General features: G+C 33.6%; 17 protein-coding genes and 3 pseudogenes across 25 annotated transcripts; 8 read left to right on the top strand and 12 right to left on the bottom strand.

The window, feature by feature from the left end:
• Window positions 1–18,630: 18,630 nt before the first annotated feature.
• LOC148201799 (protein JINGUBANG pseudogene) lies at window positions 18,631–20,258 on the bottom strand (annotated as a pseudogene).
• Window positions 20,259–31,397: 11,139 nt separating this feature from the next.
• On the top strand, window positions 31,398–32,027 carry LOC148201798 (uncharacterized). Its single transcript, XM_088108747.1, has one exon. It carries the CDS (start codon window positions 31,609–31,611, stop codon window positions 31,825–31,827), a length of 219 nt encoding a protein of 72 aa, XP_087964873.1. The 5' UTR covers window positions 31,398–31,608; the 3' UTR covers window positions 31,828–32,027.
• Window positions 32,028–33,909: 1,882 nt separating this feature from the next.
• Window positions 33,910–38,250, bottom strand: LOC148201797 (extra-large guanine nucleotide-binding protein 1-like). Its single transcript, XM_088109933.1, has 8 exons — window positions 36,859–38,250; window positions 36,588–36,725; window positions 36,406–36,510; window positions 36,154–36,327; window positions 35,845–36,019; window positions 35,372–35,613; window positions 34,918–35,081; window positions 33,910–34,737 (listed from the first exon to the last, which is right to left on the bottom strand). The coding sequence occupies exons 1-8, from the start codon at window positions 37,747–37,749 to the stop codon at window positions 34,119–34,121; spliced, it is 2,508 nt and encodes an 835-aa protein (XP_087966059.1). The 5' UTR covers window positions 37,750–38,250; the 3' UTR covers window positions 33,910–34,118.
• A 2,275-nt stretch (window positions 38,251–40,525) lies between these two features.
• LOC124825105 (uncharacterized) lies at window positions 40,526–56,760 on the bottom strand. Its single transcript, XM_047297646.2, has 15 exons — window positions 56,483–56,760; window positions 51,435–56,382; window positions 51,157–51,345; window positions 50,613–50,727; window positions 49,395–50,445; window positions 48,294–48,741; window positions 47,864–47,917; window positions 44,894–47,744; window positions 44,689–44,802; window positions 44,421–44,551; window positions 43,734–43,826; window positions 43,332–43,601; window positions 42,336–42,993; window positions 41,538–41,613; window positions 40,526–41,460 (listed from the first exon to the last, which is right to left on the bottom strand). Exons 1-15 carry the CDS (start codon window positions 56,701–56,703, stop codon window positions 41,361–41,363), a joined length of 11,319 nt encoding a protein of 3,772 aa, XP_047153602.2. The 5' UTR covers window positions 56,704–56,760; the 3' UTR covers window positions 40,526–41,360.
• Window positions 56,761–57,812: 1,052 nt separating this feature from the next.
• On the top strand, window positions 57,813–60,057 carry LOC148201796 (diphthamide biosynthesis protein 3-like). The gene is made up of 2 exons (XM_088108959.1): window positions 57,813–58,177; window positions 59,745–60,057. The coding sequence occupies exon 1, from the start codon at window positions 57,910–57,912 to the stop codon at window positions 58,168–58,170; it is 261 nt and encodes an 86-aa protein (XP_087965085.1). The 5' UTR covers window positions 57,813–57,909; the 3' UTR covers window positions 58,171–58,177; window positions 59,745–60,057.
• Window positions 60,058–60,625: 568 nt separating this feature from the next.
• On the bottom strand, window positions 60,626–64,408 carry LOC124825109 (B3 domain-containing protein REM20-like). Of its 6 annotated transcripts, XM_088108953.1 has the most exons (7): window positions 64,158–64,406; window positions 63,997–64,089; window positions 62,481–62,582; window positions 61,752–62,274; window positions 61,527–61,660; window positions 61,121–61,207; window positions 60,626–61,047 (listed from the first exon to the last, which is right to left on the bottom strand). In XM_088108953.1, exons 2-7 carry the CDS (start codon window positions 64,003–64,005, stop codon window positions 60,793–60,795), a joined length of 1,110 nt encoding a protein of 369 aa, XP_087965079.1. In that variant the 5' UTR covers window positions 64,006–64,089; window positions 64,158–64,406; the 3' UTR covers window positions 60,626–60,792. The 6 variants fall into 6 exon arrangements, with proteins under 6 accessions (XP_087965079.1, XP_087965076.1, XP_087965078.1 ...); XM_088108950.1 differs by lacking the exon at window positions 63,997–64,089 and having other exon boundaries at window positions 64,158–64,408; XM_088108952.1 differs by having other exon boundaries at window positions 63,997–64,406.
• A 1,569-nt stretch (window positions 64,409–65,977) lies between these two features.
• Window positions 65,978–69,422, bottom strand: LOC124825108 (B3 domain-containing transcription factor VRN1-like). Its single transcript, XM_088108949.1, has 4 exons — window positions 68,979–69,422; window positions 66,940–67,612; window positions 66,645–66,844; window positions 65,978–66,551 (listed from the first exon to the last, which is right to left on the bottom strand). Exons 1-4 carry the CDS (start codon window positions 69,036–69,038, stop codon window positions 66,198–66,200), a joined length of 1,287 nt encoding a protein of 428 aa, XP_087965075.1. The 5' UTR covers window positions 69,039–69,422; the 3' UTR covers window positions 65,978–66,197.
• A 4,818-nt stretch (window positions 69,423–74,240) lies between these two features.
• Window positions 74,241–76,230, bottom strand: LOC124823150 (B3 domain-containing transcription factor VRN1-like). Its single transcript, XM_088108958.1, has 5 exons — window positions 75,724–76,230; window positions 75,292–75,574; window positions 74,994–75,137; window positions 74,758–74,909; window positions 74,241–74,677 (listed from the first exon to the last, which is right to left on the bottom strand). Exons 1-5 carry the CDS (start codon window positions 75,793–75,795, stop codon window positions 74,429–74,431), a joined length of 900 nt encoding a protein of 299 aa, XP_087965084.1. The 5' UTR covers window positions 75,796–76,230; the 3' UTR covers window positions 74,241–74,428.
• Window positions 76,231–76,372: 142 nt separating this feature from the next.
• On the bottom strand, window positions 76,373–78,546 carry LOC124823151 (B3 domain-containing protein Os11g0197600-like). Of its 2 annotated transcripts, XM_088108956.1 has the most exons (6): window positions 78,490–78,546; window positions 78,093–78,126; window positions 77,785–77,857; window positions 77,280–77,646; window positions 76,964–77,121; window positions 76,373–76,805 (listed from the first exon to the last, which is right to left on the bottom strand). In XM_088108956.1, coding segments are annotated over exons 2-6 (870 nt in total). In that variant the 5' UTR covers window positions 78,095–78,126; window positions 78,490–78,546; the 3' UTR covers window positions 76,373–76,535. The 2 variants fall into 2 exon arrangements, with proteins under 2 accessions (XP_087965082.1, XP_047151257.2); XM_047295301.2 differs by lacking the exons at window positions 78,093–78,126; window positions 78,490–78,546 and having other exon boundaries at window positions 77,785–78,063.
• Window positions 78,547–78,853: 307 nt separating this feature from the next.
• Window positions 78,854–81,217, top strand: LOC124823142 (uncharacterized). Of its 2 annotated transcripts, XM_047295292.2 has the most exons (4): window positions 78,854–79,403; window positions 79,663–80,022; window positions 80,470–80,574; window positions 80,682–81,217. In XM_047295292.2, the coding sequence occupies exons 2-4, from the start codon at window positions 79,672–79,674 to the stop codon at window positions 80,982–80,984; spliced, it is 759 nt and encodes a 252-aa protein (XP_047151248.2). In that variant the 5' UTR covers window positions 78,854–79,403; window positions 79,663–79,671; the 3' UTR covers window positions 80,985–81,217. The 2 variants fall into 2 exon arrangements, with proteins under 2 accessions (XP_047151248.2, XP_047151244.2); XM_047295288.2 differs by having other exon boundaries at window positions 78,854–80,022.
• A 119-nt stretch (window positions 81,218–81,336) lies between these two features.
• On the bottom strand, window positions 81,337–83,990 carry LOC124823143 (uncharacterized). Its single transcript, XM_047295293.2, has 7 exons — window positions 83,719–83,990; window positions 83,553–83,626; window positions 83,222–83,316; window positions 82,593–82,701; window positions 82,273–82,286; window positions 81,886–81,987; window positions 81,337–81,807 (listed from the first exon to the last, which is right to left on the bottom strand). The coding sequence occupies exons 1-7, from the start codon at window positions 83,940–83,942 to the stop codon at window positions 81,688–81,690; spliced, it is 738 nt and encodes a 245-aa protein (XP_047151249.2). The 5' UTR covers window positions 83,943–83,990; the 3' UTR covers window positions 81,337–81,687.
• Window positions 83,991–84,127: 137 nt separating this feature from the next.
• On the bottom strand, window positions 84,128–85,987 carry LOC124823149 (uncharacterized; annotated as a pseudogene). The gene is made up of 2 exons (XR_015784963.1): window positions 85,576–85,987; window positions 84,128–85,175 (listed from the first exon to the last, which is right to left on the bottom strand). The product of XR_015784963.1 is annotated as an uncharacterized LOC124823149 (transcript).
• Window positions 85,988–89,308: 3,321 nt separating this feature from the next.
• Window positions 89,309–92,381, bottom strand: LOC124823144 (uncharacterized). Its single transcript, XM_047295295.2, has 3 exons — window positions 92,186–92,381; window positions 91,324–91,872; window positions 89,309–91,074 (listed from the first exon to the last, which is right to left on the bottom strand). The coding sequence occupies exons 1-3, from the start codon at window positions 92,321–92,323 to the stop codon at window positions 90,052–90,054; spliced, it is 1,710 nt and encodes a 569-aa protein (XP_047151251.2). The 5' UTR covers window positions 92,324–92,381; the 3' UTR covers window positions 89,309–90,051.
• Window positions 92,382–98,041: 5,660 nt separating this feature from the next.
• On the top strand, window positions 98,042–99,097 carry LOC148201795 (endochitinase PR4-like). The gene is made up of 2 exons (XM_088110726.1): window positions 98,042–98,393; window positions 98,583–99,097. The coding sequence occupies exons 1-2, from the start codon at window positions 98,093–98,095 to the stop codon at window positions 98,987–98,989; spliced, it is 708 nt and encodes a 235-aa protein (XP_087966852.1). The 5' UTR covers window positions 98,042–98,092; the 3' UTR covers window positions 98,990–99,097.
• Window positions 99,098–101,600: 2,503 nt separating this feature from the next.
• On the top strand, window positions 101,601–102,695 carry LOC124823148 (endochitinase EP3-like). Its single transcript, XM_047295297.2, has 2 exons — window positions 101,601–101,964; window positions 102,046–102,695. The coding sequence occupies exons 1-2, from the start codon at window positions 101,628–101,630 to the stop codon at window positions 102,453–102,455; spliced, it is 747 nt and encodes a 248-aa protein (XP_047151253.2). The 5' UTR covers window positions 101,601–101,627; the 3' UTR covers window positions 102,456–102,695.
• A 1,945-nt stretch (window positions 102,696–104,640) lies between these two features.
• Window positions 104,641–105,248, bottom strand: LOC148201794 (uncharacterized). The gene has a single exon (XM_088108148.1). The coding sequence runs from the start codon at window positions 105,111–105,113 to the stop codon at window positions 104,871–104,873; it is 243 nt and encodes an 80-aa protein (XP_087964274.1). The 5' UTR covers window positions 105,114–105,248; the 3' UTR covers window positions 104,641–104,870.
• Window positions 105,249–105,922: 674 nt separating this feature from the next.
• LOC124823146 (uncharacterized) lies at window positions 105,923–107,341 on the top strand (annotated as a pseudogene).
• Window positions 107,342–112,280: 4,939 nt separating this feature from the next.
• LOC124823130 (FKBP-like peptidyl-prolyl cis-trans isomerase family protein) lies at window positions 112,281–115,478 on the top strand. The gene is made up of 7 exons (XM_047295266.2): window positions 112,281–112,408; window positions 112,702–112,970; window positions 113,624–113,707; window positions 114,081–114,130; window positions 114,552–114,600; window positions 114,760–114,834; window positions 115,224–115,478. Exons 1-7 carry the CDS (start codon window positions 112,357–112,359, stop codon window positions 115,341–115,343), a joined length of 699 nt encoding a protein of 232 aa, XP_047151222.1. The 5' UTR covers window positions 112,281–112,356; the 3' UTR covers window positions 115,344–115,478.
• A 129-nt stretch (window positions 115,479–115,607) lies between these two features.
• On the bottom strand, window positions 115,608–123,280 carry LOC124823129 (uncharacterized). The gene is made up of 10 exons (XM_047295264.2): window positions 122,941–123,280; window positions 120,330–120,510; window positions 120,042–120,225; window positions 119,655–119,725; window positions 119,137–119,274; window positions 118,958–119,049; window positions 117,689–117,960; window positions 116,752–116,837; window positions 116,496–116,597; window positions 115,608–116,026 (listed from the first exon to the last, which is right to left on the bottom strand). The coding sequence occupies exons 1-10, from the start codon at window positions 123,021–123,023 to the stop codon at window positions 115,865–115,867; spliced, it is 1,371 nt and encodes a 456-aa protein (XP_047151220.1). The 5' UTR covers window positions 123,024–123,280; the 3' UTR covers window positions 115,608–115,864.
• Window positions 123,281–125,199: 1,919 nt separating this feature from the next.
• On the top strand, window positions 125,200–138,460 carry LOC124823138 (P-loop containing nucleoside triphosphate hydrolases superfamily protein). The gene is made up of 17 exons (XM_088109267.1): window positions 125,200–125,582; window positions 125,685–125,775; window positions 125,880–125,998; window positions 126,130–126,320; window positions 126,455–126,665; window positions 127,308–127,548; window positions 127,906–128,297; window positions 133,409–133,523; window positions 133,701–133,897; window positions 134,136–134,478; window positions 135,199–135,296; window positions 135,369–135,587; window positions 136,016–136,255; window positions 136,402–136,611; window positions 136,737–137,006; window positions 137,125–137,334; window positions 137,894–138,460. The coding sequence occupies exons 1-17, from the start codon at window positions 125,310–125,312 to the stop codon at window positions 138,053–138,055; spliced, it is 3,582 nt and encodes a 1,193-aa protein (XP_087965393.1). The 5' UTR covers window positions 125,200–125,309; the 3' UTR covers window positions 138,056–138,460.
• Window positions 138,461–139,417: the final 957 nt, after the last annotated feature.

Below are 139,417 nucleotides of genomic sequence, written 5' to 3'. Positions count from 1 at the left end.
CTACATAAAACTCAAAAATATTATAACTATCTCAACTTCAAATGTAAACCATATATCATAAGGTTCTATAAGAAAGAAAAATAACTCATTTATTTGTAATTCAAAGTCTCAACTCCAATAAGAGGATTACCTAAAATCCAGAGACATAAAGTAAAGTATTCAAATATAATCAATGTTAATTGAGCTTATCACTTTTCTTAATTAAATCCACCAAGATGACAAATATTCATAAGAAAAAAATAATAATAACAAATCTACAAAATAAACAAGAAGTTACCCTATTTAAATATTTATCTGGTTAGAAATGATTCCTAACACACTTGTTGGTGTGAGGTGTCATCAAATTTTAAAAGGGATGGAAATTGTGAGAAAAAAAAAATTTGAGAAAGAGACTGAAGAAAGAATGGTAATAGAGTGTTATATATATATATATATATATATATATATATATATATATATATATATATATATATATATATATATATATATATATATATATATTTCAATCTCAATCTTAATCTTAATCTTGTAAATGAATTATGATAAAGTCTTTTCATAATTATTTAAATCAAATTTTAAAACTAAATAGAATTGATATAGAAAATTTTCTTATTTATTATAAAAATGTCACTGCTCTACATGGTTATAACTATATTAAATATAAAAAGTTTTTTTTTTATTACAAAAATGTCACTGCATCCACTTTTATATTTATTATAATTACAATCGATATAAAAAGTGTTATTACAATTATGTGATTTTTTAATTAAAAAAAGTTTGAGTTTTGATTTGAAATATAACATTTTAATATATTAATAATAATATAAATAATTAATAATTTTTATTTAATACGTGTACTTCTATATAATTATAATGTACAACATTTTTTAAAACAAATTTAAATTATCCTTTTAATTTGTTTAAATAATAATATGATCGATCTTTAAACATTGAGTTTTAAAAGGGAGAATAACTTCATTTCTTCTTAAAAAGGTGAAGCTCTATTTTTAAAAGGTGCAACATTAATGGTTTGACACCATATATAGATAGGCAAAATATAACATTCTAATACTAGATATTAGTAGAAAAATGTGTGCTGAATTGGAAGTTTTATCGGTATATCTCTTTTCTCATAATAGAAAAAAAAATATCAAACATCCTTTATCCCTTAACATATTAGTCTATTATCTCATCATTTCTCCACCTTTAATTATATATGTATATGCTTTTCTTAACCTATGGCATAAATTTCAACTTTGCTACACAAATGCAGCTTGAAACAAAATTCTTAAAATTTTCAAATGTTGTTTCCTTATGTTACAATCTCTCAAATCAACAAAATCTAACATTCTATTGAATTCCTCGTTGATGTTCGTTTTCTCTCGATATTGAATGACAAATGCACATGGCGGCGGCTCCATGTTAGTGGAGCTAAATACACACAACGCCTTGCATAAACCCAAATTTGAAACGCTATCACATTATGAACCCACCTCGTTTATCAGTTTCAACAATGAAGAAGATGATTTCAACCATAGTCACAATTACGATGATGCCAACAGCAATAGTGCCTCTCCCTACACTATGTCCCCATGGAACTACCATCCCAACACTTCTTCTCCGATAAAAAAGTCTCCTTGGTCATTACCCAACTCTGCAAACCACTACAACGAAGATTATTCCCCGGAAACTGAGCTCATCGGATCCCTCGTCCGCGAAACAGGTCACATTTATTCTTTAGCTGTTTCTGGAGAATTGTTATATGCAGGCTCTGACAGCAAAAACATAAGAGTTTGGAAGCATCTCAAGGACTTCACTGGTTTCAAATCAAGCAGCGGTTTGGTAAAAACCATAGTAATATCTGATGGCAAAATTTTCACCGGCCATCAAGACGGGAAGATTAGAGTGTGGAAAGTTTCATCCAAGAATCCATATAACTACAAACGAATAGGGAGCTTGCCCACGTTTAAAGAATACGTGAAATCCTCCATGAACCCAAAGAACTACGTGGAGGTTCGACGAAACCGAAACGCGGTGAAGGTAAAACACTTTGATGCCATTTCAAGTCTAAGCTTGGACAAAGAAGAAGGGTTGTTGTACTCTGGATCGTGGGACAAGACGCTGAAGGTTTGGCGTTTGGCGGATTCAAAATGCTTAGATTCTATCACTGCACACAATGATGCAGTGAATGCAGTGGTAGCGCTGCTTGAAGGAAGCGTATTAACAGGTTCTGCTGATGGGACAGTGAAGTTATGGAGGAGAGTGAATGTGAAAAAGGGGGAGAAAGAGAAGAAGCCTAAACATGTGTTGGATCGGATTTTGCTAAAGCAAGAAAATGCTGTTACAGCGTTGGCAGTGAACTGCATGGCCACAATGGTGTACTGTGGTTCTTCAGATGGGTTGGTGAACTTTTGGGAGTGTGACCATAAAGGTGAGTACTTGCAAGGTGATGTTTTAAGGGGTCACAAGCTCGCTGTGCTTTGCCTTGCCACAGCGGGGAACCTTGTATTTAGTGGCTCAGTGGATAATAATGTGTGTGTGTGGAGGTATAGTGAAAATGGCTTCCACACATGTCATTCAGTTTTGATAGGTCACACAGGACCTGTTAAGTGCATTGCTGTGGAGCAAAGGGAACAAGGATGGATTGTGTATACTGGGAGCTTGGACAACTCAGTGAAGGTGTGGCATGTTTCTGAGCAAGTGTTGGAGGGCACGATCCAATGCAAGACCACTTTGAGTCATATCAATTCTTCGTATTCCTCACCAAGAACAATGAGTGTTAATTCTTCCATAGCAGAAACTAATTGTTCCACCCCACGAAAGTCCATTATTAATGAAAACGACCTTGATAACCGTAACAGTGATGCTTCTAACAGCACTCTCACTGACAACAATCACGATAGAGAAGACAAATATTACATTTCGGGTGAAACTCATAACAACAAGCACAACAAAGATGATAATATCGGTGATTATGGGAGGAATAAACAAAGTAACAATGATATTGCTACAAATGCTAAAAACATTAAGAATGACCATAAGAATGTTGATGATAATAAGAATGACATCAGTGACTTTAAAAGGGAAAGTAAAAACACTGACAACAACAACAATGTTGATAATGGTATACACTTGGACAATGACAACGATTGCAATGTTCATGGTAGTACAACTAAAGGCATTGACAACAATGACTTTAGTGCTAAAAGCATTAAGAATGACAATAAAAACATTGACATTATCAACAATAATAAAGTTGATATTTGTACAAGGATCAACTATGGAAATGGTGGTGTTGATGTCAACAACAAGAACCATTACAACATTGACAAAAGTAAAGAAGTTAACAACAAGAACTACGACAATGATAGCACTAAAAACATTAGCAACAACTTCGACAACAAATACAACAATCATAACATTTATGGTGGTAAAAGAATTGACACCGACAACCAAGACAATGACACTACTAAAGACATTGAGAATGACCATGACAACAAGTACAAAAAGAGTGTTAGGACTAAAACCACCAACAATAAAGACAATTGCAAAATTGGTGATGCTAAAATCAATGAAAGCAAGTGCACAAATGTTGATGGTGTTGGAAGTATTAAGTATGAAAGTAACAACGACCAAAAAGATGGAGATATTGTTAAAAACATCAACCTCAATTATAATCGCCACAATGAAAAAAACATTAAGAATGACATCAATGTTTACAACAAAAGAGAAGATACATGCAACTCCGACAATAATTATAACAATGGTAGTGGAAAAGGCATTGACATTGGCAACAAAGTTTTGACAAGTAATAATAATGATGACAACAACCATAACAATGGTAGTGCCCATGCCAATAACAAAAGTAGTTGCACCTCTGATAGCATAAAGAGTAAAGACATTGTCATTAACAACCAAGACAATGACGCTACTAAAGGCATTGAGAATGACAATGAAAACAAGTACAAAAAGAGCATTAGGACTAAAACCATTAACAATAGAGACAATTGCAAAACTGGTGATGTTAAAATCAATGGAAGCAAGTGCTCAAATGTTGATGGTGTTCAACGTATTGAGTATGAAAGTAACAACGAACAAAAAGATGAAGATATTGTTAAAGGCGTCAACTTCAATTATAACCGCTGCAATGAAAAAAACATTAAGAATGACATTAATGTTCACAGCAAAGGAGAAGATATATGCAACTACGACAACAATTGTAACAATGGTAGTGGCCAAAGCATTGACATTGACAACAATCGCAACATTAATGCAGGTAAAAGCATTGTCAATCAAATTACCAATATGAACTATAATACTAGTTATGCAAATGGAAACAATATATGCAATAGTGATAGCACTAAAAGCAATGACAATGACAATACCAACAAGAATGTTAGAAATAAAATTAATGACAACAAAGACAAACATTCCAATAATGATTTTTCCAATAGTGGTGGCAATGGAAACAACATTCATGCAAGTGCTTATCAAAATGGGAATAATATCCAAAGTAGTGATAATACTAAAAACAAAATTGACAAAAGGAATTCAAAAGCATTTATGAATGGTGATAACAATATCTATGACTCTAGTGACTCTTATGTCAACAACATCACTACTAATATTGATACTGAAAGAGTTGGAAATGATAAGAAGAATATGAAAAATGATAATTCTAAGAGTGGGAGTGATGGAAACAACATTCATGCAAGTACTTATCACAATGAGAATAATATTCAAAGTAGTGATGGTGCTAAAAATAGGGAAAACAAAAGTGACAAAAGAAATAGTAAAACATTTACAAGTGGTGAAAACAATATCTATGACTTTGAAGATTTTTATGTCAACAACATCCCCAAAAATCATGATTCCAAAAGAGGTGGAAATATCAAGAAGATTATGAAAGATGATAGTAAGAGTTGTGGCAATGGAAACAACATTCAGGCAAGTGTTTATCACAACGAGGATAATATCCAATGTAGTGATGTTAAAAAAGGTGAAAACAAAACTGCTAAAAAAAATAATAAAACTTTAACTAGTGGTGACAATAATATCTATGATTGTGGTGATTCTTATGCCAACAACATGCCCAACAATCATGATGCTAAGAAAGGTGGAAATGACAGGAAGATTGTGAAAGGTGATAATTGTAAGGGTGATGGCAATGAAAGCAACCTTCATGCAAGTGTTTATCACAGTGAGAATAATATCCAAAATAATGATAGTGCTAAACAAAAAGTTGACAAAAGGAATAATAAAACTTTTATGAGTGGTAACAATAATATTTATGATTGTGATGATTCTTATTTCAACAATATCTCCAACAGTCATAATGTTGAAAGTGGAGGAAATGACAAGAAAATTATCAAAGATGATAATTCTAAGAGTAGTAACAACGGAAGCAACATTCACGCATGTGCTTATAATGACAATAATACCCAAAATAGTGATGGTTCTAAAAATGGAGGAAACAAAAGTGGCAAAAACAATAATAAAACCTCTACGAGTGGTGACCAAAATACTTATGACTATGATGATTCTTATGTCAACAACATCCCCAATAGTCACGTTAAAAGAGGTGAAATTGACAAAATGATTATGAAAGATGATAATTCTAAGAGTGGTGGCGATGGAAAGAACATTCATACAAATATTTATCACAAGAATAATATCAAAAGCAATGATGATGCTAAAAATAGAGAAAACAAAAACGACAAAAGAAATAATAGAACATCTAAGAGTGGTGACAATAATATTTATGACTGTGATGATTCTTATGTCAACAACATTTCCAACAATAGTAATGTTAAAAGGGGTGGAAATGACAAAAAGATTGTGAAAGATGAAAATTCTATAATTGGTGGAATTCTTAACAATAACCATGATGTTTATTATGGAAGCAACAAATATAATATTGATGATGATGTTGAAAGTGATGGCAACGACAACAACATTAACAATAATTACAAATATAATAGAAATGAGAATGATAACAATAACCATGGTGGTGGTTATGGTGATGATAATAGCATTTGCAAAAATAATGGTGCTAAAAATGGTTATATTGGTCATATGATAGAAAATAATATCTATGATAATGCTTTTAGAAATGTTGATAACAATTTCAACAATGGTGACATTAAGAATGGTGTTAATGTTGGAAACACAAGTATCATTAATAACTCTAAGGATAGAGTCAACAATTGTTATGTTGCTTATGAGAAGATCCATAAGAATGATGATCCGAAGATTAGTGACAATAATTACAATGCCAACAAAAATAGAACTTCTAAGAGTAAAGGTCATGTTGATCACACCTGCAATGGGGTTTATGATAATAATATTCCAAACAATGATGACGACACGGAAAATAGTGACAATGGTAATTACATTCACAACATTGATTGTGTTAGAAAAGGCAACGACAATAACATCAACAACAATGTTAATTCTAAGAGAATTGAAACGGGAAACAACGACCGTAATAATGTTTATGACTATAAGAATGTCATTTGCAATAATGATGATGTTAAAAAAGGAATCAATTATAGTGGCAAGGGTAATGTTAGTAATTCCAAGAGAGGTGACCATGATGACAATAATCGTAACCTTTATGGCAACGCCAATCCCAAGAACGATAAGGCTAAAACAAATGTTAGTGACTATAACAACTTAACAAATAATGGTGTTTGTGACAACAAAAGTAATAATCATATTGATAAAAACAATTCCTACAAGGTTGAGCTCAACAAAAACAACACAGAAAGAAATGACAATTGCAACAATTTCAACGACTACAACATTAAAAGTCATCTCAATAGTAATTCCACCAACATCAACAACAATGTTAATTCAAAGAGCAATGGAAAGGGAAAAACCAATAGTAATAGTGTATATGACACTAGAGATGGTAGTTCTAAGAGAGATGACCATGATGACAACAACTACAACCTTCATGGCAACGCCAACCTCAAGAATGATGGTGCTAAAAGAAATGTCAGTGACTATAACAACCTAAAAAATAATGATGTTTGGGACAATAAAAGAAATAGTCATACAAATAAAAGCAATTTCTACAATGAAGAACTCAACAAAAATAACATTGAAAGAAAAGACAACAACATCAATTTCAACGGCTACAACAATGAAAACAATCTCAATAGTAATTCCAACAGCATCAACAACAAAGTTAATTCCAAGAGCAATGGAAAGGGAAACAACAATAGTAATAGTGTTTACGACAATGAGAATGCCATTTGCAGTAATGATGGTGTTAAAAAGGATAGCAATTATAAAGACGTGGGTAGTGATGATAGTTCTAAGAGAGGTGACAATGATGACAATAATCTCCATCTTTTTGGAAATGCCTACCCCAAGAATGATGATGCTAAAAGAAATGTTAATGACTATAACTACTTAAAAAATAATGGTATTTGTGATAACAAAAGAAATAGTCATACAAATAAAAGTAATTTTTATAATGAAGAACTCAACAAAAATAATATTGGAAGAAAAGACAATAGCCACAATTTCAATGACCACAACATTGAAAGCAATCTCAATAACAATTCAAACTATAAGGGCAATGGAAACAGAAACAACAATCGTAATAGTGTTTACGACAATGGAAATGTCATTTGCAATAATGATGGTGTTAAAAAAGGTAGCAATTATAAAGACGAGAATAATGATGGTAGTTCTAAGAAAAGTGACAATGATGACAACAATCTTAACCCTTCTGGAAATGACTACCCCAAGAAAGATGGTGCTAAAAGAAATGTTAATGACTATAACAACCTAAAAACTAATGGAGTTTGTGATAACAAAAGAAATAGTCATACAGACAAAAGCAATTTCTACAACGAAGAACTCAACAAAAATAACATTGAAAGAAAAGACAATATCAACAATTTCAACGACTACAAGATTGAAAGCAATCTTAATAGCAATTCCAACAACATTAACAACAATATTAATTCTAAGGGCAATGGAAAGGGATCTAACGATCGTAATAGTGTTTACGATATTGGGAATGTCATTTGCAATAATGATAGTGTTAAAAGAGGTAACAATTATAATGACGAGAACACTCATGATAGTTTTAAGAGAGGTGACAATGATGACAACAATCTCAACCTTTTTGGAAATGCCTACCCAATGAATGATGGTACTAAAACAAAGGTTAATGACTATAAAAGCCTAAAAAGGAATGGTGTTTATGGCAACAAAAGTAATACTCACACTGATAAAAGCAATTCCTACAATGATGATCTCAACAATAATAGCACTGAAAGAAAAGACAATAGAAACAATTTTGACGACTACAAGATCGAAAGCAATCCCAATAGTAATTCCAAGAACATGAACAACAATGTTAATTCTAAGGGAAATAGAGAGGGATACAACAATTGTAATAACGTTTATGACAATGGGAATGTCATTTGCAATAATGATGGTGTTCAGAAAGGTAGTAATTATAATGACAGGGATAATTATGCTAGTTCAATGAAAGGTGACAACAATGACAACAACTATGGCAACGCCATCGTCAAGAATGATGGTGCTAAAGGAAATGTTAGTGACTATAACAACCTAAAAAATAATGGTGTTTGTAGCAGCAAAAGTAATAGTCACACTAAAAGTAATTCCTTCATGGTTGAATTCAATAATAATAATACTGAAAAATATGACAATTGCAAAAATTTCAGTCACTACAAGATTCATAGCAATCTCAATAACAATTCAAACAACAACAACAACAAAAAAGTTAATTCTAAGGGCAACGGAAAGGAAAACACCAACAACAATAGTGTTTATGAGAATGAGAATGTCATTGGCAATAATGATGATGCTAAAAGAGGTAGCGATTATAACGAAAAGAGTAATGAGAGTAGTTCTAAGAGAAGTGACCATGATGACAACAATCGCAACCTTCATGACAATGCCAACCTCAAGAATGATGGTGCAAAAAGAAATGTTAGTGACTACAACAATCCAAAAAATAATGGTGCTTGTGATAGCAAAGGAAATAGTCACACAGATAAAAGCACTTCCTACAATGAAGAACTTAACAAAAATAGCAATGAAAGAAAAGACAATAGCCACAATTACAATGATTACAAGATTGAAAGCAATCTCAATAGCAATTCCAACAACATTAACAATAATATTAATTCTAAGGGCAACGGAAAGGGAAACAACAATCTTAATAGTGTTTACAACAATGAGAATGTTATTGGCAATAATGATGGTGTTAAAAAAGGTAGCAATTATATTGAAAGGAATAATGATGATAGTGCTAAGAGAGGTGACAATAATGAGAACAATCTCAACCTTTTCGGAACCACCTACCTCAAGAATGAAGGTGCTAAAAGAAATGCTAGTGACTATAACAACCTAGAAAATAATGGTGTTCGTGACACCAAAATAAATAGTCATACAAATAAAAGAAATTCCTACAATGAAGAACTCAACAAAAATAGCCCTGAAAGAAAAGACAAAAGCAACAATTTCAATGACTACAAGATTGAAAGCAATCTCAATAGCAATTCCAACAACACCAACAAGAATGATAATTCTAAGGGCAATGCAAGGGAAAACAACAATCGTAATAGTGTTTACGACAATAGAAATGTCATTTCCAATAATGATGGTGTTAAAAAAGGTAGAGATTATAATGACGAGAATAGTGATGGTAGTTTTAAGAGAGGTCACAATGATAACAACAATTTCAACACTTCTGGAAATGCCAACCCCAAGAATGATGGTGCTAAAAGAAATGTTAATGACTATAACAACCTAAAAAATAATGGTGCTTATGGCAGCAAAAGTAATATTCATACAGAGAAAAACAATTCGTATAATGAAGACCTCATCAGTAGTAGCACTGAAAGGAAAGACAATAACAACACTTTCAACGACTACAAGATTGAAAGCAATCTTAATAGCACTTTAAGCAACATGAACAAAAATGTTAATTCTACGGGTAATGGAAAAGGAAACAACAATTGTATTAACGTTTATGACAATGGGAATGTCATTTGCAACAATGATGGTTTGGAAAAAAGTAACAATTATAATAATAAGGGTAATGATGCAAGTTCAAAGAAAAGTGACAATGGTGAACACGATTGCACCTTTTATGGCAAACCCAACCCCAAGGATGATAGTGCTAAGAGAAATGCTAGTGACTATAAAAACCTAAAAACTAATGGTGTTTATGGCAATAAAAGTAATAGTCATACTGATAAAAGCAATTCCTACACGGATGAACTCAATAATAATTGTACTGAAAGAAATGACAATTGCAACAATCTCAGTGACTACAAGAGTAAGAGCAGTCACTATAGCAATTCAAACAACATCAACAACAATGTTAATTCTAAGAACAATAGAAAGGAAAACAACAACTGTAATAGTGTTTTTGACAACGGGAAAATCATTTGCCATAATGATGATGTTAAAAGAGGTAGAAATTATAATGAAAAGAGTAATGATGGAAGTTCAAAGAGAGGTGACAGTGATGACAACAATTGCAACCTTCATGGCAACACCAACCCCAAGAATGATGGTGCGAAAAGAAATGTTAGAGACTATAACAACCTAAAAACTAATTGTGTTTGTGACAGCAAGAATAATAGTCATATAGATAAAAGCAATTCCTACGATGAAGTACTCAACAAAAATAGCACCGAAGGAAAAGATAATAACAACAATTTCAACGACTACAAGATTGAAAGCAATATCAATAGCAATACCAACAACATCAAAAGCAATGTTAATTCTAAGGGCAATGAAAAGGAAAACAACAATCGTAATAGTGTTTACGATAATGGGAATGTCGTTTGCAATAATGATGGTGTTAAAAGTTGTAGCAATTATATTGATAAAGATAATGAAGGTAATTCCAAGGAAGGTGAAAATTGTGACAACAATCGTAACCTTTATGGCAACTCTAACCCCAAGAATGATGGTGCTAAAGGAAATTTTGTTGACAATAACAACCTAAAGAGTAATAGTGTTTATAACAACAAATTTAATATTGCTACTGATAAAAACAAGTCCTTCGACGATGAATTCAATAATAAGAGCACTAAAAGCAATGGCAATTTCAACAATCTCAACGACTACAAGATTAAAAGCAATCTCAATAGCAATTCCAACAACATCTACAACAATGTTAATTCTAAGGGAAACAAAAAGGAAAATAACAATCGTAATAGTGTTGATGACAATGAGAATGTCATTTGCAATCATGACGTTGTTAAAAAAGGTATCAATTATAATGATGATAGTAATGATGGTAGTTCTAAGAGAGGTGACAATGATTACAACAATCGAAACCTTCATGACAACGCCAACCTCAAGTATGATGGTGCAAAAAGAAATGTTAGTGACTATAACAATCCAAAAAATAATGGTGTTTGTGATAGAAAAAGAAATAGTCACACAGATAAAAACACTTCCTATAACGAAGAACTCAACAAAAATAACATCGAAAGAAAAGACAATAGCAAGAATTTCAATGGTTACAAGATTGAAAGCAATCTCAATAACAATTCCAACAACATTAACAATAATGTTAATTCTAAGGACAAGGGAAAGGGAAACAACAATCTTAATAGTGTTTACGACAATTGGAATGTTATTGGTAATAATGATGATGTTAAAAAAGGTAGCAATTATAATGAAAGGAATAATGATGGTAGTGCTCAGAGAAGTGACAATAATGATAGAAACAATTCCTACAATGATGAACCTAAGAATAATTGCACAAAAAGCAATGACAATTGCAAAAATCTTAACGACTTCAAGATTAAAAGCAATCTCAATAGCAATTCCAACAATATCAACAACAATGTTAATTCTAAGGGCAGCAGAAAGGAAAATAACAATCATAACAGTGTTTACGACAATGGGAATCTGATTTACAATAATGATGGTGTTAAGAAAGGTAGTAATTATAGTGTCATGGGTATTGATGGTAGTTCCAAGAGAGGTGACAATGATGACAGCAATCGGAACCTTTATGGCAACGCCAACCCTAAGAATGATGGTGCTGAAAGAAATGTTAGTGACCATAACAACCTAAAAAATAAAGGTGTTTGTGGTAGCAAAAGTAATAGTCATACTGATAAAAACAATTCCTACAAGGATGAACTCAACAATAATAGCACTGAAAGAAAAGACAATAACAACAATTTCAGTGACTACATGATTAGAAGTAATCCCAATAGTAATTCCAACAATATCAACATCAATGTGAATACGGGCATCAGAAATGGAAACAACATTCGTAATAGTGTTTACGATAATGGAAATGTCATTTGCAATAATGATGGTGTTAAAAAAGGTAGCAATTATAATGACGAGGGTAATAAGGGTTATTCTAAGAGAGGTAACAATGATGACAACAACTGCAACCTTTATGACAACGCCAATACCAAGAATGATGGTACTAAAAGAAGTGTTAGTGACTATAACAACCTCAAGAATAATGGTCATTGTGGCAGCAAAAATAATAGTCATACTGATAAAAATAATTCTTACAAAGATGAACTTAACAATAATAGCACCGAAAGTCATGACAATGGCGACAATCTCATCGACTACAAGATTAAAAGCAATATCAATAACAATTCCAACAATATCAACAACAATGTGAATTCTAAGGCTAACGGAAAGGGAAACAACAATCATAATAATGTTTACGACCATAGGAAGGTTATTTGCAGTAATGATGGTGTTAAAAAAGGTAACAGTTATAGTGACAAGGTTTATGATGGTAGTTCAAAGAGTAGTGACAGTGATTACAATAATCACAACCCTTTTGGAAATATCAACCCTAAGAATGATGGTGCTAAAAGAAATGTTATTGACTACAACAATCAAAAAAATAATGGCGTTTGTGACAGCAGAAATAATAGTCATACTGATAAAAACAATTCTTACAAAAATGAACTCAACAATGATAACATTGGAAATAATGACAATTTCAATGATCTCAATGACTACAAGATTAAGAGTAATGTAAGTAGCAATTCCAATCATAGAAACTGCAAGGGTTCTGAAAGCATTGGAAACAATATCAATCAGAATCAAGATCGTGCTAAAATCAATTATGATGTTAGCAATAATAAAATCAATGTCAACAGTCATAATAACTCATGCAATATTTTCCAAAACAGCAACAATGACATTGGTGACTATCGAAACAAGAACGAGAGACATTTGCAAAGTAGAAATCAACATTGTAATTAACTATGGGGTACAATATTTTATTAGTTTATTGTAAAGTGAATTAATTAATGTTTGGGAAGATGTATATATTAGGTTGTATGTATATACATGGAAGTGAAATGAAAGAAGAAAAACAAGTTGATGGAATGGAAGTAAATCTTATTCAGAATTATGAATTTTGAAACTTAGAAAGAATGATAAACTAGTTAGGTTTCTTTAAAAAGATCACTTCATTTACTTTGGTTACTCTTGTATTAAGTAAGATATAGAAAGTTATGCTTGTATTACCTCGAAGAAACTAATATTAATATTACTTTTATTATCTTTCACCTTCAATGTATACAAAACAACTAACATATATAAATATTTTTTTATTTTATAATTCCTCTACACTCTAATTTTATATTAGATGATATATTTATTTATATTATTTTAAAATATAGTTTTAAAAATGTAATTTCTTAAGCCAAGTAAAATCAATTAGAGTACGTAAATATGGCTTTTTAACCTTGACTTTGTATCACATATTAGCCTTAATATATTCTTTCTTTTTATAATTTGTTACTTTGTTAACTTCGTTTTATTTTTTATTTTTTTTGTTATTTAAACTATTTTCAATGTTTTTTTTCTTCTTTTCGTGCTTTATATGGGGCTGTGTGTTACAATTTGTTTTTTTAAAAAAACAATAAGGTGATTCAAATGTGAAAAATAGAGATAGATTATATTTCCAATTTTTTTAACAAAAATGAAAATTTATTTATTTGTTTATAATTATAAATTTGATTTATTAAAAAAATAACCGGTTTTTTTGACGATCTAATTCATTTAAAATAGATTTTATATTTTTTTATCTTTTGAATATTTTAAAAAACTGAAATAAACTCATGAAAAACTTTTAAAATTTATTATTTTTTCTGTCTAGTTGGATACACTCATTCTACATTCTGAACGTATCCAAGTGCAGAAATGTGAAAACACTATTTCAAGTTTGATAACACAAAAACACACTCATATGATAACTATATTTGAAAAAACCAAATATTTAACTAATTCTAACATGTATGTCCTATTCACGACTACAACATCTTGTATTTATAAAATACATATTCAAATATTATATTAGATATTATCGGACATGAAGCCATATATAACCATCAATATTTTTGTAATATTTTTTTAATAGTATTCTACAGTATTAAATATCTAATACACAGCTATTAAATTCAATCACTATAAATATATAATATATTGAAATCTAGGAAAAAATAACTATTCACGATAATCTAATTGATTTGGTATAATTTCTTTTTTAATAATATAAACTACTTAATTTCTGGATTTTGTTTACTTTGAGAGAAAAAAAAATAACATTTTGAGAAAATGGTTCTTTTATGAATATTTTTTAATCAGATTTCTAACAAAAACATTATCTTGCATGGAGGGGAGGAAACGTATAAATTTTACTAAAGAAAATATCACTGTTATTTTTATTAAATTAGTTAGTGTGATAACAAATTTAAATTTCAATAAAAATAAAGTATTATCTCTTGATTTATAAAAAAAATGTATAAATAATCTTAAGAATTATATTTTACCAAAATTAAGTATTCATATTTCCCAAAATTATGATTATCGTTTTTCTATAGTAAACGTTTCCTTAAGTTTATTTATCCTTTAACGAATAAAATTCCTAATTTTGACATATTATTTATTTACTAGCAGTCTAAGAATAATAATATATTTAATATAAGAAATTGAGTCAATTACTAATGATTAAGTGGTTATTATAATGTATTGTAATGTTCTATAATTCACTTCCAGTTATTTTTATTTTTAATTTTTTTAAGTTTTTAAGTACGCAGGCTTGTTAGTTCTTGAAATGTCCATGATCTTGTAATTTGTCTATTTAAAAGTTTATATCATTATGAATAAAATATAAAAAAAATAAAGTAATTTTTTTTCTAGTAGTTAAGGTTATTTTTGGGACTTTTTTTCTATAATAAATGACAAGTGAAAGAATTTTTTTTCAAATAATAATCCCTGGTTTTGATGGTCAATACGACCTTGATTTATATTAATGGAAATATTTTTGAAGCCCAAAGAGTCCAAGCAAGTAATGGTGTGCCAAGGACAGTGAAGGGCTCGTTGGTAAATAACAAAAGGATGCACTGCTAAAAAAACTTGAAAAAAAATTACTTATTTCAAGCAAGAAATGAATTTATATATTTTAAAAATCGTTCTCAATTAAGAAACATCTAAATATATTTGTAATTCAATGAAGTATAAAAAGTATGCATGAATAAGGAGACATTAATATCAAACTCTATGCGATGAGTTTGAAATAATTTGAATTTGTATAATCAACTACAAATTACTATGTGATAAGAAATTTTGTAACTGATACGAATTTGAGGATAATTTTTTTCAAGAAAAAGAATATAATAGATAATTATTCTTAAACATATATAAAAAAATTTTAAGAAAGAACATTTGATATTCAACAGAGACAAGGTCAAACATGTTTTTTTAAATCTTATAATATGTTTCATGAATGAAAAAACTTATAAAGACAGGAAGATCATAAGTTGAATAATTTAGGAAATTAAATAAGTTGTAATTTTTTTTAAATTGATTCAGTTTGTGTTCATTGAGTGAACAAGTCTAGTTGGGCTTTGTAATTTTCATTTTCTATTATTTTTATGTATTTTAGGATTTGGACATTATTTTAAGGTTTTTTTAAAATTATGTGTCTTTATATAGAGGTACCAAAAGACAATGTAAACACTTTTGAGTCATATTATATGCATTTTTAATTTTTGAAAGAGAATTTTCTTAGTTCTTGGATTATAACTCTAATTCTTATCAAAAATTAATATTTTTAGGGTGAATTTTCACTTGACTTATCAATTCATTAGATTCTAGCATCCTCATCTCTATCTTGTTCATATTTTTTTTTGATTTATTTTTGTTTTGTCTCTTAAGGATTCAAATTCAGAAACAATCATACTTTATTTTGAACATGATCTTATCATCTTTAGAGCAAAGTTCTTGTTTGAATATTCTCTTTTATATTTTTTTATGATATTATAAAAAAATTAAAAATTCTTGAATGTTTGTGTTATGTGCTTTGTTTTGAAATTATATTTGGTTAGTTGTTCTTAAAGTTTTATAAAGAGTAAAACCCCTAATATTTTATCCAATTCCAATTTTTAATTTTCATATTCTTCGTTTAAATTATACATTTCAATATTTAGTTTGTGAAAATTATTTGTTTTTTTTTTGTTTTTCTTATAGTCTCAATTAACAGTTTACTTTGATCTTCCATGAATTTTGGTATTTGAAAGACAAGTTTTGTTTTTTGTTTATGTGTTGAACTAAAAAATTGAAAAAAATAGTAGATTCAAGTCAAAAGAAAACGTATATATATTGAAAGAAAAGAAAAGAAAAAGTAAGGATCCTATAATAAAATAAGATAAAATCACATAGTTCAACACAATTATTATATTGCACTATTGCTTATGATGATTAATCTATGAAATGTATTTGATCTTTTTTTAGAATGTTCAGTGTTGTTTCATTTAACTCTTTTTTATAGTGCTATTATTATTTTTATTGTTTTATGTCTTTTAAAATTTCTTGAAGTTTTTCTAGAATTTTCTATTTTCTGTAGTGCTGTCAAAATGGGTTGTAACCCGCGAATCAATCTGGCCCACCACGGGTTTGAGTTTGAAAAAAATGTAATTTTTTTTATGTGGGTTAGTTTTCAACCCGACTCACTTAAAACCCAGCTCACCCGGTTTAATTTGCAAAAGGTTTTCACAAAACTTAATTAAAATGACTGATGAAAAAGACTCAACACTATGATAACATATTTATACAAACAAAACATCAACACAGAAAATAAGACACTCTAAACTACCTAAAGCAGAATTATCAACACATATACAAACTATTACAGAAACTAAAAAAAGAAAAACCTAAAACTAGCACTATCAGAACAGAAAACAAAATTACTAAATTTTTAACAAAAAACAGATAATAGAAGAAAAAAGAGTAATAAAAATAGAAAAAAACAGAACTACAAAGCTAAGCTTGTCCACCCCACATTTGAAAGACACATTGTTCTTAAAGTGTGAAGAGGAGGAACAAGAAAAACAGAATTTGTCCTGTTCATGTCAATGTTAGGGATCCAAGTGTGAGTCTAAGTTTCACATTAAATAGAAATATGTGAAAGTAATATACTATATAAAAGTGAAAGCCGCATTAACCAATTGCCTAAAGGTTTTGGACAGAGAGTGGTGTCCATCTTTTATATGGTTGAACTCAGATATTTTGGTGTTTGTGTCTCTTCGGCAAACCTCCTCCTCAATAAATCCTCACATATCAAAATTTATTTTCTTTATTTTTATTTTTATGGAAGACAACATACTCTTTGTCCTACTCTTTAGGATGTGACAAAATGTCGTGTAAATAAATTTTATTTCCGTCTAACTATAAACAAATGACAACATCTACCGCGACGTCGGGAATGCAAATGAACTTGCTGTAATTTGGTGTTTGCTAAACTTTAATTCTGACTGATCTTGATTTGATAAAAAAATTAATTAAAATTATGGTACTGAATTTTAAATCTAACAAATCTAACGCAATTTTTATAGAATGAGATTTACATCAATTTATATACTTTAATGTGTAAAGTATAAACATCTCAAACATAAGATTATATATTAATAATGATCTAATAACAACTCAACTTGTTAGGATAAATTTCAACTCATAACTTTAATATCATAAATTTTAAGTCTAAGTCAATTTCATAAAATTAACTTATAAAATTGAAGTTTGTATCCACGTGTAACTTATAAATTATAAATTGGTTATATGATGTTAAGATAGACTTAAAAATCTATTTTTTGAAAAGGTTACATCACCACCAAAGATGTCCAACCACCTGTGCTCTTCAAACATGTACAGTGATGAAATGGAACCTGCAAGCACAAACAAAGATTCAATGCGCTACAGAGTTGTTTTCTCCATTACAGTTTTATTGATAAACATTGTTAGCAATTAATTACGTTGTGTATCAGTTGCAGGAAGTGTTATAATATGTCAGTGTGAGAGTATTATGATGTGATGATGAATATGTGGAGGAGAAAAGATTATCTCAGCCGCTCTAGAAAACAATTCTTAGTAGATATTTTTACTTCATTTGTCCTATTGCAAGTGGGGTGAATGGTTGCATCGGTGAAGCAAAGTCATGCGCATGCAGGAGCTGGAAATATCGTACCCATGTTACATGGTAGGTCGTCGTGTCGATAATTTTCCCAGTAATTCCTGTTGAAAACTAAATATCATTAACTTTCCCCACTAAGATGAATTTCCAATATATATTGAGAAACTTCGTTCACTTGGCTAATTAACTTTTGCAATACTTGATACAAGGCTTGTACAAACTGGAGTGTAAAAAAATCCAATTAACGACATGCGTATTTACAAGTTTCTACATGACTCAGCTAATTAACCAAAACAATGTTTATGTGGTAAAGGGACCAGGAGTGGCCCAGGTTTGAAACGAGCTCAACTCCGGCGCCTGTTCGGACACGCGCCACACCTTCACCGACTTGTCCAAGCTACCCGTGTACACAATCCACCGCTGATCATCTTTCCTGTTGCGAGGCTTCTCCGGTTGCGCCTGATCCTCCTCCACGGCGATACATTTAACAGGACCCACGTGACCCGTCAGAACCGAATGGCAAGTGTGGAACCCACTCTCGTCGCGCTTCCACACGCACACTTTCTTATCCGCAGACCCACTAAAGAGAAGGTTCCCCGCCACGGCCAGGCAGAGCACGGCTAGCTTGTGACCCCTCAAAACGCCGCCGTGCGTGAACCCACGCTTCTCCTCATTCTCCCAGAAGTTCACCATACCATCGGAGGAACCGCAATAAAGCACCGTGCCCTCGCGGTTCACCGCCAGCGCCGTAACCGCGTTCTCCTGCTTCAGCAAAACCCTGCCCAACAGATGCTTCGGCTTCTTCCCCTTCTCGTCGTTCACCCTCCTCCACATCTTCACCGTCCCATCCGCGGACCCCGTCAACACGCACCCTCCGGGCATCGCCACCACCGCGTTCACCGCATCGTCGTGCGCGTTGATCGACTCCAGGCACTTGAAATCCGCCACGCGCCACACCTTGACCGTCTTGTCCCACGACCCGGAGTACAGCAACCCTTCGTCCTTGTCCAGACTGAGACTCGAAACGGCGTCGAAGTGCTTCACCTTCACCGCGTTCCGGTTCCGGCGAACCTCCACGTAATTCTTGGGGTTCATGGAACACTTCATGTAATCTTTGAACGTTGGCAAGCTCCCGATGCGTTTATGCTTGCTTGGATTCTTGGAGGAAACCTTCCACACTCTGATCTTACCGTCTTGGTGGCCGGTGAAGATTTTTCCGGCGGAGATTATTATGGTTTTAACCAATCCACTGCTTGATTTGAAGCCGGTGTAGTCCTTGAGATGCTTCCAAACTCTTATATTCTTGCTGTCGGAGCCGGTGTATAACAAGTCTCCGGAAACGGCCAAGGAATATATGTGACCCTCTTCGCGAACGAGGGATCCGATGAGGCTGTTGCCGGGGAGGTGGTCTTGGTGGTGGTGGAAGGGGTTTATCGCTGGTGAGGCGGGCAAAACCCATGGAGACTTGTTGAGAGGAGATGAAGAATGGTTTGGGTAGTTCAATGGGGACATGGAGTAGGGAGAGACATCATTGCTGCTATCGGTGTAGTTCATGTGGCTGGCGTTGTTGCGGTGGTTATATTGGAAGTTATCGGCATCGATGTTGTTGGGTTCGGAGTGCAACAAGGCTCCAAATTTGGGTCTGTGTAAGGCCTTGTGTGTGTTTGGCTCCACCAACATGGAGCCGCCTTGTGCGTTAGTCATTGGATAAGGAGAAACTAAGGAGAAATCTTAAAATGCTGAGGTTGTGTTTGTGTGAAGGAATTGAAAGTTGAGGCAGAGGTTTGTTAGGGGGATATATATAGCGAGAGGTGGAGGGAGATTGGGGTGATGGGTGGCCGACACGTGTGACGGAAAGCCAAAACGGGAGGATTTATGTGTGGGAGAAAATTAGTACGAGTTTTGGTGGGTAAGGAGTGTTGGTTTTGCATACGAATGAGAAGGCGATCTGTGAATTGTGTGTGATTGTTATGTTTGACTTTTGAATATCCATACCGGGAAGAGAAGGGAAGGGATCGTCTAATGTTGACCCTTTTGGCTTGTCAAAAAGGAGCTTTTTAGCTTACGTCACCATGACGTTTAGGCATCTTTTCCTTTCCACATGCCGTGTCCCTTCTGCTGGACACTTTCAATATTATTTCCTTATTACCATAACACATTCATGGCGTCTGTCAGTTACATAGCACAATATATTAGAAGGTTGAATTCAACACGTTCAGTTGGTGAATTTAACTTCCTTGTTCCCACTGTCACAACTGCAAACACGCCCCAACCGCCCATCACCCAACATTCTTAATTACCCAAAACCATGCATACACCAAAATAATTTGTTCAACCATATGTACGCCATTTAGGGTAACATTTAGATTGTAATCCAAAACTACCCAAAATGTTCGCAGATGTTTAACTGTTCAGAGCCAAATGTCTGCGCTGCGCCTTTCTCAAACACTGTATATCTGTCTCCGTCTCTCGTATTACCATCAAACTTCAAACCCAACATCTATAATACGTGAACCAAAAGTCTACGACCACTGATTTTCCTGAGTTTAACCAAAAGTCTACCCTGATCGATCTAATACGTGACCCACATCTTCCTCGTTTGTCTTTCCCAAATGTGAACCTGAATCTATTCTGAATTCCCAGTAATGGATTATTGCTATATAAGTAAAGTAGGTCGCGTCTATTTCATTGCTACCCAACATTTTAGGCCATTTTTAAATTAATCTAAGTCTACGACTTTTTCCATCTCCGATTATGTTTCACTTATTTTAAAATACTTTTCATTTTGAAAATATTATATTTTCTTTTCTTATAATACCTATATTTTTTTGTAATAAAATTACTCCTGTCAAAAATGTATTTTATTATTTAACTTGCATATGTAATATATATTTTTTTAAATATTTATTATCCTACAAATGAATAGCCTATAAAGAAATTATTACATCAAGGAATCTTGTTATAGACTAATTCTACATTTTTCCGAGGACGATTTAAATTTAGCTCATAAGCATGACGAATGACGTATGCTTACGTCTGTGTCTATATATCAGGTGCGAAAACTGTATTATTTTATTATTATTATTATTATTAAATTTTAAAATAATTTATTTTATTATCTGCATATTTTAGATACAAAAGTTATGATGAATTTAATGTTAGCATGTGTATGTTTCAAATATGTTTATATTTTTTATCAAAACTTTAAAATGAGTAAACATTTGAATTCTATAAGAGTGTGAACGGTTTTATAATATAAATCTGTTAACTCATTTGGATATTTTTCCCTCATCCTTTATACAAGCGTGATAATAAAAAATGTCAAAATTTATGAATCTCTGTTTGAATAAATTCTGTTGTTATATCATATTAAATATTTTTAAGTTAACTTTCTGGATAATATATAGAGTCGTAACTTGCTTATACATTAAATGGCAATTCTTCTTTATGAAAAATTGCAACTGCAAATATTATTAGATTAAATTTGAGTAATAGTAAAAAGAAATGTATTCTTTTTTAAGTGATTGTGATTATTAATTAATAAAATGTTAACAACTAACATGCATATATAATAAATCATATGATTTATATTTATAGTTCTTATATTTATCATAATAAAAAAAATGCTTCGCTTCCATAATTTTATACTATATATTTAACATACGCAAAACTTCTATCGTTTGTGGTATAGAACAATACGAAATATGTAATATGATTTAAAAAGATTGATTATACCTTTTATTTACAGGAAACCTATGGAGAAAAGAAAAAGTAAAATTTAATTTTCTTAAGAAAAAAAACCAGGAGGTTTTTTGAGGGACTTATAAGAAACTTATACCCCATATGAGTTAACAATAAATGAAAACCTCTCCATTTCTTTCAGTTTCTTAAAAATTAAATATTCTTATAACGTTAAAACTGAAAAGATATATAAGTTTACCCTTAAAAAATTTTGGAGTTAAAAGATTGTCTATTTAGATTAAATTTAAATTAATACACAAATATTTTCATTGAAATTATTTATCTATACTCTCTTCCACATCCAAACAATTAGTTTTTTCTTTTCTTATTTTAATACATTCAAAATGAATGTATATATATATATATATATATATATATATATATATATATATATATATATATATATATATATATATATATATATATATATATATATATATATATTCTCTATTTATGTTTTTCTTTTGCAAAATATTATATTTATCTTTCATTTTTGTATTTTTATCTTTTCTATTTCATTTTTAATCTAGGAAAAATAAATATACTTGTTTTACTACATGGAAACGTACGAAAAAATTTGGTTCTCATCACATAATAAAACATGGAAGCTCACACTTTCTTAGTTGCAAATGATATGCAAATGTCATCTAAAAGACATCCTTGAGGTTTGAACACGTAGTTAAGATAGGCGAATTTAAAAATTATGGGGAGTTCATCTATTTTTTACACGTGTGAAACAGATAATAATATAATAAAGGAGATTCTATAGATGTCATCCGAAATCTACCGAATCTAATCATAAGTCGTGTTTTGATTTGGATATTATTATTTATATAAGCCTTTAAAGTTTATATAAATCGATTTTGCATAAATTTCCTTTGTATATCATAGTTTTCTGAAAATGTAAGCAAACCTTTTTACCTACATTTTGACTTCATTGCAATGGCGTTAAGAAGTGGGAGCCAATCATTTAAATTTTATAAATTTACTCTATCCTAGTCATGCAAGTAGGTTAAGAATAAGAAGTTATTTCCAATTGTATTAATTGTTTTGTGATAAAGATTAAGTTATACAAGCCACCCTTAAAGTCATGACAAGTTTGAGTAGTAGAAAAAGAAACTAGTGTTTCAATATTTGTTATACTTCCTTTATCTAATAAGAAGTATTGAATTTTTAATAATTATAGTATAAAAGCTATGATTAGGAGTTCGAGAAGAAAAGAAAATCATATAATTCCAACGTATTAATAAAATTTAAACTTTAAAAAATAAAGATTAAATATATTTTTATTCATTAACTTTAAATAAAAATTAGAATTATATTTTTTTCAAAGTTTTGATTTAATTTAGTTCCTCAATTTAGAAGGCGTGAATTTAATTTTTTAATACAATTTTTTTCGTTAAGCTTATTTAAAATTGGGTTAAAATGATTAAATTCATTCGTTTTTAAAATAAGAAACTAAATTAGTTTAAAATTTAAATAAATTAATTTTAATTTTTATTAAAAGTTAAAGACAAAAATATATTTAATCCAAAAATTTATAATAAAGATGACATTATTATTATTTAATATAAACTTCATATTTATATTTCACCAATAAGACATCGTATCATAAGGTGGATAATAGAATAGAAAGGGTTTGCACATGTGTCAGTGAAATTGATGAGTCTTGGAATGAACGTTGCGTATGTATGGTTGAGTTCATTGAATTGCACCACGCTGGATCTATTCAAGTGCGCATGGTGGTGGTGATGTTAGAGTTAAACACCCGCGTGATTCGTATTCTCATTTTATGAGTAATGATGACAAAAATATGTTAATTATCAATCTACATATACGTGTCAGTTCCTAAAAAACAAAACACGTACGTGTAAGCCGTGAGGCTAACCAAGTCAAAATCACAGACCTAAAAATGTTACCAGGAATTTGTCTGGGACACTTGGCGAAACCTGCAGGCTTCATGTTTGATTAAATGCAAACTTTCTTCATTGCATTGCATGTCTGCTAACTCGCTCGTGGTTGCACCAAATCATGGAATATAAAAAAGTGAAACTCTCAAATCAGAATATGTTCAAGCAAATTCTTTTTTCCTTCTGTGTCTGCTGATCATCAAACACGTTATAATAAAGCAAAAACACGATTCTCACAAACATACTTGAGTGGCAATCTAACTAAGTTTTGAAGAAAAAGATGTTGTTGTGGGACTATAATGTACTGGTTGTTTAGCAAAAACTTAACAAGTTTAATAATATTGTAATTAATTAATCTGGGACAAGTGTCCCATTGAGGTAGCTGTCCCGTTGCATCATAATTAATAATTAAGTTTCGGGAGATTTTTACACCACTTAATGCAATGAATGACTCTTTCGTTTACGTTTTTTTTATTGCATAAGTATCCTATTTATGTCTACTTATTAAAAGAAAGCGAATCTCCAAATCAAAAGTAGAAAAGTGAATGGAAGAATTAAAAAGCCCTAAAAAAATGAGGTATATAGACTTGCCGTCGCTACAAAAGAAAAGAAAATATCTTCAAGTCTCTTACACTTTTCTTAAAGCCTCTTACACTTTTCCTAAAGTCTCTTACACTTTATTTAGCATAGTATACTAGAAAACTGAAAGGGTTGGAGATGAAAGTATAAAAGATGACAAATTCAATCCTTTGTCTTTGGAACAGAATTTAGTACAAAAGAATGAATACTGTGGTTTCATATAATTATTCTTTTTTTCTTAATTGGAGAAAGAATGGGAGAATTATGATATATATGGATACATATTTGATCATTTTCTTTTTTCTTTTTCTACTTAAACAAAACATATACTGTAAATCTTAACAAAATATAACGCTAATGAAACTCTAAAGCGCAAGTTTGATGAGTTAAAAATAAGTCAAAAAGTAGGTAAGGCTAAGAATGTTAGCAATTTATTCTGGTTAGGTAAAAAGAAATATTCCGTAGGTATTAAAATTTCTAATATTCACACACACACACACATAAAATATTAAAAATGACTTAATTATATGGTTAGTCTTATATGTTTCTAATTTTACCCAAATGTGTTTCTTTTAACATGATTTTAATTTCTCAAATTACCGTTTTGAAATTATTAAACAAAATAATCCAAGTGTTTAAAAACTAAATATATTTTTCAAAATTTTATTACTAATTTTTTTTAACTTTTAGGGACCAAAAGTCGATTCATCCGAAAATTTAAGGACCAGAACATAATTATGCTAAAAAAAAAATAAAAGCAAATATTTCTATAAAGTGAACATTTTCTTAAATTTTTAACACTTTAATAGAAGAACTAATGTAAGCAAAATTTATTTTTAATCAGTTTTAGTTTTTTTTTTCTCTACCGGATTTTGTTGTAATACTAAATACAAGATCTTTTGGAACTAATAAATGGAGGTATTTGAAAATTCTTAGATTGGTTTAATATTTTTAAAGTTGCTTTTAAAGATACATGGTATAATTTTTAAGTAATAATATTTTTCCTCATTAAGGTTTAAAATCAGTTTTAAGCATTACTCTTAACATTCTTTCAAACCGATTAACTATCTTTGGTTGTTTCACTCAAGGTTTTACGCAGTCTAAAAGAGCTAAAATATTCTTTGTGCAGTATCAGTAAGAAATTTACTTCAAAAAGAAGAAAACTTTAAGAGGCACTCATCCTGCATTCATTTATTTTTTACCAATGATATCATAATTCATCCTCGTTGTATTTTCATTTTCATTATTTTCCAGTGTGTGTAGATATGACCGATTAGCTGATGATTTGCGTAGCAAGAACGTCAAAGCCTTTGAATCATTGCAATTTTCCCTTTTTCTGTATATTTTCATGATTGAAAAATAATGTTATGCTGGCAACGTGGCGCTGGTCTGTTATAGTTTTGAATCATATAATTAGAATCATTCTTCGTCTTGTGCTGTCCCACAGATCAGCCACAACCAATTTAGCACTGTTTTAAAGCTTTTTCAGAATACATTCTAATGGCCAGCTCCATTGTAACTATGATTCCAATCTGATATTTCTATGGTTTTGTTTTACTGTATACATAAATGGATGTTCATTTTCTAGATTTTGCTGTTTAAAACACTGACAATGACTATAGTAAGTAACTGATATAAATAAAACAAAGCAAATTTGACAGTCCAAAATATATATATTTCAATAGCATCTAATTTAAAACTTTTTACTGAAACAGTGTCCATAAAGAATCCCCACTTTTGTCCCTCTGGGTATATATTTCAAGCCGTTCTGATTCATAGGTTCATGATGACATAAAGCCCAAACTTTACTGTTTGTGAATAGTGATAAAAATAGTATTATTAGGACATGTTTTGACCATATCTATAGCTGCTAAATGAAATGTCAATATGATCAATTATCAGTAGCACTCGACATTTCACATGTGGACAAACTTTTAAAGTATGACCAATTATGATATTTTCATTACATTATCTCAATTTCTTTGGAATTTTGTTGATGTAAGAAATGGAGGCATTACAGAAATATCAGAAGAGTGGTAGCAGTTCTAGAACCTGCATTGTAGCTGTAGCAGTTCTAGTGCTTTACACATGGCGCGCTATTGGAGAATTATTGGACCATGTTGTCGTTAGGATGCAAATGTGAAGAGTGTGTCCAAGTAATCTAATCATAACTTCACCAAAAAGTTAATAAATGATAACAATGTAGCTAGCCACCAACCGCTGTTAGTGCTCTACAGATGGCTATATTTTGATCACTGCTTCACACCTATCTAGTTTTGGCCCATTCACTAACCCCAAAAACCACTGTCTCTCAAGAACACATGCATGCAGTCAAAAGCTCCTCTTTTTTGACTCAAACAAAATATCTTCCATGTTCATCAATCATGGAACCAGGATTTCTGCATCATGTTGCTTCATACCTATCCCTGTTATCTTTAATATAATCAAGGATAATATACCAATGCAGAATCTTTCGTTAAGCATTTCAAGTTTAACTCTTTAGGTTTCTTCTGCAGAAACTCTTCAACATGTTACTGTGTTAAGTATATTCAGAAAAATACTGCCTCTATGTGATAAACCTTTAGATGACCCAAAAACTGTATTGGATGATATTGTAAAATTTAATGTTATTTATTTCGATCTTTAGAAGTTAGGATAATGACACTGATATCATTATCATCGATAGCAATATAATTTATAAACTTTATTATATAACGTATAATTTTGAACACTTTATGGCTTTTAATCGAGTGTTTTATATTCTTTTATACTGATAGCTACAAGCATTATCATCCATTCTAACTTTTTTCGCCATTCTGTAAGTGGATTGATTTCTGGTCCTACAGGTTTAGAAGTGATTGGTGTAGGCAATATTAATGAAAGAACTGTAGTGTACGTGTCAGCTGGTTGTAGTATACATAGTTGATCAGAACAATCACGACAAGAGATGAATGATAAAGCAATAATTGCAAGTTCTAGAGCTCTCACTTCTTCAGATTCATATTGCACTCGATTAATCTAACTTTTTTGGACAACTGCAAATATTTTAGTGCAATTTTTTTAACAAATGGTAAACTTTTTCTTTTAACACAAAATTAATCAAATTTCTTACATTTAGATATTTATGGAGTTGAGCAATTATTTATTTTTGTATTATTGATTTAACACTAGTAAATAATTTTTCAAAAAATTAAGGAGATCATTTTTACAGAAACAAAAATATATTTTATTCTTTTTTTTTAATGAATAGGTCATACTCAAAATGTTTCATTTTAAAACAAAAGAAAACGTTGTGCAATTGTAAGGAACCTACACTTCTCTAAACTTTTTCTTATTCCAAAAATATATTAGGTTAAAATTTTTTAATTTTTATCATTTAATTTTATTTACCTTTTATAAAACTCTAATTATGCTGTCTCCATTCCGTCACTTTTTTTTTTCTCTAATTACACACTATACTTTAATTTTTTTTTTAAATATGGCCAAGTGCGTTTACATAGATTATATGGAGACTAGTTCCACAATGCATTAATGCGTAAATATATTATAAAATCCAATTTCTATAATATACAAAAAGTAATTAAATTACAAAAGTTGGCTTTTGTAATGATCTAGTATAAAGAGGAGATCTAGTAGTAATTCTTCATCGTGAGTACATTACAAGTTGGCTTTTCTTCCTTATTACTAACTGCATTCACATACTAAGAGAAAAAGATTAAATTAGTAGTGGTAATGTAAGTTTTGATGCATTTTATCTAACCTACGAAATTGGACAGGTAAAAGATGGTTTTTTAAATAAAAATAATTAAACATTATTTTTTAAATATTATATTATTTATAAAACAATAATTTATAACTTAAATCATTAACCTTAATATATAAAGATGATAATTACTTGAATTTACTCAATTATTAATTAATCAATTAAAATTTTAAAAAACATTTATAGTATTAAATATATTTTTGATATATATATATATATAGCAAGACATGTCAAAATTTTTTGACTCGTTTTACTGCGGTAGATGAATTCATGTTGTTTATTTTGGCTTAATAAGATGGTTCTTATTTTTAGTGACTTTTTTTAAATAACTTTCTTACTTTTTTTGGTTTTAATTGAATTTTTATTTTTTTTTAAATTGAAGCAATTATGTTTTTATTGTTAGTTTTGTACTAACATCATTAAAGATTGTATCACTTGTTACTTTGTGGTTTTTTTTTAAAATATTTTTTTAATTTAAAAAATAAATTAAAAAATTGTCATGTGTCAAATTGACATTGTGTCACGTAGCAATGACCGTGTGAATCGAACAGAAACTAATCGAATAGAGTCGAGCCGAACAGAACAAAACTCTGAACTGAATTGAATCTAACCGAACCAAACAGAACCGAATCGATCCGAGTCGAGCATAATCGAATCGAACTGAACTGAATCGAACGACAATGAGCCGAGCTTAGCTAAATCGAGCTGAGCCAAACCAAACTGAACCGAACCGAGTTGAGCATAATCGAACAAGCCGAGCCCAGCCGAACAAGCCGAGCCGAGCAGAACAAAATCGAATCGAACGGAACCAACCAAACCGTACCGAGCCGAGTCGAACCAAACCGATTTGCTATAAACTATACTAACTCGTTAAAAAGAAAAAGAAAACTATTTGCTAGAAATTATAAAACAAAAATTGTTAAAAAAACTACGTTAACTAAAATAAATATATTGTAAACTAAACTATGCTAGGCTTGAGAGGGAAATAAGTATGAGCTATGTATAATCTCACGCTTTATATAAGCAAAGCACTAGAGAATAATTTCAGTTTTAATATACTTCATATCTGATCAATCTAGTTTTTCTTTTTCTCACTAACTTAATATTGCAAGTTGATTTTGGTATTGGGACGATGATAAAAGACAATATACAAGAATTTTGATGGCAGTCACAACTCTAAAATTATGCTAAGAGACTTTGGATAAGTTGAAAAAGATACTAGTTCAAACATTTAAATAAGCTAAAGAAAAGTGTTAAAGGATTAAGAAATGCCATAAGATGCTTGAGACCTTAAGAGTCTTATTTGAGACCAAAAAAAAAATAAAATAGAAGCCTATGTGAAAAAAGTCACAAAAAATTATTAAACCTTTTTTTACATACCAACGACATGTGGACGAAAACGAATTAGGTTTGTTTGCTTTACTACTCCTAAATTAACGTCACATTGTTGCCATTGTTATAGTCATTTATGTAATTCAAATTTAATTATTTCAATAAATCAAATAACCAAATATAAATTTTAAAATATTACATTAAAATAGTGCTAGATTGGTTAAGAGAGAGAGTTCATTCTCAAAAACTAATTCCAAAACAAAATGTGTTCTAGAAAACTAATTCTATAAAACTTATTCTTAATTATATATGTTACGAAAAACTCTTTTTAGAATATTTCTAGATCAATTAATCGAGAAGCCACTTTTAAAAATTATGGAGCTACAAGAAGAAAAAGCCTATAAGTCTTGTGATAAGTCCAATAATGGCTCAATAAGAAAGCCCAGTGAGAAATTTTGTTGGACCTTTCTTGGAAAAGTTGAGTCCTCCCCAAAAACTCTTTTATCTTTTATAATAATTTGTTTTCGTATATTAAGCTCTTTTATCTTTAACCATCGGATAAATATATTTCCATTATTTAATAAAAATAAAAATGGGAAACCATATAATCTCTTAATTTAAAAACAATTTCACAATCTCTCAAACTTAAAAACAATTTTACAGTCTCTCAAATAAAAAATTAACCACAGCATACGTTAAACAATTAAAAATGTGGAAATATGTAATTATTTTCATTCATACATTATCCTTTAAAAAAACACTGTTTTTTACAAAGTATTTATATTTTATAATTATATTATCTTAGCGTAATTGACAAGCGGACACATAAATATCAAAGTACTAGTATTTATGCTAACTATACAATAATGCAAATTAAATTTCTTATAACCCAATTAAAAAATAAGTTCATTTTTTAGCAACATTTATCACAGTCAATGAATAATAAATTTTAATAAAGTGAGATTAATACAGTGAAAACCTATTTTTATTTTATAATAACTATAGACAAGTATTGTACAGTGAGGTTGCTTTCGTTCATAGTATAATTGAATTATAAGTCATAAAAAGTGATGAGTAGTCGGCAAACGTCATTCATGATGGAGCCCGCCAATGTCATGCATGTATCATATAAGTCATACATATCATCATTAATATTTGGTTTATTATTCAAATAATAATTATTCTGAATTATATACAGATTGATAGCTTTCCAATTCCTATGAAAAACAAAGAGAATACTTTTAATAATAAAAAAATGATGATTGAAAAGTAAACCAGGTTCGAAACATATCTTAACTAATTTATGCTTTAAATATTTTTTAAAAAATTAATACAATAAAAAGGTATTAACAAGTAGTTTTCTTAATAAATGTAGATAGTTATTTTCATATTGAAATTTATAATATTTTGGGTTTGATAAGAAAAAGGAAAAGCAATAATTGAATGCTCAAACTCATCTTATCCTTGAATTCAAAACATGGTACTATCATAATCATGTACTTCCATAAATTCATGGAGCCAGTGGGCCAAAACCAGAGAAAAATATTAATATAGCCAATAGATTTCTCCCACCGAATATCAGAAAGTTTTGAAGTATATCCAATTGAATTGACTGAGTCCTGTGTGCCACTACTGAATCCAAGGTGCTCCAAAAGCTTCTACCTTTTCACATACCCTTTCTACTTTCTTCCTATATAAACCACACTCTCTTCACCATCCATCTTCATGCAAAAACACAAAGCAAAAGCTCAAAGCAAAATCAACAAAACAGAGTCTTTTACCTCACTGGTTTGCAGTTGCTGAAGAAAATGTCTGCTGTTGTAGAGGTGTGGGTTGGGGAGCTTGCAAAGCTGAGAGAAAAAGTACTTTCACGCAAGCCTTTCTTGTCCAAAGCCAAAGAAGGATCAGAAAGGGAACAGGAAGAAAAGGAAGCACAGAAGAAGAACACTGCAGTTACCAGAGACAACAGTGGAACCATGTCAGAGGCAACCATGTGTTTGCTTATGGATCGATTTGTGCCTTGGTGATATGTTTTTCATTAAGGATGTTCTTGCTGATTTTAAGGAATGAGCAATAGCAGAATCAATATGTTTTGTATATTCCATTTCTAGTTGTCTATCTCAGTTCTTAGCCTGCGAGTTATGTAATGGAAGTGTAATGAACTATTGTACATAAGTTCTGATATAATCAAACATGGTATTTGGTATACCAGTTTTTTTGAGTTTAATTTCATGTTTGATTATATACTTCAGTTCTTCTGTTTTAGTTTTGTTGACTCGATATATGTAAATATGCAATTATAATCTCTTTAGATGTGTCGGTGGATTTCATCTTGTAGAAAAGTTAAAATCAGTGCATTATTGGTGCTTATGCAACGTAATTAGTACAGTTAAAATCAATAAAACCTTGATTTTATGATACTTTACAGGAAAAGGTAAACAGAAATGACTTTCTCTTTCTCATAAAGGGGTGCCTTTTGGTGAGATTGTTGGTTAAATTGTCTGTTCTTGCTTTTATGAACAAAAAATATCCGAATCTTCTGCTAATTTTCATTTTTTTATTCGCATAAAAGTTTGGAGCACCTTTCTTTCCAGGATATTTTTCAAGCCTAAAAAATATCAGGGTCAGTACGTGACAAAAAGGTTATACTCACCTCAACCCAGTTCATTGATTTTTGTCACAAAGCTTTAGTTCTGATTTTTGTCACAAAGCTTTAGTTCTGATTTTTGTCACAAACCTCCATTCAACAATGTGCACTATAAAGGGTGATATTTAACAATTTGTATCATAATATCAAAAGGTGATAGCGAAATATATTTCAGCATAGTAAAAGCAAGATTTTTTGGGTCAGCAATGAAAAATATTCTGAAAAGTGTGAAAAAGAATTCTTTTTATACTTATAAATGAGCTCAATCTTGTAATTGTTTATGTTGTTCTTCAGTGAAAAGTTGTAATAGGAATAGATTGTTAGATAAAATATTATACAAGAAAGGGTGTATTATTTAGATTCTGTCAGTCAATTTTCGCTGAATGCAAACCAAAATTCGTAGAGCTAGCAGAAGAAATTCGGATAACACACCATCACCTGTACGCTAAGTGAATAACACCAGTTAAAGAAGCATCAATTTGAAATTTCGTAGAGCGCACGCATACTTGTGCGCTGAGCAAATTAATTAAATCAGAATTGATTTTTAAGTTCGAGACAGACAGAAAGAAAAAAATGCTCGAACAAAGAAAGAAACGAAAATATTTATGAAACTTTCAGGAGACTACTTCAAGGCATCAAGACATCATTGTTGCAAGGGATTGCTTCAAATGTGTACGTTCTAGATGACTAGAGTAGTTAAATTTTTTTTTCATTGGAATTGATGTAATGAACTCACTCTTATGTAATTTTCCTGTTCAATATATAGTTGTTCGTTCATATGTTCTTTCTTGAATTTACTATCATTGTATAGAAATATAATATTATTTGAATGTTTTTAATTACTGGAAAGTAACTTTGAACATGGACATAGATAGAGCACCTAAGTGATTTGGGATCTAAGAATAAACTCAATAACTTGGTCATTCTTAGCATCGGACTTAATGCAAATTGTATGTTAAATTGATTAAGGGATTAACAGTTTGATATATTAATTTAGAACTAGTTGATAAGGGATTAGGACTAGTATGCCTTGATGTGAATGTTTGAATGAAATAATGATATATTGTACAGAGTTTTATCTTCATATGATTCATGAACCTAATTCCAACAAAGTTTCTTTTAAATATAATTCCTTACATACCAACTGTTTGATAAAATACCAAAAATAGTTTCTTGTATTGTTTTATACATTTTGATGTCTAATTGAGCTATAAAAGGAAGAATTGTCATGTGTTGCACAAGTCCTTTGGGAGAAGGATATTTTTACTTATTCACTGTATTATTTGAAACGATTTGGTATATTTGTCAAAAAGTTAACATGTAACTAATGTTTGGCAAACTTAAATATTGAGTGACTTTGATTTTACAAAATCAATTTTAGTTAAAATTATATTTAAAGTGAAGTGAATTGTGTTTGAATGGTTTTATCTTAGACTTTGTAATAATTTATACAGAATAAATCTCACATAAAAGTATATGGATTTTGTTTATTTCTAATCAAACATGAATGAATGTAATTTTGATTTATTATATCATACATGAAATTGTCATTCTAAAGTCACATTTACAGAGCATATCTGGAAGAGACTACTTATTATATGGTGGTGACAACAATGTTAATCCAGTACTATTGACTGGTTCCAAAATGTGAGGAAAAAACTAGAGAATTTTCTAGGGTTGATTATAGTTATTATATTTTTCTTCAGAGCTGGCCTCAAAAGTTGTGGATGTTATCTCAGACTTCTCATTTCTCAAAGAGGGGTCCCATTTTTGCCACACCATAACCTCTCTGGCATATCTAAGAGCTTCATCAACAGTAGAAGGTTCCAATCCAGAAACCAGTGAAACAAACAGCTTTCGACCAGTTAGAGAATTGAACCAGCTCTTGAACTTCATACCAATGTATTGAAAAGCACGTTGAGCCAGTGGAGGATGGTTGCTACGTTTGCTAATACTGGCGGTTTTATGATTGTGGCTAATAACTGGATCGAAGTCCAAAAACCATTCACATTGTGTTAGAGGAACCTGTTCAATCTTTTCCTCAAACAGATCAAACTTGGTCAATATGAGAAGAAATTTCTTGTTGCTGAAGACTCTATGAGTGATGATATTTTGAAAGAGATGTCTGGCTGCTAAAATTTTGTTGGTAACAGCTCCTTTACTGTCTACCGTGTACTCATCATAGTCAGTTAAGGCCACTGAGAACAAGACTACATCAGTGTCTTCAAACATGTCTAACCACTTGCACTTTTCTCCAAGGCTTTTTGGATGTACTCTGATGAGCTGATACCTACAAGCACAAACAAAGATTCAACGCAGTGCCGTAAGTTGTTTTATCCATTACAAGGTTTATGCTTTGAGTGGCATAATCAGCTAGCTTAGTTTTGGTTTGGAATTGAAAAATGAAGTGCATAATAACTACAGAACTGAAGATTGTTATCTGTGTAAACTTGATGAAATGAAAGGTGACCTGAGTAAAGGATCATGTCGATAAACAGGGTCCAATGAGTCCTCATGAGCTGACACAGGAAATGAAAATTCCATGGAAGAAAGGCCATTGGTTAAGGTTATCCCTTCAGCATACAAGATGTCCATGTCCAAGGGTTCATAATCTATCCTGGAAATTTCAACAGACTGCATCCGAAGAAATATTCAGATATCTGTGAGATTGAGATAATCTTGTGTTACATAATCCTGTATCAAACTTAAACTAACTCAAGAAGTTCAAGAGGGATTAGAAAGAGGAGAAAAGACAAGATAAATACTTTCTATTCTGTAATAGAGCATTATTAACCTTGTGAACTGTGTAACAACTCTAGTATAGAGAATGGCAGCAGAGTAGAAAAAAAAACAGAACTTTATGAAAGTAGAAATGAATTATGATGCGATGACGATGAATCTGTGGGGGCTAAACATTTTCTTACCCGCTCAAGAAAATATCTAGCAGTTTGTGGCAGATTTTTTATTTCATTTCTCCTGTTGTACGTGGCCTGAATGGCTGCATCCCTCCACAGTTCCTCCACCAGTGGGGCATATTCACGAGCAGCTGCTGGAAATATTTCATCCAAGTTTCCAGACATCATGTATTGGAGTAGCCAATCGGAGAAAGCTCTTAGTCTTGGACTAATGGAATAGGTTGTCGTGTCAATAATTTCTCCAGTAGTCCCTGTTGTAAACTAAACATCAATAACTTTTCTCCTTAACATTCTGTTTAGCAAATGAGGAAATTAGCATTAATCTTGTTGTCAAAGACTGCATGGATGAGGCCATTTTGCTTTATGATGTTCAAAAAAGAATGCAAAAGGAAAAGGTTTGCAATGAAATGTGGATAAACACTTCATTCAGACAGCGCAGACCTCCCAGTTATCTTTTTATATATTCAAAGAAAAGCAATTACCAGAAGAAGTTGATTCACCAACATGTTGTTCGTTACTTTTTTTATACAAACTCTCTTCAAAAATTTCTCGCGCCTCTAGTATGATACCGAGGTACCTATACAAGTTTCTTTGAATTACCAGCTTAGTGTTGTGAAGCTCGGTTTCAGAGAAAGGAACATCATACAGAAGCCTGGCCTGCAATATAAATGGTTCAGTCTAAGTGTCACAAAACTCAAGCCTTCAACATAAAAATTACAGACAGTTATTCAGATGTCAGAGAGATACCAAACAATGTCATGACAAAATAATTCCCTCCAGCAGCATATTACCTGTTTATATATCGTACATGTTCCAGAATTGACAGAACCGACAAGTAAATATTTGTAAAGTATTTTCTGTTCAATGTTGTGTTTGCTAATTCCACTTTCTCCTTCGCCAGAAGGAGTTAAGGAACTACAAGGAACTGGCAGGGATAGAATTAGAGAAGCAAACTTCACTGTAGGCTGTCAAAAACATGCACATATACCAGAGTCATTTACAAGAGATTTATAGCTTAAGAAAAGCTAAACAACATCAGTTACCTTCTCCCATATATGCCCCTTCACATTCTTCTGTCCCACTTCCATGTATGATCCATCATGGCTCACCCAAAAGTCAGTTGTTCCATCACATGGCACTCTTGCCCACTGCAATCAAACAAAGTGACACTTGAGTTTAACAGTTTCAAAATGTATACTATGAAAGTGCACAGATCAACAACCACCTTCAGTATCCATAGCTCTTCTTTGGTAATCTCTCGACCATTTATAGTTACTTCTGTCTTTCCATTGCTTGCATTTCTCTGCAAGTGGCCCCCAACTTCCAACTGTGGGCTAATAATTTGACATGGTCGTTGACCTTCCTGCAGGATCAAGCAGTACACCATATTTGAGCTTTGCTTGTGAAAAGCATAAAGGGTAAGTTCAAGTTCATTAAGCTTCACTCAGATTGAACTAACAAAAAAGAGTATCAATAAGGTTGGAGTTGATGATCACCTTTCCCCAAAAGCCAGATGCTTTATCATACCAATAGAAACCCGGTTGCAATCCTTTTGGGGGGTTTGAACAGGTCAAAAGCAGCGTGAGCTGATCCCAGTCAAGAGGTTCTCCATTCACAATAACATCTTCTGCTGGTATTTGATTTGTTTCACAAAACATCTCATCCTTCATGATTTGTTTCATTTCTCCCTTAGACAACAAGTACTTGAGCATCCGAGAAGGTTTTCCAAGCCTCCCTCGCTTGTTCTCATCAATTCTGTGACCAATGCAAGTGACACATTTTCTGCCTTCAGGCATGGACCCCATTACTCTAAGCACACAGTTGCGACAAAACTTTGCACTGCAAACAATGCAAACCTCCCTCTCAGTTAGACGACTCCCTTTAAGACATCGATAGCACGAACCCTTCTTCCCAACTCTCTCGGCATGCGGCCTCACACGTTTACTATTGTTGCTACTACTTTCTCCACCTGCAGGTTCAACAATCTCTTCATCCTCCACTATCTCATTTGTCTCAGGATTACGAAAAGTCACCACGGAGGGCCGTTTAACATGTTTTGGGTTTAAAGGGTCGTCGTCATCATCATCATCATGATCCTCCTGTTCGCGAGACAGTGGATCAGAAGAAACAGAAGCAGTTTTTGAAGCCAATTCTGCATTGGTTTTTCTAAAGGGTTGGATAACTGGGAGGGACAAGTTGTGAGGAGGAGAATGAGCAACAGGCGCAAACGGGACGTGGTCAAGGTTGAAAGGAAGAACTTCTGGGACGGAGTAGCCAAGAGGAGGGCCTTTGTATTCCTCAGCAAAAGAGTACTCATAGCTGAAATCACCACCAGCATCATGAACTGAAGGCACACCGGGACGTAGATTTTTCAGAAGCGAAGCCATGTACGGTAATATATCATTCCAGAGTAAAACTTTCAAAAACCAACTGAAACAAACCTTTTCACTCCGATCAAATCAACACAACTTGATGCTGCTTATGCTGTTCCTCCACCGCCACTCATTTTCTGAGACGTAATATCTGAATTAGGAAACAGCTAAGTGAGTGGCAATCGGTAGAGAGTATATGAAGAAGACTTGCGAGGGAAAGAGTGGCACATGTTTTGGTTTATCGAACAACGTATTCAAAACGTTGGAATGGAAATTGCTGAGTAAAGAAATGGACAACAACGACGGCGTGGAACTTTTCAAACTACACCAACAGCTATGGTTCGTGTGTTTAATCCTTAAGTATCTGTTGTCATGTCACCTTTGAATAATTGAAAATCATTTTTATGTATATTAATAACTTCCTTTGAATGAAAATGTAATTTGCTAAAAGAAAGGAACAAGTCAATGGAAATTGACACATGCCCAGTTATATATTTTAAAAGCATAGTCAACAACACCTCCAAAAAATATATATATATCTATGACTGGCTAGTATGATTAAATATACTTAATTATAACGCGTTCTGGTTTTCCATTTCTCTAGAAGGACCGAGTTTTACAGAATTCAGGTAGAACATTCCTCTCAGAATAGATAATAATAAACTTTCTCTTTTGTCTATTTTTTTGACTAAAGTTTAAAAGGTTATCCGAATTTTTTTAATATATCCTTATCTAAACTTGGTTTAATAGAAAGTGGTAAACTTGGTATGAGGTTATACCCATGATTAGCATAGTCTCCACATGCCTTTACAAGATGAGTGTATATATTTTATTTACTCGAGGTTATTGGTAGCGAGTAGTAACAAAATTTGATTGATGATTCATCATCAAACATATACTTCAAAACGATTTGGTGTCAAATTAAGAGAAGAAAAGAAAAACCAAACAGGTGATTTTATTAGAAATATGAAGGAGCAGTGTATATATATATATATATATATATATATATATATATATATATATATATATATATATATATATATATATATATATGTACACACACACATAACACACATGATTCTAACTTTGAAAGGAAGAAATAAAGTGAGTTAAGCATTTATTGCTTTCTTCAAGGGCTAAAACATTGAACAAGCATGGAAAGTGAAGCCTCCGAAAAGAGCAACCTTGGCTTGTTAACTTGCATGGGTTTGGCAGCAAGTTCAGCCAACCCAGATGAGTTCTGATCCATTTTCTGGAGGAATTGAGCAGATTCGTGTTGAATGGAAGCAGCATCTTTTTCCCTTAGCTTGGACTGTTCGCTTGTCCATATATCCACCAGTGCAGACATGACTTGAAATGTACCGAATTAGCAGCAAAAACTGAAAATCAATAATCAGAGAGCTGGTATGAAAAATAAGTGACTGAAATTGAGATGACAGCAAAAACAAGAAAGAGACTTCTGGTAATGTTTAGTTTGATGTGAGAAGTATGTTTGAATATATATATATATATATATATATATATATATATATATATATATAAGGTGAGTGAGGTCATTGGGGTGTTAAGATTTAGATAAAGTGAAGCGTTATTTGGAAACTGTGTTCTTTTTGTGAGTTTGAAACTGAAACGTAAAACAGGAACTAGAATCTTAGATTTCATGTTATTATATACGCATGAAAATCTGATGGCGTGAAACCGTGTTACAGCATGAAAGATAAACAACATGCGTGGCACTTGTGGAAGTGCCACTTGCCTCAGAGCAGGGTACGAGATTCTTCTTTTGGATCTGTGTGCGATTGCTAATTTAAACAATTGGGAAAAAGATCCTCTCCGGTTAAAAAAGAAAAACTGGATCAAATATCTAATATTTTGGTGTAGTTTTACGTGATAGAGGTTTTTGAATTGAGTTATTGAATGTTTAAAATAATATTTTGATTTTTATTTCAACAGTAAAATACTAAAAAATAGAAAAATATTAAATATTTAAAAAATATTTTTCAATAAGAGTTCAATTAAAATTATTCTAATTTATGAAATACTTAAAATTTAATTAAAGTATTTTTATTTGTTTATTTTTTTAATAGGTAAGAAATAGAAGGCATAACGCATCAACGTATTCCTGGAGCCTTTGTTTTTAAGCGAGATAGATGATGAAATTGAAAAGAAAGGTGAGATATTTTTTTTATTATTACTAATTTTATTTATTTATAGTATTATTATGTTTATGATAGCAAAGGGCACCAAAGCAGTCCATAATCTATCATAAATACGTGTAATAACATTCTAAAATATATTTTTTGAAACAATATAATAATTAAACGCGCAACGTAATAAAATTATGTTATATCTTGGTATGGGTAGATTATTTCTTGATTTTACTCTCTTACTAATACTCTGATTAGCAGTGACGTGACTTTCTTTTCTTTTATCATTATCTTCAGGACTTTATTTTCCAATTAAACCCAGGAGAATCGTCCGGTCAACTTCTTGTAAGAGGCAAATGAAGGCTTAGGTATTCAATCCAAGCTCTTACATAACTAGGTTAACTCGTCAACGAGATAAATAAAAATGAGCAGAAGTATTTAAAAAGAAAAAAGAGAGAAAGAAATAGAAATAATTCAAAAAATGGTTAAATTTACTGTTATTGTTTACCTATATGTATATTTTTTTTTATCTTCTATTTTCAAATTACTATTTTAATTTTAATTTATTTCTCAGTTGTGTTTATTAATTTTCGTTTTCACCTACCATATTTTTCTTCGGTATAATACCAGAGAAAAGAGGAAAGTGATAGAATATTGGGATGCATACGAAGGCAACTTTAGGTACATGTATGGGAGTGGATAAAAATGAATAAAAGAGCGGAAATATGACAAATGGAATTGAAAGTTACAAATTTCGTCATAAGCTCCAATCTCCAAGTAAAAACCGCATAAGCTGGTCTTCGTTGCTTCAAACCGATGTGCGCTAGCCAATGAGAAACCAAACACGCTGCAATTACATGAGAGATTAGCAATGCGCAATTGATTACTTGACCTATCAACTGATAAATGATTACACGGATACGTGTAATACATCCTGGACGTGAATTTAGCAATAGTATGATGCTCCAGCCAGAAACAAAACATTCTTTCAGCCTTCAAGAGCTGAGGATCCAAAACGTGCTCCTCAATCAGTATGGCTATGCAAGTTGCAGGAGCTAAAAGCTACACTACACTGTTTAAACCAGGAGGGAGGGAAGGCATCGTAATCCTTGTTCATCTCCCACGAGACCAGCTGTGAGCCTGGGACTTCACTGTGGGATGGTAGATGAAAGTCCACATGTAAGGTGAAAAATAGTAACTCTGCCTCGACAAAAGCTGAAATCAAGAGGACGGCAGAAGCTACACAGTTTGGCCCTGGATAGATCAGTGATTGTGATCAGCGAAATACTTCAACAAATGGTTTGATTAATGGGACCTGCAAAAACTTTGTTCTGGTGGCTTCCTGCATCACCAGGAAAAAATAGCTGGCCTAAGGACCCATTCCTCAGCGTGGTCAACGGAACGAGGCTTGAGGCCGATTCTTGCATAATATTGGGAATGGGACTTAAGATGCTCCAGTCTGAGGAACCTCTTGAAACCTCAGATCCATGGTGTCCAACCTTCGTACATGTTGCATAGATTATCTACACTAGTGGCTTGCTTTAGTAGATAATCTACTTGCTCTGCAATATCAATTTCTCTGCAATCCAAAGAAGGCCCAACATTAATAAAACAATTCAGTAGAAGATTTTGTGATTGCGAAAATATCCTACCTACCTGCTTTCAGAGATATCTCGACCATCAATTTTCATCTCAACCCGCCTCAGTACTGACAAGGCATAAGCATTTTTACCTAGCATAAAGTTCAAATATCCACAGATGAAGAAGAGCATGTCAATTCCTTTACATGCAATCACATAAGAAATTATGATGTCTGAACGACATAGTAATAATGAGGTACTAGTAGGCGTAGAAGATTACTTGGTGGTTTTATTACTGTTTCTTATTTTTTGTTTTTTCAAAAAATACAGTTCATGAATATCATTGGATATCAAAATGCAATCTCCATAACTTGTTCCATAGTCAAATTAAAACATTTTAGATAATTTTAACTGTGATCAAGACAAGATCTGGACACTAAGTCAGTCTCTTCTAAAACGAGCAAGGAAATGAAAGGAAAAACAGATCATAAAATCACACTTTCTCCTTACTTTTTACATTTAAAAGCAAAACTCAAAGTAAGATCAAACTAAAGAAAAAGAAACTGTCTACTCAACGGCTCATTACAACTCCTTGCCAACTTAATTTTGCCCCACAAAATAATTGTGTAATCATTATACAGAAGGCAACCAGAGTCCATTTATATCATTTAGGACAGTGGGTTTTCTTTTTTATTAGAAATGGGTAACATTAATTTTGTAAGGTTCATATTCTTTCATGTGTTTATTTATTGAACACCACTAGAGAGGGTTACAAATTTTAATGAAAAACTGGTTATTTATTCTACTGATATGGGATTAATAAATTAAATAAGCAGTGATACAAAAAAATAATATATAAAGATTTTGTACATACCCCTTCCAACACGAGTATTGGCATTTACGTTCAGATCACGAGCATCACGGTGTTCTGTAGCATTTTTAATTTCTTTTGCAGAAAGGGGCTCATCTGCTGAATCAAATTTGTCTATGTTCTCATTTGTTGGATTTTGGGAGTTAGCAGGGATGGCAGCAGTTTTATCACCTAGTACAACTATTGCTTCAGAATGTTCAGTGGCCTCATTGATTGATTTCACAGAACCAGAACCATTAAGATCAGTTTCTACAGGAGAAGATTGTGACAGCCCAAAGGGTGAGATTTCTTCTACTTCAGTTTGAGAGAATAGAGCAGTATGCATATGACCTGTGGGGTTTCTACTACTAGACCCCTGTGAAAGCAGGTCTTTATTTCCTGCTGAATCATTCAAGCTATCAGGAAGACTAACTTCGGTTGCTGTCATGTCAGATCCAGAGTCAGTACAGCAGATGCTATCTGGGGGTGATATCCATCCTTTGTCTTCCAAACTAAGTCGAGAAAAGCCAATGAAATCATCAGTTTTATCATCTTCAGACCTAGAGAGACCCACCCCCTCTTTACCATCAAACTCAACAGCATCACCACCCCCACCATCTGATCTTGACAAAGTAGTAGTCACTGATTTTACTTCCTGACTTTCTCCTATTCCTTCAAGCGCCTGAAAACAGAGAATATGGATCTTTCAAACTACAAAAAGAAAAATCCGTGGCCAGTCCAAAGATTTGACTGAAGTAGTGGTTGTTTTTATATACAGATGTATAAACACACACGCATATAGATCAAGGTTATCAATGGCTGAATATGGTTAAAGGACAAAGTTCCGCCATATGATATGTATATATATACATATATATATATATATATATGTATATGTATATATATATATATATATATATATATATATATATATATATATATATAGAGAGAGAGAGAGAGAGAGAGAGAGAGAGAGAGAGAGAGAGAGAGAACAGGAATAGCTTGAAACTGTCAGATTACTTTGTGGAGGTTGCCAGCATGGACATTAGCGGTTCTTGCTAGCCTTGTCAACAATGAATAAAGTCCCTTCACAGCTAACATCAGAGAGGGTACCAAGGGCTTAAAGGTCTGACAAGCCTCCCTGATTCTTAAACAATATGATTGATATATAGCTTGCCCATGGATGTGTGATATTTCCTTCTTGGTCTCACTTTCCCTATCAATTGCATCAGCCATAGCAGCTACATCCTTAGACAGCACCGATTCAAGTGGAAAAAGGATTGCATTTGCCTAAACAAACAAAACCACCAAAGTACAAAAATGATGTTAGGGAAGCTTAACATCAGGAAATATAAAATTGACAGCTAAGGCAAAGCCTAAACGTCACTATTTTACAAACTGAGATACAAGAGGTAAATAAACCTTTGAAAGGCCTTCCATAAGAGAAAGGTGGATACCAGCTGCCTCTTTCCCCAGATTGTAAACATCATGTATATCTTCAGTTATTGCTAAAACCTACAAAGCGAACAAATATTTGGTTTCCAAAAAAAAAAATAGGAAGAGGACATAATGGTAATTAATGGAACCGGTAGTAAATTATTTGTAATAATTTTGTGATGGTAATCATATATTTATAAGAAACAGTAGATCTGGTGATGAGGAAGAGGAACAGAACCCTTATTCAAATGCATACTAATCCTTTTTATTGAATTGGGATTATTTTGGGAGGGGGAGGGGCCAGTAATTTACCATTACTTCGTTAACAAGTTGGTCAAACAATTTCAGGATTGCTAAAAGAATGATCCATGGAGCCAGAAAATTTTTGAAAAATTTCATCAAACTACATTTACGTTATTTTTATTTAATCTGTGAACAACGTGGGTCATGTTAAGATTTAAAGACCAGGTGCAAAGCATAATTTCATTAACCTAAAATCATTTTGCCTACTTATAAACTAGCAGTTTCAAAATTATCTCTAAAGAAACATGTGCACAATGCATGGATTGACATCAATATAAATATCAAATTCTTTAAATAAACTATCTGAAAGAATTATTTAAACATTATACTTCACATTAACATACAAGAACGATGCAATTTGGACACTACCTCTTCAAGCATTGAACCACTTTCTGAAGTTAGAGCAGTTTGGATCCTCGAAATCCGAGCAAAAGCAGACAGTGTAACACTAGCTTCGTATGCACAGTCCCTCATTGAAAGAACCGTGTTTTGTAAATCACCTATAAAAAAGGCAAAGAAAATTCAACACATGCAACCACAATGTTGATACATCAACATAGAAAGAAAACATGCATATGCATGTGCATGTGTGAAATTCAATGTGTACATGACCAGTAATCAAGATGGCAAGCTCTACCTGAAGCTGACTTTGCTTTTAGAGAGGCAATGGAGAGTTCATTGGTAGCAGTATATAATCCATTGGAAGCAGCTTCAACAGTGCATTGTGCAAGCTTCCACTCTTGTTCAGTACCTATCACAAGAAAAGGAGAGTACATATTCCCTTTATGCAGACGTTCAACTAATGGGGAAGTTCAACAAACATAGGAAAATAGCAAACTCACGTGAATAAGAATGGAAAGTAACATCTAATCTTGTTAGTGCATTCAAGTACACCTGCTGCCATGTCTTGGCATCAACACTACTCCTAAAGGGATAAGGTTGGTCTGGTATAAACAAATACCCATCTCTTGATGCTTCAAACTCTAACACTGACACACACAACTTCACAATGTCCGATGCCTTTTCTCTAGATTCCCATAAAATCTGCCTCCGATTCTTAATATGTTCATGGAACTCAGGAGGAATTCCTGAATTCGTGGTTGAAGTATTTCCAGAATTACTAGAATTTCCACAAGCCCAAGCCATTGCTCTCTCAAGTTGTCCTTCAGCCATAAGAGAATTTCGTTCACAAGACTGAAGACAATCCATTGATGTTGTGATTTTTGATACAGCAGATTGCACATTATCCAGTAATTTAGACCGGTTGAGATTTAAAATGATTGTATACAAGCTGTCATCAGTATCTAGATACTTCTCAAATCTGATTCTTCTGTTATATGATGGGTTCAAACTAACATCATGCATCCATTCCATTTGAACTACCTCAAGGGCAGTTTTTCGTAGAGCTTCTTTTAACTCATTCACTTGTTTTTTCATGATAGAAGCAGCTGATTTTGCTGCTCTAGCAGTTTCATGTGCATTACAATATTCTTTGAGCATAAGTAAAACTTTTTTCACAGCCCCATCCTTTTTCCCCTGGTCTAAAGCAAGTTCCTTTGATGACTCTGTAAGTTGCTTCAAGTGCTCATTTTCTTTATCTAAACAAGCCAGTAAACTAGGAGCAACTCTTTCTTTTAAATAGTGACCAATGTGTTTCTGAAGTTGGATTTCAAGTTTTTTCTTCATAAAATTGAGTGATTGGTCAAAGCCTAGATTTTGCTCAACTGATGAAGCTATGTCATGAATGCATGCATCAAGAAAAGAATCTATGACTCCTATTTTCCAAATAAAGAAGGAATGATTATCCAATAGACCTCCTACTTTCCAGACATATTCAGATATAGAATTCCCAGAGTTTATCAAATCTGTCATAGTATGAAATTTACTCGTGGGCATGGCAACTGAACCATCAGTCGAAGACAGCAAAATATCAATGGATTCCAATTCCAAGAAAGGCTTAACAAGTGAGGCCAGTAGTGCTTTGCTTCTCAAAATATGTAGCTCCCTTTCTTCTTCCACACCAACAAGAGATTGAAATTGACAATTCACAGAAATCAAGGCATTTTTAATGTCTGTTTCTCTCTTGGTAAGAGACGAAGTCCTTACATCCCTTTGATTCCATGTTTGATGAAGTTGGTCCAGTTGTACTCTACAAGCTTCCTCTTGGGATGCTAGTTCCTCTGCCTCTTCCCAAGAAAGATGATCTCTGCCCTTAACTGCAGCTTCTTCAAGGGCCAGCTGCTGCTCAGTAATAAGACCAACCTTAACAAAATAATTCTGTTCAAGTTCAATAAGTGATACTCTCTCCATTTCAACCTCCATAAGCTGCTCCAGTGCAGTTTCTATAGATCCCCGAACTTGTGAGATCAATCCAAATGCATCCATAACCTCTGAATTTAATGAAACAGCAGCTCGTATTACATCTGGCAGAACAACTTCTGTCATTTGACTAACCAGTCCTTTACAGGAAATTAAAATATTACTGAAAATGGAAACCCAATTACTTTCAGAAGAAATCTTCAAACGAACTTGGTTAATATCAACAGAAGGGATGTCCTTTCCTATAAATTGGCATAGATCATGAACAAATTCTGTCACAAGATTACATTTTTCTACTTGTTCTTCAAACTCAGCAAAAATAGTTCCAGAATCATTCTGTAACATATTGTATTGATTTCTCCCTCCGGATGCATCATTATAAATATTTAATATTTTATGCTTAACCTCGTTATAAAGTGAACTCACGGCAATATTCAAAATTGAAAATACTTTCTCCCTCTCCTCTTCTAGCTCACCTAAAGGTCTAGCATTGTTCATCTCACTGTCATATTTAGATTGAATAGAAGATATTCCAACTTCCTTCCTTAAAAGACCAATGGACTGCATGAATTTCATAAAAGCATATAAGAGACGATCCTTAGTTTTTGATTCTGATTCAGAGCCAATAGAACTCTCTATTTCAGCACACTCTTTTTCTATTTTTTCTATTTCAACTGCATACTTCTCCACTCTGAAACAGAGATCATCATGACTGAATTTAATAGAATCACTGTTATCTACATGAAACTTTGCAATAAGTTCAGAAGCCTGTCTTCTGGCAAGAGAGAGCATATCTGATGACAGGGCATTGATAGAAAGTTGTAGAACTTGTGCCCAGTTATGCACTGCACTGGTTGAAAGGTAATTTAAAGGTAGAATTCTTTGCAGGGCCAAGGAGTATGCTTGCAAAGAAGCTGTGGCAGAAGTTAGTCCATCACCCAACTCAGCTATGAATTGAGAAACTTCCCTATCTATATCATGGCATTGTGCCTGTGTTGGCTCAGGAACAACAGTTAGTGGAACCCCTGCTGCAATGACAGCAGATGTAAGAGATATGACCGTTTCCATGTTATTCAGCTTAAAAGAAGCATTTATTTCTGGGATTAAGTTACACCGTAAAGCATCAAGAATCCTTCCATGCTGCTCAGCCCAAGTCATTGCCTCCTGAGCTTTCTCAGCAACCATAGCCTTTGCTTGAGCAAATTCCCGAGCCTGAATTTCAAAAGAAGCTCGAATTTTCTCTGAATTGCTGGTTGCTTCAGCAACAATTGACTTTGCAGACGTCTCATGCAATATAAGGCTTGACCTCTCCTGGTCAGCTCGACAGTACAGACTAGAGGCAAGCTCATATTTGTTTAGAACGTCACCAAACCTCTGGTACATACTTCTCAAAGTTAATTCAAATTCAAAAAAAGTATGAATTGAGAAAAAAAAATAAACAAAGACAATTTAAATGTAGCCAAACAATTTCATGGCATTGATTTCATCAATACCTCAAGTGCCGATTCAACAGCTGGCAGGCTAGTCAATAATTGATCATGGTGTTCCTATTCACAGATTTAAGGGAGAAAAAGAGTCATTTATTAGACAAGTTGAATAGATCTCAAGTAAATATATACAAACACATAGCTATACTGTATGAAAAATTTCACACGCTGGATTTTCTAATTGAAGGTTACAAATTAAAGAATTTAAATAAAAATCAAGAGTTCAAATCGATTTCAAATACATCACACAAATTCTAAAATGTGTCGTGTAATATCCATAAACTACACAAATGCTTGAAGCACAAAAGTATTTACGTACATGCACACTTATTTTAACACATCTGAACCAAATATCAACCACAAGAAGGTTTGAACACTGCTTATCTAATTGTCAGACACAAATACTTGCTTGTGTAGAACTATGTTCTGTACATACCTGTAAGGGAACCCGAATTTCCTGTACTCGAGATGCAAATAGACTTAAGCTGACAGCCAACTCCATACCTTTTCTCTCTTCACCGCCAATTGCAGCTTCGTCATGAAAATCACCTCGTGTCCATTCCACAAGTGGATCCCAAACAAACACTTCCAATAACATCAAAAGCACATCTTTGTTCTTCCTTAAAACACCAATAACTTTCTCGCAGTTTGATCTGAAGCTACCCTCTATTCCAGTTAGCCCTAAAGCTGCTTCAATTATTTGGGTCAAACGGAAAGGAACAATCTCTGGAATTTTTAGCCTTTGTCCCTTGTCAAAACACACATTGTAATCAATGTGTACGATATCCCCATTACAAAAATCTATAAGAATGTTGTCTAAATGCCTGTCTCCCAGTCCCAAAACATGACCAACCATACTCATTGCAGCAACAGTTCCTGTATACCTACAATTGATGGTGGACAATTATAATAATAGTAAAGCTAACTGGAGTATCAAATCTATTATAAATTCTTGCCTCAAAGAAAAAAGTTCATCATTTGCCAAGCACAAGCTTGGAAAGAGGTACATTCAAATAGAATAGTCAACCCGTATTTGACAACTAATGATAAAAGAACTAAAGCCTTCAAAACATTGATTGAACCACACTTATTGTTTTAATGCTTTGTTTGATAGAGAGAGGAGAGAAATAGGTTGAATGGAAATAAAGGACAAATGAAGTAGAAATTAAAGGTGTTTGATTGAAGAGAAATAATAGAGGGGAGATGAGGAGAGAAATAGAGAGATCATTATGAGCACATGAGAAATACTATGGTGGGTCGTGGGTCGTACCATTTTATAAAATTCTTTTCCCTCTTTTTCTCTCCCATCAAACATACAACACGAATTTCATCCTCTACTATATTCTCAACCAAACAAGGTGTAAATGGAGAACCAAGTTCATGGTTAGTGTCACGTATATCCCTGTAGATATTATAGTAAAAAAAAAAATCCCCAAAAACCAAATCCATATTCAGGGAACACCTTTAACCATTCAGTTTAACTATAAATGGGATAACCACAAAATGCGCCAGAGATTCAGAAGTTCCTTTGATGTACCTCTTCAATTTTGAGCTGAAAGCTTTATATCCTTCACTAGCACACCACAGCTCCTGGTAAAGAAGATGCCTAGGCACTTCCTTCATGAGATCAAGAAGAACTTTACATTTGACTTCATGAGGCCAGTCTCTTCGGGAAATCACCCTCTTTATGCCTTTCTCTTTAAGTGCAGGTATGATCTTCCCATAAAACATATCACTGGGTCGTGGAACAGGTGGAGGAGCTGAAGATTTTGGATTTGCAGAGCCCAATGCCAAAAACTGTGCTAGCTGGACACGTGTTTGCCAAGATTTAAATACACTGTAAATACTTACCACATTGCCCGCCCACTGGATTAGGCCAGCCCGACCACTGATTGGAGTCACAGAATAATAGCGAATGGTAAGAGAATTGCTACATGCAGAAGATGAAGAATGCAGAAAACCATTTATAGCCTGCAATAATTGCATGATTCTAGCATCAAGGCGCAAATCTTCTCGTCCTTTGAGGAGATATGTGTATTTATGACCATCTGAACCAAGTATACCTAGTTTCTTAGGCTTTGTCTTTGTTGGTAAGATGGTAACTTGCTCATGAAAAGAAGCAATTGTGACAACCCCTTGGTGATCAGTTGCTTTGTCAGAGTCCGGTACTTGCATTTGTTTCTCAAGACCTGGCATTGGAACATCTGAAGATGATAACAAAGCCAAATGTGGAGCCACTTCTCCCAAGGAAACTGAAGACTTCCTCTGATATGAGGCCAAGGATGCAGCAATACTATCAAAAGGTCGCCACACATCACCTATAGCTGCAGAAGATACTGGAGGGATTTTAAATGATACTAGGGCTGATTTTAGTTGGTCTTTATACTCTTCCTGGAACCAAGCTTCATGAGGAGTCTCAGGTTTTCGAGACGTTGAAGCTAATCGACGCTCCAAAGCCACAACTATTGGAGCCATCATTGCAGAATATCGAGCAGAATTTATCTTGTTCTTCTCGTTCTGACTAAGTGTTACATTTTCTGCAATTCTTGCTGCCTCTTCTTTCAGTAAGTTTATCCGTCTCATCACATCTGCAACAAAATATAGTTAGCCCCATTTCTCTTCACCTAATTATTCAATAAATAGAAATCTCATGTGCCTTTCTCAAACACCAAAAAAGAAGTCATCAATTATCCAATGCAATGCAATGAAATGGATCTCATGATCAACAAAATATTGGAAAAATTCAGTAAGCAACCTGTATGAAGATCCTGAAGAGTACTCAGCCATAACTCCTCCCAGAGAACAGTAACATTTCCGAGTTCATTTATCATAAGCTGAACATCCTGAACCAGTCGGGGGTAAAGTTCTCTCTGCATGGAACAAGTAAATTTTAATTATCCTATTTGCTACTCCAAAAAAGTAAGTCAATAAAAGGTCAGTCTAAAAGCAGTAACAACTATAGAAGTGTTGGTCAAATCCATGAACACGTCACATCATGTCTTGATAAATATGCTAGGTCAAACTAATGAGTAGCCAACAAGATTCTTATTATGCCTGAAACTAGATTAGTTTGTATTTTTCCACCCAAAGTATATTACAGACACTAGAATTGAAACTACTAAATCCCTGAAAAAGATTAATTGATCAGTGACCACACTTCACTGTCTTTAAATGCAGACGAGACCATTGTCACGTTGTGAGAATTTGATGCCAAATTATCCACATGATGTTAAGAGAATATTTGAAGTAAAAAGAATACATACATAAGCTACAAATGCACACAGAAATTTTAATATTACCAGACAGCTCAACACATGATGAAGCTCTTCGGAAGGTTTCTCTTCATAAGCATTAACATCAACTAGTGTTGGGTACACTATAGAATATGGAGATTGTTTCGCCAGCATTGTTAGTAAACCCTCCAACTGCTTTCGAATCACTTGTTCAGGATGTGAACTTATACGTGCAAACAGTTGAGGTGTAACCTCCTATAACGACAATTTCAGTAACATTTCAATTAACTATACTCCTCATGAAACAGAAAGTTAAAGTAAAAACTTGAGATCTAGCATTCAACCTGCCACGGCAACAAAGGAACAACCAGAAGAGCAGATTCAAGAGTATCTTTCAATTCCACACCATAATTGAGAAGTATATGCAATATATACAATGTAGCCTTCAGGGTGTAGCTGCCAGCTTTTTGCTTCAAAGTCTCATATTCAGAACCAGGCACTTGACTATGGCAAATACGGGAAGATGAATAAGAAAGATATTGTATGTAACCATGAGCAGCATGTCCAAACAAGGACACTCTCCTCCTTCTCAAAGACCACCAAATATCAACAAAATTATCCAATGCAAAACTAATGTCAGATTCTTTGAGCCCAAAATTTGTGCTTAACAAACAAATCCTCAATTGAGAAGATACCATGTCTGAAAGACATTCACCACCAGAGTTTTCTGCACCTGATGCCCCTGCAGCGGTTTCTATAACATTCACTATATTCCAAACCAATTTCTGCAGAGGACTCTCACTAATTGAGAGCTCTGCAGAATCAAGCCAAGAGCTTTGTTCTTCCTGTTCATCTGTGAAACCTTTCATATCAATATTGTCCTGAAAAAGACACAAAACCAATGACTTAATTCTTTGAACCTCATCCTCAGTCAACTTGAATCTGTCAGGTAGAATTTCTGGAACAAGCATGGAAGAAAACGAGCATGAATGAAGGATGGTTTCACTCTGAACATGGAGTGAGTCTGTTGCTTGCTTAAAGCACCAAGAAGCATAAGAAATCCATGACTTGCCCATGGTGGGGCAAATACTAGAAGACAATTTTGTTGTTGTACCAACAATTTCCTCAATAATAGAACCCAAATTTGATTTGCAACTTAAGTTTTCTTTGCTGCCATCTTTGCCATGTGGAGACGATTCAGCCAAATCAAAATCTGCTGCCATCTTTAGAACAACACCCTCTGGACTCCAGTCTGAATAATCTCGTCTCAGCCAATCTGAGAGTTTCAAGCATGCTTTGGCCTTCAGAATCCTCTCTTTAACATCAGATATTATAGATGGTTTGGGAGAAACCATGCAAGGATGCAAAAATGACCAAAGGTTTGTGAAAGCGTCTTCAAACTTGTTTTCAGCATACTGTAGTAAAATGCTCTCGTACTGCAAGTTTAAGACCAGAAGATTTCGATGCCTCTCCTCTGGGCAAGCAAATACATGATCTTTTATGTAGTTGTTCAGACGATTTGCCAACAAAAGATTATTTTGCTTGCGGGCTAAATTATGCAAATTAATGCAAAATTTTAGAGTTACGGGAGAACTTGGGGAAATGGTTTTATAAACCCTAAGAACTTTCAGCCATGGATTACAATCTTGACGGATTTTACTAATGGAAGATGGCAGTGATTCAAGAGAATTCAGTATTGATGGTAGTTGTTTGGCCTTCTCATGATTTGTTTTAAGCTTGCAATTATCTTCTACAAGGAAAATGCAGTGCAATTGAATTGCAAGAGGTGTTGCTTCAGCTAAGCCATCAAGTGGCAGAACAGAAAGTGGTTCCTCCAACATTGACCTAGCTTTCTGCAGATCATGCAGTACCTTATCACTTTTTTCCTCCTTCTGGAAGAGCAAAGATTGCAAGAGCATCTGCTCACTCCGTTGCAAGGCTATTTTTGGATCAAGGGTAAGCTCACTATTGCTTTTAGGTGTCAAATCAAGGCTTGACCATGCAGCCTGATAATCACCCTCATCAAAACGTGCTAATGCATGGATTGCATTAACTTCATTTCCAGCCATTGTTAGAGCACCAGAATAACTTCGACCAGTATGTTTAGCACGAAGCTGTTGTAATTCTAACAGCCAGGTTTCAAGAGATCTCCAATCAGATACAGCCGTGTAACTCTCAATTATGCGCGCTATGACAAACTGTATACCATCAGAACCAAGGGAGCTGAGTGACTCTTCTGTCTGTAGCAAATGCGTAAAGTGAGCTGCAGCATTTTCATACTCGCCTCTTGCCTGATATATAAGCCCACTTATCCAAGAAAGTGGTCCAACAGTTCCACCCTCACTGAAGGACTGGTTTTCGTCCCCGAGTAAGGAGAAGGTAATGGAAACCCATTTTTGAAGGCCAATTAAAGACTCTGGATCAGAACTCTTGCAAAGAGCTAGTGAAACATCTCTTAAAACTTTCAAGACATCTCCTCTATACCTTCCTCTGATATTGTGGAGGTTATCAGTTACCTGGGTCCTAGATTTTTCCTTCAAAGTTGACACAGAAAGATTCTTGAGCTCCTGCAAACGCAGTGTACAATACTGAATAACAGCATCATTACAATGTACAGCCAACCCAGCATTCATCATTGGCTCACAAATACGAGAAAACCAATCCTCGCATACTTTTTTGTTTGCTCGAAAAAATAAAGTACTCTGACGAGTAGCAGGTGGTAAAATGACAGACCCTTCGTATGCATTATATACATTTTTCTTAAGAGCCTCAACAAAATCCAACAATAATCTCATTGGTAGCAAGTGAGCACCAGAAGACCCTATCATACTTAAGTTCCCATCGCTTTGCTCATTATCAAGTTGCAAAAGGTGTGCAATGTCCAAAAGCATACGCTCTAGAGCAGCAAATGTTTGGGTGGGGCCACCAAGGTTAGTCCGTAGTCTTGTAGCAATACAGTACCGAGCTGCTTCTTGTACAGCCCACCAGGCACCAGCCAAATTATTGACAGAACAGATTTTTTCAAGTATGTCTTCATCCACTCGTATATCCAACCATGGAGAATTAGCACCAAAAATTCCTGTTTCTTCAGGCAGACTTAAAATAGCATCCTTTGAACTCTGGCAACTATGAATGAGGCGTTGGATCCAAGAAGAAAGAGGTACCTTCCATCTTTGTGAAATGTAACTTAAGATTGACACAAGATGTTGGGAGTGCAGTTGCAGTGGCAACTGCTTCAGGGCAAATAATTGTTTCCAGTGAAGCTTAGAATTGTTTCCTAACACAGGGTCAACAGACCTAAATCTTCCATAATCATACAGACCACAAGAATATATAGTAGTAGGCAAAATATGGGCAAGAAGTCTTACATATGCATCCCGTATTTCTATGGTTGGATCCCCAAGTTTCTCCAGTATGACTTCAGCTAAGGGATAAAAACACACAGGATGCAAAAGTTTTGCCTGCATAAACATCTCCAGAGTTATTGCAACATGTGACCTCACTTCCTGTTCCCTCTCAAATGTACCACCTAAAAGTGAAAAAACTAAGTTCATGATTACACTAGCATACTCACATGCTTCGTAGGAAAAACCGCTAATGCTTGAGATCTTATTAACTGCCATTACACTCTCGCAGAACTTTTGTCCCCAATCTAGAACAATTAATTTAATTGCCAGAGGAGAAGAAATATGAAAGGCTTTTACAACGAGCTTGCTGTACTTCTCCAAATGCTCAGTAATCACAGCCAAACGCTCATTACTGAATTGATCATCTCTGTCCTCCTTTTCAGTTGGAAATTCAACTAAAGTCTTCTCACAATTCTGTTCTCTCACAGAACACTTAATTAAGAACTCAACCGAATTTAGCCGCTCCAATGTCTTAACAACAGTGATCTGCAACTCCATGAAATTCTGGATTGGTAATTCAAAAGGATTCATCTGTTTTGTTATAAATAACTCTAACTTTTCTAACCTCCTGAGATACAATGAAGCAATATCCTTTTGTCCAATCAAACTGTTGTCCCCACCCATGCAAACACACGCTAATAGTACTTTCAAATCAAACTTGATTAAGGCCAATAACTCAGCTTCTGAAAATGTTTTAATATCTACAATACGATTAAATTCATATGAATGGCCATTGTTGTTTCCTATTAAACTCTTCAAGAGCTCCAGTTCTTCAATCAACGAGGTGACTGCTTCATCAACGACTTCTTTATTCGCATGCTGAAGCAAAAAAACGTAAGTAGCTGCAGAACTCCCAGTCACCAAATGATTTGGATGCAACCGCAGTTGAGAGACCGATGCATCAAACTTCAATAACTTCTTCACGGACAATGGAAGGAGGCCAAGCTTTTGCAACGACAACAACTGAAGATTAGTCTTCAAAACCCCATGGACTTGGAAAGAGCTAATCTTCTTCAACCCTGGCCGCTGCACTGTCACTCCAAACTCCAAGCTCTGAAACAAAATATCAACAGCAAGAGGATAAAAACTTGAAAACCGCTCCTGCAAAATCTCAGCCAAAAGAGTCAAACACTTCCAGGAATCCTCAATCCACTCAGACCACCCAAATTTCTGCCCAATCATTGATAAACACCGTAGCAATCTTGGCAACAGGGCGCTAAGCGGCTCGCATATCTGTTCAAGAAGGTTCATCTCCAGTAATCCCGAGGCAGTGGACTGCAGAATAGTTGAAAAACAAGAAAGCAGAGCAAGAAGCCGCCGAAACTGTTGCGGCGTGCCTGGAGTTCCATCATGAAGCAAAACCTCCATGTCCCCCAAGAACTTAGTGAGCAATCGCAAGGACATGGGAAGACTGCCAACCCAATGCTTCTGAAACTGCAAGAAGCTATCCAAAATAACACGCCTATCCGACTGAGCTAAATCCGGCATCAAAGCCCAACCAAGAAGCAAGTCAACAATGTCAGGGAAATGAGGCTGAAAGCACCTCACAAACTTCAACGATATCAAAGTAATAACACCAATAAGTCTGTGTAACAGAGCCAGAGAGGTTCTCTCATCCTCAAGCAGCACCTGACAGGCCTTCAGAATAGGCAAAGCGTACCTGTCTGTTCCACCAACGTTGAGGAACTCGCGGAGGCCTTCCAGCGCGAGCTCTTTAGTGCCATCGACTGCGACGGCTGTGCTGAGAGACGGCAACGCCCAGCCGATGAAGCGGTCGACGAGCAAGAGGAGGTTTTGTCTTCCGTTGGAAGCGACAGGGATTGAAGCGGCCACAGCGCAGAGCGCACCGTAGGCTGTGACCGCGGCCTGCCGCACCTCGTAGCATCTGCAGGAGAATCGAAGTTAGTTGAAAAAGGATGAGTAGTGTGAGTGAAGTGAGTTTGAAATTAGGTTAAAAACGGAGTGAGGTGAAATGAGTAAGTTACTTGTCGGAGAGAAGTTGGGAGAAGGCCTGGGCGAGGAAAGTGGCGGAGTGAGAGAGGAGGAGGGAGTTGTGAGGGTGGAGGATGGCGCGGTGGAGGGAGTGGATCGCTGCTAGGCGAGGGGAGGGGTCTTCGTCGGAATCGTCCTTGGGGAGGGCCGCGGAGACGAGTGCAGCGAGGTGTTGGTGTTGTTGGTGTTGTTGGTGTTGGTGAATTCCTTGCATCACTGCGTTTCATTGCTTTCTGCTTCCCATGTCCACCAAGGAACCATACTAATACCTTTCTGTCTTCCATCTCTTCTTCCCAATTTCTTTTTTCTTTAAATTAATAAGCCATGCGAAATATTTAGAAAAAATAAATTTAATATTTTATTCAATATTTAAAATTTAAAATTAGTCCATTACTGAGTTTTGAAATAAGAACATGTTTATGGTAATAATATTTTTAAAATTATTTATTCTTATAAATAAAAAAATGAGATGACACTTACTGAAATGAAATACTCGTTAAAAGCAGATTAAAAATATGAAACTCATCTTAAGTTTTCAAGTGGTTCTTTCACTTTTAGTTTTGGAAAATGACAAGAATCATTTTTGACAACATTTAGACACGTGCACACGTGTCAAAATCTGAGTGGTCCATTTTCATTTAATTTTTTCAACTGGACCACTCAGATTTTGACACGTTTGCGCGTGTCTAAATGTTGTCAAAAATGGTTGTTCAAGTATCATTTTCCTTTAGTTTTTATCCTCATGTTTGGATGTTGGAGAGAGAGAAAAACGGAAAATTAACAGATTTTGTGTTATTATTCTTATAGATTTAGAGAGAAAAAAAATTAATTTCACTTTTCAGTTTTTATTTAATTCATTAAAAAATCTATATCTATATACAAACAAAATTAGTTTTTCTTGTATATAATTCTTTTTCCAATTTTATTATTTAAGTAAATATCATTTTAAATTAAAACAATCACATTTAATTTTTTTTTTTAATTTAAATTTAATTATTTTAAATTACAATAATTATTTTGTCATTTTATTCTTTTAAATTATTATTTATTTAAATTCATTTATGTTTTAATTAAATTAATTATTTCATTAATAATAAATAAATCACCTCTAATAACTTATTCATTTTTCACCCGAGTTATGCAAAAATTAATTAATAAAAAAACAATTGACTAACTTTATTTATTTGAAGGACGCTCCCATAAAAAGGAAAAACAAAATTTCCATAAATGCAATTTAAATTACATATCAGGTCTTTGTGATTATGAGGAAAAATAATTCTCCAAATTGAAGGGTTTAAGTTGTAAATTTATATAAAGGCAGGAATCTCCTCCTTTGTTTTGCTCCCTCTGTTGGCGTTGGGTTTGTTGGTTGAGAGAGAAGAAAAATCCCGAAAGGCGAAAGTCCAGAAAGAGCAAAACGATGTCGTACGACGAGGTGGAGATCGAGGACATGGAGTGGAACGAGGAGTTGCAGGCCTACACGTACCCGTGCCCTTGCGGGGATCTCTTCCAGATCACGAAGGAAGACCTCAAACTCGGTGAAGAGATTGCTCGGTGCCCTAGCTGCTCTCTCTATATCACCGTCGTCTACAACATCGAAGATTTCCTCGCCGATTCCGACCAAAATCGACGGAACAAGGGTCTCCAACCTTCAAAACAACAAACCGTAACCGTTGCTTGAATTTCAGGTCACCCACTGTTTCTCATCCATATCTATCTTCCATTGCCAGAATTAATAGGTTGCAGTGCCAGGAGAATAAACGGAATGTCGTATACGTTGTTTCTATATTACAGTCATGCCTGTGAATTTAATTGTATTCCTAGTTTATTGGACTGCATAGAATACAGAGCATATGTGCATATTTTTTGTAAAGATATTATCATATTATGTGTAAGAGTATATTGAAAAGGAGAATCGTAATGTTTTCGGATTTTCTCTAGAAACACTTTTTGGAGAAGAAAATAAAGGACAAAAATGAAGTAAATTTCTTTGTAAGTTAAAAATGGTGCATAAGTTAAAAATCTGATTTTGAAAAACTTATATAAAGGAGTTTTTACAAATTAGCTTGGAAGATTTTGTTGTTGTTGTTTTCTTCTCTTCTTTGGAGTGTTTATGAATAAGTTTATGCAAATAAACTTCAATGAATCATGATTGAACCGATTATCTTTTGGTTTAACATAAATGGATGCTGGGCCCATGCACTTTAGGCGGAGCAGTTGGTAAAAGGCCTAATTATGTGGGCGTTTTTGCATTATAGCAAATGGAGTTAGCTTGCTTCTGATGTGTTTAAGTTTTCTTGGATGGCTCCTTGATTGAAAGTGAAGAAGTTCTGTAGTCTGCTCTTTGTTGGCATTTATGGTGTAGTATGTCCCTTCAAAACTGTGAGAGCAAGCGTGCTTGTGTGTTTTTTATTGTAATATATTTGGTAGACTTCGGGTCTGAATCTGTGCAGAGCGTCTTGTTAAGTCATTAAAGCAAGTATATTGACACTAGTGTCAATTGGTTCTGCTGATGCACTCATGGCTCGTGACTGGTGGAAAAACTTTTGTTGCAAATTTTTTTATCGCAAATTGCACTATCTCCTACTTTAAAATTTCATTCTAAAATGTGGTGTTGGTGTTTCCTTTTCAAGAATTAAGGCCCTTCCACCTGCCAGAAAACAAAGTCCGGGGGATCTCTATTCATAGAATATGTAACTAGTCGGGTTTTTAACACATGTTTTAGATCAAGGGCGTATAACTCAGTTGGTTAAGTGCGAGTTGTAGTTGTTGGAAGCTCTTGATACCTGTGTTCAATTCTTATGAAGAATATAAAGAAGACACATTTTTTATAATAAACTTTACCTCTTATCTTTCATATTTTTCCATTTTTGGTAAGTAACTCCCCCTCACATTATTCCTTATGAAGAATATTGTGTTTTTGTTGACTATGATTTGTGTTTATTACTGGACGTGCATTTTGGTTTTATAAACTTTCGTTTTATTAATTCTTGTGTGTGGATAAGTGGCCAATTGCATGTGCTGTGTACCTTTGGGTCCAGGACTCTTGATTTTATATTGTAGGTTCTATTGTCATTTTATAGATTTGAAGTAATTGAAAGTTGAAGGATACTTGAACGTAGATGTTGTAATCAGGTTACTTATTGTGGTTATTTCTCTTTGAGAGCGGATTACTTATTATTGTTTGTGATTAAATACTGAATTGTAAATAGTTTGTTTTATTCTTCTTAACCGACTGTGTACTTTGTCTTGCAGATGTCCTGACATGTGGGGTGCGTAGTAGGTTTTGTCACGGCAATATACTGTTTTGCAGATAGGAGTTCTTGGTATTTCTTATGGAAAAGGGAGAAAAGAATATATGATAGATTTATATTGCAGCAATAATGCTGCTGTTATTTGCTCTTCTGAAGGGAATAGGGAGCCAAAAATTTTGTCATTGAATTTGTTTCAAGTTTGATATGTCTCATGTATCTGGTCTGTGAAACATTTCTTGTAATAGTTAGACTTCATAATACCACCCGTTTACTGATTTATATAGCTGCTACTTGTGTGCAAGTTTTCATGTTGAGCAAGTGACTCATGCTGTTCTTTATTTTCTTTATTATTTTTGCCTTGAAATATGCTATGCAATTTTTGGGATGTCACATTTGGGTTGGGAGGGAGAAGGCAGCACAGAAAAGACAGACTTGTGCGTAAGATAGGGTTCATTCTTTTCAACGTGCCTTAAACCGATGGTCCTTGTTGGCCATATTTTGGTCGGAATATGAGAACCTCAGAAATAGAATGAACCCTGCAAGGTTTACTAACATATTCTCTGGAATTACAAGTTTGTTTTTAAATGGTCAGCAAATTATAGCCACTTTTAAAATAAAGGAATGGGATCACTGATCATGATGACTGCAATCTGGAAAATCTCAGTTGCAGCATTACGTGTTAAAGATGCGGCTGGTAGCACATCAAATTAGTGGCAAATCTCCAGCGCCTTTGAACATTGGTTCAAGCATCAAACTGGTTCACCAATCTCCAATTCGCATAATAATTAAGTTTATATTTGTCCAACTAGTAACAAAGAAACCAAGTGGAGTTTAAGTCCACAAAGAAGATTCCAAATTCCAAACCAAGGAAGAACCAGGCAATAGTGTTAATCTAAATGATAGTGCAACCAATAATAGATAAATATGGTAGCCATTACAAGTCAGAACGGAAGAAACCATTACGAAAGAAAACTATAAGCATTAATTCCTAAAACTATTTAGAGCGTGTAATTAGCACTAATCCAAATCTCTGGCAGACGATTGTGTGTTTATTCCCTCCTAGTACCTATAACGTGCACCAGAAATGTTCTTACTACTTGGTCTTCGTCTGATATAACTTCACAGATGCATACATCATTATTTTTTATCTTGTTCCTTCTGCTAAAGTTTGCCCAACCCTTGATACATATTCTATCATCCTGCCACCTACACACTTTTCCCGTCACTTCTAAATATCTTTTTCTGATGGGTGTCTCTTGTGCCAAGTTGAGATGATAGTCTTGTAATTTGTTTCTTTGAATATCCTGTTGTGACAATCAGAGTAAACAGCTATAACTTCAAATTATCAGAACAACCCCATTAATACACATATCATACCTTACGCTGGCAGTGTTGACAACATTTAAGGGTAATCTTTTCAGGAAAACTGAGAGAAAAATCTTGAATGGCGATTCCTGGAATATGCTGCAATAGAAAGGAATCAAATCAAACCAAAAGTGAAAAGTACAGTAGATGAAAAGTGAAATTGCTTAAACAGATTCAGGACATGGGGAATCAAAAAGTTAACACTTTAAACATGAACACAGTAGTATAGGCTCAAAGGGCTTACAAACCAAACCAAAGGGAATTTAATTAGCAACGGAAAGTAGAAGGTAGGAACAAAGACTAAAGAGCAAACTGACTTACTCATCTAACAGGGCTTTAGTGTCTGAAAAGCCAATAGCTATATGCAGGTTAAAAGGACAGAACTAGAACAAACAATACTAGAATTCTAAGTTCTAACCAATTCGTTGGGTCTACTTCTGTAGAGTTTTGCTTCAAAAAAATTATTCTCTGGCTGAATGCACGTTTCTGGGTCAAATTCATCTTCTTTGAAAGGGTCTTCAGTCTGGGGGTACGAATTTGATGCAGTGTCCCCTAAGAAAGATAAATCAGTGGGTAAAGGCTGATTCATGCTCTCATATATGGGGAAAAAAAACTGGTTTTCGACATGAAGCTGAAAACTTACTTCTGCAAGTTTTTCGATAACTTTGACTGGTGTATCCAACAGGATCAACGAAGATTTCTTCTTCACTCTGTTCTTCCATCTCTGTGTTCTCATCAAAATCACTATCGTCATTGTCATCGTCATCGTAGTCCTGATCTTCACTGTCTTCCTCGTCCTCTATGTCACAGTCATCAGCTTGTTCCTCCTGTGTTATCACTGTCTCTTCAACTTCTTGTGTTGCTGCTTTCTCTTCTTCATTCCCTTCCTCCTCCTCCATCTTTACCAGAGTTTTCTCACACTGTGTTGATCTTTCAAGGATTTTGACCCTGAACTCATTAACCCCGTCATATCTAAATATCAGAAAATCTACATTTCTTAAGCAGTTTTCTTCATGGAAAATCTTCCACCCTTCATCGAAATATAATCTGTCTCCAAAAAACCGTGTTTTAACATGCCACACTCTCTCACTACTATTCCTGAGGAGGACATCCTCAGGGATCTTTCCCTGTAACCGTTCCAACTTCACAAAAGCATTGGGAATAAGCTGCAATTTGAGAGAAGAAAAAGAACAATACTTGAGATATTATAATACTTTGATAGTGTTTGGAATCAAAAACTGCATTTGTATAGAGATATAACTAAATTGTTATAACTCTTACTATTTTCAGTAAATCTAAGTATTAATATTCTGAATAGTAATCTAAGAACACCAATACTATTATCCTTGCAGAAAGTATATGAAGAAATTACTATTCTTTCCGAGTGCTGCTCTTGAAGGAAGACTTTGAAGAAGTCTGGGTACCTCTCTGCACCAGTCATCGTGCTATTGCTGTCAAAGAAATGTTGGATCTGCTGTGAAAGGATTAATTTTTTCTTAACACAAGTTCTGAAAATTTAGCATCTTCTTAATATAGTCCCAAGCACGTAATTTATTTATATTATCGTAATAAAATGTTTTTCAAATTTCACATCATTTAAATTTCTATATAAATATATTATCCAGTAAGAAAAATTTACGTATTTCTAAATATCAAATTATATTATTCATCACAATTAAATGATGAGCTAAAATTTTAAATAATTTTAAAATTGTTTCTAGCATAATCTAATTCATAAGAATATATGAAATTCAACTGTTGTTACATTTTATAAAAAGTTATTAAAGATATAATTTAACTAAGTTTTTATGTATGGTGTAAATATATCCTAACTTTATATTATATTATATATACTGTTTATTTCCTAGTTTTTTTTGGAGGGGAAGATGTATTTTAAGATTTTTTTTTTAATTTCATCCATATAAAATAATTTTTGTCCAATAAAACAAAATTAAAAACATTTTCCAAATAAAAAGATAAAAGAAAAAGAGATAATAGTTCTAACCAAATGACCATGTGTATCGATAATTAATAAAAAGGATTTTTTTTTCAGAAATATTATATTTTTTGATTGTAAATGCTAATTTCCATACTCCGGAAATATAATATTGGCAGTGATCTATTAAGTTTTCTTTTATTAATTCTTTTTAAATTCTAATAATAGTACATTAATTTCAATACATTGCATTACAAACCAACAAATTTAAAATGTAACTTCCATTAAAGAAAGGAAGAAATTCTCTAAATTTTACGGAATAGTATTATATTACTAATATTTTCTTTTTTTCATAAATGAACTTTGGATAAAGAAGAATTTATACTATTTTTTCTCTCAAAAATAATTTAAACACTTATGCATGCATGGCAGTAGAAAACTGCTGTTCCCTAACCAAACAAAAAACATTAACAATGTTATGATTAAAGCCATATCAAAACTAAGGATAAAGACAGACAAATGAATCATTCATGTTAGCAGCTACCAATAAACTGCCACTAAAGTGTGTGCGAATTAATAGCTTGTGAAAAAAAAAAATCAAACTAAGGTTTTTACAAAAAAAAACAAAAGGCACAATGGAACAAACATGGCACAAGAAAAAAACCAGTGGAATCAGGTATTTATGCACTCAGTGTAAACATTTTCTCTTCTTATATCAGTAAGACAGTGTTGAAAACCAGTTCTTTCCAACCAAGCACAACTCCCCTTTTGAATCTTTAAGACGAAAGTTGGAAATGCCCTCACTTTCGAGCTAAAAGTTTACCACAATGATGAAAAAAGTATGCTTTATATTTGTTCTTACAATTTTGAAAGTAAATCCCATTCAATCGTTCCTTTTTAAGAAAAGGGTGTCACAAGCAGCACAGAAGGTGTAGTTTTAAACAAGTCTTACATGAAACATTGTGAAGGTAATTACAGCGATACTGCAAACCCTATAAATGGTAGCGAGAGATCATACCAGCAGTGTATGGTTCAGTCACCTCAACTAACAGGAATCAAAGTTAAAATTAATCAGTGAAAGTTGGAGCAGTACAGAATTTGGAGTTGTTATACCTTGATTATGCAGAAGATGTTATTGCAGAAGCAACTATTCACATGCCCTAGTGTTTTGAACCACATACATAGCAGAAGCACTTATCTTTGTTTTCTTTCAGAGGTGTGGTATGAAAGTTTTGAAGGAGAACAAGAAGGGTAGGGTAAGGTTGTGGCTTTTCTGTGCAAGCTTCTCAACTTTAAGATAAGAGTTTTGGAATGAAGATATTAGTTTCTGTGATCTGATTCTTATCACAACAAATTAATGCAATGGATGATAATTTATTTTTTTTCATCAAAACTCCAAGAAACTTCTGTTTAAGTGTCTGATGAGCCTCGTGATTATTGTGATTCTTTTCTTTTCCCGGAAAATGATTGTGAAAGCATGTCATATACAACATGTGCATGCATGCTGCATGGGGCATGGTGCATGTCCAGTACTGCACCAATTATTTCAGTTCAGTGCAGATTATTGGTGATTAGTCTTCCATTTTTACTGTGTGGTCCATCTAAATATTAATGATGCTACGTACACAATGCTATTTCTGAATACTTTAACCTCAACAAGCATCTTCTATAATGCTTTTCTATTTTATGAATAACGTGTGACCATGGACGAGATTGACCCTATAATATGCTATAATTAACCTTAATGATAAGTCTGATTTTTATTTCACAGATTACTATTAAAGTTATTTTGTTTGTATTACATGAAGGGACTGCACTAGTTAACCATATTGAGTAAATAAAATTAAGAATGATTTGGTATATGATTCTTCCAATATTATGAGCTTATTTCATAGTTCAAAACAAGGTTTATGTGCCTATCCAATTTCCTCAAACTTAACTTTGAATGAGACCTATATGAAGTTATTGACAGACTAAATTGTTTTTATTATCTTTTTTTACACATGTACTATAGGAAGATCATAGAACAGAATAATAAGGCTTAATGATATTCAATGATGAATTTAGCTGAAACAATTTCAAAGTAATAGCAACACTGAAAAATTTTAGCAGTTTATCAAGTTGTAAAGTTAATAAGTCAAAGCCAGAAACACATACTTTTTTATCATTTTGGCCAAAGAAAGACCATGTATGTAAATTTTCTAAACACCATATCCATTTCTTTCTTTTTTTTCCTTTCTAAAAAAATACTCTCTAATGTCATTCCAGATGTGAATATTTTGTTTTTTCACTGTTAGTTTGTCTTTCTAAATTTAAATTCCATATTGTTATGTAAAAATGTGCTTTTGGATCTAATTTTTTAAGAGTGTATTCGTATTTTCAAAATTAAACTTTTATTCAAAAATTATAATTTCTGGAATATACTGCTTTATTTTGGAATAACAATTTGTTTAGTTTGGGAAGCATTTAATGTTATAGAACAAATAGGCATTCAAAAGTTTAATTTCAAAATGGACTTTTGAAAGTTTGATCTTGGAGTTTCTAAAGGACATGTGGTGTTTTAAGAATTTGGAAATTGATATATCAACTGCAGAATTGATAATTATTTAAAGCAAAAGCAAAGAAAGAAAACAAAAATGCAGGTTGATCTCTTAGAAACAGTAGGGTATGAAAAGTAAATATTACTTAGAAAAACTTCTTGAAAATAAAAGAGAATATTTTTTTTTCATTTGTTAAAAATAATTTATAAACCAATTAAAAATAAATAACCTATTTTCACTGTCTCCTTGTATATCCATCCATCCATGTCACAGAAAAGATGAACATTCAAGTAAACTATCAGACACAACTTACAGCAATCAACAAAAACAGTGAAGCAAGCTATATAATCTAACTTGAAACTGAAAAGAAAAGAAAAACAAGATAAACAGCAATAGGAAAAACATTGACTCGGTTTCTGATGAGCTAGATCGAACAATCTATTTACAATCCAAGTCAAAAGAAGAGGAATGGGGGAAAAGTATCAAAACTATAATAACTATGTTCCAATGAAGTCACCCTGACATGTTGGACAGAAAGTGCATCTGAGTTCCACACATAAGCAAGGGATTATTTGATACAGTTGAGCTATAAGTGATGAAGCTGCTGCTAATTTCAAACCATTTGAGTTGAACTAAGGTGTTGCTGCAAGGGAGTGTTCAGCAGTTTAGCTGAGCTCATGTTTTGGTTCTGCTGCGAAGGAGGAGGCTTCAACATTCCCACTTCCTCAGTAATGCGAAAGATGGTAACTTGCAGCACTACTTCTTTCATTCTAAGAAGCTCAAACACACACACATCACCTTCTCCTAAATTGTTCTCTAATGAAAATTCAAACCACCCCTGGCTTAACTTGGCTCTACCTACCCTATAAAGGCAGCGAACTGGCCACTGTCTCCCATTAGAAATCTGAAGTTTAATAAACCCAGAAACTCCATTCAAATGTTTTTCTGCAAAACAGGATGGCAGATACTGAAAATACACAAAGATGAGATTTTAGTATACAAGATCAGCTAATAAGACGAATGAAACGTTATATGTGTAGTGTCAAATTCAAAGGCTCACCATTATGCATCCCCTGTATAGGTAGGAGGGCCTTAGGACAACCCTACAGAAAGGATTAGGTGGTTCAAATGCTTTCGCTGCACTGATGGCCCTCTCTCTTTCTTCTGCTGTCACAGTTCTTTTTCTTGCAGAAGCACTTTCATAAAATCTGAAGCGCATTTCAACTTCCTCTTCTTGCTCAGCAGAGGCTTCCTGTCCATCTGCACTTTCACAAATTGTATTCATCTTAAAATTTCCTTTATAGATAAACAGATCACAGAAAGAAAAAGGAGTCAAAAGGGACTACTACTAGGACCTGATTTCCGCTTCTTTCTTGCAGTTTTTTTCATCCTTTCCTCCATGGAAGCACGTAGTTTCAATTCTTCAGTAGATCTTTTAAACTCGACTGCGTTAAATTGAACTCCTATGTCTCTGGTGAATCGATCATCCAGTGAATTGGCACTTTTGGAACAATGCGCATCACCACCCTCTCCCCAGTTTATGCTATTAAGTTTAGATCCATTGAACAGATTCTGTAATGCTGGAGGTGTATAACTCTTTGCAGGAGACATTTTATCTACTGAACAAGCAAGAACTCTATTTTGCAATGAACTTGGAGCAAGATGGGAAGGTGATGAATCCAATATTTCAATGGAATCTTCATCATCAATTTCTTCAAAAAATTTAAGAAGATTTGCAAAGTGAGGCCCTTCATTACTGCATCGTATGGCTGATTGATAGTTTATCTCAGAAGTAGCCAAATTAAAAACATGAACATTGAAACCTGACTTTCCTTCGTATCTGAAAACCAACAAGTATCCTACGCCAATGGAATAGTGCTGAATAAACTCTTGCCAACCGTCACGGAACCAATAATTGTTGTCTGCCTTTTTCAACCCTACACGCCAGACACTACCATCAGGAACAGAGAGGGTAACAATTGGAGAAAGTTCACCCCCATATTTCCTCATAAAATCATCTGGAAGCCTCTGCAATTCATAAATCAAGTTTGATTCCAAATATTGGTAATTTTTTCTAAGACAAGACCTCAATGATGTTCTAAACTTTAAGAACCAAACTTATCTAATGAAGATGGTAGGAAGACTGTGCCTCTTCCATTACTATTAAATGCCCACCTCCATGAACAGTAATGTACAACGGATGATATAATATAACTAAAAATGGTTTGACAAGTGTGCAAAACTCAACTCCAGATTCTTAACTAGACTAATTTTCAAATGTAGTTCAACTTTTATGCCAGCCAACTTCAGAATAAACGGAACTTTCAAACTCCGCTACTATTCTAGAGCTAATGTGATTGATGAAGCTCAAATATCAAAGACAGAGTTGGATTCAATACAGATTCCATTCCACAAATGTTTTTTGATATCATTGCGGCATGGATATGGATTTACTTCAAGTTCAAGTTCTTCCTTTATCAGTTCCAATGTAAGTTGAGAGATACTTATAAATCTCTACCTAAGTAACACAGAATAACTATTTTAAGATCAATTTGAGTGTATACTGTGAAAAACACTGTTCAAATGCATGATCACTGTTTCGTATTTACTAGAATCTGTGGGAAAAGAAATTGGTAGTGCTCAGTAAAAAGATAGATGTCTAATTCGAGAATATATATATATATATATATATATATATATATATATATATATATATATATATATATATATGTTAAACGTGTGATTTCTCAGAATTCCCCTACCTAAAGCTTATTTCTTCTGTAGAAGAACCAGTCATCAAATCAAGGTCAACCAACAGAGTCTAATTTCAAGAAAACAAAAAAGTCTGGCAATTTTACAGGGTGTTTTTCACTTAGGAACGTGGACAAAGCTGAAAAGCTTACAAGTGAGAACACTGTTGAAAAAAGACATAAAATTAACCAATCACACTTTATTGACTTCATGTTCTACACTAATTTCGAGTGAGCCAACACAAAGAACTCTGTCTTCCAAAATCCCAAGACCTTGTCCCAAAAGAAATTTTCTGACTTTTCTTCACAACCACTCAACCAGTCTTCTGCAGTAAAAAATTGAAAGCAAGCTAATCATGAAATAAACATAACAAACCCTGAAATTTAGGTTCAGAACTCATAATTCCACTAAAGTAGTTCTTGATTTTAACTAAAAGAACTAATCAGACCAACATGCACTTTTCCTCCCAACCCTACCAGAACAAACAAATACAGATAGGAATTGGTACTCACACTCCAGATGGAATTTTAAAAAATCCAAACTTGATTAACGAGCTGACAAAGTTTGGGAGATGGGAGTGGTGGCAAAATACATAAAAAAAAACTACAAAATAGGTGGGAAGAATGAGAGAAAATATAGGTACCAGTTGTTTGGTTTGGAGAGTGGAGGGTAGAAGAAGCTTGTGGAAAGAAGGCTGCGTCATTGTCTGAGTGTGTCGGAAGACAGAAAAACCAAACCAAACCGCTAAAGCATTTGATCACCCTTTGATTCAAAGATGATAGCTTTGGGCTCTACCTACTGAAAATTTTCACCTTTCAGATCCACTTCACCATCACTCCCTATTCTCCAGTCCCCACTCTCCTCTGCTTTTTGAGTCAAACAATGGTTTTTAAAAACCTTAAAATAACAAAAAAATCCCAACTTGACATATATGAAAACCTTGTTAAAAAGCTAACGAGTGAAGACTCGGTGAGTCACCACCTCAAACTGAAAGTCTAAGCTTTGATTTGTTTTTCTAGTTTGGGTTTTCACGTTACTTTCTTCTGAAACCCCGTTTGTTTTTTTTAGCTTTAACGTTAGGAAATTGGAACAGGGGGTGTTATTTTCAACTATTGTTGCGTTCGGTCCCTTTGATTCTTTGTTACCTGTTATGGAAACAAACACAGAGGCACGCCACCTCCATTTATAGCTCTCGCTATAAAAAAATAAAACGACAATGCCTTCTCTGCCCAACTTATGTCATCAATGGAAACAGTGCACTCTATTTTCCAACCACATTCAATTTTAGGTCACCATTTGTGTTATATTCAAACACTCGTGTTGTTTTCTGTAGCGTGCTGAGTAGCACAAAGTTTGGGCAGACTGTTCTTGTTTGCAGAGACTCACAACCACTTCATAATTTCGTTTTTGCAAGTATTTATGTTTAGAAACCATTAAAACTAATATATATATATATATATATATATATATATATATATATATTAAAATTTAGTATGTTTTAATAATTTCTAAAATGTTACTATCATAAAGCAAGTCATAGATATTTTAGAAAAGATTTAATACATTTAATCTCTACTTTTTAGGGATTTGGTTCAAAGTAATTCTACTTTTTAAAAAATTCAGACTTCATATTTGAGTTTGGTTCAAAGTAATCCTACTTTTTAAAAAAGTGGACCCCGTATTTCGTTAAAAAATGTTTAATCTGGTTCTTTCCGCTCACGCCGCCCTTAAAAACATATCGGTGCAAATGTCTGCGGTGCAAATGTGACATCTCATAAGCACGTGGCACACGTTAATATGTGGACTTAAATGATTTTTTAATTTAAAAAAAAAAAAGTCTCTGTCACGTCATCATCACCATACAAACCCTAATTTCTCTTCAAGAAACCCTAGCCGCCGCACCATCCAGCGCCGTCACCGCCATCCTCGCCGGCAGTCATCCTCTCCAATGCATCACACGCCACCACCAAAGCTATGTGACGAGAACGCGAGAAACCCTAGGTCTCCACGGTTTGCTTGTAGGTCTGATTGTGGTTGCAGGTGGAGGCAGGCAGCGACGCGATTAGTGGTGGAGAAGAGTGGCGATTCGCGATCTGCAGCAGCTGGCGATTTAGCTGGTGGTTAGTGGTGGACGATTCTGTGGTGGAGATTGGACGGCAGTGTTGTTGGCGCGACGACGATTTGGCTGGTGCGAGGATGAAAATGATGAAGATTGGTGGTCGCGGCATAGCAAGGGATCGCAGTGGGTGGTGGCGTGAGAACGAAGGTAAGATGCGAAGGTGATGGAGTGCAACAGAAGGGAGAAGACGCTTTGGTGGTGGCGCGTGATGTGTTGGAGAGGACAGCTGCCGGCGAGGATGACGGGGACAGTGCTGAATGGTGTGGCGACTAGGGTTTCTTAGAGAGAAATTAGGGTTTGTCTAGAGATGGTGATGATGACGTGTCATTTGCACCATTATGTTTGTAACGGCGTGAGAAAAATCGGATTGAACATTTTTTAACGAAATATAGAGTGTGGACTTTTTTAAAAGGTAAGATTATTTGAACCAAACCCCTAAAAATATCACCAAATAATGTATTAAACCTTTAGAAAAAAATATCATTAAATAAATTTAAAATAATTAAAATTTGATTACAAAAATATTTTTATAATTTTATTTTCTTATAATAAAAGAATAAAAGTATTTAAAGTTAGAAAGTAAAAGAATTATCCTAGGAAAATAGCGTTAAACGGGATGTTGAAAATATCAACGTAAGCTAGAAATAAAGTTAATTTAAATTATATATATAATTACAAAATCTAGCTTTATAAAGTGATTTTGTGAAATTATTTTAAATTTTAAATTTATTTTTCATATGATATTAAAGCCACATATTAGGGTATAAAAGTTTGTGTCAATAAACACTTAATTTCACAAATATAAACAAATTCTTAATACATAAAATATTAGAAATAAAATCAAATTATAATATATAATTAAAAATAAACTTTATTTTGTGAGAATTCCAATTACTCAATTCAATAATTTTTTTTTATGGAAATCCTAACTTCTAAGACATTTCTTCTCTCTTTGAAGATCCAACATCTTTACGAAAACCTTCCATAAAATCTCTTTTAGTTAATTTTGATTTTTGCTCCTTTCACCATATAAGTAATATGTTTCTCTCTCTAAATGCAACTCTTTTCTTTTTGCATAAAGTATTTCTTTTTTTTTCATAATATTTTTCTTAGTAGAGGAGATCCTAAAGTTGTGTCTTGATGATTGATCTTTTGTTTTGTAGATAATGTGATTTAAGTGTGAAGTTATTTAGGGAAGAAGTACTACGTTAGGAAAACAAATTCATAAGACAAGGGAAACTAATTTCATCCACAAACTTTAATGTTTACTTAGTAAATTTATAAAGTGTGATATAAATGAGTGACTGCAATAATTGTGTTAAACTGAGAATTTTATGTGAGATGTCTTGAACAGTATGAAAACTTGACAAAATGTGATTGATTTGATGTGTGGAAGGTTAGATTTTGGTAGCAGGGAATTTATTGAAATGGAGATATTAGTTGTGACTGAAAAATGTTTCCAACATGAGATTAAATTAATGGGTGTGCCTTTGATGATATTGTTACTTATATTTGAAGTATGAAAATGTCTTGAATGTTGTATTTGGATCTTTATATATGTTTGACTAGTAAATCAATTAGAAACATACTTACACTTCTAATTCTTGTGGGATGAAAAAAGTAGAGATAATTGAATGCCTTGATTAAGGTATTATTTGAATGTATATGTGAAGTGTTATAACATGCCAATTAAAAAATAGAGACTTTAGGATGTTGAGAAAATGCCCAAATTGCATAAAACAAATTTGACTCATAATTTTTACTAATTTTATCGTTAAGTTTTAAATTTCACTAATTTAATTATTTGAATTTTAAAATTATAAATTTTTAACATTTTTGTTAATTAGTTGTGAAATTATTAATAATGTGTTAATACGTTGAATGTAATATCAATTTTCATTAAAACATGCATTATATATATATATATATATATATATATATATATATATATATATATATATATATATATATATATATATATATATATATTATTGATCATTTTTAATTTTATTATTAAATTTTTAATTTTGTAACATTGATAGGTCCTCTTGAATTACATTTATGAAGTCTAACCAAAGTACATTAGAAATTAAGAACGCATTCCCTTAAAAATTTATCTACTAAATTTATTGATAAAGTACATTTATCTAGAAAACTTGTTGAAAAAAATACATTCATAACTAATATTTGCTTTATACTTATCTCCTATAATGCATGGTCCTCTTATTAGTAGATAAACATCATAAAAACAACTCTTTTTTCTTATGGACATTATATAGAAAGTCTTGACTTTTTTTTAAACTTCTCACGAATGTTTTAATTTATGTCATCAAATTATTAATGAAGTTAATATATATCTCTTTTTTTCAATAAATTTCATGCTTAATGCTAGAAAACATCATTATATATCTCTTGTCAAACACTTATAGAAAGTCACGATATCTCACTAAGTATTTGCATACAACATACACCTTTGTGTATCCTACAATCACATACTACATGCATCTATTTAAACATTTCAATACGTACACAATACCATAAAGATATAAATATACTACTTGTAGCATAAAATATATCATAAAATACAGATTATATTATACATCATAGACATAAATTCTTCATTTATTGCTTACGAAACATAGACTCTTCAGGAAGGCTGAGCTTGAGAGTAATCATAAAGTTGAAGTAAGAAAAAAGTGTTAAGAAAGCAAGAAAAGAAAGTCCTTATCCTGATTTCTAAACTTGTAAAGATCCAGAATTATGATAGTGTGAGACTTTATTCTGTTCTTTCATGACACATCTTTTGTAAAAGAACAAAAAATTGCAGTGAGGAAATGCAACTTTTTTACACGTGCCAGCATGAGGAAAACAGATGGAGGACCACCAGAATCGAAGATAGCATGGATTCATTTGTAACTTTTCCTAATATCTCATATTTATGGTAAAAGAGATTGAAAATACATGATAAAAGGTGACATCTATATATAGGTATTTCTTTGTTTAGTAAAGTTCTCACACTCCACGATTTCTCTTTTGCTGTTTCTGAGATACGATTCTCCCAATAGTCTGAGATTTTGCTAAAAGAAATATCTCCACAAATTAATGATACTTTGTAAGCACATCAACATTCAAACACAAATCCAAAATGAGTAGATGTCACCATTCTTGAGTTTCTTTGAACTTCACTTTTGGATTCTTAAACTCCAATACAAGTTTTTTGTTCTGCTGAATTTTTAAGAATGTTGGATTTTCTCTTACCTTTAATTATCTTTTGGTCTGACAAGGGATGGTAGGTAAATTAGTATGACATTATTCTGCATTTGAAACCTAAACGGTGTTAAGATTGTGAGAGATAAAGGTTCATTAAAAAAACATTATTATTTTTTATCAAAGAAAGAGGGTTAGACTTGTTAGTTATATTGGATAAAAAAAACCATATTCTCTTTAACATGATCATTTCATATTCAACAGTATGAAAGAATCTGAATCGATTATGAGTGTGCTATGTACAGCACATTTCACCAGAGCTTTTTGATATCAAGTTTAACATGTTAAGAGCAACTTTGAACATCCATATGCAAGCAAAACGAAGTTCACGGCTAGAGGTTTTTGTTTTTCTTCATGGCAAAAAACTTGACTGCTTATGTATAATCAGTGGTATTGTAATGGTTGTAGTGGTTAGGATTGCAATGTATTACCACTTCTGAGAGTTGAAAAAGGAAGGAGTATTAGGAGTGTTTAAATTTTTCTTGACTTCAGAAGTGAGACAATTGGATGTACTACTACTTGAGAAAAGAAGATATATATTAACGTTGAGATTGAGAGATAATAAAACTACTAAGAATCCATCATGAATAACATAATAAAAAGGAAGTAGTTTCACACAACGATAATGATGATAAACTGAAGATAATCCAATGCAGAATTAGACATTTGGAATAAAGCTCAGGTTTGTTAAAATCAGTGGATCCAGATTAACTTGGTGCACATCTGGTTCTGAATATGTGAACCCTCAAATGAAGGTTTTCTTCAAGTTCAAATATGCAAGTGTCACCTCTCATGAGCTTGTTATCACGAACCAAATTTGCCCATCCTGTACTGAAGTGAGCATAACCTTTAGACCAACTCACATGAACTTTCCAAAGTGTTCCTTCGGAATTTCCAATATGGATCTGTTTCACTTCTTCAGGAATATACTTTCTGGCAAACTTAGTAGCAACAGGCTGCAAGCAATGATCATAACCCACAATTCATATCACACAATTCTATAATGCACTAGTAAAGAAAATAGATTGACATTTACCAATATGCAACGACCTTCCACATGACATTTTGTCATGAGGTGCTTCCAGTAAGGTTTGCTAGAGGTAAAGGACTCGGCCAATTTCAATGCTTCTGAACTTTCAATTTCAACTGAATGCTGAGGAGCAGGGAAGTCCTTAGGAAGAGACAAGTCTGTTAAAGAAACAAATACTTAAGAAATGAGACATTTTTGAGTTTGTAACCACATTTACGTGAATGTTTAAACATCATGTTTACCTTCTTGATGAGACTTTCCAGGAGAAAAATGTCTTTCTTTTTTCTTCTTTGTCCTTGCCAAACTTGGGGTGGCAGTTTGTTTTTGCCCTGTTTTCATTGTCTCACTACCAGTAAAAATAAAGCCTTTGTTTCTGCAAGGCATATCTGTTCCAAAAACCTCAAACAAAAGTTTAAGAAAATGAGATATGTTGGGGGAAGGGAGAACACAAACATCAAATCTGCAATGTTGTTTCATATTGTTCCTTTCAAAACATTTGGAGAAATCAAATTTGCCAGATAATTAACACAGGTTACTTACCTTTTTTTTCTTGTGTTGTTTCTTTGAGGCATAACCTCTCCACTCCATTCTTATCAAAAATTTGAACATGGAAACAGTTCTCTCCATGATATGTAAAAAGCAGTACATCATGAAGCACAATTGAACTATCTGTCACAAACTTAGGCCAACCATTTTGCATATACACTTCGTTTCCTTTCTTTAGAACACTTACTTGCCACTTGTCACCAGAAGAAGAGCTACTGAGAACTGCATTACTCGACAAGTCTTCATTCAATTTCTTCAAAAACACCTTTGGAACTTTCTGCAGGTTATCACAGAAAACACTAGGATAGTCTTGAAACCAGATTACCATAAACAAGGAGTGGTAGCAACACTCATAAAACAATGAAATTAATGAAAAAAATAGACTTGAAGATAAATATTAATTAGTAGTCAAGAAAATACCATTACCATAGTTTGAGAGTGTTGCTCTGGAACGAAGATTGTGAAGAAGAGAGGGTATTTTTTCACACCACCAGCCATCAAACTGTATATTCAAAACTATTGCAAATCCTGAAACCCCGTGTGTTTTGTTTAGCTTTTATGCTAGGATATTGGAACACGGGTTTGTTTTTGACATTTCTTGCCTTTGGACCTTTGATTCTCCTTTGATTATCAGTTACCCGCTGGGGAAACAAACGCAGAGCCACCCATTTAAAGCTCTCCCTATAAAAGAATAAAACGACAATGCCTTCTCTGCACAAGTTATGTTCATCAATGGAAACAGGCCCACTATTTTCCATCCACATCCCACTTTTGGTCATCATTTGTGTTATTGCACAAAGCACAACCACTTGTGTTGTTTTATGTACTCTGTTGTGAGTGGCATAAAGATATGTTTGAAATGAAACAGAGTACCTTATATCTCAGTTTCTGTTTGAAAATTCATGTTAACATTCCTAAACGTTAATGCTAGATAGTTTGCATAAATGCATTCCTTTGAGTGCAAGAAAATTATGTGTTCTCTTAACAAAACTAAAAGTTCTGTTTGAAGTTTAAAACAGTTTTTTAAGAGTATGTTATTACTACCTATTGTTAAATTAATTACTTGAATTAGAAATGGATACTTTAATCATGGATTTTTATATTCTAATTCATCTTATAATACATTGTAATGAACTTTTTATACTAGAAAGATTAATAATAATGTCTAAGATTTAACTGTGTTTATGACATGAATCAAATCAATACAACCTACTCAAAGACTGAATTCAAACTGATTTTTAAAACAATTTTGGTGCACAAAATCCTGTTCTGAATATGTGAACACTCAAATGGTTTTGATCTTCAAGTTCAAATATGCAAGTGTCACCCCTCATAAGTCTGTTATCACGAACGAATCTTCCCCATCCTGTTGTAAATCGAGTATACCTCTTATTTTGACATCCAAACCAAGTCACTACCACTTCCCAAAATTTTCCTTCTGTGTTCCAAAGAATTATCTGTTTCACTGTTTCAGGAATATGCTTCCTGGCAAACTCAGTAGCAATTGGCTGCATGCAAATCCCAATTTATACCACATTAATACTTGTTCTAAAGTATACTGTGACTAGGAAATGTATGATATAACTCAGATAAACTGACATTCGAATCAAGAAAAATGATTTGATTTTAGCTTGTGAAATAAGAATGTCACTCAATTCATATTTACCAGTGTGCAGTGATCTTCTACATTGCATTTAGTCATGAGATGCTTCCAGTGAGGGTTGCGAGAGGTAAAAGAATCTGCCAAGTAGCATGCTTCTGAACTTTCAATTTTAACTGAACTCTTGAGCTTTGAAAATGAGAATTTGCTGCTGAAAGACAGACCTATGACATACATAAAACAAAATTTAAGAAATGAGATATTTTTGGGGGCTAGAGGGAATAACAAAGGGCAAATCTACAATGTTGTTTGCATGTTCTTCCTTTTCAAAACATTTTGAGTTTGTAATTACCACATATCTGTGAGAAAGTATAAGAGTTACCTTTTTTATAAGACTTGGCTTGGTGGAGGAATGGACTGGAAGAAGTTCTTCTGTGTGTGTTCTTCTTTGTCCTCACCAAACTTGGCATCAGAACTTGATCTTGTCTTGTTTGCTTGAAACATAGCCTCTCCAATCCATTCTTACCAAAAATTTGAACATGGAAGCAGTTTCCTCCATGATATGTAAAAAGCAAGAAATCATCAAGCATCACTGAATTGTCGGTCAGAAACTGTGGCCAACCATTGTACAGATAAATGTTATTTCCTTTCTTCAAAATAGTCACTTGCCAATTATCACCAGAAGGACCAATAAGAACTGCATTTTGAAAGTCTTCATTCAAATGCTTCAGAAATCCCTCTGGCACTTTCTGCAAGTTATGACAAATAACATAGGCTTCAAACCAGTATACCACATTCTACAAATGCAGAGATTTCTCACTAGCACAAGTAAAATTAATAAAAGCGTGTAGCATAAGAACAACATAAAAAGGAAACAAGAACATCACCTGTAATTTGGAGTTGTTGATGATAACAAAGAAGACTGGATTGCCCCGATAATAGTCCATCTGCCACATCTCCCTGCCATTTCCTTGTACGATTAAAGCTTTTTGATAAAATGAAAAGTCTCTCATTGTCATAGTTTCTCAGAAGAATAGAATCAAAATACAAAATTGAAATAGTAAAGGTATATATATAATCTACCAGAAATCTGATAACAGTAACAAGTAGTTCATGTTTATGAAAATAAGAAAAAAACATGTACATTCCATGTTAGAAGACATGCATTGAGAGAGAGAGGAAAAGAAAGCCATACATGTATACTGCGTGCTAGTAGAGATGAGTTCAGTCTGAGAAAAAGAAAGAGAAAAGGCAATCATATATAGAAGATATTATTATACTCTCATTTGACTAAAATCGGAGAGATAAATCAATAATAATGAATATAACAAAGTAATGCATTGTACTAATGGAATTATGTCTTACTAATTTTATATATTATTCAACATATTTTTAATGAATAAAAATTATTTACAATATTTTCATTAATTTCAAGTTATATATTAACTATTAAATGTGATAGTTTAGAGAAATAATAATTTTAATATCGTTATATATTAACTACAAAATTAGAATCTCATAAAAAGTAATAGTCAAGTTACTTAATTGATAAAAAATTAAATTTAAAAAATATAAAAAGCTTAAGTACTTACAATAATTATGTTGTGGTCACTCTGTAACAGTGTTTTGTAAGGGTGGGATATAAACAACTGCCAATATATAATACGAAAAATCATCATAATCCCCTCATTTTAAACAATTATCACAATGTTTCCCAAATTATGCGAACACTAATTGATGATTTAATTAAATAAATTATACAATTTGTTTATATAGAGAATTAACATACATTTTTTTCTGTTACACGGTGATTAAAATTTAAGATCTTTTACACACATTAAAAAATAATAATCACTTCAAGATAAAAGTTTTTATTAATAGCCAATTTTATTAAAATATTCCTACACTTTTTTTCTTACTACTTTAAAAATATCATTAAGTATTTCCTAATGTAATATTTATTAAGAGGAAAATTGAAGAAAACTTTGGCATTTTACTAACACTTTGAAAGGTCAATCAATATCAACTTCTTGTTAGCGTTAAAAAGATCTTCCATATGAATGGAGATGGTGTTATTGAAATATTTATCAAAAAAATATTTGTTTTATCTATTTTTTTATTAAATAAAAATATTCGTATTTTGTATTTTTTTATTTACTTCTGTTGCAAATATAACATAAGTACAAATACATTTGTAAGCCAATCTGTCAGAAAAAACTAACAGTTTCACATTCTCTAAATTTATGCATCCTCTTGGTAAGACAATATTTGTTTGTTCTAGTTTTCTCCGGAGAAATTGGCATTTCCCTGTGCCAAACAGATAATTATTTTAGTTACCAAAATCTATTATCTGGTAAAAGCCAACCTCCATAACCGCTTCTGAAACAAGTTTGTGAGAAATTCACCATTTCTCCCTGGATTAGTTAGCCTTTTGCCATGTCTTGGAAACACAGACACACCAACCCTCATCTTTAACATTCTTCAATTCAAAACCTTCAATTTCGAGGTATCCAGAGTAGTTTATTGCTTTGTAAATAATTGTTGTAATTATCTTTGTCTTTTTATTTAAATACATTTTCCCATAATCTCCATCACTGTCCCACAGACAAATCCTCGAATCACAAATCTTGTTAAAGTTCTTTTTGTTTCTATAAATTAAGATGCAAAAGTTGACACCACTTTGTTTCTATCACCACAAAATTTGTTCTTTAATTTTCTGTCATCATGCATTGACCTGGAAAAATAAACCTTTCGTTTTTTCTCAGAAAAAGATCATGCTTTTGAAGATGGGGATGGGTGAAGCTTTTGCCATGTCCAAGATAAGGAGGGAAGATTTGGTGAAACGGGTAGTGATCATGGCTGTGATGGCTATGTTTGTTGTTGATGCAGCTGATACAAACGATGTCTATAGTCCATGCCTCGATGCTAAAGTTCAGAAAGGAGATGGTTTTACATTTGGTATTGCATTTTCGGATAGGCTAGTTTTCTCCCCGGATAATGGCCCACAGCTTTCACCTTGTGACAAACGCCTAGAGCTCACAAATAAAGGAGCACAGGTTGCTGCTTTTAGGCCTAAGGTTGATGAAATCTCCCTACTTACCATTAACAGAAGCACATTAGACCCGGTATGCAGTTTTATGTTATCATGATTCACAATTCAATGTTTTGTGTATGCTGCATATGGATGATGTTATCAGCAAAAAGACTTGTTAGAATAGTATGTCTGGTGTTAGAGTTGGTTTATAAAATGCTTTAGACTTTTTTCTTCTGTAGTTCCTTTCATTATCATGTCTCTGGTGGTTGCATCAATTCAGTCATGGGGCATTGCATTAGATAAGGACATTTGAGATACTTTAAGATTGAGAAAGTCCATTTCAGGGTGCTTTCAACTGGTATACAATATTCCCTGGCATAAGTTTGAAGAATTCCTTGAACTTTTGATGATATGTATGGTTTTTGTTTGAAGAAATATTTCTGCTTTGTTATGATCTAAAAGATGAGTGGTTCAGTAGCCATATTCTTCAGAAAAATTTTGGGTGGTAGTTCTCAATTAAATTTTGTGACTTCATCAGGGAAGAAATGGACACATGGTTGCATTTGCTGGGAAGAAATATGCAGCAAGGTCTCTGCCTATTATGTTTGCTGACCACAGTCACACAATTACTAGTTTCACTTTGGTAAGTTCAATTGACATGCTCAAGATTTGGCTTTTCTAGGAAGGTGATTTCCTTTAGGACCAGTTCTAGGAATGTGTTTTTGAATCTGAATGTTGATTGATTAACAGGTTCTTGAATTTCAAGAGGGTACCCTTCAAAACTTGTATTGGAAGAGTTTCGGTTGTGATGCATGTCCTAAGGGAAGTAGTTGCCTGAATCAACAAGACTGTGCAGTGCCTAACACAGAGTGTCAAAAAGATGGAGAGGATATCTGCAATATAGGCATACAGTTGACATTCTCAGGGACTGACAGGAATCTGGATGCTTTAAATTCTTGGTATGAAGTGAAAAATCTACGCCAGTACTCCCTCTATGGTCTATTCTCTGATCTTCGTGACTCCATCATTGGCCCATATGAAAAGTTATTTTAAGTTTACATATTTCCAGCTTATATGTAAAGGAGGATATACCCATTTAACTGTTCTTTGTGAGTTTAAATTGCTTTGTCTTCACCCTTCACATCCATAATCAATCCCCACAACATCCCACACTGGTATATCTTCAGAAAATATATTGGGATGTCAAAACAGATGTACAAAATTTTTGGGTTTCAAATATATAAAATATACTAAAATTAAGAGAATCGTTATATGTGCAAAAAAATATTGTGGGGGTGTGGGGGGATTTTCCACTTAACATGTAATTATGTTGATCCTAATCTCAGGAAATCAGTTTATGCAAAATCAAATAGGTAAGTTTAATTGAGCAGATTGCAGACTCCAGTAGACATAAAAAAATGAAGCTCATCATTCAACAAGCCCCTAATAAAAAGGCTATGAGATTCAAAGTTTGTAACATATCAAACTAGGAGGCAGTAAGATATAACTGAGTCACTTTGGTATCCCTTTAAAACCAGGATGAAAAATATAAAATGTGTTTCCTGTACATTTTTTCTTGCAAGGCTCATAATAGAATATTGCAGCCCATTTTTTTGAGTACACCAAACTGACCAACAAATAACAGCTCTTTTATATGCAAATTATTGAGAGAAAAGAAATCACGTTGCCATCACTGACGATCAATCTGGTTATGCTCAACAACTAGATCTCCCATAACAAGTTAATTAGAATCTTACTAATTTTCAGGCTCAAGTATAACATTGAAGCCAAAGTCATTCCCTGGAGTGAATGACTTCTTGAGTTGTTCTGCCGACTGGGTAGTGTTTATCTTCCAGTTCTTTTCATCCATATTTTCCTGGTATTGGATCATCAAATGTGGAAATAAGTTCATGTTCATGACACCTATATATATTAAGTGGTAAAAATCACTTGCCTTTTTCACATAATCAGCCATGGTAGAGTTGAGTATTTCTTGTATTGCGAATTTGATAACCCGTTCTTCCCCTAGCATCTGAACAAGGAAGTCCTTTGGTATCTGCATACATTTGCTAATGGGGTTATCTTTGAGGAAGAAGCAAACAAGATAATGACCTATGGATAATGGATGGCCTTTCTATTTTTTTTTTTCTTTTGAGGGCTAACTAATAGTTGGATAAGATATTTGATAGAAAAATCTAATCATCTCATTGATTAATGCTTACATTTTAATTATATTGATGTTATTAACCACATTGCAGATGAAAGAATAAACAATTTATATGAAAAGATGATAAATAATAACTCATCAGATGTAAAAAAAGAATTGATTGAAATCACGCACCTTTGAAGATTTTCCTGGAGCAGTTCGGACATCACATGCACAAATTAATAATTCAGTAAAAACTCATGAACTGCATAATTTTATTCTGCTAAAATACAGAACTATAGTCAACAGGAAAGTGCATCACATGCAAAATCATATCAACATCAAGAAATAAGTATTGGATTTGAAAAGGAAGTGCTTCAACACAAATGCTAACGCCTTGTGTTCAAGCAACTCTTGAGGATAAATTTTGAATGAGGGATAAACAATTGAATTGTTCAGGGTATGAAAAGGCACTGCATCAATCTTTATCAATAATGCAGCTTCTTGGTTCTTACCTCCTTTTTGCATGCGAAATCCCGGAACCGGTGGGGCAGTACGACCTAAGTTTATTACGATCCTATCGAATACTTTTTGGGTTTGATCACCAGTCAACTCCACTCTCAGCTGCCATTAATTCCATAAGATAGTTATTGCAGCATCAAACCAAAAAGTAGTAGGGTACATGAATGTGAAAACTTGAAATTAACATGATCCAGTAAAGAAAACAATACACGATAGAAGGGGAAACTATAAGGTAAAGGAAAAGGTTTGATATAGTAATATATCTAGTCTTATTTTGTGTAAATTTTAAGCTGCAGATTGTACTCTATGCTAGTGGCAATGTCTGTAACAACCAAAAACTATATGTTCACTTTACAGCAATATTAGCTTAAATTTTGACCTGCTTGTATAAATATAAGTAACATGACGAAATACATTATCACATCTTGTCATCCTTGTACTCTATAGGATAAAGCAATGGCGGTAGAGAGATAGAAGAAAATATCAAGAGAAACAGAGAATAGAAGCTATGGATGGAGACAGAAATTGGGAACATAGAATGATAACATAAAGAAACATGAGATAATTTCCTGAAGAGGCAGAAAACAATTCTACACTAAACCAGTTTTTGTAGCATGCTCACTTGTATCTTATTTTCATCTTCAGAATCCAGTACTATTTTGGCATTTGATAACACGGCTGAAAGTTCGTTGGAATCTGTAATTGATGCTTCTAAACCTACAAGACAAGAAGAACATAAGATATTAATATCAGTGCAGAACTAACAAAAGTCCACAGCAAAAGTGAGTATAATTCATTGAAGGCGTAAAGTTTAAAGATTTTAAGTGAGAAATTTTAGAAGCAGAACACATGAAGGTTGGTAATTGGTGTTTTCCCATTTTGTGCGCTTAACACTCTGTAGAACATTCATTCATATATTTGAAATGCAACAGAGGGATGGGTCCAAAAGTCACCTGAATTAAGGGCTGAAATTGGTGCATTGAGATATCCGAGAGTTGTTTCAATGGGACTAAAAAATCCACCCAAGCTGTATGGAAGAACATAAAAACAAAACAAATAAGCCAATAAGGTTGCTAAGTATCATTCACCGAAGTTTTGGAGAGTGAAGTAATTGGGTACCTCCTCCTCTTGAACAGACTGAGACTGAGAGAAACAGTGTCTCTGGTTTTTGCATTTGGAATGGCAAGAACATGAATGCAGCAGGTTCTAGTTCCAGTCGTAGAGAAAGGGCATGTTGTGAAAGAAGGAACTCCAAATATTGTGGAATTGGACTTGGAAGCCGTCGTCATGTTATTGTTCATGTTCATGTTCATGTTCGTGTTCATGTTCATGTTCATGTTCATGTCGTGTCTGTCTTCCACATATGAGTGGTGAATGATGATGTCTTATCCTTTACTCGGTTACTCTTTTTGAGGTTTTGCCTCAACAAGGTGGGGTCCAGTTCGGTCCACCATCCAATTCCAATTTCCAAGCTTTCATTTATTTCCCTTTGCTACAGAGAAAGATTTATTTTCCTTCCTACTGTTCCCCATCAAAGATTACTCGCTCGCACGAACTTCATACGATTAAATTGAAAGCAGGGCAAATTTCAGGTTTTCACTATGATTAATTGAAATAATAATCCTGATCAATACTATGATTAATTGAATATACCCGACTTAAATAGATCATTACATCATAGTACACTTGACTTTTCTTGGGAAATTAAAAAATTAATGGGTCAGCGTAATAGATCTCTTCAGCATCATACATATTTTTGTCATAAAGGGAAAATTTAAAGAAATGATCTTTGAAAAGTTAACACTGACACTGCAAAAGATTAAATCTTTTCCCACTTGGAATCTCTACCCAACATGTCACTTTCCACCAAATCGCATCGCCACTAATTCAAAATTAATGAATGAAGGAAAAGAAGCGTTATACAGTTTATCTCATTAATTCATGATTAATCTTCTTGAAGAGAAAAAAGAGTTTGTATCTTGTTTGCTGACCGAAAAATATTCAATGCACGAGAAAATTTATGAAAAGAAAAATCTTATAAAACACAGACAAATTTCTCCAAAGAATCTCATAGTTAAAGATGAGGGTAGTATATTTAGCCCCTCAATAGTGGTTGCTCAATGCTAGAAAATTTCTTCAGCTATGAAAATCATTGTACAGTAACACAGACCAGCACCACTTTGGAAGTTTTCGCTTAAGGGTGCTCCTTCCCAGCTGCTAATTTACCGCAGACAACTATCGAAGAAAGCGAAGAGTCAGATGCCCCATTAACTTCAGCGCCTTTACTTGTAACAAGAAGCAGATAATCAACAATGTTTTCAGTTACAACCTCACCAGGGATCAATATTGGTACACCAGGAGGGTAGGGACATATAATCTCCCCTGCAACCTCACCAATGCTCTCTCTTATTGCCACTTTTCTTTTACTTGCAAAAAACGCATCTCTAGGGATCATACTCATTATTACATCATCAAAGGGTGCATGAACATTCACCACTTTCTTCTCTGCTTTTGGAATGGAACCATATGTTGCAGCCAAACGCTTAATTCCCAACACAAGCCTGTGGACATGCTCCCTACAAGTCCCAAGATTAAGTGCATAAGTTATTGATCTATTCCGAAATATTTCACAGATAACATCATAATCCTTGTATAAGATTTTGTCTGCTTCAGAACCTGATAAACCAAGATTCCAAAACCCTACAGTGAGACGCAATGGATCAACTGCAGGAGAGGCTGGGAAGCTTGAATTATCAAGTACTGAGATACCGGGTATTTGTTTTAGCACAGATTTAAATATTTAAAAGACACTAAATATCAATGATATCATATGAGTCAAATTTAAATATAAAATATTCACATCACCTTAAAAAAACTTTAAAGAAATAAATAAATTTAAGAGCTTTCTTTCTATGCAGTAGTTGACTTGTCGTCTTTAATAATTGTGAGAGTTAGATTTAATACTAGTATTCCTACCTGAGATGGAGTGACCAGCAGCAATGTCCACAATCATTGAGAATGTGAGGAATGATGTACTTAGGCAATGCACCAGATAATACCAAAGCAGATATAACTGATATATGAGAATTCCTTGGAAGAATGAGAAGATCCCCCGGAGAAAATGTTGCCATTATGGCCGCCTGGATTCCAGAAATTGTACCTCCGACAAGAAACCATGTGTGTGAGGATCCAAAGAGTTTGCTGCTTCAAGCTGTGCTTCTAATATGGGACCGTAGGGACAAAAGAGATTGCCAAGCTCACGAAGCACAGGCAAGTCATGAACAAAGGATTTTTTTCCAATGAGCCCAGTCATGGAAGTAGGTGCAGCATGCCCTCTCTTGTGTCCAGGAAAGTGAAAACTCGCTGCATCTTTTTCGGCTGAAGATTTTTAAGGGGAAAGACAAAAAAATATAAGAACTTCGCAAAGAGTAATAAAGCAGCGGAAATTCAACCGTCCTTTTTGCAAGAATATGTTGCAAAAGAATATGTGAGGAGCATCAAACAAATAGAACAAAAATAGAATTCAAAGTACAAAGAGATACCAACAATGTAAAAAATCCCTCAATGCAACGTCCACACAAAAGAAAAATCCACTATGATTAATAATAGGGTACAAAAGAGTCTCAAATAATAACACCAAATGATGTGTTTAATAAGCCAATTTAAATAAACACAAATGCTTATAAATGAGAACAAAAAAGATGAAAATTCTCCAAAACAGGGTGCTGGTGCGGGACCGATTTCTCCCAATCTAGACCTTCGATCCGAATGGTCAGAAAGAACCATATATCTGGAACCTACTTTCCAAAAATCAACTCGATCCAATGAACGACTTTACAGCGATGAAAACATCAATACAGGTTTAGAGTTATGTAGGAATAGCTTTCTCTATTTCTTTCTCTCACTTGACTTTTGTCTCTCTCAAATGACTCACATAAAGGTTCAGGACCTATTAAGAGCCCAATAACCCAACAGATTTTACTGCATTCACTAGAGGGGAACCCTATTTTGGTGAGGCATCATGGAGACGTAAAGACCAGATTTCGTGAAAAAAATCCTGCAAATAGAAATAAAGGAGACTGAGATAGAAAGAAAGAGAGTATATTCTTAGATGATGCAACACTCTTAATTGTGTAATATTTCCCGATTAGGATAGATTATATGGCTGTAATGGATACGATCTTACACAGCAGAAAAGTCAAAAACTTTGCTGCTTGCCATTATTATTGGATAATGAGATTTTAAGAAGATAATAATGAGATTTTAAAAAGATAACTTTGTTAGGTATACAAGCTAAAATCCAATTAATAACTGACTTTGGCGATTTCAAGTGAGATTTTAAGTTAGAAATAGGTATATTAATATTAATAATTTGATTTCTATATGTAGTTTTTTTTTAGTTTTTATATTTGTTTTTTATTCAATCAGATTTGTACTTTTGTAAAAACATTCAATGCGTAATGTTAATATTATTTAGAAATGCCATGTATCAAAATTTAGTCTGCTATATGTTAAAGTCTAGATCGCTTTCAAATTTGGAATCCGATTTTGACATTTTGACATGTGACACCATAGAAAATGATTAAGATTTTGACACAATATAAATCTGAATTTTGTTACGTGACATTTTTAAACAAATGTTAATGTAAAATTAATGGAAACATTCACATTGAATCTTATTTACAAAAATAAATATTCAATTGAGTATTTTTTTTAAGGGAAGCTAGATATTCAAATTTTGTATGACTATTGAATGAAATTGATGGATTTGTTGATGAAAAGATGAGGAGTTGATTGGTGTAGATGAATTATGTTTCTACCCATTATTAATAGTTGTGAATTATGAAACTTTTAAATCGATAAATGAATTGAATGAGACATATTTGTGATTTAAACGGTGTTTAAGTAAAGCTATGTAAGTTTGAATCAATTGGCTTCTTATATGTGTCCGATTAGCATGTGAAAAGGGAGAAAAACACCTATTGAGGCCAATTGAACAAACTAAGATATTTGTTACAAACTATAGTTATGTAAACTCATCATTAGACGAACCAAGTACTTTGAGCGAAAATGAAAATTATGATTACAAAGAGCTCCAAACATTTTACTTGTTGAGAGAGTCAGGATTCATTGGGCAAGTCTGTGAAAAATATGCTCCCAGTAGTTTGATCATTGAGTGAGAAAAATGGTCGCTAAACAAGAAAGAAAATTTTGAAAGTTAGTAGCTCAAGGTGATTTAAGTGGTGATAGTTCCATTCGTCGTGCAAAAATATGAGATGTTTGCTCCAATGGATCGTCACTTAGTGTGAGATCCTTATTTTATGAAGAGGATAGCTTTAAAAGAATTTTGTAATTGTGAACATGTTTATAGTATAATTGTTTATGTTTGTAATTATGTTTTTAGTGGTGGAAATACTCTATTTGATAATTTATAGTGTATTGAATAGGGATTCATTTATGAGATTACCTGTACTCTACTAAGTATTCTAGTTCACATAAAGGAAGATATCTAGGTAGTAAGAGTCCATGGAAGTTTCTATGACACGAATTGGTTTGAAAAATGTTTGGATTCAAGATTTAAATTGAAGATTGGATGCTTGGATCCAAGATTTGCATCAAAGAATTAGGAATTTAGTTGTTGAAATTATGTAATTTGTGTATCTTATTTAAGATAATAAAGTTACAAGGTCAAGAGTCAAAAAATGCAAAACTCAAACCGTAGAGCACGAAATCATTTTAAAAGAAAATTATTTTTCTAAAATTCACATCAATAATTGATTATTATACTCATTATCACTTATGATAATCAATTATCATTTTACTATAATCTGACAAAAAAATATTCTATAAAACATATTTGGAAAAGTAATGCGACAACAATTGATTATTGTTTGCAATAATTGATTATTAGTGACAATTGGCTTTTCATATTTTAACCTAATTTCGAAAAAGGAATTTTCCAAAGCAAGTTTTATTCTATAAAATGAGTAAAGCTATATGTTTTCAAAAAAGCTTTGAAAGCCTAGTGTAGGTAGATGGATAACTTTTATCAAATGTGATATTGAGTGTTACCAGGTGAAATTGTTCATCAAATTAGATGTTTATTTCTTGTGGTTTTAAGAAAGATGTTTCTTCATCTCTTATATGACTCAAGAAATATGTCTTCATTCTTTATGGAATTCAAATGAGGTGTTGATTTCTTGTGGATTTCAAAGGGTATCTTTCACTCCTTGTTACTTCAAGAGAAATGAACCTTAAATTTTTTCTTCTATGTAAGTTTGATTTATTTTTAACGTAAAGTCTTTTTATCTAAACTAATATAAAATTTCTTCACAAATTTGTTGTCAAATTTCTCTTTTTCCTATTCGCTTTATTTGTATATTGTTATCTTAAATAAATCAATTTTATTGGTAAGTCAAATCTTAGAAAGAAAAAATATTTTAAAAACACAATTTTTATTAAGAAATCAATTTCTCCTCTTAATGTTGTCCAAACACAATTATTTTGCTGTGTGATTCTAACATATACATCATCCGCGTTATGCACATAATGGTTTATGATGACTGAAATAATAACCCAAAATACAAAGCAACCTAGCAACCTAGCAACATAGCATTGAACGGTACTATAAAGTAACAACATAGTAGCCCACTAGATCTAAACACCACTCCACCAGAATAATCCAAAATAGTAGCAAAGTAACCCAAAATTAACAAAAAAATCACCAACAAAGCTTGATGATGACCTCAACAAATCAACATACCCTTGATTAAAAAAGAACACATGATACAATTCAGCGTAAAAGTAATACTTGCATGAAACAATCTTGACTTTTATATCTCAGACGACTTAACTAATGTTGAAAACTGAAAACATAAGCAATTTCTGAGAACCAGGATGAACATATGCAGTGTGACTCTGGTATCTGGCACTGACTTCTCAATTTTTGACCTTCCCTGTCACCATAACGTTAATAGCATGAAAAAATCTAAAATCAAGTCTTCCTATTCTCCATGACATTCTCTAAATCATTTTCTTTTTCCAATTAGCTACACATATGCAATTAAACTCCAATTAGTTGCAATTTTCTTTCAATATTTATGATTGCGATCAGGTTGATGCTGGTTTGCATCTGGGCCCTGCCATTAGTTTTGATCCTTCCTAAAGGAATAGCATTTAATTGCCCAGTATCATGAATCAATGAGTTCGACCTATATTTAACACATCGTAACCCAGTAGCATTTCCAAGAGGCAAAAATTGAGTACTCTTTCATTCTTATGCATTAAAATGAGGAAAGGTTTCCAACAATTCGGCCTTTACTAGTTGCTAACTACTCGAGAATTTCCTCAGCCGTGTAAACCATCGCTAACTGTAAAATAATCTTTTGGTGTGACACAAAAATCAAAGGCCACTTGGGAAGTTTAACTTCAAGGTGCTTCTCACCGGCTGATTTACTTTACGTTGCAGACAACTACTGAAGAAAGTAAGGGATCAGATGCCCCACTAATATCAGCACCTTTACTCCTAACATGTAGAAGATAATCAACAGCTCTTTCGGTAATAACCTCACCAGGGATCAATACTGGTATGCCCGGAGGATATGGACATACAAGCTCTCCTGAAACCTCACCGATGCTCTCCCTTATTGTTACTTTTCTTTTACTAGCAAAAAAGGCATCTCTGGGGATCAAACTCATTATTATATCATCAAAGGGTACATGAACATCACACACTTTCTCTTCAGGTTGCTGAATGGAAGAATATGTTGCAGCCAAATGCTTTATTCCCAAGAGAAGTCTTTGGACATGGTCCCTACAAGTCCCGAGATTAAAAGCGTAAGTAATAGATTTGTTCCCAACAAGTTCGCAGATAACACCATAATCTCTGTATAAGATTTCGTCAGCTTCATAACCTGATAGACCAAGCTTCCAAAAGCCCACAGTGAGACGCAATGGATCAATTGCAGGAAAGTTTGAAAAGCTTGAATTCTCAAGCACTGATATACCAGCAATTTGTTTTAGCGTGTACTTTGCTTCATAAGCTAATGCAATTGCTTGGTTGAATACAACATCAGGGCGTTCACTAAGTTGAGCTCTGGCAGCATCCAGGGATGCCAAAAGCAGATAGCTAGGGCTTGTGGTTTGAAGAGTTTGGAGACATCTATCAATTTTTTCCTTATCTACAATATTTCTTGACATGTGCAGCATAGATGACTGAGTAAGAGAGCATAGAACTTTGTGAGTTGATTGTACAGTCAGATCAGCCCCTTGCTGGAGGGCTGAGTTAGGTAGTTCAGAATGGAATCCAAAATGTGCACCGTGAGCTTCATCAACAATCAAAGGAATTTTACGAGAATGACACAGCTCAGAAATCCTGCTTACGTCACTGCAAATACCATGATAAGTAGGCGAGGTGATGAAGACCGCTGCCGCTTTTTTCCCTTCCATTTCTAATTCCCGGATGGCTTTCAATACCTGCGAAACCATCCACAGAAAAAAAAAAGAGTTAGAACTAGATAAAATTACTAAAAGAATCCTACTATTAAGTAAAGTAAAAAGTCAGAGATTCAGAACAATCGCTCATCTTCTGTGCAAGAGTTCAAAGAAAAACTATTTAGATTGTTTTTTAATGACTGTGGCAATTCCATTCGTATCAACTGCTTGCATGAAATTTTTATTTCTGTCAGTAAATTTTCGTAAAGGAGTGGGCGGCATCTGAATCACCTGTAATGGAGTGACACCACCAGCAATGTCCCAATCATTCTCATAGTCGGGAACAATGTACTTAGGCACTGCACCGGACAATACCATAGCAGATATAGCTGATATATGAGAATTCCTTGGAAGAATCAGAAATTCTCCCGGGCAACAGGTAGCCATAATGGCTGCCTGAATCCCACAAGTAGTACCTCCAACCAGAAACCATGTATGTGATGATCCAAACAGTTTGGCTGCTTCAATCTGTGCTTCTAATATGGGCCCCTGAGGAAAAAAGAGGTTGTCAAGCTCTGGAAGCTCAGGTAAATCATGCAAATAGGGTCTCGTTCCAATGAGCCGAGTCAAGGAAGCAGGAGCAGCACGCCCTCTGTTATGTCCAGGAAAGTGAAAACTGGCAACATTTTGCTCAGCAGAAGCTTTCAATGCACTGACCAAAGGAGGTAGGCCATTTTGCCGAAGCACCGGTGTATTGCCGCTCAAAACGCAGTCGTTTGAGGCTGATAAACCCCCAATGCTTTCATCCAGCCCAGTTGAGGGTGGTGCAAGGCTTCGTTCCTGCGTAAAATAAAATTCAACGCTATGAACAGTTTTCCATAACCCCAATTAAACCACTTATGGATTCTTCAAGAAAAAACCTAACAAATGCAATGCATGAGCATAAGTGTATAATATAATAAATCTGCTCCAAAATTATATACGTTTACAATTTAATCCATACATTTATATAGCAAATGTTTATCTATTGAAATTGAGAGATACATAAGACAACGATGGTTGACGTTGAAAGGTTCCAGGGTCTGAGAAAAATGCAGAGAAGCTATAGAAATTGTTGTAATGAAAAAAATAAAACAATGGATGGAGACAAAACCTGAGAACAACGAAGCGGAAGTATTGGCAAAAGCCTGAGAGTGGAAGTGTTGGCAAAACCCTGCAAATGAATAAAGCAAAGTGATTTTGGGTTTTTGGGATTACAAGAGAACGAGACTGAGAGTGTGGGAGACATCATCTTCTTCCCACCCCTGCTATAACTTTGCAGGCCTTTTTTTAATTTTTTTTTTCAGTTTCTTTTATCCACAATGTAAAATTTAATTTAATTCAGTTACTTAAAAATAATATTTGGATAAAATACTTATTATCATGTCGTTTTTTAAATAATTTGTCTCAAATTTATGAATATACATACACCAGTCATTACTATCATTACCACATTAAATTATCGTTGCTATCAACCATAGATTATGTTAACATAATAAATTAATAATTTAATTAAATTTTAAGTATTTTATTAATTTTAAATATTTGATTTATTAGTAATTAATGGTAATTTCTCTATCTTTTATTCAATGTGTCAGAATCCTTAAAACCCCAAGTGAAAACCAGGTGTCAATGAAAGGGTTCAGATTTTCATAAAATGGAAGATAGGTGACTGCAGGAGAGTGGATCGATCGGTTTGTGCAGGAGGTATATAAGTTGAAATTTTGAAATTTGATCCCACTTTCTGCATGCACCCTTCTTCTCCAAACTGTTGAACCCCATTTTCTCCTTCTTCTCTCTAGATTCCTCCACCTTCTCTTTAAAAATTCTTATCTTTTTCTTCTTTCAATCATCAATCAGGCAACATTTGAACTCTTCTGGCGTCAAGGGCTTTCATTCAAACCGATCAAGTTGTGGTTTTTAGCCGATGAGTTACTCCTCATCTTAGAATGTTCGTTTCTGTCACATGCAAACCCAGATTCTGGTTCATGGGTTTATCATCTCATTCTAAGCACATTTTTGGTCTTTTGTTTGGTTTAGTTTCACAAATCGTGACCCGTAGGAATCTAAGATTTCTGGTGGTGAGCTATTTTGTTCAAATTGTGAATGTTCAGCTACTTTTAGAGGTAAGGCAAGCTTATATAATTTGATTATGGTTCTTTATTATGAATGGTTGTATGTTTGTTTGATCATTTGATGAAAATGAAGGATTGGTGTTATTGCATGTTTGTTTATATGAACGGATGATATATGAATAATGTGAATTAGGTTGGTGTAGGGTTTGATTTTGAGTTTGCAGTATTCTGCGTAAATCTGTGTTGTTACCGAGAGTTATTATTGATCGTTCGGTTTATCCTTGGTTATTCGGTCTGGACTGGATTTCTTCTTATGTGGAGAATTTCAGTTAATGACCGATCAGTTTTCTCTTAGTGTGCTTGTAAGTAAGCGTTTGGTCTAAGTATAATTTCCTCTTTATGCTTCCTAAACAATTTAGTTAATGTAATCTATAATACTTAAAGTCGTAGATGTTATCTTTATCCTTCATTAAAAATAGTGTTGTGTAATTGTATATATATTCCTTCATTTGGATTTAAGTTTAGTAGTGCTTGGTCTTGAACCAAGCACTCGGTCTCAGTAATGCTCGGTCTTGAACCAAGCGTTCGGTTTCAGTAGTGCTCGGTCTTGAATCAAGCGCTCGATCTTTATAGTGGTTGGTCTTTAACCAAGCGCTCGGTATTTTTATTATACCCCATTGTGTACTCTGTTTGAACTAAGAGTGTTTGGTCCAAGTCATTAGTATTCGGTTAAATCTTGTAGGGTTCAGTTTAAGTTCTCAGGTTCTAGCAATAGTTATTATGATTTTCGGTTTAGTCTAAATTATATGTAATATTTAGTATTCGGTACATTTTAGGAGTTCGGTCTAGTAAAATATTGTTCTGTAGTAACTGTTGAGTAACCAGTAAATGTCCAAATATTATCAGGAGTGTTCGGCTTATGATGAGTCTTATCTAGAATGGACCATTCGGTTTTGTTCTGTATATAAGTGGAAGACCGCTCGGTCTTACACTAAGTGTTCAGTTGTGTTAGTCTAGAAAGTATTCAAAACGTTCGGTCTTGTCTCTAGGGAAATGTTATGGTTCAGTTTGGTTTCAAATGTGATATGTTTCTATTGGTTCGGTTGGATTGAAGTTATGGAATATAAATGGAATAGTATGGAAATGAAAGAGTATTCCACGGAGGAATATCTCATGAGTGGTTATTAAATGGTAAAGTATGAATGTGGTTATGCTTAGTTGGCGGTTATCCTGATATTCTATGATTACTCATTCTCAAGTAGAGAGGAGTAAGTCATGTGTGAGAATGGCAGGAGGTTCTAGTCCATAAGGTGAACTTGGACAGAACGGACTAACCTTGGGTGGTAGCAGTTGAGGGCATCCCAACTATTACATCACCCGGGTACAAAAACGTTGTAGCTACACAAAATTCATACAGTCTAGACAGTCAGAGTAAAGTGGTCGGTCATTGTATGCTTTGACGTGTAATTTTGATTGGAAGTGCATGATTGGATGTTACATGTTTGTATATTGAATTATGTTAGATTTATGTGAAGTATAGGTTTTACTGAATTAATTAAATTACATAAGCTTACCCTATTTTCTGTCTTGCCTGTTTTGTCCGTTCGGTCATTATTTCTGTTGCAATGATCATCTATGGATTTGAGCAGAAGGATAAGAGTTGCTGGAAGAGGCCCTGGAAGTGAAAGTTGAACCATATGATTGTTCGGTCATTAGGTTTGGTCTTATTTTGTATAACCGATCGGTATTAGCGTAGTTTTAGTAATCGCTCGGTCTAGACTGTGCTTTGGTAAATCTTAAAGTCTGTAGTATCTTCGTAAGGTCGTTTGACCATAACTATACTTCTTATTCTAAGAACTGAACTGTAATATTGTTATCTGTGAATATTCTAGATATGGTTTTATGTCATATTTTTGGGATGTTACACAATATTATTGTAATAACTGTTCATTGATATATTTTAAAAAATAATGAATCAAATTAAACTTTATTTTATAATAATGGATGAAATTATAAATAAAGGACGAGACAAAACAAATATTAAGCTTGTTTTAGTTTTACCTTAAACGTTTACATGTACCACAAATTTACCAATGTCGATAATCATCTTCGTAAAGAACCATTTACCAATCATCATCAACACGTTTCCTAAATTGAAAAAAGAGGGCAATGGTAAAACTTGGATAAAAAATTCAGAAATGTCAAATTATATTTTTTATATATAAATTATTTTTTAAGTTCAATTAGTCTAGTCTATAGATGCAAATTTTTTTTATTTTATTCTTCTTGAAAAAAATATAACTATCAAATTATATTTTTTATATATAAATTATTTCTTAAGTTCAAACTAATATTACCACTCACCAAAGTTATTTATGTGAGGTTTATTAATGGATATTTACGTGACACTCACTATAATATGCAAAATGAATATATTTATAGCATTTTAACGAACTAAGCAAAACGAATTTAAAGTTCGTGTTTGTTTTGAAAATTATTGGAAAAAAATTAAAAACATTACCAAGTTAGTTTGAAGAAAATGTAAGAAAATAATCGTAAGAGAAAAATAAAATAAAATATAAAGGCATACTTTAATTAAGCTAAAATCAATTGATCCTTTTTTAAAAATTCCCTCATTTAATCGTTTATAAGCTCCAATAAATTTATAAAACTTTTTGTTTTTTAATACCGAGACTACAAAGCCTATCTAAATTGAAATATAGCTAGAGTTGGGTTGCGTGACAGTGTCTGGCTAGTTACGCCATCACCAAAGTCAAACACAAGACCATTCATTTGGCTTTTAAGCTTTTACACCTGCAAAACACACCACTGTCTATCCACAATTAATGCTTCTTCTTTTTTTCTAAATATTTTTCAAAACAGAAAAACGTAATCCTAATCCAAAAAGGAATTTAGACATAGTAGGCTGTCTCAGAAGTGAATTTTAAATAACATAAGTTATTTTTTCTAACTATCTATTAATATTTAGTTTTATACTTAAGATATATATATGTCTTAAAATGATTAAAAATATGTTAGAGATCTATATTAATATAAGATAAATTTATCATATTCAAGTAAGTATAAGATTTATCTTATAAATTTGATTTTATAAAATTAAATTAAAATTTAAAGTCTATTAATTAATAAAATTTATTATTTATTTGAATCACTTATAATGTTATTATTAATGTTTAGTTTCATGTTTAAGACATATGTAACAGGACTGTTAAAATCATAAATAAGTTAAATTTGTAATTAATATATATATATATATATATATGGGGTTTGCTAACGCGCGCATGCCTGTTTTTCAGTTGGTACATTTTAGCAATGTGTACCGGATTTTAGTAGACAAAAATATCCTTATATATTATGAATTCCAAGTTTTAAGGTTAAGGGTATTTTAATAATTTTCATTTTCAAAACTTAAAAAAAAAAAACGAAACCCCCAAAACCCTTACTCACCTCTCTCATTCCTCTCAATCCTTTCTCTTTCATCTCTCTCACTCCAACCTTTTCTCTGTCATCCCTACTCTAACCCCAATTGAAAAAAATCAGAAACACATGCCTTTAAAAAATTTTCCTTTGTAAAGATTTGAGTCATTGACATATTCACCTTCAAGGCAAAGGTTCATTCAAGATCTCTTCAATTTCACTATCTTCACTAACCTCTCTAATTTCATCATCTGTATTTGTTGAATCATCATCTCTAAAAAAATCCTCGAGGCCAATTACCAATTCTTTCTGATGTCATTATGCTTGTGAAAATTAGATAAAATTATATACGACAAAAATTATAAAATGAAAACTCATTATAAAGTCATTTTTTTGTAAGAAATTATTTAACAACTGAGTGTTTTTGATTTTTTTTCAGGCCAATTACCAATTCCTTTGATGTCATTATGCTTGTGAAAATTAGATAAAATTAGATAAGACATAAATTATAAAATAAAAACTCATTATAAAATCATTTTTTGTAAGAAATTGTTAAACAGCGAGTATTTCTGAATTTTTTCCAGGTCAATTACCAATTCCTTTATGCTTGTGAAAATTGGATAAAATTAAATAAGACAAAAATTATAAGATGAAAACTCATTATAAAATCATTTTTTTGTAAGATTGTTTAACAGTGTTTTTGATTTTTTCAATTGAAGCTACGGTAGGGATAACAGAGAAAAGATTGGAGTGAGAAAGAGGAAAGAGAAAGGGTTGAGAGGAATGAGAGAGGTGACTAAGGGTTTGGGGGGTTTCTTTTTTTTTTTTTTTTAGTTTTGAGAATGAAAATTATTAAAATACCCTTAACCTTAAAACTTAGAATCCATGATATATATAAGGATATTTTTGTCTACTAAAACCCGGTACACATTGCTAAAATGTACCAACTGAAAAACAGGCGTACGCGCGTTAGCAAACCCCTATATATATATATATATATATATATATATATATATATATATATATATATATATATAAATAAGTGCAGTACACCTAACAAGCAGATTTGATAAAATTAAATTAGACTTAAGCAACTTTTATATATATACAAGGATATAAGAGTCTAAGTAAGTGGGAACAAATTAATTTTTATAAAGATCTATCATATAAAGTAATCCGTGAATTTAAATAAAAAAATTTCAAATACTTAATAATAATTATAACAAAACTAGAAAATGCACATATAAATACCCGAACAAATCGAAGCTATAAAGTCAAAATCTAACCCGTGAATTACGTCGTTCTACCATAGAATGGGACATACTCTAATACTGTGTCACCAAGTTCAGATTGAAATTTCGAGCAGAAAAGTTGTTTGGGGTGTCAGCACTTCCTTTCCCAAAGTTCAAAGTCCTATAGCCACCATTAACACTATAAATACACGCCTTCTCTGCTCGTAACTCTCAACCTTGTCTAACAAACATTATACATATAGTTTCTCTAACATAATGTTGCAGGTAGCTATGACGAGCAAGGTTGCAGGGTTTGTGACAACCTTATTCATGATGGTGATGACGATGGTGCCAAAAACCGTGAGCGCCGAAAACATAGATAGAATCGTCACACAACAATTCTTCGACATGATAATCAACCAGGCCGATGGTGATTGTCCAGGGAAGAACTTCTACTCACGTGATGCTTTCCTCAAAGCTCACAATTCCTACCATCGATTTGGTAGTATGAATACCGAAGATGATTCCAAACGTGAAGTTGCAGCCGCTTTTGCTCATTTCACCCATGAAACTGGACGTTAGTACCACCACTATCATCTTATTATATATAAATATATGAATTTTCTTCTATTTCTGTAACTGTTATGACGAATTTTTACATAGAGCAGAAATCAAATACTGGTTTTCTGGCTGTGTGGATTATTTCCACTGCATCATTATAATATATGATTTTGGAATGGTTGATTAAGATGAGGATTGGATGCAGATTTTTGCTACATAGAAGAGATTGGAGGGGCATCGAGGGACTACTGTGATGAAAGCAACATTGAGTTTCCATGTGCACCTAACAAAGGGTACTATGGTCGTGGACCTATCCAACTTTCATGGAACTTCAACTATGGACCAGCAGGACAGAACATAGGTTTCGATGGGTTGAATGATCCACAGACAGTGGCCAATGACCCTGTTGTGTCCTTCAAGACAGCATTGTGGTACTGGATGGAGTTTGTTCGCCCTGTCATAAACCAGGGCTTTGGTGCAACCATTAGAGCCATCAATGGCTACCTTGAATGTAATCAAGGAAACCCTGAAACTGTCAATGCTCGTGTTTATTATTACACCCAGTATTGTTCTCAACTTGGTGTTGCTCCTGGTGACAATCTTACTTGCTGAGTTATATGGATATAGGAGTATATATATATATATATATATATATATGTGTGTGTGTGTGTGTGTGTAACACACATGTTATAGTTAATAAATAAACAATTCAAAGTCTCAGATTTATTTTGATTATTGTGATTAATACTGTTTGGATTCCAATATATACACTACTTTAAAAATTGTTAAAAAGAGAAACTACTTTTATATAGTCCTCCATAAATACAAGGTATTCTGATAAGAATTCCACTTCCTAACAATGGTGGTGGACAAAGTGGGAAAAAGAAAAGAAAAGACAACGATGGTAGAAATATAATATGTAAAGAAATTGTTATTGCACATCAGTTCATGATTTTTCTGAGTGGAAGATCCATTTTCTATGTTTGATTTTTACTTGTAAAGTAGAAAGACTGTTTCAGAGGGTTATATGATTCTTCTTCCATATTATATATAATGCTTAAATTTATATTATATATAATACTTACGTATAAGTATAAATTTATAAAGAGTTTAAGAACCTAGAAGACATCCTGCACTACTCTAAACCATATATAACAGCATTTAATATTGATTAAGATGGATATTACATCATAATACCATCAGAAAAAGGATTAATTTTAAACCTTTTATACAACATGAACTCTGAATCACTAAAAAAAATAGAAAAATCACTCTAAACACAATTAACAAAATTAAAAACCAAAATTAGCATTAAGTCAATAAACATATAAAGAAAAAAAAGTATTTAAATTATTTTAGGTGTTGACTCTTAAATAATATATAACTATTAAATGTGATAAAAATAATATTATATGAATGCCAATATTTATATTTTGAACCTATTAAAAACCATTGTATAGATTATTTATAATAATTACTGTAAAAGTGAACAAATTTATAATGTTTAACAATTATGGGTACATTAAGTTGTACTTTTTTATATTAAATTCAAATGAAAAACCAAAATAGAACAATGTAAAGATTAAATATAAGATAATATAAAATACAATTCTTTACACAACAAAAGAAAAAATGTAACAAAAAAATAATTTACTAATTTTGCCCATAAATCTATGATATTGTTGTATGCTTCATCTTTCAGCAATTATCTATCAAAAAATAAAATCTTTCTGCATTTCATACCAAACTTATGAAAGTATAATGATTAACAATTTCACTAACCTATCATGCCTATCATGGAGTAGTTGTAACTAATCAAACCCTTTGTCACTTAAAATTGATTAATTAATGTTAAGCTTTTAATGCAACAGCAAAGAAGCCTACATTTTTACTTACTTTTATAGAAAATAATACTATAAATTATGCCACTCTAGAAGTTCTTTTATAAGTGAAATTAATTTATTAATAATTTGATGTGCCCAAGTTAATAAAAAACGCTACTCTAGAATATAGTCATATTGAAGTTTAATTAAATAGCCATAAGTAGTTATATAGTATTATAGGTTAGCCCACAGAAGATTACTGACACCTCGGTCCCTTATCCCTTATCATTTATTCCTTCTGTAATAATGGAATGAAATTCTAGCTACCTAAGGATATAATGTCAAACTCAAAAGTTAAAATAATTTTAGGAATGAATACGCTTTTAAACATCTAAATTCTTATGTAAATTTGAAATTCATATAATTTAATATTTATATTTTAAAAATAAATAAATATCATTATTTTAATTTAATTGTGTAAAAAATCTTATATGTTAAATAACATGGTTTATGAAAAAAAAAAAGTTAACACTGCATTACAAAAATTATATTTATCATTTTTAAATAAAGTTTATAACCAAAATATATAAAATTTTGAACATAAATAAATTTTAATTCTGTATTCAAATTTAAAAATTAAAAAAATATTTAATCCATAATTTTATTATCAACCACAGACAAATTTTACTAATATATATATATATATATATATATATATATATATATATATATATATATTATACATAGTAAAATATTATTGAGATGTTTTATAAATTGAAAATTTGAATAAATACACAAAGATAAGTTGTATAAGAATATAATGACTTGATAATTTAATTTTTTTTCCAGAAAATACCAATTAAAGAAGTGAAAAAACAAATATTATTTTGTCCCATATCAAACAATTATTCTGAAAATCTGAAAATGTGTTTTTTTCTTTTTATATAAAACTCGATACATTAATTATTTTTTCCTTAAAATATCTTTAATTAAATAAGATAACTTTAGTAGTTGTAATATATTTATTGTTATTAAAGTCCACCTACTTTTAAGTTTAAAATATTGATGATTTTTATAAAATAATAACTAATTTATTATATTCAACTAATATAAATTTATTTTAACTAAGTGCATTAATTGAAAGGTTTATGAAAGGAGAATAATAGTTTCAGAATTTATTTTTCATATACAATCAATTCATCATTTTTTTATAATATAAATTTATTCATTGCATAAATTTTTGTTGACAAAATACTCTATTATTGTTCCATCAATCAATATACAATTAAATATATTATTTCAAAATTTATCTGACAATTTTCCCTGAGAAGAAAACATGCTACAAATAGAAGTCAGTGTGGACTGGATTGCCAACATTGTATCTATCTATAGTAATCACACAGTTTGATAGAATTCTCCATCAAGCGATGTGGAACAACAAGGTGCAAAACATGAACGCCGGAGTAACGAGAGTGACGGTGAGTTTCTTAGCGTTGATGCTAATAGGGTGCCAACAAGGTGCTTGCTATGGCACTGACACAGCCAACCATGTTACTGTGGCTGACATTGTCACAACTGAATTCTTCAACGCCATATTAGACGAAGGTGACGACGATGCAGATTGTCCAGGCAAGGATTTCTATTCTCGACAAGCCTTCCTGCATGCTCTCAATTCCTACAAACAGTTTGGTAGGAGTGGTTCTGTAGATGACTCCAAACGTGAAATTGCAGCTGCTTTTGCTCATTTCACCCATGAAACTCAACGTTAGTATCATTACTCTTTCTCTGCATCTCTTTCTAGTTGACCTGGGACTTCTAACGATTAATGAATACGAATGGTTGTAGATTTTTGCTACATAGAAGAGACTGAAGGTGAATCAAAGGACTATTGTGACGAAAGCAACAGTGATCAGTATCCGTGTGCGGCTGACAAGGAGTACTATGGTCGTGGGCCGATTCAACTGAAATGGAACTACAACTACGGAGCAGCAGGAGAAAGCATTGGTTTTGATGGGTTGAAGGCACCGGAGACAGTGGGGAGTGACCCAGTGGTGTCGTTCAAGACAGCACTGTGGTACTGGACAGAAAATGTGAGCCCTGTGATGGAACAAGGATTTGGTGAAACCATTAGAGCTATGAAAGGTGAAGTTGAATGTGATGGAGGAAACGCTGATGCTGTTCAGGCTCGTGTTGATTACTACACACAATACTGTTCGCAGCTTGGTGTTGCTCCTGGTGATAATCTCACTTGCTAAGTCATCTCTGTTACTCAATGCATCATCCATGGATATCAATCGGGAAGAACATGCATGTCTGATCCTTCTTCTATCATATATCATATGTGTGCTGTAAAATAATCAGTTCTATGCGTCAGATATATCGTACCTTTCGCAAGAATTATATATGCTCCTTTTCATTTCCTTTATTCTTATAATATTAAGAGTTATGTTGCTTCGAAATGTTGTGATAACATTTCATTCTAAAACCAAAGATATATATTGAAAACCATCAAATAATTATATTTTTAGGGAAGCTATTATTAGAAAGTAGATTTAAGGGGATGTTTCGATTTTGACCCGACAACGGATCACATAAAACTCGTTAAGATAAGCTTCAATCATAACTCTCATATCATATTATGAAGTAGGTTTTTAGACCTAACTCAAACTCATAAAATCGGTTTGTAAGATAAAGTTTACACCTTATTTATATATTATAATTTGACATTATCTTTAGTCGATGTAAAAAATTCGAACAACTATTTTGATTGTATTATCAGAGATAGAATAGAAAATAACCTATAGATTTAATTTTTTTTTACTGTGAACTGCTAATGAAACTGATTAATAATTAAAGTTTTTTTTATATGTTGTTATATGGATAATGGTTTCTATCTAGTTTAATAGACATTTTGAAAAATATGATTCAAGAGTTTTATTAAACTTCTTTATTACAAAACAGTTAAATTTATATACTCACATATTATAATTATCAGTTTAATATTATAATTATTATTTATCATTCTATTATTAATGTTTTTATTTAATCTAATAAACATATAAAAAAACACATTTTAATAAAATCTTTTAATATTTTTCATTATGAACTAATCCAAACCTATAAATATTCTAATTAAATCTTAAAAATTTAGTATGATAATTATTATCTATTCTTTTATTATTATCTATTACATTATTATTATTATTTTAATAGGAATATACATCCACGATTGATGAATACAATTAGTATTTTATCTTTTTCTCTAAACGGCAAGAGTCCTTTGGGAAGATTTTTTAATGAAGCTAATTAATAATGGAAATTTTTTATATGCTGTTCATGGGTAATAATTGGGTATTGTTAAGTTTTTTAGAGACTCATAGATAACACTTTTTAAGAGAAGGGAGATACGAAGGAAAAGGAGGTGGCTCATCGCATCATTACTAGAGCACATGTTTCGTTTCTTTTTCGTATCTTCTACAATTAAATTCAAAGGTTAATTTTAATTATATTTTTTATATGTTTAAATATACATTAAGGAACCGATTTTTGGATTAGAATTAAGGTGTTAAAACAATTTTAGATAGATTTTTTCTTAGACAAAAACAAATTGTGGTTAAACCCACATGTTAAAATAATTTTAGATAATTATATCTTAGACTTCACTTTGGAATTGAATAACATGCGATAGGGGTCCCACTTATTTCATTTTCTTTTCACTATTTTGGTGAGGCCAGTTTTTTAATTGAAAAACGGTACAAACGCAATAAATTTATAAAATTTTCATAACAAAAGAAATAAAAAAGAAAAGTCTAAAGAAAATATGTTATCTGATAAAAATGTTATCATCAAAGCGTTGTCAAAAATCTACTCCAACATTTAATAATATATCCTTTTCAAATCATAGAAAATACTTAACATGACTTCCAATAATAACAAGTAGTATATATATCACCTTAAAAACCTTTTTGAAAAATAATTCAGCTCCACAAAATCAATTTTTGTAATCTAATTCAATCCCATAAACTCGATTGTATTGAATTATTTCAACTACACAAAATTATACTTTTATACTTATTTACATACTATAAATTTATTTTATATTTATTTTATGTAAAATATCACGTATCTAAGTGTTGAATTTTAAATTTACGTTAACTTCTAACATTTTGTTTCTATAGTCATTTATATGTCATAAATTTAATCTATATGAATTCTTCAATATTTATTTTCTTTTTTTATGTGAAATTGCTGGTTTGAAACTTGTCGAATTCAATATACGCAACGGATTGAATTTTGCAGCATCAAAGTTGACAATTGAAAACTTCAATATAGCAGAAAAAAAGAGATCAATAAATTTTGTCTGCGCCAAAACCATTATTACGCCTAAACAATTATTTCTATCATCATCACTTGCAACATATGTTCATTAGCTGAAAGAGATACAGAGAACTGATGTAATTAATAAAAGTGAACATATTAATTAATTAAAGAATCCTAAATATACATAGTGTGTACACGTCAATAGACTTTTTATAAGCATATATCTTGACCTAAAGAAAGCACACTATTAATAAGGAAAAAATAAATAAAAAAACTGAGAAATGATGAAATAATTGAGCTAAGCTATGTGTGAATAGAGAAGGTCTGTTTTAGGGTTTTAGGGTATGAAATCAATGACCTGGACCTTTAGGGCTTGGTCCAGAAGCCAAACGTTGCATCCAAAACGCCATCGTTTTCTTGGCTTGTTCGTAGGCTGAAGAGGTGTGTGTTTGGAGGTTATTAGCTTTTGCAAATGCAAACTCCTCAGACTGAGATAAAAGCCTTGCCTCCACCCTACTTTCTCCAATCAGAATAGCAACAAACACAACAACAGCTACAAAATTCAAAAGGGTGCATGCTTTTGAGGAAGTCATTGATTGAAGGTTTGGTGAAAGCTAGAAAAGAAGGGTTGTTGTGGTATAGCTAGGTAGCGATGAAAGTTTTTTATGCTTGTGTTGTGGCTTGTTGTTCTTGATGGTGCTATTTTATAGTGAGGGAAGAGGAACAAGAAAGTGTGTTAGATTTGTGCTTCTCTTTTTGGACTCCATTAGCTTTTTCGGTGGACATGGGTTTCAATGGATTATTCCGTGTTGACCAAGGATGTTTGGAAGTTGCCCAGCAATGTCAAGTATTGTACTATACTATTATAACCAAATTAAAAATACCATGTATTCTAAATTTCAAAGATACTTTTAAGTATAAATTATATTTGAAAATGAAAAGCATGATCTTGATATTAATTGTAAATTAAGTAAGAGTACAAATACAACTATCAATTCACTAGTAAAAATTAGGCTTTTTAACTCGTCTAATAGGCTTCGGTTTATGGAAAACCGAAGCCTATCAAAACGTGGTGGCACTGTCGTAATTAAGCCGAACTTATAGACACTGATTCTTTCTCACCCGAAGCATAAAGGAGATATGACCTCAGTTAGAAAGGCACCCGAGCCAAAAGACCTGTCCATCCTTTCTGCAAAACCTGCTATGCTTACCAGTCAGACCTAAGGCATCGGTTGGCCTAGGAACCGAGGTCGTTCGGACCGAAGGCATCGATTAGCCTAGGAACCGAGGTCGTTGGTCCTTGATATTTTCTCCGCACGACCGTTCCTCTTCCATTTCCGTTTTATTTTTCTTGTTTCCAACCTAATGCGTTTCCGCTGCAGCCAGCAACCACCACCAGGAGATGGGTTTGCACTCCCGATCTCTATGCTCCTCCTACGAACCTGAAGTTGACGGGGAACGCGAGCTCGAACCTGAGCCCGAGCCTTGCCTAGGGTTTCTCCAACGAGAGAGTTTCTCCACGGAGATAATCGAGAGTATCTCGTCGGAGGATCTTCAGCCCACAGTGAAGATTTGCGTCGACGGACTGCATTCTCCATCGGTGGCGGCGAAGCTGAGGCTATTGGCGAAGAACAGAGCGGACAACCGCGCTCTGATTGGCGAGTCTGGTGCGGTGCCTACTCTGGTTTCGTTGCTCCGGTGCAGCAATCCGTGGACGCAGGAGCACGCGGTCACGACGTTGCTGAATCTGTCTCTTCTGGAGGAGAACAAGATATCGATCGGTGCTTGTGGGGAGATACCACCGTTGGTTTCGCTGCTACTGAATGGCTCCCACAGAGGGAAGAAGGACGCACTGGCGACGATGTATAAGTTGTGTTCAGTGCGGCAGAACAAAGAGAGGGCGGTGAGCGCGGGGGCAGTGAAGCCGCTGGTGGAGCTGGTGGCGGAGGAAGGGAGCGGGATGGCGGACAAGGCGATGGTGGTGCTAAACAGCTTGGCGGGGATTGAGGAGGGAAAATAGGCAATCATGGAAGAAGGTGGTATTGTTGCGCTTATGGAGGCGATCGAAGATGGGTCGGTGAAGGGGAAGGAGTTCGATGTTCTGACTCTTGTTCAGCTCTGTGCTCACAGTGTTAATAACAGAGGCTTGCTTGTGAGAGAGGGCGGGATTCCTCCTCTCGTTGCTCTTTCTCAGAACGGCTCTTTTCGAGCTAAGCACAAAGTTTGTTTGTTTGCTGTTTTCTATATGATTTGCAGATTTTGATTTCTAGATGGGGTTTTGCAAGTTGAAAATTGTTGATGAGGATCAATGGAGGTTGCACAAAGTGAGGTTGGGGTAAACAGTTTGATTGCACACAATGAAAGAAGGTTGTCACGACGGCCTCAGGGAGCTCGCGAGATGTTGTGGCACGATTGTTGATGGCTGCGACACGGTGCGACACAATAAGGTTGCTGATGGTGCACGTGAAGCGTGATTGTGGTTATGGGTGGCGGTAGTCGCAACGGCGTCCTGATTTTCTATTTCCTGCAGGTTGCCATGATAGCGGTGTGATTCTAGAGAACGTCGTTGGAGAATCTGGAAATGAAATCGGAACCGAGGCGTAAAGGTGGCGAAAGAAGAAAAAAAAGACCATACTGCCTCGGTTCAGGTTCCAACCGAGGCAGTAAAGAGGGACAAACTAACTCGGTCTGGAAGAAAAAAGTCTACACTTTTGCCTCGCCTTAATATGCTTCGGTTCAGGAATCGCTGCCTATGGGCAAAAATAACCGGTGTGGTTTCCCTTGACTGCACTAGTGATTGTTCCTAAAGTAATATTGATCTATTGATAGTCTCACATTGACTAAAGATAAGATTAATTTATAATATATAAGTGAATGCAAATCTCACCTTACAAGTTGGTTATGTGAAGTTGAATTAGACTTAAGTCAACTTTTTAATATGATTTATAAATTTAAGTAAGATGGTTAAATACATATTTATTACTTGTACAAACTATGTATATCGAATGACTAGATGATCTGTATATACAAAAACACTAATCATGTTTCAAATGTATTATTCTCACCATGTAAAATAAACATATGTGAAAATTATGAAAAAAAACTTATACTTAAAGATAATCAATTATATATGTATATATAATTTGGTCATGTGTTAAGTCAATCTAAAACATGTACATGTTTTGCTTGGAAAAGAGAATACATGCACTAGTAAAAAATTGCATTTTTAACTTGCACATTAGGCCTCGGTTTTTCTGAAACCGAAGTGTATCAAAACGCGGTGGCAGTCCTGTAATTTTCAAAATAGTATATACCTCGGTTGTTAAGCAACCAGTGTCTAAAAATAATAATGCCTCGGTTGACAGGGTAAAACCGAGACATAAATCTCACGTGACAATGATACAACCTCGGTTGACAGATGGACCGAGGCATATGGGCTTGGGCTGAACCTTAGAAAGCCAAAAACCTAGCCTCTGCGACCGTGAATGATTTTCCCCCAAAAACCTAGCAGCACTCTCCTCTTCTCCTTTTTCTAAACGATGTGCGATGGCGGTGAGAGCGGCGACGGTGCGGCGAGACAGCGATGACAGTGCGACAAGACAGAGGCAACGGTGCGGCGAGACAACGGTAACGGTGTGACGAGACAGTGGCGACGGTGCGGCGAGACAGCGGCGACAGTACGACGCGACAGTGGCGACAGTGCGGCACGATAGTGGCGACGGTGCAGCGATGGCGGAAGCTCTTTATTTCATGGAGCGGCGGGGACGCGGTAGCGAGGATGCGACGCCGACAGCGGAAGCTCTGCAATGTGCGATGGCGGAAGCTCTCGAGAGCGCATCTCCCAACCTCCATTACAGATCCACCTCTCCTCCGCACTCTAAGTCTATTTTCCTCTGTTCATTCCTCTTTTCCACCGTTTAAAACCTTGGTTCCACTGATTAATCGGTCAAGATAGTGTCTCTGCAGGTGAATTGCGAAATGGATTTGGGGGTTCTGCTTCTTAGGTTGCTCTGCGGCTTCTATTGCTCGCTGGGAAAGAAGAAAGAGAAAGAAAGGGAGCATCTTGATGGATGGTTGAAGCGTCCACGGTAAACATTGCTCCAATCTCCGCCGGACTTCAACCTTAGCCGCTTGGAGAGCTCCGATTGCACCTCCGTCAGGGGCTTCTGATTGGGGTTGAAAATTTGGGTTGTTAATGCAGGTTGGAGTTTGGGTGGCACTGGTTTGTGATAATCAGAGGATTTGAACGCGTTGATGGAGTTTGGGTGCCATTGGTTCGTGATACCAAAATTGTGTTTTATTTTGTCTCAAAAATGTGTTTCTGTGTGTTTTCTTCCTTTTGTTGTTCTTTCCTTCTTTCTTTTGGTTCGTGATATCGAAATTTGGGATGTTCATGTAGTGGCTTCATTGAATAAATAGAACTAGAACTCAACAACATAATCAATAACTCTGTGCAACAAAAAGGAAGAAGTGAACTGTGGATACCGAAAAAAAACACGTTATTGCCTCGGTTATGGAAGAATCGAGGCATAATCGAATCTCGTTTTGACCCGATTCAGAACCGAGGCACAAAACCACCTTTTTTTACCTCGTCCGTATATGCCTCGGTTACATAAGCGATGCCTATAAACAAAACTAACCGATGTCATATCCCTTTACTGCACTACTGATGGTTAGACGTTAAATATGTCAAAGGATTTAAAAGATGATGAAAGAGTTGATAAGTAGTTTTGGCTAATAGTGTTGACAAATCAAAGGTGCAAATATGTTATGTTTTGAGTGATGTAGCGTGATAGGAAAATGAAAGAATAATGTGCAAATATGTTATGCTTAAAGTTGAATTGACTAACTCACATTTGACTATGCAGCAGGAAAATGAAAGAATAATAGGTTTCACCTAACTATTTATTTACATATCATACATTTCCACCTACTTTTTTCAGTGTTTTGCAAAGGAATTTAATAGCAAGTTGGAGCTTTCTTCCTTTTTCAAATTCCTACTAACTACTCACTTTTATTTTTTATTTTTGCAAATTAGGGAGAAAAAATATAATGGGAAAAGAAAGAATATCTTCAAAGACGTGTTACTAGGGCTATCCAATGGGACAAATAGCAAAAAAAACAATGAAGGCTGCGATTCTCACGTGTAATATTTTAATGATTAATTTAATTCAAAATTGCATATAAAATTATCAAGTTATGTTTTAGCATTCAAAATATTATTGGAGTTAAGTGTAAGTTAAAGTCACACTATTAACTATTAATTAAGAATGGTTAAGAATAAAAATGTATAAATAGAAAAAATCGTAAATATATATTGTTTTAAGGTTTAAGATTTGAAATTATATATTGTGTCTTATATAAATGTGTTTGTAGTTTATCGGATGCTGAATTGATTTGCTATATTTTTTTTAAAAAGTCAACAAATTATATAAAATCGTTGATTGATTTGTAGTGTTGTCTTGTGATAAATTCAATAAGTATTATTATTTTATTTTAAGAATAGTATTAAATTGTTCAAATATGGTCCGTTTATTTGTTTTCCTTATGTTTGGTTTGTTATTCAATTGCTTATTGAGTTTATATACTTTTTGATTAATAAATATTAGATTTTAATATGTTAGTTTTCGTTAAGAAAAAAAATGAGACTTATAAATTTGTTTTTTCATTTTTCCACTTTTATGGCCAAATCAATGTATATCTTATAAAATCTAAACATGAAATTATTTTGTACACAAATTAAGTATAGAAAATAAACAATTTTCCTAAATATTTACAACAAAGTCTTTATTATTGAACGTTATCACAACAAAGTAGCAGTGTTTGAAATTGATAAAAAATGCAACTCCTAAAATACTATTCTTTAAGAAGGCGGACTTAATTTTTATTATAGAGTCAATTATCTCACTGTACTCTAATAGTTATATTATAGTCGTTTGGTTTTGATTAATTAATTTATAAGTATACAGGGTTGAAGTTTTTTTTAATTAATCTCAACAACTTTTCTCGTTTTTCATTTTCGAATACTTTAACATATGCTAAATGAATATTTCAAAGAGGAAGAATTATCGCCATACTCTAAGAATTTGACTTTGTAATTCTTACATTACTAAGAATTTGGCCACAATTTTATTAGCGTTATTGTTACCTACGTCAATGTTTTGATCTTTAAATCTTGGTTCCTCCCATTAAAAAACGTTTTGTTAAGTAGAAAAAAAAATTTAACTACGTTTAATCTTGATTCTTAAATGATATAAAATTATTAGGGGCGCTGTATGATCGATCGTCCTCTATTAGCTAGACGGTCAATGTTTTCAGATAAGTACTGGGTAACTGAATGTCAACGTTTCTATTTTTGCTTACTCTATACAAATTGAACAGTCGCTTCAAAGAATGTGTGATCAATCAGTCAAACACTTATTAAGTGATCACATTACAAATTAAACACATTTATCAACTTTTGGGTAGTGATTAAGTCAACCTTAATTAAAAAATATTTTGAAACCTATAAATAGAAAAGTAAAGAGGTAAGTGATTGCATTTATTTAAAATTTTAGTGTGATAATCGATCTACCATATAACTGACTTGAATATCCGAATGCTTTTGATAAGTACTGACCCTGAGGCTTGAAAAAAATTGTAAAAAAGTGTTATGAGTTTGATTCCTAACCCACTTCTGAAACATTAAGTGTAATAAAAATAATTGCCAACAATATCATCATAACATAAATAAACTTTTGGGACAAAGTAACAAATTTTATATTTATCGAAATCATCTTTTAGGACAAAGGAAAATGTTCATATTTAAAGAGTGTAAAAGGAAAATATGTGAGTGCAAAAAGAAATATCCTTATTCTCGAAGGTTACATATATTGGGTCACAGCCCGGACCAACCAGGGGTGTTGCTCCCTCCACCTCCAAGGCCTTCTCCCTCCACCTCCCCAATTATCTTTAATTCCAATTATATCCTTAAAGTTAAAATTTTTTATTTTTATTATTTTATTATTTTAATATTTAAATATAAACTAATATAAATATACATTATTAAAATACATTAAAAAGATATTCAAAAATAATAAATCAAAATATTAAAATATCTAATAAAATAATAACAGAAACATAAAATTAAAACAAAGTTTAAACGGATGACATCCTTCAACGGATGTCAACATCCGTTTAAGGCGAAACGGATGTCTACATCCGTTTTGCCTTAAACGAATGTTGACATCCGTTGAAGGATGTCATCCGTTTAGGCTTCGTTTTCATTTTACGTTTTAGGGTTAAAGGATTATTGGAAAGGTTATTGGAAGGATTATTGGAAGGGTTTAGAGTTTAGGGTTTGGAAAGGTTATTGGAAGGATTATTGGAAGGGTTTAGAGTTTAGGGTTTAGGATTATTGGAAGGATTATGACTACGTACCTGGAGAGGAACCACAACAAGCACATTACATCACAAACGCACTGCACCACGTACTGCACCGAAAGCAAGAGGAAGATTGCTTGATAATTTTTTTCACGATCACTGAGCTTTGCAGAAAAATATTTTACTCATACAAGGAACTATGTAGGTTATCAGTGAAATATGTTATAAATGAGTAAAATTAAAAAACAATAATTCTAAAAATAAAATTTTACTGAGAGGCAAAATAGTAAAGGGGAGGTGGAGGGAGAAAGCTGTGGTGGTGGAGGGAGCAACACCCACCAACCAGAGTCCATGCAATCTGATCCACATGTTTTTGAAAAAAACTTGCTTTCCGCACGTACTTTTGTTTCTTAGTACACCTCCCCGTTGCAGGATAAGGATGAAAGCAACCTCTGCGTTTGGGGACATGGTCGCATGACATCGTCGGAAATGTCTGCCATAGCTTCCTCCCTGCTTCTCCCACTTGGTAGCCCCATTTCTTTTTCTTCCTCATATTCGCACTTGTTTCCTTCACACAACTAAATTGCTTTGCTTTCTATCACAACAGGCTTTTCTAGCATTGCATTGCATGTCCTTGAAAACGCTTTTCAAAAACACAAAAGAAAGAAGGAAGTTGTGTTGTGTTCATATATATCATTCATATGAAACACTAAGAAGTTGAAAATTACAGACTGAATTCAGATTTATTTCTGCAGTGTTGACCCAATTTCCTTCTTCTATGGTACAATTGTTTTCTGAACTTGGATTCCCATTTGATAGGTTCTACTTGTGGTAAAAGTCCCTCCTTTACTCCTCCTCAGAGCATTTTGGTTGACAAATTTCGAAGATTAGTTGTTAAAGTCGAATCCTCAGAGACAAGGGAATGCACTACTGCTATGTTTAATGCCAATTCACGTCGAAACTTTCTTGGGTTGGCTCTTGGAGTCTCAGGCCTCTTCATCGGTTCATTGGATGCCAGTGGAGCTGGTTTGCCCCCAGAGGAAAAGCCAAAACTGTGTGATGAAACTTGTGAGAAAGAGCTTGAAAATGTATGGTGAGATTGCATAGTCCCCTTATTTGCCTCCTTTCTATGCCTTTCTCTGCTTGAACATTGACGGTGATTCATGTACATTGCTTACAATGCATTTATATTTATTCGGTTGCATCACTTTTATACTGTGATGATAGGAGACAGGTTTCTGTAAGATGATGAATCGTGTCAAATCTTGGGAAGTTTACATAAATGTCGCAGAAGATATGACAATTTCATTGAACTTTCTTGTCTCTGAAAGTGGTTAATATTGATTTGTTAACCTACAGTGATAAGGTTTTTAACAAGATATTGCTGAGTCACTACAAGCCTCTTCCTTGACTTGATAAAATTTAAGCCTTAAGTTCCTTGCAAGTGCCCCTGATCTTCCTATTAATTCTTTCTAGTTAATAGAATCTTACTTCTTATTGGAATGAGTAGAGGTTCTCATAGTTCTACATAAGATACTACATGATGTTCCATGCCATGCAATGAAGAATCTGTTGTTTTTGTTAGAAATATTTAATCGATGTGATGTGATAGCATCTTATGTTGAAGGTTATACATTTTTTGGGACCTTAATCATCACTAGATGAATGGATTTTACATTACTAACACTTTAAGAGCCGTAGTTAATGACTGTTTTGTCTTTGAATGTTTTATGCAATGAAGGTGCCTATGGTAACTACGGGATCTGGTTTGCAATACAAGGATATTAAAGTAGGGCAGGGTCCTAGTCCACCAATTGGATTTCAGGTGTGTAAAATTAACCTTTTGGGCACTGCATAACTTTCTCATGCACTTGAATCACTGGAGTTATATTTTTAGAAGGGAAAAAAAATCAGATGTGAGATAGAAACTGCATTTATTCCACAACTGAACCAAACTTCTTCACAATGGCATGCTTTTTGGCCCAGGAAAGGGCCAGTAGATCACCTCATTTCTGAACTTTCTGAAGTTTGATATTTCTATGAAGATTAAAGTATCTCCATTCTTTTTCAACCTTGAATAAACATATAAGTTATACTTGTCATGAGTAAAGTCCTCAGTCAGTAGATGATATTTCTCTCAATATACCAAGACTGCTACATTTCCACATGCCTCTTTGACTAATGAAATATAATTACAGGTGGCCGCTAATTATGTTGCAATGGTTCCATCGGGACAAATATTTGACAGGTATTACAAATTTGCATCAGTATTTCTTCAATCCATGAATTGGTACACGTGAAATGGTTTTTGTTGTTGTGCATACATGCGAAGTTTTATTTGAATGTGCAGAATTATACAACCATGCTTAATCATACGTTGTTGGACATCTAAATATTTTATTAGGAGAATCGTCAATCAACCATATTTTGTCAACAGCAAATACTCTTTGAATATTTCTGATGTTTTAATTTGCCCATTCCTTTTTCAGTTTAATGTTACCTTCCAATTTTGGTTTTGAAGATTTTCTCTTTGAATCCTGATTAAAAATTTTCACCTATATGTATATAGCTACATGGATGCACTATGCTTAAAATGAATTTTAAGCCTGTGAATATACCTAGAAGTTCTTTATTTGTGTTTCTCTTTTCCACCCTTTTCAATTTTACAGTTCACTGGAGAAAGGACAGCTTTACATTTTCCGCGTTGGTTCTGGTCAGGTAAACTCTGGATATTGCTTTTATTTTTTATATTTTAAAGCTTAAAAATTTCTCTTTCACCGTAGTTAGTACTCAAACTTGACAAACAACACAGCTTTGTGACCAAAGTGTTTGACAGTGCTTTTGAATATTAACTGATATTCAGTCCAATGGTGACAGGTTATACCGGGACTTGATGAAGGTATTCTGAGCATGAAAGTGGGAGGGAAGCGCCGACTGTACATACCTGGATCAGTAAGCTTCCATTTTTACGGTTCAAGCTAGATTCCCCAGAAATTATTAGATGGTTTTTGAACATGATAAAGACCAATTTACGTATAAAACGCAATTAGTTTTTTTTTTCATAAATAAAAAATGTAGATACGTCCCAGTAATGATCGGAATCACTTGAATCGTGTAATGTTTGTGTTTTTTTTTTTTTTTTTTTTACTTCTGAAGCATACTTTAAACACATTGAAAAAAGAAAACAGATACTGCAACTTTTGACCATGAACATTGTGTTTGAAAATTGCACTGACAATCGATAACAAGCACTCAATGCTATGATAATTTTCATTTACTATTACAAATGGCCACTATTCGGTTCTGATTGTTGACTATATATCTTTGTGTTTTATTGGCAGTTGGCATTTCCAAAAGGCCTTACTTCTGCTCCTGGAAGACCGAGGGTGGCTCCAAGCAGTCCAGTCATATTTGATGTTAGTTTGGAATATATACCGGGGCTTGAAGTGGACGAGGAATAAAATAAGGTTGTCCGTTCTAGATTTGATTGTACCTAATCAATCTTGATTTTCATTTGTAACTATCACCATTATATACAATCGTTAATTCTTTCTGAGAATGAGCATAAAATGTATGCCGAGCCAACATTGATAGGATTTCTGAGTTCAGATATAACAAAAATCTTCCTTATACTTATAAGTTATAGGGCTAGCATAAAAATACAGCGAGTTAACAGCCATTTCCATATGCATAATGCTTGTACAAGTCTCCATTAAAATATTGCATACACAAACACTGTATCGATTGTTGTTCTGGAATATATATCGTTAATACAATAGAAGTGGACTCACTGTGTCTATCATTTGTTTTTGTCTCTCCTTTACAAAATATTACAAGGTCACATACAAATAGAATTGGTTTACAAGAATAGTTTAATAACAAAAAAGCACCACAGAGTGAGAAAGAGCAGAAGTCATCTGAAAATCAAGAAAAAGAAAAGATAAAATTGAAGAACTAAACCCAGAAAACAGCAAATGCCCGCTTAGCTAATTAAATGGCTGGGAGAGTTGTTGAACATGGTGTGCCACATAAATGCTCGTGAAAGCACCATCTCAAGCTCCTGGTGAGTCCAATTCTCTGTCGGGAGGTTCTGAAGGAACATTACCAATTCTTGGAAATCAAATTTCTGGAGCTTGTCAGACCACTAAAGGGAAAAAAGAAAAAGAAAAATCACTTCCTACTAAAGTAACTATTACCAAAAGCAATAAGAATATGGAAATAGTCTCTAAGCAACTATACATAAATTCACACGAAACAAAGAAATACATAAAAGATTGTGTGTAAAAGAGGAAATAGACAAACAGGGAGTACAAGTATATATAGGAATGTTTGCATCATTTAGAAAGGAATTTCGATCCACATTGGAAATAATCTAAGCAATTTTAATACACCAAGGAAATATATACAAAAGGCATTTATCTTAAGCGGTAGAAAGTGGGCAAAAGAAAAAGAGAAGCGTAATGGTAAAGAAAATGTAAATCACGCCTAGCTTTTATCCTACGTGCCAGAAGAAATATACACTAACAAACTGCCAGCAGAGACACTGTTAGCAGTCAGCACAGTTGCAAGATGAAATCTGATTCAGATAGAATGGCTAAGGAAACCTTGCTCACCGTTAGAAGGAAGCTGGCAAATATATATATTAGGAAGTCAGGTAAGTCATCTCCTTCAGCTAAATATGTATCCCAAAGGCGTGTGATGAGATGAAATGGTATCTAATTATATAATAAGACATCGTTAGTATAAAAGCATAAAATCATCTTAAAGTTTTATCCCATACAATGTTTCCATTCTGTCTCATGTTTATCAATTATATTACGTTTTTACAAATATATCCCACTTATAAGAAAACAAAATATCAAAGCAAACCTCACGGATGAGAAGACAGTTGAACCAGCGGAAAGCAAACTGAAGAAATTCAAGTCCCTGATCCTCCAAGTGCAGCGAAACAGGCTCTGGTGCAGCTCAAAAGTTTCACTAAGGCACATCAGATTACATTTGAACACATACAATAATAATAATGTAGCAAAAAATATGGGTAAGGTTTGATAGTTCATTCTAAAAATTCCTTTTCTTTAGTAAATGGACCAAATTAGATAATGTTCAAGTTTTGACACTTCGATGTAAAAGCAAATCGGTAGGAAATGTCTAGTCGAAATTTCCAAGCCCTTGTGACACCAAACTAATTCTACTCTACTGTGTAGGATAAGAATTCCAAACAAAAACACAGAATTTTAACCACAATCATAATTAATTACAAAACAACCACTTGGCCACCAGAACATATACTCATAACACGTCTTAGGTTAAAGCATTCCAGCAGGAAGAATTTAAGGTGGAAATTGAAAGTGTTTTACAATCTATACACCTATTTCCATGGTTGACGGTAGAATGGTAATGTTCCATGTTCTCAGGTTCCGTGATTCATTCTCTTCGTCCTAATTGTTCATATTCTTCTGTTTGTCCTAATGTTCTATGATGCAAAATATGTGAGTATTTTTACTCTAAAAAGTCAAAACTAATTATTAATATCTTATTAAAAACGGCGTAGTCGTGCTGATATATAGTACCAAGTAAATAACACAAACAACATTACAACAAACCAAATATGTCTTCATAAATAAAGGAAGGAGAAGATTCCTGTGAAACATGAAAATTCAACACACAAGTAATGTTGCTAAAATTTAGAATCAATGACACTTAAGAATAGAAGTGTACCAAGTCAATAAAAAGTTGTAAGGCATTTAAATTTCATAAAATTACAACAATGCTTGAAGGAAGACAAAAGGACTTAGAAAAAGGTTACCATCAATCCTCGTGACCAATTCCTTCAACTTAAAAACAAGCCTCTGAATTCCAGGTTGAGCGAATGTGTAATGATCTTGCATACCATCAAGCAACTTTGACAAGCAGCAGTAGCAGTCTGCCTCTACATTAGAGATTGTATCTGGAGATAAATCAGACATTGACCAATTATCTATATCCCCTTCAAAATACTCTGATAAGAAAACAACCAAGAACGGTGTAACAAGATCATTTATCCCCTGAACATATCCACTTGCTGGATGGCGAATGGCCCTGGTAAAAGATTGGGAAATCATGTCGGTGAAATAAGATTAAAAAACAAATCTGGTATGCATTTGTAAGTCAAAAACAAAGACTGAATCCAAAACAATTCCTGCCGGCATCATTGTTAGAGCATATACAGCGGCTTCTAAACCAAGCTAATTCTCATTCAGCCATCATTCTGTCTTTGACAACTGTCAGTTAGTCATATTGGGTTGTTGACGATCGGCACTAGGATTTTGTTTCATATAGAGACTGATAACCTTTGTATGACCAATGAGATTTAACAACATCAGAAGTCATTTTCAATTTTCAATTCTCCCTAATTTTTCTCTCTGATCTCCTCCCTCTGAATACAATCCTATATTTTCTCCCACTTTATATTTATAATTAATTGTTCAATCTTCGAATCACTCTGAGAACAGTAATGGGAAAACTAGATGCCTAGACCACAAGATCTACGTTGGTTCTGGCATCATTTTTCCCCAGGTCATTGCTCAAAAAATCTGATAAGAAAGCAAATATGTACAAGACTAATCAACTTTTTAAACATCTTGTGAATCTGCAGTACATATACATCAGAAGATAACTAACCATTTGCTGATATCTAACAATGAAACCGCTTCTAGAATGAATGTGTGATCATTCCCCTCCCAAGACCTCTCCTGAGTATAATCTAGTCCATAAAACAGTTACCAGTTTACTTAAAGATGTAGCAACTTGGAAACACATTGCCTAGACCAATAACACATTAACACTTATATTTTTCCAGACTAGATTGAATACAGTACCAAAAAAGAAAGCTTAAATCCCAAAGTCTAAAACTGTTATCTACTAAATGGTTGCTACATCCATAATGGAAACAGATCCAGAACACCAGTATTTGTTGGGTTCACATTGGTACATACCCAATACTAAGGAATTTTCAACTTAACAAAAAAATCCATAACATAGAGCAGTAAACTACAAATAATATCTGGCCAACAAATGAGTAACAACAATATCTAACCATGCATAAAGAATACGTTCCAATGATTTCTGAACTTGCGGTTGCTGGAAGAATGGAACATCAGGTACAGTTCTTGGACAATCAACACCAATCTAACAAATATAGAATGACAACAGTCAGAAAGAAATACATTGTTTTCACACATTATCGATATAGGAGCATATGAAACCTGAGAATACCTGGCGAAGCATGTTGACCTCATCATCTGAACGTTCTGTATCTGGAATATCATAATACTGAGATATACAGTCAAGATACTCAACTCGCTTCCTTCTTAGAACTCCCTCCCTTCTATCTGAATTAGGTGGTGCATATCCCTGTTGTCAGTATATATTTAAATTTCCATGAAGGAAAAACGGTATACATAAAAACAAGAGTATCTGGGGGTCAATAATGTTGAGCCCTTACTCAAATTAATATCTACAGTATAAATCACTTCAACTTTCTTTACTAAAATCTACTGTATATTAGCTTTTCAAAACATTGTGTATGCATCACCTAGATCAATTGCAATAGAATAATTTCATGGCTAACCCTCTGTCAAAAAAAAGTTTAATCAAAGGCATTCCCTAAATAAAATGACCTGAAAACTTGTACACAAAGCAAAATTGATTATCTTTACACTTTGTATGACTGAGAATTACCATCGAAGACATGAGTTAGAGCAAGAAAAATAGCTGAAAGACATAGAGCTTACCAACAGAAGTCTCCACACTTTAGGACGCATATTGTCTGGAACACCACTCCATGCTAATTCACGCAGCTTGTCTAAAATATAGATTTCAAGAAGGAGATATTTTATTGGGGTACATAACAGTAGGTTTTCAAAAGGCTTAAGAAAAGGAAAGACAAAATTTTTTATATGATGTTAAGGGGATGGTTCAATAACTCAGTTTCTGTTGCAATTTAGCTTTTATCCTTACTGCTAAAATTATTCCTAGGGAAAAGGCAACCACGTTATGGATATGTTCATAAGAGCTCATCGCTTAGGATTCCCCTACTGGTTGCAACCAAGTACGAGATATAAGGAAAAGGTCAATGAATGATGCACAAAAGAAAATACAAACATGGAAAGTTAAAATACCTAATATAACCACTGTCTCGGAGAGGACCTTAGTGAACTTCATAACTCTTGCAGAGTCTGTAGATCTAGCACCCACGATAGACTTGCGGATTTCTTCAGGCTGGTTGCTTCCAAAGGAAGTCGACACTTTTAGCTTACTGGCATTGGCAATACTAATTGGTTTGTTTGTACTCGGAAATTCCTCCTGCATCAAGAGTAGAAATTCCACTTGATGAGCTGATCCCGATCACTCATGTCAGTCTCATAGAGACAAGTATAAAACGATATAGTTATGAATAACACTGTCACCTCTACTGCCCCAGATGTATGATCACTTGGACCAGCATCATTGTGAGAAAAGCTCCTCTTGTAACTTGGTGAGGATATCTTTGAGTTTGGGTTATTTGACATCTTTGAGTTTGAGCTATCCGGAGGATCTGACCTACGACTCAATAATATTTTACCGGGAATGCTGCGACCCTTGAGTAACCTTTATGAAGAGGTATCATAGAAATTGCTACTATCAATCATAATTACACCGTTGGAAGAACTTGTTTACAGTTAATTTGAGTTTATGTTATTGTTTACAAGAGTTTATAATAAATCTGTAAGTTACTTTCAGCCTTATTGATTAAATTGCTACTATCAATGTCAATCATATTTAGAAGAACCTATCTACAATTTATTTAGTATATTAACGACATAGGCAGTTGTGCAATTGTTTACTATAGCTTAGAACATGTTTGTAAGTAATTTTCAGCTTATTTAAATAAGCTTTTAACGGTAACTTACAGAAACAATGCACAAACTCATGAAAACAGTTTAATCTTTATTTCCAATCATTTTTATTGAAAACGGCGTATACATAAATGCTTACATGATAAGCACATATTCGATAGGTTTAGATTCTGTTTAGATAAACTTCTCATAATGAAAAGTGTGACGACCCATCTTTTTGGTGCTCCAATATAAAGTATGAAAAATAAATTAAAACTAATTGAAATTTTCTTGAAGATTTAGTTTATCAATTTAAAAACTTAACTCTTTGCCTTCTAAACAGAACACCCGCTCCATTCTTCCTTCCCTCTCCTTCAATAATAATCCTTCTTCTCTCTAAATATCCCCAAGGAAATTCCTATCTCTCCTAAAGTATATTTTTTTTAGCCTAGAATTTGTGAAGGGGAAGAGTAGAGATATAGTTTGGTTTGCGGGTTTTGGTTAAGTTTTTATCCTCTCCTTTTTTTTTTGAGATTTGAAATGTATGGGAGTTTTGTGGTTTTGAACTCATATATTAAGGTTGAACGGTTAGGTTTTGGACTTTGAAGTGATCTAAGAGTTTCTGCAGTGTTTTTGACCCCTTTGCCTCTTCAGCCTTTAGTTCCTTAAACCACAAGAAAGATTTAAGTAAGGGAAGCTGACTCTATTTTGACGTTTAAATTAAAATACAAGCAAAGACTTGTCTAGATTTTGGATTATGAAACTATATTAAATGGAAAATCAAAGCTTGATGAATTTTGTTATTTTATGTAAACTAGAGTCTTTGGTTGTTATTTTGGTGGGAAAATTACTGGGATTCAAGTTGTAGATAATTATGAGGTTTCAAACAAGATAAGAAACAACTTGATATGATTAATATAACTCTATATTGTATTTAAACTCTACAAAGGTCACATGCACTTAAAGAGTTTGTGAATTACAAGATAACAAGTTGTGGTTACCCTGGAGAAAATATGACATGGCACAAGTATAGTTGAAAGGAGGGACATGCAGACTTTATTAATAGTCTGAATCATATAGATGAAAATATCAAGTGACGAAAAAAGCCAATGAAGGTTTTTGCTACCTATTTGGAAATGAGTGTGTGAGTAGGTACCCTGCCATAGACTAGTTACTATATGGGACGTGCTGAGGCCATAAAATCAGTTGATTTTCATATGGTCAATTTGATGATCAAGTATAGTGTGTTTAATTAATTACCATATGGAATTGTGGTTAGAAGATGAATTGATTTTCATACATCGAACTTGATGGTCAGGTATTATGGGTAAAATTAGTTATCATATGGTTTGAATTATGGCTAGATAACCAACGGATTTTCATATGGGAAATTTGATGACTAGGTATTTTGTGACCATTGATATGATTTTGAGTCCTGGAGTAGACATGGTTGTGATTGATTTCTTTTATGATATCAATGTTGTGTTTCTTTGTATATATGCTCTTGTGTAAATATAATATTTTCTAGCTTACCCATTTGATGTTGTTTGTTTTATAGCTACGATGATACACAGAAGCACATAATAATGCGGGTATAAGGTGGACTAGTATACAGGAGTATAGATGTGTTCAAGGGTTTTGAAGATATAGTTTTAAGATAAATGTAGTTATAATCAAGTTCTTTTTAAATTGATCTATTGATTATGTATGTATATGTAGCTAGTTATTTAGTAGTTTATGTTCTTTACAGTAGTTCTATGGAGGTGAAATGAATTGAGTTTATTCCCTAAGCTAAAAAAGCAATTTAATTCTCTCATTTAACTTCTCGAAAAGCTGAGATGCCTAATTGGTTTCGGTGTACTGGAGAAGTTCAATTCACATTATCTGCTTACTTTTCTTCTTATAAACAAAATAATCCGAACAAAATTGTCATTTTTTAAATGCAGCCTAAGCTAATATACTAAGCTTGGAGCTTCAAGTTGTCGGTGAAACTGATTAAGTGAGTAGAAAATTCATAAGGGGAAAATAATAATATCGTTCAATTAACCCATCCACTGAAGAGGAAGAAAATGAAAACTTCAGAAATAAGCTTAGTCATGAAATCAACTAGAGAATACAAAAGGGTTAAAACCTGGATGAACCAGTGGTAATGCCATTATTACCCTCCATTTGAGAAAAGAAAAAGAGAGGAATTGAGGGTTACCCTTGAACATTTTTGAGGGTTTGATTCAACCTGGAGTCAAGGGTAGCAGCTGTGTTACGCTCATCTTCTTGGCGCTTGTTCATGCTTATCACAGTTTTCGTTGTTTGTTTCAGCTACTGCTCTTTGCTTACGGAGGAGAATTGCTGAAACTATCACTCGTCCATGGTGGTCGTCCTCATCTATTACCGCCAAAATAACATTCTAAGTTCCACTAATTGTGCTTCATAATTATGAAAAATGAAAACCCACATCGCTAAGCATCGTATTTCTTTAATTCGCAGTTTTTCATAATCGCTGTGTTGTGTATTTTTTCCCTTTTCTGTCGGTATCCTTTGGCCCGCAAGCGCATTCCTCTGGCCGAATAGGTTAATATTTATTTAGTATATTAAAGAAATCATTTTTTTATTTTTAATCCTTGAAAAATTTTAATGGCGCGGTTCAATCAATTTATTACAGTTCTGGATTTTAAAGTAAGAAAAAGAGCTTTTAAAATAAATAATTAAAAAAAATATATTTAAGAAATATATAATATATGTTTGTGAGAAAGGAGTTACTATAAATAAGAACATTTTTATAAGTTTTGCAATAAAACTTGTAATAGTTAAGAAAATTCAATTTTTTTTAAGATAAATTGTGGAGAGAATAATTTTTAGAGTTGTTAAAACAGATTACCTTATTCGACCCGGTCGGCTTATCACAGGTTGGTCACTTAGTGAGTCAATTCAATCCGGTTCATTTATTAGCAAGCCAGAAAAATTCGAACCCAGTCCGATCCGACTCACTTAATTACAATTTTTTTTAAATAAAAAAAAGTTACAAACTTTCTATAATTTAAATCTAAACAAATTTCACTGATAATTTTGAAAATAAGAAACTTAAATGATTTTTTCAAGAAAAACAAAATAATAAATATTTTTTTATAAAATTAAAATTAAATTTTAATAAAATAAAATTAGATAAGTGGGTTGGTGGACCAACACAGTCCACCACGAGTTCAACCCGCATGAGCCATATTTAAATGAGTCAAATTTAAATCTGACCTACATAAAAAAATATAATTTTTTTTAACCCAATCCGATTTAAATCCGTAATAAATTGGATTGACATGCGAATTGTAATCCAATTTCACAGCTCTAATAATTTTCTTAGTTTGGCTGAAAAAAGTAAAATCTTATTAATAGTGAAATCTTTTTGTTGAAATGTTCGTTGTGGAGACAAAGAAACTGTGCCTAATCATTTCAAATTTGGTGCTTTTTCTACTATCTATGACATTAATGTTGTCTTTTATAGTTTTGTCCTTTGATTGTAATGTTTGATTGTAATGTATATGAACCCTTTCAAATTTCTCTCTCCACAATCATTGTTTTGGACTTTATTTTCCAAGACTTACTAAATTATTTTTGGAAAATTTTATCTAGAATAGTAGTGGGTGAGTATGTGGTGATTGTTTTTTGAATTTTTTTTTTTTAAAATTGATTTAGTGAATTTCGAAAAATAGATACAGGAAGAATTTGATTTTCATTAATGGGTGTGAGGATTTTCCTAACATATAAATTGTTAATACAATTAAAGTCGAACATTATAGATTGGTAAGTGAAAATTTTAAAGCATTTTGTAAAAGCTTTGATTGTGTGGATAAAATGTTGGGAGAAATAAGCTTAGCTTTGATTATTTTTACCTTTGCATTTACATTAGAAAATACAATTCTTAAGAACAATTTTAAATATTTTTAATTTGAATATCTTTACATGGACGTGTACTAGGATGTATCACGTATGTGTTATTTTTTAAATATAGTTTTTTTTCTTTTAATTATAAAATAATTTATAATTATTAAAAAACAATATTAATAAAGTATAGAACTATTTTATAAATAAATAAATAATTTTTATAATATTTTTATCGTATAATTTTTTTTTGTTATAAAATATTATTTAAATTTTAAAAATAATTACTAAAAAGACGAAATTAAAGAAAATAAATTTTTATGATAAATAATTATTTGAATTTTAAAAAATAATTATTAAAGGATACATTTTTAAAACATTTATGTAAAAAACCATTTTATAAATGGTATAGATATTTAACTGTATTTAACATACTTTTTGTTATCAACATTTGCACATTTTATTACGATATCATAAACAAATATTATGATTTGTATTTTGTTTTTTAACTTTTTTAATTTTATTTTTTGAACATAAGGGTAATCACATCACTTAAATTAATTAAATAAATATAAAAACAACTAGTAGGTTTTCGGGGCATCGTACAAAACATGGCGTTGCCGCCATTACCGTTCTGAAAACGAAGTTGATAAACCCTAAACCTCACCAAACAGTGGAGACAGAGTTCTGCCACCTCTGTCAATGGCAGTCAACGACGCCGATCAATCTAACAGGCCTCATAGGAATCGCCAATCCGGTTCCAAATCCACCAAGAAGAAGCAGAATCAGGATGCTGGAGGAGAGGATCAAAAAAACCAAAACCCTAAGGCATTCGCGTATTCTTCCTCCAACAAAGCCAAAAGGTTGCAATCACGTGCCGTGGAGAAAGAGCAGCGCCGCCTTCACGCTCCCATCATTGACCGCTCCTACGGCGAACCCGCTCCATACGTCGTCGTTGTGCAGGGTCCTCCTCAGGTTCTTAGTATTTTCTTATCTTTCACTATAATTTAACTGGACTCAGTGCACTTAGTTGTTAATGTTGTCCGGTGCTGTTTCGTGTGTTTGGTTTGATACCAGGTTGGGAAGTCACTGTTGATTAAATCTTTGGTTAAGCATTACACGAAACATAATTTGCCCGATGTTCGAGGTCCAATTACTATTGTCTCAGGTTTGTGATTATTTTTATACACATTGCCTCTATCTGTAAATTTACTCGTGTGTTTCACTAGTTCTCTGCACTTGGTTAACCATGGTTTTTGTTTCACCTGTCAGGAAAGCAAAGGCGGGTTCAGTTTGTGGAATGCCCGAATGATATCAATGGCATGATAGACGCGGCAAAGTTTGCAGATCTAGCGCTACTTCTCATAGATGGGAGTTATGGTTTTGAAATGGTGAGTTGCTTGCGAATGATGATAGGGTTGTCCATTTGTAGTGTAGCTATTGTGGGATTTTGATGAATTTGTCTTGGCATTGGTTTTATCAATTAAGGATGTTGTTTTTTGATATTTTACTTCTTTTGTAGGAAACCTTTGAGTTCCTAAATATATTGCAAGTTCATGGGTTCCCAAAGGTCATGGGGGTTCTCACCCATCTTGATAAATTCAAGGATGTGAAAAAGTTGAGGAAAACAAAACAAAGACTTAAACACCGTTTCTGGACGGAGATATATGATGGTGCTAAACTATTTTACTTATCAGGCCTAATTCATGGAAAGTAAGTTGTCAGAAGAAATCTGTTTTGTTACCATAAAATTTGTTCTTTTACTTGTGCAAGTTAATATCCAACAGTGTTTGCTAAGCTTTGTTAGTAGTTTTTCTTTTGAATACCAATAGTTCTTAATTTAACAGGTATGTTAAGCGGGAGGTGCACAATCTTGCTAGATTTATATCAGTCATGAAGTTTCATCCTTTATCTTGGCGAACTTCCCACCCCTATGTTTTAGTTGACCGTTTTGAAGACATCACTCCTCCTGAAAAAGTGCATGCAAATGATAAATGTGACAGAAAAGTCACCCTTTATGGTTATCTTAGAGGATGTAATTTGAAAAAGGGCAATAAGGTGTGTTTAGCAGTTCTACTGTATTATTTCCTTTTCCTGAAATTAAATTCATTAGAATTTAGAATTTTGGTAGAATGCACCAGGGATAGGGTCCTTAATTGATACTTTAGGTGATTCCTCATCTCATAGTTAGCTCAACGTTCACTATTATTTGCCTTGACTTGAACAAATTCATGCTTTGTCGTTGGTTTTATCTCAGAATACTGATTGATAACCAATTAGTTGAAGGGGAAAAAAATTAAATATAATTGTGATCTTAAATCCTAATATTTGCGTATCTAAAATTTTGTGCTAATTTTGCTTAAATTTAATTTCAAAACATCTTCATTTATTTTATACATGTTTTTCAAACATCTAATTTACTATTTATTTTCTACTTATGCACTATAATGTAACCATTTCCCCCTGAAATGCTGAAAAAGCTCTTTCCTTTCTCCACAAGTGATTTGAATGTATATGTTACATGAAAAGGAATCCAGTTATTCACTGTTTTAATATTTTAATTTGGTGTATGCTAGAAGTGTTTAATCATCTTATACTATCTGCTTAGAGAAATATAGTTATCAGATTGTAATTAAAGTATTATGTTTATGTGTTCTCAAATATTGGTAGTCTACCATTGTTTTGGATTTTGGAAATTAGGTACACATAGCAGGAGTGGGTGATTATAGTTTAACTGCTATTACTGCTTTACCGGATCCTTGTCCTCTCCCATCTGCTGCAAAAAAGAAAGGCCTGCGGGATAAGGAAAAATTATTCTATGCTCCTATGTCTGGACTTGGGGATCTTTTGTATGACAAAGATGCTGTATACATAAATATTAACGACCACCTTGTTCAATTCTCAAAAGTTGATGGTGAAAGCTCTGCTATGACAAGCAAAGGTTCTTTTTAGTTTCCTTTCATTCATGTATTTTATCCATTGTCATCAAAATATATTTCAATTATTTTATCATTGTCTGTGAAATCATATTATGATCATATGGTGGTGGTTCCTCTGTTAGAAAGTTGAGTTATTCAGCTGGTTTGTAACTTTTATCACTGTATCGTATTGCAATCATATGACATCAGTTATCTATGGTAGTCATTTTCTACCTACATCATTCTAACACTATTACCTGTTATACTTTCAGGTTTTAGTGTGCAAACTTCAATAGTGTTTTTGTTTTTGCTTATCTGATTATTTCTTCCTTGTTCAATATTTTATTTTATTAAACTTTTATCTAATATGCTTCTAACAGGAAAGGACAGAGATGTAGGAGAGCTTTTAGTGAAATCCCTGCAGAATACCAAATACTCAATCAATGAAAAGCTGGAGAACAGCTCTATCAGTTTTTTTGGTGAAAAGCGTAAAGTGTCATCAGAAGCTCTGACTGACTCACATGGTGAAAACAAAGATGTAGAACATAATGAAGCTGCTATAAACACAAAGGATTCAGATGGTTCAGAATCATCTGATCAGGATGAAGAGGACACCATGAAAGAGAGTGAAGCCTCTGATTCTGACAATGAAGATTCACCAAATAGCAATGCTTTGAATGGAGACCAAATACAAGAACATATTGAGTTTCATGATGGAAGACGTAGGCGGAGAGCGATATTTGGAAATGATATTGATCAAAGTGATGTGATGGTAAGCTTTAAGCAATTTTATTTGTTTTTTGAGTCGCACAACTCATACCTAACATAAGGGAAATATGATAGCTTGTGTTATGGTCATTCTCTTTTCATTTTTTTTAATCCCACGAATCTTGCTTATATGAGGTCAAGCTTACACTATATCAAATTGTTGACACTTGAAGAGTTGAGAGAAGATGAAAAGTCTTATATTTTTCACTTAGAAAGCCTAATACAACTTACTACTGTATCTATAGGAGACAATAGTTCTGAAAAGTATAAGGGCGGGAAGCCCCTAACAAAGCCCTAACATAAATATTAATAATAATAAAGGCACTATACTTCAACACTCCCCCTCAAGCTGGAGCATATAGATCATATGCATCAAGCTTGAAACATATAAATTGAATTCTAGACCCCCTTAGAGATTTGATCAGAATGTCTGCGAGTTGTTCATTTAGAGTTGACAAACTTAGTAACAAGATCCTTTGACAATAACTTCTCTCTAATAAAATGACAATCAATCTCTATGTGTTTTGTTCTTTCATGAAACACTGGATTGGAGGCAATGTGAAGGGTGACTTGATTGTCACAGTACAACTTCAGCTGCTCATTTTCACAAAATTTCAACTCTTGAAAGAGTTGTCTAATCTACACAAGTTCACATGTAGTTAGAGCCATAGATCGATACTCAGCTTCAACACTACATCGAGCAACAACACTTTGTTTCTTACTTTTCCAAGATACAAGTTTCCCTCCAAGTAAAACACAATATCCTGCGGTAGATCTTTTGTCAATTGGACAACCAGCCCAATCTGCATCACAATATCTCTCAACTTGAGTGCTTCCCTTATCCTCATACAACAATCCCTGTCTTGGGTTCCCTTTCACATATATGAGAATGCGAATCACTGCATTCCAATGATCAACATGTGGATTTTGCATAAATTGACTCAACTCCCACCGGATAAGAAATATCAGGTCTTGTTATGGTAAGATAGATAAGTTTTCCAACAAGAAAAGTTCACCTTGGTCTTTCATTAACTTTTTATTTGAGTCCATAGGACTATCAATAGGCTTGCAATTTGTCAGGCCTGTTTCCTCCAAAATATCAAGAGCATATTTTCTTTGTGAAATGATGACACCTTCCTTTGTTTTTGCCACTTCAATACCAAGGAAATATTTTAGTCGACCCAGATCTTTGGTTTCAAAGTGGTTGAACAAATGATTCTTTAATTGAGCAATTCTAGTGACGTCATTTCCTGTAATGACAATATCATCAACATAGACCATAAGATAAACACATTTATCAGGAGAAGAGTGACTATAAAATACTGAATGATCCGCCTCACATCGTTTCAATCCAAAATTCTGCACAACCCGACTAAATTTACCAAACCAAGCTCGAGGTGATTGCTTCAAGCCATAGAGGGAACGATGTAATTTACAAACTAACCCAGACTCCCCTTGAGCAACAAACCCAGGAGGTTGCTCCATGTATATCTTTTAATGTCCAACTGGTAAAGGGGCCATTGACGGATGGCAGCCATAGTAAGCAAAATACAAACAGTACTGGTTTTAGCCACAGGAGAAAAGGTATCGCAATAGTCGAGGCCATAGACTTGAGTATATCCCTTAGCTACTAAACGAGCTTTGAGACGATCAATTTCACCAGTGGGACCAACCTTAATAGCATAGACCCATCTACAACCAACATGCTTCTTACCAGGAGGAAGAGGAACAAGGTCCCAAGTGCCATTGTGTTCAAGTGCCTGCATTTCATCAACCATGGCTTGTCGCCATCCTGAATGACCAAGTGCCTCATGAACATTATTAGGAACCTTAATGGAAGATAAGGAAGAAACAAAAGAGAAACATGGAGGAGACAAACAATGATAACTCAAAAAATTATAAACAGGATAAGGATTACGAGTAGAGCGAATACCTTTCCGAAGGGCAATAGGCCAATTATTATCTGAGTCAAGAGAGGGTGAAGAGGATGAAGGATCCATGGTTTGGGAATCTGATGCAGGAGGATCTGAGTCTCGAGGATCTTCAGTGTTCTGAGTTTGAGGTCGTGTTCGACGCTGATATGTGAGAAGAGGTGGAGGAACAATGTCATTTGCATTTTGAGTTTGAGGTAAAGAAGCAGGAGTAACCAAGGGATCACATGATGGTAGAGGAAACATTTGTTGAGCAGATGAACGATCCTCCATGGAGGACAAGAAAAACGGTGTATCCTCAAAGAATGTGACATCAGCAGACATATAATACCTCTTGGTTGAGGGAGAATAACATTTATACCCTTTCTGAAGGCGAGAGTATCCCAAAAAGACACACTTAATAAGCTTTTGCAGAGAGTTTATCAAGACCTGGAGAAACATTATGAACAAAACAAGTACACCCAAATATAAGAGGAGACATGGTAAAGAGGGTCATTTGGAAAAATGACAGAGTAAGGGACTTTATTCTCAAGAGAGGAAGAAGGCATCCTATTGATCAGAAAACAGGCAGTAAGGACTGCATCACCCCAATGATGAACAAGAACATTAGTATTCAACATCAGGGAGCGTGCAGTTTCAATGAGATGTCTATTCTTTCTCTCTGCAATGCCATTTTGTTGTGGAGTGTGGGGACATGTTGACTGGTGTAAAATTCCTTGGGAAGATAAGAATGAAGAAAATGATGCAAAAAAGTAATCCTTAGCATTATCACTTCTGAGGATTTTAATTGTCTTCCCAAATTGGTTCTTAATTTCATTAAAGAAAGACACAAATATCGCCAAAAGTTCAGATTTCTCTTTCATTAAATAAACCCAAGTACATCGAGAGAATCATCAATGAAGGTTACAAAATAATTAAAACCAAAAGAAGTAACACGACTTGGTCCCCAAATATCAAAGTGAATAGTTGAAAAGGCAAAATTACATCGCGTCTCAGACTTTTTAGGATAGGAAGATCTAACATGTTTTCCTAACTGACAAGACTCACAATCTAAGACTTAAATGTGTTTGAGACTTGGAACCATCATCTTCAACTTGGATAAGCTTGGGTGGCCCAACCGATCATGCAAAAGTTTTGGGGATGAAGTTGCAAAACAGGAAATTGAGGAGTTAGGTTTTAAGAAATAAAGTCCTCGTGCCTCATGTCCTTCTCCAATCAGACAACCTGTACCATGTTCCTGTATAACAAAGGAATTAGCATAAAAGGTTACAAAACAATTTAAGGAACGAGTTAATTGACTCAAAGAGATTAAATTGTAAGGAATATGAGGAATATACAAAACAAAATTCAATTTTAGGGAAGGAGATAGGGAAACTTTTCCAATCCCCTGAGATGCAACTTTGGATCCATTGGCAACAGTAATGAAATAAGGAGTTTTTGGAGAGGACATGGAAGAAAATGAATGGATGTTACCAGAGATATGATCTGAGACACCTGAGTCAAGAACCCATGTACTATATTACCTTTCACAGATTGAGAGATGCAGGCAGTTGACACATTTGACATTGAGGAGGATTGGCCATGATTAGAAGATTTCTCAGACTTGTACCTCAAAAACTCTTGGTACTCTTCATCAAAAGTTATAGATTCTGAATTATCAGATTTAGACACGAGCAACTTTGTCTGGAAAGCCATGTAAGGAATAAAATTTATCTTGGGTATGACCCATTCTCTACAATATGAGCATTGAGGACGTCCACTTCGACCACCACGTCCTCCACGGTTGCTCCTACCTCCTCTTCCTCATGGTGTCACCACTGCTGATGTTTCAATAGCATCACTTAAATTCTCGTCTTTTACCAATGTAGGTACCCGAAGGAGTCGAGTAACTAAGGCATCCATCGACGGGATTTGATCACCAGCTAAAACTTGATCACGTACATGATCAAAATCAGGGTGTAAACTTTTCAAAATTAGGACCATGTAAAACTTGTCAAGCTTTTTGTTGAGATTTTCTAATGAATCAGCTACAAAGAAGTTCTTTAACTCTTCTACCGCAGCCCGAGCTTTTGCTTTATGGGAAACCATATCATGGTTGACTTGTTTGAGAGAAGTTGCTCTTTGGGTTGCATCGAAAAGACGTTGTACATCATTAGCAAAAATATCTTGGGCCCTTTTCCAAAAAGAGAAGCATATCTTATAGGATCTCAAGATATCTCGAACCTCTTGCTCAATCGATTGCCACAAAACAACACATAACTGAAAGTCTAATTTCTGCCACTGAGATTTTTCTTCATCTGGAACTATAGAAATATCTTGTTCAAGGTGATTGTGGTGTCCTTGACCAAGAAACCACAATTCCACAGCAGAGGACCATGATAAATAATTTTTCCAATTCAGTTTTGTAGATGTAATGATAGGGGTAGCAGATAAAGAGGAATTAATTCCAGTAGAAGAGGCCATTTTAAAACTGTGAGAAGAAATGGGACTCAAGGTTTCAAAAACGTGAAGGAGGAAACCCTAGGTATGAGCCCAAGCCAACGAAACGGAGAAACAAGAACCGAAACACACTCAAGAAGCCCCGACGAGACGATCTGGAGTGACGCGATGCAACTTCGACACCGGGAAGGTGACGCGTGTGGAACACGCGGCCAAGACTGGTCGGAAAGAAGCAGCGCGTGGTGGCTGGTGCGGAGGCTTCGAAGGACGAGACCACCAGGGTTGGATTGTGCTTCTCAAGGCGCACTTAACCCTTGACTTCGTCGGAGAAAGCGATGCTTGGCGGCGGACAGCGGCGGCGACGGCGGACAGCGGAGCGAACGACAGAAATGACAGAGACAATGCCGCCCACAATAGACAAAGAAGACACAAAGGTCGGGCTCTTGATACCAACTTGAAGAATTGAGAGAAGATGAAAAGTCTTATATTTTTCACTTAGAAAGTCTAATACAACTTACTACTGTATTTATAGGAGACAATAGTTCTGAAAAGTAAAAGGGCGGGAAGCCCCTAACAAAACCCTAATATAAATATTAATAATAATAAAACCAAGCTAAAACTTATTGAATTACTGACTGCTGTTTGAATAAAATTATTTTTCCTTTTGTTTCATGTGATATTTCTGTCAGTTTGCATTGACAATGCTCTACTGCCGCTCTCAATTTCAAACTGACTTTGTTGATAGGATTCAGAAGGAGACGAGGATGCAGCTGCAAGTGATGATCTTGCATCTTCTGATTCAGGATCTTCAGAAGAAGAGGAGGAAGATGATAATGATAATGATAATGATGACACAAATGGTGCAGTTTTCCTCATATTATTGTTAAAATTTATATCTTTTTCATTTTTGTCTGGGTGTATCAGTGTGTTATACCACTTTCAGTACTAGGTCTAGGTAGTCATGGTAAATCAATCAATGTTTGTATCTGAAGCTAGATTCTTGATATCTTTTCTGACTTCTCTTGATTTTCTCTTAGAAAATGGCATGGGTAATGTTTCCAAGTGGAAAGAGTCTTTGGCAGAAAGAACTCTTTCACGGAAAGCTCCTAGCTTGATGCAACTTGTGTATGGGGAATCTACTAATAATTCAACCACAGCAAACTCTGAGAATGATAATAGTGGAGATGAGGAAAGTGATGATGACTTTTTTAAGCCTATAGAAGAAGTGAAAAAGGTTAGTCAATTACTACCTTGTCAGGACTTGCACCAAATTGCTTATGTAGTTATTTTCTATCAATGTTTCTTTCCTTTGATGATAATTATAAACATCACATTTGAAATGTACATGTTAGTTTTTTTCTGGAAACCCTTATTTAAATTTTTTACTTTGTTATCCCACAAAATATGTTCTTGTTTGCTACATACATGAACTAAGCATTCATGTTGTGCTTTTTTGTCTTTAAAATCTATAGCAAAGCATGAGAGATGGATTGGATGATGATGGAGTGGTCAATACTGAGGATTGTTCCAAGTGCACACAATTTGTGCATCAGAGATGGGATGAGGAGATTCGTAACCGCTTTGTGTCTGGCAATTTGGCAAAAGCTGCACTCAGAAATGCATTACAAACAGCAAATACTGAAGGGGAAAATGAAGATGTCTATGGTGACTTTGAAGATTTGGAAACAGGAGAAAAACATGAGAATAATCAGACAGATGATGCTCTTGCAGCAACAACACTAAAGGGTGATGATTTGGAAGCTGAGGAGCGGAGGCTTAAGAAACGTGCTCTCCGTGCAAAATTTGACTCTCAATATCCTTTTTTTCTCTCCATATACTTATGCAACATGAACTGTTACTTCTAGTAACCTACGACCTCATCTGAAAAGAATGTTCATTTATTGCTTTAAGGTTTGACTTCTGAGTTTGGTAGAATCACGTCTTTAAATTCCATACTTAGCTTCTGAGTTAACAACGCTTCCTCCAACATGCACTGGCATGAAATAAAAATATCCATAGGACTAGAAAATAAATTGCCAATTTATGCCATATTTAAATAATGATTTCTTGCAATTGTCGTAATGGTGGACCTCTTTGGGTTATGGTCTACTTCCATCCCTGCCAAAACTTGATGTCTTTCACATGATTAAGGGTTTAACCTCAATCAGTGATGAATGGATTACATAAAAAACTTCAAAAAAGCCCTTTGCCTTAAACTTCTGGGTAATATTATGTATCTAATGTCTCAGCCATCCCTGCCAAAACTTGATGTCTTTCGCATGATTAAGGGTCTAACCCAAATCAGTGATGAGTGGACTATGTAGAAAGCTTGATTAAGACCCTTTGCCCTACACTTTTTGGTAATGTTATGGATCTAATGTCTCAGCCATTGATATGATAATGATGTGAAATGTGAACACACTGACTCATTGATCAAATGTACTACTTTGTGTGATGCTGACTCATTGAATTAAAAGCATATTGTTGGGTGCAATATAGTTCTATAATTTGTTACCTTAATTCCGTTGTTTACATTTGACAAAGACCCTGGGTCACCAGAAGAAGACACTGATAATGAAAGTGAACGCAAGTTCCATCGTGGTCAAGCTAATGAAAGTAGCTATTTTGACAAGGTAAATTGCTAACATTACGTGTCAACTACCACATTCTATTATGGCTGGCTAATAAGTGTTGGTTTTTGCCAGTTGAAGGAGGAGATTGAACTCCAGAAACAAAGGAATATAGCTGAACTCAATGATCTTGATGAAGATACCCGATTGGAGATAGAAGGGTTCCGAACAGGGACATACCTAAGATTGGAGATTGATGATGTTCCTTGCGAGATGGTTGAATACTTTGATCCCTACCATCCAATATTGGTTGGAGGGGTTGGTATAGGGGAGGAAAATGTTGGATATATGCAGGTCAGTGAAATTTTTTGAAGTATAATTCCTAATAATGTTTAAGTTCTCTAGTGTTATTAACACTTTAAGGTCAATAAAACTAATATTTTCTTTAAAAGTAAATTGGTTGGGATTTTTATTAGTCCAGATTGTTTAATGCAATAATCCAAGGACAGGTGACGAATTAACTGTTAGCGTAGAAAAACTTGGTAGAGTTTCAAAATGAATGTTTCTTGTACTATTTATGTTTTGAATAGTGTCTATTTATAATTGTTTACTAGGATGATAACATGGACCTCCTATATGCAAAGAATGGAATGTAAAGGGCTGTTCATGTAAAAAATGAAACTTTGGGCTCTAAAACACGTTTAGTAATAGCAGCCTTGAGTTTATTTTTAGAAGTTGATTGAAATTTTAACTTTTGAGATTTGTTTTCTATTTGTTTCCAGACAAGGTTAAAGCGGCACAGGTGGCACAAGAAAGTTTTGAAGACTAGAGATCCAATCATTGTATCTGTTGGATGGAGGCGTTACCAGACAACCCCAGTTTATGCCATTGAGGATAGCAATGGAAGGCATCGTATGCTTAAGTACACTCCAGAACACATGCATTGCCTTGCTATGTTTTGGGGCCCTCTTGCTCCTCCCAACACTGGGGTTGTAGCTGTTCAGAATTTAGCAAACAATCAGGTCTGGTGCTACATATCTTTCTGTTAAATAATCCTTCTTAGGTCTTGCCAACTCATGGGATCTTTACTTTTGTAGTTTATTCCTTTTCTTTTCTTTCTATGTTATTGTTTTGCTTAGTTTCTGAGAGGATGTATTCTGTTTATCAGGCAACATTTAGGATTACTGCCACTGCAGTTGTGCTTGAGTTTAATCATGCAGCAAGGATAGTGAAGAAAATCAAATTGGTTGGTTATCCATGCAAGATATTCAAGAAGACAGCACTTATCAAGGACATGTTTACTTCGGATCTTGAAGTAGCTCGGTTTGAAGGTGCAGCTATTCGAACAGTCAGTGGGATTAGGGGCCAGGTCAAGAAGGTCCGTTTATTGTCACGTTGAGATAGTGACATACATTATAGTGATGGTTTGTTTTGGTAGTTACAGCAGTTGGATACGTATAACTTACCATATATTTTGTCCTATGTTACGTATTGATCTGGCAGGCCGCAAAAGAAGAAATAGGTAATCAAGCAAAAAAGAAGGGTGGGCAAACTAAGGAAGGAATTGCTAGGTGCACTTTTGAGGATAAAATCCTGATGAGTGACATTGTTTTCCTGCGTGCATGGACTCAAGTTGAAGTTCCTCAGTTTTATAATCCATTGACAACTGCATTGCAGCCTCGTGAAAAGACCTGGAAAGGAATGAGGACTGTTGCAGAATTGAGAAGAGAACACAATCTTCCTGTTCCTGTAAATAAAGATTCACTTTACAAGGTATGTGTTCTAGTTTGGTACTGATGGATGCTTTCCCTTCCTGCTGTGCATTGAGACGTTTCTTTGCCCATATTGTTTTGTAGTTTGTCTACTTATTTTCATTCTCATCTTCTGCCAGAAAATTGAAAGAAAACCTAGAAAGTTCAATCCATTGGTGATTCCCAAGTCTCTTCAAGAAAGTCTTCCCTTTGCATCAAAACCCAAGGATATACCCAAGCGAAAGAAGCCCTTACTTGAAGAGAGAAGGGGAAGGGGTGTTGTCATGGAACCTCGAGAGCGCAAAGTTCATGCTCTTGTTCAACATCTCCAGTTAATAAATAGCGAGAAGGTAAATATGTCAGCTGATTGAATTTCTATTCCAGATTTCTAAGCACACTGAGCAACTTGGCTTGGAACTATATTCCATTGCTTAAAAATATTTTTGTTCCATTTTATTGGATTTGAAGTCTTTTTAAAATTGAGGATGAATTAACTTCAAACACATTATAGCTCACACTCAAAATTCAAAGAAAGCCAGCACTAGCCAATGGCTTTGTAGTTTAATTAATGGCTACCGTCCTCTGGATATACTGGATTAATATGTAATTTTTAAAACTCAATTATTACTCTTGACGGTTTATCACTTTTCCTTTTGTTGCTTCAAGGTATCAATGGTTAGTAGGTCTTAATTACTAACCACTTTTACTGACTTCTTGAGAAATTGATTTCCAGTTGACTAAGTTGTAGTTTCATTGTACCTGGAGTCTTTTTCTTCCGGAGTTCTTTAGCAATACCATTCATAATAAGTGACATTGTTATGACGTGGCACAATTTTTTATTTTTTTTTCATTTTAAAGCACTGCTGTTGCATGTCTTCTGACATGCTCTATCTTCTGAGCCTCTTGCAGATGAAAAAGCGAAAGCTTAAGGAAGAGAAGAAAAGGAAAGAGCTAGAAGCAGAGAGAGCAAAAGACGAGCAGTTGTCGAAGAAGCGCCGGAGAGAGGAAAGACGTGAGAAATACCGGGCACAGGACAAACAGAATAAGAAAATTCGAAGAGCAGAGGTTTGACTGTACTATAATTCGTTGAGGTAAATGATTTTGTGACATGTAACCGCCACAAAATAGAAACATGAAATGAAAGATTCATGCGGTTGGATCGTGCATTAAGGAAGAGAACAAAGTTCACGACGTATTCAGCATCAAGTAGATTGATTTGGAAATGGTGGTATGGATCTATGGAATTAATGTCAACATTGATATATAAAATTGCTTGAGTCTGAAGTCAGTGATCCAGGCTTAGAAATCATGTGTTGCAAGTACATGTATTACATTACACTACAAATTTTGTCCTGCGAGTGTCAATTATTGAACAAAAATAGGGTCAGTTATTAGATAATTTTGTTTTTCGTGTTTTGGTAGTTTCTACTACAGTTAGTATGAATATATCAATTTTGGGCGAGGAGTTCATTTCAACAGCTGTGCTTGTGTAAAATTATTTCTAATTCCTTGGAAAATTAATTTCTATTATTATTAGAAGCTTTTACCTATTTATCTTTAACTTATGGAATATTTAGAAGTCAAGTTTTAGGAGGAAAAAAGGGGTACCAGTTCTAGTGTCTAAAGCAGATAAAATATTAGACGTGTTAGTTATTTTTATTTAGAAAATAAATAAAAGAACTTGTTAAAAATGAAAATCTGAAACGATAATAATGTTATAGAATTCAATTCTAGTCCCAAATTGTTTTTGCCACAGCACGTACCTCTTGAAAGTTATGTAGTTTGAAAACATGCAATTTATTTTTATAAATTACTATGAAAACATGATTTCTTGAAGAAAATACAATTAATGTACGACTATACTGTTTGGAAGGTCTAGCATCGACTAAGTATTTATTATTTTTAGTATTAAAAAGTTAAAAATTATATTAAATAAAAATGAAAAAGTTGAGTAAATATAAAAAAAGAAAAAAAAAACTCATGAACATTGAAGATATCTATTGAATTTAATGTGAGAACTTTTATATGATGAACTCATAACCCAATCTTGCTTTCCTATATTCAAATTGAGTTCTCTTATTTGGTAAGGAACGTAATATAACAGCGTTAGTTGTTACCTCGTAGCAGTATAGAGAATAAGAAGATACAATTAAAATTCTAGGTTATACATGATTTTCACTAAAATTTGATTTAAAAGTTTATTATTTTAGTAAGCTCTGAAGAACCTCTCATCAGAGATTTGAGACAATATTTATGATTTTTTTAATTATATTATCAAAATAATTTTGAAGAAACTAACTTTTATATTTATTTGTAAACAATCTTGTACCCTAAATGGTGTTTCTCATGTAATTGAACGTCATAAACTGAGTTTATTTCTTTAAACTAAGAATTCATCGATGAAATTAGTTGTAAGCAATTAAATATAAGTAA

The sequence above is a fragment of the Vigna umbellata genome, chromosome 3, assembly GCF_029865625.1.
Source record: "Vigna umbellata cultivar VRB3 chromosome 3, Vumbellata_1.0, whole genome shotgun sequence".
NCBI classification, from domain to species: domain Eukaryota; kingdom Viridiplantae; phylum Streptophyta; class Magnoliopsida; order Fabales; family Fabaceae; genus Vigna; species Vigna umbellata.
Note: the sequence above shows the minus strand (reverse complement) of the source record. Positions and strands in the feature narration are given on the sequence as shown.

Bases quoted from the DNA above. Each gene is read 5' to 3' on its own strand.
- LOC148201798 (XM_088108747.1), top strand. From the start codon at position 31,609: ATGTCTGCTGTTGTAGAGGTGTGGGTTGGGGAGCTTGCAAAGCTGAGA.
- LOC148201797 (XM_088109933.1), bottom strand. From the start codon at position 37,749: ATGGCTTCGCTTCTGAAAAATCTACGTCCCGGTGTGCCTTCAGTTCAT. The intron at 36,726-36,858 runs GTGATCATCAAC...TTGATCCTGCAG, and splicing joins CATCTGGCTTTTGGGGAAAG to GAAGGTCAACGACCATGTCA. The intron at 35,614-35,844 runs GTAATTGCTTTT...AGTTTACAACAG, and splicing joins TGGTGAATCAACTTCTTCTG to GGACTACTGGAGAAATTATT.
- LOC124825105 (XM_047297646.2), bottom strand. From the start codon at position 56,703: ATGCAAGGAATTCACCAACACCAACAACACCAACAACACCAACACCTC. The intron at 50,446-50,612 runs GTTGCTTACTGA...ATTTTGTTGCAG, and splicing joins TCTTCAGGATCTTCATACAG to ATGTGATGAGACGGATAAAC. The intron at 42,994-43,331 runs GTAATCTGACAG...CTCTGTTTTCAG, and splicing joins ATGCTGGCAACCTCCACAAA to GCGCTTGAAGGAATAGGAGA.
- LOC148201796 (XM_088108959.1), top strand. From the start codon at position 57,910: ATGTCGTACGACGAGGTGGAGATCGAGGACATGGAGTGGAACGAGGAG.
- LOC124825109 (XM_088108950.1), bottom strand. From the start codon at position 64,223: ATGTGGTTCAAAACACTAGGGCATGTGAATAGTTGCTTCTGCAATAAC. The intron at 62,275-62,480 runs GTAATTTCTTCA...CTCAAATTGCAG, and splicing joins AGCAGCACTCGGAAAGAATA to CTTATTCCCAATGCTTTTGT. The intron at 61,048-61,120 runs GTATGATATGTG...TTGTCACAACAG, and splicing joins GTCAACACTGCCAGCGTAAG to GATATTCAAAGAAACAAATT.
- LOC124825108 (XM_088108949.1), bottom strand. From the start codon at position 69,038: ATGACGCAGCCTTCTTTCCACAAGCTTCTTCTACCCTCCACTCTCCAA. The intron at 67,613-68,978 runs GTACCTATATTT...TATGAATTGCAG, and splicing joins CTCTCCAAACCAAACAACTG to AGGCTTCCAGATGATTTTAT. The intron at 66,845-66,939 runs GTCCTAGTAGTA...GTGAAAGTGCAG, and splicing joins AAGAAAGAAGCGGAAATCAG to ATGGACAGGAAGCCTCTGCT.
- LOC124823150 (XM_088108958.1), bottom strand. From the start codon at position 75,795: ATGGCTGGTGGTGTGAAAAAATACCCTCTCTTCTTCACAATCTTCGTT. The intron at 75,575-75,723 runs GTAATGGTATTT...GATAACCTGCAG, and splicing joins AGCAACACTCTCAAACTATG to AAAGTTCCAAAGGTGTTTTT. The intron at 74,678-74,757 runs GTAAATGTCAAT...CATTGCTTGCAG, and splicing joins TGGAAGGTCGTTGCATATTG to CCTGTTGCTACTAAGTTTGC.
- LOC124823151 (XM_047295301.2), bottom strand. From the start codon at position 77,916: ATGACAATGAGAGACTTTTCATTTTATCAAAAAGCTTTAATCGTACAA. The intron at 77,122-77,279 runs GTAACTCTTATA...TGTATGTCATAG, and splicing joins AGCCAAGTCTTATAAAAAAG to GTCTGTCTTTCAGCAGCAAA. The intron at 76,806-76,963 runs GTAAATATGAAT...ATTTGCATGCAG, and splicing joins TAGAAGATCACTGCACACTG to CCAATTGCTACTGAGTTTGC.
- LOC124823142 (XM_047295288.2), top strand. From the start codon at position 79,558: ATGCAAAAGTTGACACCACTTTGTTTCTATCACCACAAAATTTGTTCT. The intron at 80,023-80,469 runs GTATGCAGTTTT...TGACTTCATCAG, and splicing joins ACAGAAGCACATTAGACCCG to GGAAGAAATGGACACATGGT. The intron at 80,575-80,681 runs GTAAGTTCAATT...ATTGATTAACAG, and splicing joins CAATTACTAGTTTCACTTTG to GTTCTTGAATTTCAAGAGGG.
- LOC124823143 (XM_047295293.2), bottom strand. From the start codon at position 83,942: ATGAACATGAACATGAACATGAACACGAACATGAACATGAACATGAAC. The intron at 83,627-83,718 runs GTACCCAATTAC...TCTTCCATACAG, and splicing joins AGTCTGTTCAAGAGGAGGAG to CTTGGGTGGATTTTTTAGTC. The intron at 83,317-83,552 runs GTGACTTTTGGA...CTTGTCTTGTAG, and splicing joins AATTTCAGCCCTTAATTCAG to GTTTAGAAGCATCAATTACA.
- LOC124823144 (XM_047295295.2), bottom strand. From the start codon at position 92,323: ATGATGTCTCCCACACTCTCAGTCTCGTTCTCTTGTAATCCCAAAAAC. The intron at 91,873-92,185 runs GTTTTGTCTCCA...TATTTTACGCAG, and splicing joins TTCCGCTTCGTTGTTCTCAG to GAACGAAGCCTTGCACCACC. The intron at 91,075-91,323 runs GTGATTCAGATG...ATGGTTTCGCAG, and splicing joins GTGGTGTCACTCCATTACAG to GTATTGAAAGCCATCCGGGA.
- LOC148201795 (XM_088110726.1), top strand. From the start codon at position 98,093: ATGTTGCAGGTAGCTATGACGAGCAAGGTTGCAGGGTTTGTGACAACC. The intron at 98,394-98,582 runs GTTAGTACCACC...GATTGGATGCAG, and splicing joins TTTCACCCATGAAACTGGAC to ATTTTTGCTACATAGAAGAG.
- LOC124823148 (XM_047295297.2), top strand. From the start codon at position 101,628: ATGTGGAACAACAAGGTGCAAAACATGAACGCCGGAGTAACGAGAGTG. The intron at 101,965-102,045 runs GTTAGTATCATT...GAATGGTTGTAG, and splicing joins TTTCACCCATGAAACTCAAC to ATTTTTGCTACATAGAAGAG.
- LOC148201794 (XM_088108148.1), bottom strand. From the start codon at position 105,113: ATGACTTCCTCAAAAGCATGCACCCTTTTGAATTTTGTAGCTGTTGTT.
- LOC124823130 (XM_047295266.2), top strand. From the start codon at position 112,357: ATGACATCGTCGGAAATGTCTGCCATAGCTTCCTCCCTGCTTCTCCCA. The intron at 114,601-114,759 runs GTAAACTCTGGA...CAATGGTGACAG, and splicing joins TCCGCGTTGGTTCTGGTCAG to GTTATACCGGGACTTGATGA. The intron at 114,835-115,223 runs GTAAGCTTCCAT...TTTTATTGGCAG, and splicing joins GACTGTACATACCTGGATCA to TTGGCATTTCCAAAAGGCCT.
- LOC124823129 (XM_047295264.2), bottom strand. From the start codon at position 123,023: ATGAACAAGCGCCAAGAAGATGAGCGTAACACAGCTGCTACCCTTGAC. The intron at 119,275-119,654 runs GTAAGCTCTATG...TACTGACAACAG, and splicing joins AAGTGTGGAGACTTCTGTTG to GGATATGCACCACCTAATTC. The intron at 116,838-117,688 runs GTAACCTTTTTC...GAGCTGCACCAG, and splicing joins ATTGGTCACGAGGATTGATG to AGCCTGTTTCGCTGCACTTG.
- LOC124823138 (XM_088109267.1), top strand. From the start codon at position 125,310: ATGGCAGTCAACGACGCCGATCAATCTAACAGGCCTCATAGGAATCGC. The intron at 136,256-136,401 runs GTCTGGTGCTAC...TCTGTTTATCAG, and splicing joins AGAATTTAGCAAACAATCAG to GCAACATTTAGGATTACTGC. The intron at 137,007-137,124 runs GTATGTGTTCTA...ATCTTCTGCCAG, and splicing joins ATAAAGATTCACTTTACAAG to AAAATTGAAAGAAAACCTAG.